The sequence below is a fragment of the Anopheles ziemanni genome, chromosome 3 (genome assembly GCF_943734765.1).
Source record: "Anopheles ziemanni chromosome 3, idAnoZiCoDA_A2_x.2, whole genome shotgun sequence".
Taxonomy (NCBI): Eukaryota; Metazoa; Arthropoda; class Insecta; order Diptera; family Culicidae; genus Anopheles; species Anopheles ziemanni.
Window position 1 is genome coordinate 88,348,642 of NC_080706.1, and position 121,896 is coordinate 88,470,537.

At 43.9% G+C, this 121,896-nt stretch overlaps 5 protein-coding genes across 5 annotated transcripts; 3 read left to right on the top strand and 2 right to left on the bottom strand.

Moving 5' to 3' along the window:
• Positions 1-23,227: 23,227 nt before the first annotated feature.
• LOC131285750 (protein flightless-1-like) lies at positions 23,228-47,259 on the bottom strand. The gene is made up of 2 exons (XM_058314606.1): positions 47,177-47,259; positions 23,228-24,113 (listed from the first exon to the last, which is right to left on the bottom strand). Exons 1-2 carry the CDS (start codon positions 47,257-47,259, stop codon positions 23,228-23,230), a joined length of 969 nt encoding a protein of 322 aa, XP_058170589.1.
• A 1,518-nt stretch (positions 47,260-48,777) lies between these two features.
• Positions 48,778-65,834, top strand: LOC131289552 (uncharacterized). The gene is made up of 15 exons (XM_058318835.1): positions 48,778-50,294; positions 50,325-51,011; positions 54,774-55,090; positions 56,964-58,769; positions 58,833-58,965; positions 59,423-59,555; positions 59,730-59,871; positions 59,940-60,144; positions 60,231-60,364; positions 60,439-60,569; positions 61,329-62,753; positions 63,401-63,738; positions 63,814-64,137; positions 64,217-64,327; positions 64,439-65,834. Exons 1-15 carry the CDS (start codon positions 48,778-48,780, stop codon positions 65,202-65,204), a joined length of 8,169 nt encoding a protein of 2,722 aa, XP_058174818.1. The 3' UTR covers positions 65,205-65,834.
• A 3,227-nt stretch (positions 65,835-69,061) lies between these two features.
• Positions 69,062-72,723, top strand: LOC131286725 (lysozyme-like). Its single transcript, XM_058315716.1, has 4 exons — positions 69,062-69,146; positions 72,130-72,327; positions 72,422-72,495; positions 72,565-72,723. Exons 1-4 carry the CDS (start codon positions 69,062-69,064, stop codon positions 72,721-72,723), a joined length of 516 nt encoding a protein of 171 aa, XP_058171699.1.
• Positions 72,724-77,709: 4,986 nt separating this feature from the next.
• Positions 77,710-119,402, bottom strand: LOC131289821 (uncharacterized). The gene is made up of 6 exons (XM_058319154.1): positions 119,253-119,402; positions 80,294-80,496; positions 79,806-80,217; positions 79,619-79,722; positions 77,906-78,353; positions 77,710-77,838 (listed from the first exon to the last, which is right to left on the bottom strand). Exons 1-6 carry the CDS (start codon positions 119,400-119,402, stop codon positions 77,710-77,712), a joined length of 1,446 nt encoding a protein of 481 aa, XP_058175137.1.
• Positions 91,476-113,939, top strand: LOC131289822 (lipase member H). The gene is made up of 4 exons (XM_058319155.1): positions 91,476-91,530; positions 110,597-110,696; positions 110,795-111,207; positions 113,413-113,939. The coding sequence occupies exons 1-4, from the start codon at positions 91,476-91,478 to the stop codon at positions 113,937-113,939; spliced, it is 1,095 nt and encodes a 364-aa protein (XP_058175138.1).
• Positions 119,403-121,896: the final 2,494 nt, after the last annotated feature.

Sequence of the window (121,896 nt, forward strand, 5' to 3'; positions counted from 1 at the left end):
ATTTGCATACATGAATGTACCTTTGTTGTGGCGATTTTTTCACCCTACCCGGTTTACGCACAATGCGCGACAACGCTGGACGATCCCCCAGTTCGAACCACATGGCGCTGGTTCCCGACAAACGACGCATAATTCCTCCCCCGAGGACTCCATCCCGGTTTGTACCCTCATCATGAAGGAGGTTTTCGCCGGGCGTCCCCTAAAGAAAAGAAAAAACAGTTTGAAAGCCACAAATATAATAACGATGCCGGAAAACCGATCGGACAAACGGTCTCGATCGAACCGTTCGGTTTCGATGAAATGTGTCTGGCGCGGTTTCGGTGGCGACATGTAATGCTGATTTCATCGGCTTATATTCTTTGGCGTAAAGGCGCGCCCGCACGCCCTTCCATTAGGGAAAGGAAGTCCGAATCTTATGTGACTTCCTGTCTTTCGGTCGGGTCCGTCCATCCGCCCATGCGAGCGTGTGTGTGTGCGCTCATGGCGCGACGAAATCGCGAATAAAGCGCGACAGTGGCGAAAACAATAAGCAGTTCTCGCGGGAGCGCACACGCCATCGTCGCCCTTTTTTCGTGTTTGAGCGAGTTTATAGCGATAATGCATTAAAGATGAATAAGCAGAACGTGGGAGACGTAATGATCGTATGAGTTTATGTTGGTGTTCTTATTTCCTGTCATTTATCAATAGTGTTTCAATGCTTACATTATTAGTTTGCAATTTTAGGTTTAGAGAAGTAATAATATATTTAATTTAGGAGAGTATCGTTGTCACATCGCCTTTCGTTGAATGACGCATCTCGTAAGAGCCAATGTCATCCGAAATACAGACTCTTCAAAAACAAGTTGCCTAAACATCCTAACCATTTTATTAGTTCCCTAACGATGATAGCCAGCTGTCGATAGACTTTATTGTCGAAACGTCGAGATCAGAGGCTCTGATTTTGTCGAGAACCGCCTGTTGATACCTGCTTCAAACTATCCATGGATGTTATTTTTCTTAAACTTTCGGTACGTTTTTTACGTCGACCTCCAACGAAGCTAGTCCCCGAGTAGTTGTCCTGGTACCGATGGGTTTTTTGCTTTGTTTCCGAGAACCATGGCAAGGAGATTGAGTTTTGTAGATAATAATTGACCGATTACTACTTCAACGCTCGCCGGATGTGGTCTCGTATGTTCAGGGTTCCTTTTTTATATATTTCCTCCGATTGTTTTTTTTTTATTGCGAAACCTCCGCCGAAGAGACTTCAGCGAAAACCGGTCCTGCAAAGACCGCGATGGAGACGAGATGGCGCACGTGGACTCGCGCACACGAGAATTAATCAATCAAACGTATCAACTTCAACGCCAAATATGGCGATCATTACCCCCGGGGGTAGGCCACATCTTGATCTGGGTGGGGGAGGGAAAATAGAGGTGGCCATTCGCCAGCGCTTACGGAGAGATGGCTGGCGTTAACAGTTTCTCCAAGCGTAACCAATAATCGATATGACGCATTGGCGAGCTTCAAGGGTGGTGACTTCTTTCCTCTGCTGTGTGCATGATATGTTGTGTGGGGAAAAAAAAGTGACACACATGTCTCCGTGCGTGGTACTACGCGTGACAGGATGTATGCATTTGTCAGCTGACAGTCGTACTGGTGACATATGTTTCGAGCCGTAGCTCGATTTATGAATGAAACATGATACTGATGCTTACAGCGCCCGGCGTCGTGAGAGGGATACGCAATTTTCTTAGGCTCTAGTGTAAAATATAATCAGAGGGATTGCGAACCTGAGCCACATCGATAATCAAATAGTGTTTAAAATAGTTGAAATATTTTTGAAAGTTGAAAAAAGCCCCAAAGTTTGTCGATATTTTTGAAAGAACAACATGATAATCTAATATAAAAATTAGAGTGAATAAGTACATCTTATTTGACATAAAATCTATATGAAAACATCTTGTTCCTTAAATAGAAACTTAACTTAATTATGTACAGTCAAAAAGACAGCTTTTAAAGATCGCTAAAAGTAAGAAGCTCATAAAACAGAAGCAACGACACTTTCATTTTCCGGCCGTTAATTTCGAAAGTGTAAGTTTTCGGCTGGCCCCTCGCAACACGTGCCATCTGACGGTTAAAGCGGTCGCCCTACTTTCTCACGCCTCGCTTCAGTTTTTCGTTCGCTCGATCTTGTCGACACATGCTAAATATGTTCCGGCCAGAACCCCCCGGAGGAATGATCTGCTGGCCAAAACGACGGGTCGGAATATGGATGTCATTTTCTTTTGGGGTCGCTACTGCTGGAAATTGTTTTCAAGGAAAGCGCAGGAAACATTAATGTTGGTCCGCTCGTTTCGAGTTCATTAACCGACGATGTGTGAAAAGTAAATTTCTCCGGACCTCCTCGCCCCCGGGTCTAGGGGGTACTGATGGATCCCGTTGCAGTTTGGTGCACCAATGGTTCCCAAAATGCATCAGCTTGTGGGTAAGACCGCGGAGGTTTCGCTTCTTCAAGCCCGTTGTTTGGAGGGAGATAGATATTCGTGTCCGCCGCAGCTGCGAACGATAATAATAATGCGACATTATCAACCATCAACACACCCCACCCGTTGATCGATGATAAACGATGCTGATGCGTGTACGGTTTCGGGGGATCTCGGTGGCGTTTCCGTTACCGCCCGTCGAACAGAAGGTCGATTGTTGTCAGTCAGTGTCTTGGGAGAAAACTGGTTCCGTGTGCTGACGTAGGGTTTAAGGATGCACAAAAAAAAAACGAAACTAAAGATAGTAAGGGTGAATAAACAGGCCGGTAAGCTATGGTCATATGGCTCTTATTGCTGTAATAATGCCCGTAATGTTTCCTTGAGAATCGACATGTGGAACATCTTCTCTACAAGCCGCGCAAAGTCTCATTAAATTCACATGTTGCGCATCAAGAAACAATTTATGCTTTGAGGTAAAATAAACAGATGTGAAAAATTTGTTGTTCTAATCAATACTTCATTGATGTGTTATAAATGATAAAATGCCACACTAATATCAGAAAGAATATTTCAAAACTTGATTTTGGAATTGTAAAATAATGTAGGTTTCAAAATAGAGTAAATTTTATTCATAAATATGAGAAATCGAATTACATGGAACATGTACATGGAAAATATAATTTAAACTTGTTGAGTGCCTTGATAGTTTTTGCCAAGTATTCGAAAACGGTTGTTTAAATGGATTTGTTGACAAAATTTAAATAAAAATGATTGTATTAAGAACTGTACTAAAACAGCGTGGCAGTAAACGTGTTAAACGCTTGAAAAAGAAGTGGAAATGGCATTTTTAGTATTAAAAGTATTTAGAAAAGTTTGTGGTCAGAGCTTAAACTAAGTCTTTTTGTCTAAGACATTGTTTTTCCCATTTCCTGCAACGCTCATCCTTAATTAACAAACAAAACATAACCGAAAGAGACCAACTTAATACGTTAGTTGAAAATTGGGTGTCCGAATGTATTTTAAACTCAATTGTTAAAACTCAACTTTTAATATTTATTTTATTCCAATATTGATTTCTTTTAGTCCTGAATTGTTGTACAAAAATAATTTGCAAAATACAGCTGAACGACTTCGCCTCCGTTAGCACTTTGCAGAATTGAGCCTTCACAATAAATTTCCATATTAATGCGCGCACGTGGTTCGTTGTGTTCGTCTTGTCTGGTGCGGCAAGCAACATTATTTGTGACTTCTGACCAGCACCGGCTTAAAATTCTATGCAAACGAACACCCGGTGTGTCGCCGGTGCGTCATCCGTCGAGCGGAAACCGGAAAATGCGATCCACCGTTTCGTCCAATGTCCGGCCAAGCATTCGACGTACGGTTGGTCCATTCCCGAAGTGCACCACCACACAGCCGACACTGGCTAGGCTAGAGAAACTGCACGCCATCCCCTATTGGCGGTTGCATGTTGGGCCTTTGTTTCGACCGAGCGACCTTTTGTGCTGCGGCTTTAGGAGACATCACCCCCTCCTCGCCCAGTGCATTGCCCTGCGATAGTACCGGACACTATAAGTTAAACGTTCTCTCCCCGTCGACGAAACGGGTATTATGAGTTTTTAATTTTATTGTCAATGGTAGTTAATAAATTGCATACAACGCGCAGCATGGCGGCGTACAGAAACACGGGTACGAGCAGCAGAAAAAGGGAAACGTTAAGGTACGAACGAGCGAATCCCCTTTGAAGCCTGGACGGGGGTCTCTGTTTGTTCTTGTCGTATTCCTTCTGTTTTCCTGTTTGCGTTCAAGAATTGATGGTGGTCTAATGAAACTTATTACATCCATAAGACCTAGGCTCAGCAAAAGCTGAGGAAGGAAGGAAGGAACAATATTTGTTCGGTGCCCGGTTCGGATTCCGATTTCTATCAGATGTTAAGATACCATAAATATGCACATCTACGAAAACACCTCTTCCACATTGCAGCGTTCAGTCGGAAGGGGAGCAGATGCATCCTTCACCGATTGCAACACTTGGCGGGACCACCGTTACGTTGATGGATGATCTTAAAAAATGGCTGGCAACCGAGAGAAGAAGTCGTCCCGGTTCGGTTCCAGAAGAACTTCTTGGGCTGTGATTAGTTTGTCGATGTGGGAGAGCAACACAAAAAAAACGGGGGGTTTGGAAAACTCCCGCGAATGAATAATGAAGTATTATTCGTTTTTAATTGCTTGTACCAACAGTGCTGGAGGATATCCGCACGGTTAATGGGTGGTTATTTGTTGGCGGTCCTGTCTTTTTCTTCATACCAGAAGAAGCGTAAGCCATAGCAAGCGGCTCTTTCCGAATGCAACATGCACCAGACAAAGGTAATGGAAATGCAATATATTGCAAGTAACTTCCCGAACGGTTAATCTGATAAATCTTTCGTTCGTGTTCCGTTGTATTCATTGTTCTATGTGAGTCCCTTGGCATTTTTAATGTAATCTGGAAACAAGTTGAACTATTAGCTCATTAGTGGGACTGTGTAGAAACAGTGTTGACTGCACGGGTTGAACATGGTTTGACATTCCACGTTGCCGAAGGGTTTGTAAACCCTTCCACTAAAGTTTACCTTGAAATCGGAATGCTAGTCGAATGCCTCACTCCCCGTTCAGGGTTTGTTTTCTTTTATCAATGAAATATGACAACCATTCAGGAACGCTCACGTTACTTTGTTGCCGCCTGTGCTTAGCATTTGAAACGACCAACTTAACCCCCTCTAGAGGTCCGAACGGATGCAGCCTGGACCTAACGGGGGTTTGCAGCAAACGGCTTTGTTTTCTTCCGACTATGGAGAGCCTCTGATGTAATCATCCAGATGGCGTACACCTGAGCGGTGGGACATGGAGAAGGGCGCTCTCCATTCGGTCGGGGTCTCACTATTTGAATATCATTATAAGGTTTGTGTGTTTAAGAATCAATTATGCCACACCAGGCCCTTGTCGATTCGGCCGAGTGATCAATACTGTAGCTCTCTCTCTTGGCCGCGGTCCGTACCGGAACCGACTGGTTTTCTAATTCAACAACCCCCGGGGAGGGCGCTACCGGTATATTCTTTTCACCGTCGCTAACACCAGGGTACAGGTAATTAGCGTGATTGAAATTCAACACGTCAGTCGCACGACAGAATGGAGTTAGTGTTGCCGCTGGAAGCGACCACCAAAGACGGCTATGGGGGGACTGGGTCCACGAGAAATCTTCTTCCCGTTAACAGAGGTTCCTAATTTGGTTTTGGTGACGGCGTACGTCTGAATTGATGACGAAATTGGTGATCTTTGTAACGTTTATTGTGACTGGTGTTGGTCTAAATAGGTCTAGACGAAAAATATATTCGAGGACTAGAAACCTCGAAGTGATAAAAACATTATTTCTTTTAGTAGCTGCTGCATGAAGTCATCCTCGAATTCCTAATGCAGAGCTACGTAGTGGAGAGCTCCAGCTTGTGCTTGAAGTGAGGTCCAAATATACGTTCAAACTGCAGAGAAACTTTTTCAAATGTATGAATCTAGGCCTTTCGTACGACGAACCTCTCTTGAGGAACCTCACGTTCGTCTTGTCTGTTCCACTGATGATATCTGATGTTGACCCGGCACGTGATTAGAGTGCTTCGCCCGAGTGCGGCAGCAGCAGCGGCAGCCTATTGATGGGAAAATGAGCAATTTATGTCAATTAAGAAACACATCACAAAGCGCAGCTCAGGGGCCGGCTTCATTGATGTGTGTGCCCCATACCGCACCGCCCATTCCGGGGGCTTTCTTGAGTGTGCGGAGTGTCCACGCATTTGAGTTTTATGGACTCCCTACCCCTTTTTTGGCGAAGGGCGATGATAACGATTAGAAATTATGTGTGCGAGGAAAGAAACGGGATCCAGTTACGGGTCTAAAGTACCCGCTCTAACGTATGCTAATGAAGGGAGGAATCAACTCTTTGAGATATTTTATAGACTCCTTCTGAATATTCATCAAGCCGCTTCGGTGTCGGCTGGCAACATCGAAGACTTTATGGCGCTAGCTAAAAACCGTAGTCCTCTGTTCGTAAAACGACTCATCAATTCGATAATGCGTGTAGTCCGACCGCATCAAATGCGCATTAGGTCCGTCACCTGAGCTCGGACGGAAAGAGCCGCCATCCACGGACACCTGAGGTTGTTTGTCGGAATCAAAGGGCACTCTTTGTACGTACTTCCTGGTGTACAGCAATGGACGTGGTGTGCCATAAATGGTGTAAATACACGAAAACACAAACGCTAGACACAGTGCACGCTTTCTTGTAGCAAAACGGAAGTTAGTGCTGGCCTCCAAACCTTCACTAAGTTTGAATGTTGCTTAGAACTAAAGGCGTGCCAGGGAGCCATGGCGTCGCCTAGGAACTGCTCCCGCAAAATAAAGGTGCAAATTCACGATTTCCATGACATTCGTTGCGGACCTCACTTCCAACCGGTCATCATCGCTAATGTGTTAATAATCTCACCGTTAGCTTTTCGGCGACTTAAATTCCGCGCCGATGTGAAGGATAGGCATCGCATGGTAAATTATAGCCCTTCATGCACCGATGCCTGAGTATTGATCCATCGATTTGCTAAACGGCCGAGTCGAAACGATCCCCAAACCCTCTCTCCGCCGGATCTGTCGAACCTCGAGTCACGGCTGCCATGGACATTGGTTATGAATTGTGGTGTTGAACTAATCTTAAGCCAGACACTGCCGACCCGAGTAAGTGTTCCAAAAAAGGAAACAACAGGATCGTATGCTAATGACCGTCGGCTGCGGTGCGGAGTTCTACAGCTGTACGGAATGTGTTCTGTACGATATCTGTCCGACACTCTCGGCATGTAACTTGCCGGAGCAACGTCATCCTCTTCCTTGCAGTGGATACCAGCTCCACCACCACCGTGGCACGATCGAAGCTGTGTTATTAGCAACGCTTTAAACGGCTCTCCAAATTAGGAACTCCAGGAAGTTCTGATGGCCATCCGCTTGGACGGAGGAGCTCCCCGGTGAACCTTCTCCTCCGAAGCAGATTGACCACAAGGAAACGACAATTACTCGCCCGATGATACGGTACTGACTCTCTCATCTCTCACAGCAGACGGTCTTTTTTTCCCGCTCCAGACATCTGGGCAGCACCTTCCATCGAGTGAAGCAGCGTGATACATGACATGACGCCATAGTCGCCACACAAACGCTCAACCATTGGTCCCCGCGCCTGCCATGATAAATGATGTTGTTTTGATGTCTCGGCGTCTGGTCGCGGGGACTAACTTAGTCACAGCTCTCTGAGTCCATGTGCGTGTTCTGTGACTTGCATATGAACGGCGTTTAACAGAGAGGTTCTTTCTTGTCCGCCCCTAAAATTTAGCGACCGTTACCATGGATGGACCAGAGCGCCTCGCCCGATCGATGGTTGTTAAGTTTTGTTTTACAACCAACCGTTATCCTTGAGCATAGGCTCTTGATTGGTGGTCAATGCTCATGTAGCCATGTTTGGAGGAATTTAATGGAGTTCGGCTCAGAAAAGGAGTTAAATCATATTTTGACACTCGGGCGTGTCAAAAGTAATCATGCGCGTTGTCATCGCATAAGTGTTGAAGCATGGTTTCAGCATGTTTGTACGGTTTCCGAATGACAACCAGGAAGTGTTTCGACCATGTTCAACCTTTTCAGCATACTCACGGAGCTTCCTGGTTGTTTTGGGGAACTTTGTTGCAAACTCACAAAAATGCAAAATTTTTTTTTTTTTAAATGTGTGTATCGTTATCTCTCTATTATAAATTTAGAAAGTAGTAACAGTTGGAATCTAGTCTCACAAATTAAGATAAATTAGTTCTATCTATTTGTTTGTGTTCAAATAGTTAACTCCAGAAATACTTTCCGCCGATCCTTTCCTTCTTACATGAAGGCTTAGTTTTCTAAAACAAATTTAATAAGATTTACCCCTGCAAGGGACCTTCTCCGTTAGATTTATTGCCTTGGTACTCGTCTGTTCAACTGTGTACTGGTGGCAGGCGACACAATTAGGAAGACTTCCAAGTGACAAATGGTGACACTAATAGAGTCGTTCAATGGTTTACCCTGTTCGAGCCATTTTCTGTTTTCTGTTTATTATCTTCACTCTGCACGGCAAGAACTTCTGCTGCTTGCAGCAGGACACATTCTCCTTTTCGAATGCAAGCTCCTGAGAATGCAGAAGACAATTTCAAAGTACATTACATAAAACATATGTTCTTACTCGAACGTGCATAAGAAAGGCGTATGTTGAGGGAAGCATGAGCGTGGAAACTCTTCAAGCTGGAAACCGACAAGCGTAACCGGGAAGGATAATGCCAGAAAACAGAAACAAAACCTCCTTTCCAAACGAGCAAGAAAGCGAATCCACCAGGACCTCACGAGTTAATTAGTTTGTTTACAATTGGGTTTCGTAATGTTCGCGTCGCGTTGAAGGATGTCGTAAAGTGAGTGAGCAGCGAAGGCACTCGACTGAACCCGCCGTAACCACCATGACCGCAAGGACTGCAGGACTCTTCGGTCCCTTCGGTTGCCTTCGCGTTGCACATTTGTTCCAACCCGGCCTCTATCGCCTCTTGAGGTCTCAATCCTACCGCGGTGGGACACACCAGTGTGTGTTTGTGTGTTTATTTTCGTCGCATCGCGTGTCCAACTTTTCCTTCTACCAGCGATGGTACGGACGAGATGCGCCAGAAACGTGTCCGCTCGACGTGGAAAAGCGACCTTTGTTTAGCGGCCATAAATAAGTAGAATTTTTCCATTCTGCCTCCTGTTCATGACTCACGGATACCAATACCAAGTGTTGGGATGAGGTTGTTGGCTGGTTGGTAGTTGATGTAAAATGTTTTTCATTCGTAAACAAAATCAGACCGCCCGGAGGAAACTTGAGAATTTCTTAAGTTTACCGTTTTGTTGTTTGTCTTTTGCTTATGTTTGATTGTCCTGATTACAAACAAAAGGTTATTTATTTGAAACTGTCTAAATTGTTTTCTGTGGTTTTTTTCATATATAGTTTCTAATTTTAGCAATTTCGTCTCGTGGATCAAAAACTTATGTCAGAGTCTATTTTTAATGCCGTTCGTTTGTTATATTTAGCATTGTTTTGTCGTCATCATCTACATTTGTTCCAACCAGAGTGGTGGGGGGGGGGGGGGGGGGAGGAGGAATTGTTGTTGAAAACTTCCTCCCAATATCTAATGTTGTTAGCATATCAGAGATGGTCTTTAAGAACATTGATTGATTTCCCACGCAGTGAGCCAAAAGGATTACAAACGGATTGAAGGCTGTTTCGCGCGAAAACAAATATCAAACCAACCTTGAATTTTCTTTCCAGATCTGAATCGCTGAACCATCTACTCGTTATCGCGGAAGCTAATTGATTGTAAAGCAAAGGTTTTAAATCATTACATACATCGGTGCCTTAAGTAGCGGAACGTGCCGAACGTGAACAAGAAAATCTCGTAAAAAGCTGTGATAACTGACCAAAACAGAAGCGGCATCGCGTCTAGGCTCGTTGTCATCGTAAAAGCAGATTGTTTTCTTACACTTTAATGAACCGACATAATTGACCGTGTTTTGGCCGAAAGTTTTCGAAAAAGTTTACCCATTGCACGCAAGAAGTCTTCACAACAGGAGAAAACAAAAACGTTTTGGAATTTTCACAACCACATTTGGGAGTGTTGCATCGGAAAAATGAAATAATATTTTTTCCCTTCCGTTTGTGGGAAAGTTTCAAAAGGAAATCGTCGCAAAGCGGAGATAAAACGATCGGCTGCCCATTTCCCTAGTGAATAGTTTTTACGAGCAAAGCGGAGAAGAGAAAACTTCTCCACTGGCATTCGAGACGTGCGAGATGCCAAAATAGTCGTAAAAAAGTGGTTTTCAAACGACCGAATGATTTATGGGAAGCAATTTAGAGCCTCGTTAAAACCACGGTTATACTAATCAAGGCGTGGCGTTGTGGTAAAGTTTCGTCACAGTTTTTTTTGTTTGAAACCCAAGTGGTGCAAGAAGGTCCCGAAAATGATCGAGAGCGCATGATTTATGGCGATGCAAAGTGATTTTTGTGTACACTTGAATAATCGAGCGATATCGAAGCGTCTCCTGAACGCGTTTAGTATTTTTATCCAGTGAAATACGTACAGTTAACACATAACGTAGCAAGTATTCTACCCAGTGAGCATTCCTGGCAGGTGAATTCATTGTTTGCCGACTCTCGTGGCACGAGATACAATAACGACAGCAATCGTTCCGAAGTTTTTGCGATCCTAGTTCTATGACAAAATATTATGATGGTGGAAAAAGCGGAAGGATTTCTATACCGCAAGCCGGTGTATCAATACTTCCAGTACCTGGACACAACGTAAGTATTATGTAAACGAATGCTACTAAAAGCTTAGTGAACATGCCATGGTGTTTTATTAAATTATTTGATAAAAAAACATACCAACATTATAAGAATTCGTAATGCTTACATGATTTTTGTTTTATTCTTTCACAGGTAAGGATCAGTTTTAGCTTGGGTGTACTTGTTTAAGTCAAACATGATAAGTATTACTGTTAATCTAAAGAGTCATTATCTTTCTCTTAATCTTTTGGAGCTATCTGTGAATTGTGAACATACATTTCAATCATTCAAAACTCTACCTATTTTGTTAGAGGCTTCTCATTTTAACTAAGCCTTTTTAAATTTCGTTTTCCATCTTATATGTTTTCCTCAGTAACGGAAACGAAAAGTAAAACCAGTGAATGAGTCATGCAATTCTTTTCGGCAAAATTCGCGCATCGCGCTCAGAAACTATTCAGTAGATAAAAATCGAGATGATGATGATGATGGTAGGTGAACACTACCTCATAAAATTATCGTGATTATAGTTGGAATTAATGATGCATTTCCACGTGGGCGAAAGGAAGCATTCGTAATCATCCGACTAGGACGTTTTAATCGAATAGCTGGTTTCAATCTTTCCTTTTCGTGCGATTTCCGGCCGGTTGTGAATCGGATAACGTGCTGCGATTATGCTGCAATTAATGTTGAAAGGTTCGATTAATTTCGATGAGATAGCGAACGTGTTCGGTTGATAGAAAGATATAATAAAAAGCTGGATAATCTGCTACCGATTGCGGGTGCATAAATAATTTGTGTCTTCCGCCATATTTTTTTTCTCTATCGTAATGTTTTGTTACCGTATCGGAACGTTTGGTGGAAGAATGAAGAATTATCGATTGTGTATCCAGCTCTCAGATCGTACCGTAGGATGGAGATGTTGTGAATCATTCTCATTGATAGTAGGAAAATGAAACATCAGTGTAGGTAATTGGTCGGAAGGATGTTGGAGAAAAAAACTTCAACAATGGGAAACATAAATAAATTGAGCTGCTGTCGGCTACTGTTTCTTTCCCATTTCTTACCTATTTCTTTCTTACCTCAAGGTAAACTGAAAAAGATTTCGGTGCTTCACGTGTCTGCTGACAATAGTCTTTCGTGCTTCGAAGGTAGCGTTTGCATAAAACATGACTGTGCTTCTCGTACAACGGCGATGCTACGTGCCGCAGTTTTATGACTTCGTTGCACTTGCACTTCCGACTTCAAAGCCCATGTTGCTTCTTGTGTTTTCACGTAATATTTCATAAGTCATTTTCTCTGCGATTGCACCAACGGTTTATTTTGTTTTTCATGCTCTCACCCTCTCTCGCTCTATCTCTACTGTTAGGTAGAAATTGCAATGCTTTTCGTGACAGGTTTTCATGTGGCCTAGGAATGAGATTTTTTTCCCTGGCCTCTCCATATCGTGACTCTGCAGGCATGAAATAGACTTTAAAAAAAGATAGTTTGCCTCGCTTGCCTGTCTGGGGAAAAATGCTTCTACTAGATTCTACGACCGTTCACTCCGGCTCATAAATGCAAAGCACGGGGTTACTGCAGAACTTTGCAGACGGGAAATCAACGTCACTGCATCGTTGAACCAGTCTGCAGATATTTTCGAAATTGCTGGGTGTCTTGCATTTTCAGTTCATCCAAATATGTTTTGAAAAATGTGAGCTCATAAAATGATTTATTTCGAGCGAAACAGTTGTTTACATACTGCAAAACAATTGATTTCCAATCGAAAGTGTATTGGTTTACTGCTCTGTTTGTTTTTGTTTGTGTATCTCTATGTGTGTTTATGCCTAAAAGAAGCAACATTTCTAACTAATGGAACTGACCCACGACATCTAAATCAAACCTTCCTATCCTACCCTTTGACAACCTTATCGTCTTCACTTGACTTGCCAGGGTTGCTCCGTGGACCTCGTCCGTCGTCCCTTTTTTTCCTCTTCTGTCCTTTCCGCGTGGGTGTTCAGATAGGGGGAAGACTTCTCTGTTTTATTTACGGTCAGATTTTGTTTAGAATATTTTCCATCAACCGCCCAGACAAGGCATATCGTCCTTGTCGTTGTTTGTCGAAGAGCGAGGCAAGTCTCCTTGTTAAACCTTTCAACAACAATGTTTGGCGAGTTTGGAATTTTTCTAAACGATAGAAGAATCGGGGTATGCTAAGGACGAATGGCTCGGGGGAGAAACAAAAATCAGCAAAAGCGAAAAGATATATGATCTGTCAAACAAACGAACGCTGTTTGCTTTGTGTTTGCTTTGCGTTCGGTTGCGTGTGTTGCGTTTTGGCTGGAAACGAATAGAAAGGCATATCGGAGATATGTTTAAATGGTCCTAGTATTGTTTTACTATCGAATTTTGTAGGTTTTTATCTTATGATTTAAATTTGGACATAATGGAAGAAGCTAAACTCAACGTTCATCTGTGTTGCATACCTTCAGGCGTAGAACTGGCCGATTTGTAAAAGGTTTAAATAAAAATTAAATAGTTTCCTCAGGTATCAATAATGGTTTGCGAGGTGGTAAATCATGGAAAAACTAGTAAGAAATCATAGAAAAATAAAATAAAAATAAATCCGATAAGTTTATGATTCCATTTGATTCTATATTTTATTGCAATATGCACAAACGTTCCTTTGAACTCCGCATATAATCACATTGCGTGCTGGTTTATCGACAGCAATGATTTCTTTTCGGCCATAAACACATAGATCAATCTGATTGACTACAATCGGCTGGCGAGTTCGGGCGGGCCTGGACAACGTGGCCTCTAAAACTCTCTAAAACGCATGCCTCGCCACCTAAACATACAAACGAAACGGTGTTGGATGGACTAGTTGAACGGGTTTTACATTGGCATTCGGCTCGGTAAATAGTCGAAGCAACTGGGCAGGTTGAAGTTGAAATTGAGGTTAGTAGTGTTGTGTTGTGCCAAAGACGTGGAAAAGTAAGCAAACGAGACTTGGTTAAACCAAGCGGAGCCCAGCGAGGTGGAGGATCGAGAGCGCGGGCGGGAAGGCAATCGTGCCGGGTGATAAACATGGTTCTTCGAAATGCTATTAATAACTGCTTTGTGAACGAGATCCAGTCTTTACCCCACCCGGTGCCGCGCAGGCAAGCAGAGGCACATCCTCCTTAGGGGCATCCGAAATCCCACGGAGAGCGTGCAGTCCATGGATGAATCGGATTGAATCGCTTCCATATGGGAGCGAAAGCGAACACCGGCTGCTTGGCTTGTTGGTTGGGATGGGTAGAAGCAACATAATCGGGTTGATCACCGTAACGCACCTACGATGGTGCAACGCAACGATTCCTGCAACGATCGTGCAGCTCTTCTTCCCAGAAGTGCACCAAAGTATCGATTATGATCGACATCCCGGATGGAAGATCCCCATCCCCCTTCGAGAGAGAGATCAATGATTCATGGCGATTTCGGCATCCCGCAGAAAAACTCCCCCAGGGCAACGGCGAAACGAACTTCTTGGGGGCCTAAAATGGTCAGTTTGTGTGTGCGTGTGTGTGTGTCTTAGGTCTATTTTTAATCATCGTTTCGTATAAAAACACAGCCGGCCGATGGTTTTAATGTTTTGGAGCATCCGAATTTCCAAGAATGTGCCACACGGAGGCCCCATAGTCTTTTTGGTATTTTGACCTTTTTCCCTCGACACATCGCTCGCTGATGACTTGCATCTGGTGGTGATTCGGATTTTAGTCGGCTGCGGCGAGTCTTTGTTGGAAGACAAATCGCTTCAATTAATGTTCTGAGTGGAATGAAAAACCGGAGATGAAGATAAATTTCATAAATGAAAAAGTGGGTGCAAAATAAATGGCCACTCAAAACACATACTTACTTAAAGGCATTTGCAACAATGTCGTTGAATAATTTTATCTTCTTTGTATTTCTGGTTTAAGTTTTCAGATTCCAAAACATTGTTTTGGAGGATGTGATATGATATTATAAGAGTTCCTTTTCAAAATTACAATGTATAATGTTGAGATTATATCAACCATTGCAATCCTCAGTTTACTTGTTCTAACATTGCATCATCTTCACTTTTACGCTCGTTCGGTTGATCAAGATGTTGTTCTACTTTTTTTTTATCTTCCCGTTCTTTTTGCTTCCACACGAAGCTACTCATAAATCATTCTTTGTTGGCTGCGCAACTTCTGGCACGGTTGTTCTTTGCCTCGGTTCACCACAGAGTGGTGATACTGTTGCCTTTGGCCGAATTATCGTACGACAATCTTGCTGGAAATAAGGTCAACAAAATACGACGGTTTGAGATGAGGACACTCCCGCCAAAGAGGAACAAAAACCCGTTGGCCCAAAGCCAAGTTCTCAAAGCGTTTGACCAACAATTTAACATAACAGAAGTATGCTAAGGGAGTGTAAGGGATTCATGAGCCCTGAGAGACCTTTGTTAGATAGCACAGAAGCATAAAGGCCGCATATGCAGCCCATAGCCGATGGTTAATTGGTTAATTTGATATAAAACATCTGTACACGAGAGAAAAAAAAGGTTCGGCGCAGCAAATTCCCGGGAGATGTAATACTATTGCGCCTTCTGGACGCAATTTCCGATGCAATTCGGGAGCTGGATTTTGAGTTCGCTCTTTTTTTTTTCCTCAAACGCTTGCTTAACCCGAACTCTATTTGTTTACTTTCGATTTCGAAGACCCCGGGCAGCCGTGTGGCAACGATGGTTCTGGTCCGAAGCATGCCCATCGTTCGTGAAGGTCCATTTCGTCCGGTCCTGCCTTTTCGGGGAGGGTAGCACAGTTTGCGTTATGGGCTGCCATCCGAGAACGGAGAAAGACAGTTTATGCTATCGAAAATCGGACGAGACCGAGGAAAAAAAAACCTAAACAAGTGCGGATGGACAGTGTGGTTGGTTTTTAATGTACCCCGAGCCAAAGCAAACTCAGTCGGGCATCATCGAGAGCGTTCCGAAATTGAGTCGGATAGGAAAAAAAGAAGGAAACCCAACGGAAGGCAGAAGGATGATAGCATAAAAATGTAGCTAATGCGGCCGGTCGGTCGTCGGTGCAATAAACGTTACGGTCCGGGGCGAGTTTTATGTTTATGTGCATTGCATTTTTGTGTGTTGTGGCGATAGGTTGTTGTTGGTTTTTTCTCGCCCGGTTCTGGAGTGAGAGTGCGCTATCGTTAGAACCGAACTCCAGGGCAAATGGAAGCCGCTCTGTGGAAAACACATGGGAAACTGGAGGGCGACTTTACTTTGCACGTTGGTTGAAAACCACAAGCAAAAACTTTTGCTTCCGTACCATGTTTTTCCTATGGCATCATCATCATCATCATGACTGAGCAGTCCAATTATTCAATCCAGTGCGCAAGCATTCATCATTGTACGGGTCAGTTTTCCTCCGGCAGGCTATGTTTGTTTGGATGCAATGTATTTCCAAATCAATGTCCGGCGAGGTTCTCAGTTACTTATTACTTCATCGTAATTAGAGTCGGTTTTTCATTTCGGAGATTATTTTCCACCCTTTTGAAGTCGATCTTTCATCAACCGGAAACATTAACCTCAACTGGTTTAGTAACGGTTATGTAGACTTTTTTGGTTACGTCAGAGTTTTTGTTAGGTATTTATGAAATATTGTTTTGTATGCAATTATGTTATAAGAACTTCAGAAGCTCTGCTTCTGTTATAAGAACTTCAAAAGGTTTTGGATACAAAAGTTCAATGTCTATAAACTAATAGATGTTCACAGAAACCAGGACATTATATAATGACGTTTACTTTCTTTCGAAACATGTTCAATCCCTGATGCCCTGTTTGGTTCTAGTGGCATACATATTTCATGAATACGGTTGCACTGATGCCACCGATGCAATCACACAGAACAGAACATGTTTCCTGGAATAGTCCAGAAATCTTTTCGTTCTTTCCCATGGGAGAAGCCCACGCTCCTTCATATGGCACTCAAATGTGCTACGAGATAAGAAGTCCGGTACGACACACTATGCCAGTCCCTGACCTCTATATGCAATTCCACTTCCATTGGCACTCAGGTATTCTATGAGCCCGCCAAAGAGATATCTCTGCATCCAGGTGACATCCAAAGCTTCCGATTCCGGAAGCAAAACATGGGAATAAAATGCTCAAAATGTGTTTGCTGGTCCTGGTCACGTCAGGAACTACGGCTGTAGGTCAGACTATCTGCTAAAGGCGGACACTGCTTTCGAGCAATCTCATCACTTTTGCATCGTCACCACTACCAACTCCAGGTGAATCGTCCACACTGGCCTGCCTTGCATGTCGTCATCCACACGTGACATGGTCGATTCAGCTAAGTGTGGCCCAGATGTTGGCCAAGACTCTCTCCCCCCCCCCCCCAGCCCTTCAGTTCAGTTGATAGACCTTTTCCTCGCATGATGCAGTCCATGCGATACCAAGGCTATCGGTGGCTCGTGCCGGCGTGCCTTGAGTGGTAATAAATTTCCCCGTACCGAAACGTAAACGAAAGTCGTAATCGAAATGAAACACAAACAAACCGTGTGCGCGCTGTCCGAGCTCATTCACCAATTCCGGTGGCAATCTGCACCCGGCAATGATTGCATCTAGTGATGGTCTCCGACTTTTACGGCACCGGAAAGTTGGTAAATAGACCAACCGGGTGTTTTACAGCAACGTTGTGACGTGCTGGAGAATATGAAATTCGACGAAATGGAATTTAACCTAAACTCGATTTATTGGAGGATAGTATAGAGTTGTTTGTCGAACATCAACGTGTGATTCCATGCACGAAATGCTATTAAAATCCTTGTTTTACCCTACAGATTTGTTTGGTTTGCTTCTCCTGATAGGAAAATTGAGTTAAATTGAAATGAATCACAAGTTCATGTTTTAGAGTTTAAGTTGGGGTTTTGGAGATTTTGGGTTTTGTCCCTTGTTTTTCAAACGCTCTAGAATTGACATTAACAGTTTAAGTAACGTACAAAAACCTTGGTATATACATTGTAGCTTTGGTAGTTAGACAAAATAATCAGTTAATTAATTATTAGCAATGAAAACTTATCACTTTTTTCGGTTTTCCAACTTCTATTTCTTGATATTATCTTTTCTGACAATATGTGTCTCTAGTTTGACCTCATCAAAAAATGGATAAGTCTTCCATAGAAAATCAATCTGAAAAAAGCTCTCGAAATGGCCGAACGAACAGTACCTCTAAAAGTTGCTAACTTTAACGAAGACCGTTATGTTTTATGTGTATCTTGAGAATAGCTATTTAGTATAGATGTTTACAACTAGGTTTAATTTGATTATCAACCTGGAATATTTTATAATAGAAGAAGAACATAATAAATTTTTATTAACACCATGTTAAATCCGCTCAACGATAGCTTGTCGTTAACACACCACTGCAATTGTCATACCATCATACTCCGCCTCAACGCTTGCCGCAACATTTTCTGCATAGATTCGCATGGAATGGAAGTAGCCAACACCTCTGATCCCGGAACGACCCAACAGGGTGTCATTGGCCGACACATGGCGTCCAGAAGTGCGCATGCATTCGCTTTCGTTCGCTTTGATCAGCTGGCTGCTGCTGCTGCGTGCCGTTGGGAAAATGCATCTAAATTGAGGGCAATATTAAATTTAACGACTCGCGCAGTGCGTGCGCATAAATTATTTCCCTTTTCATCGCCTCGGGTCCCTTATCCTCAGCACTGGAAGCGCGTTGGAGTTCCAGCACTGGCGTGACAGGCCAATATGTAGCCGCTCGTCGTCAGCTGTTTCACCCCCATTCCTCGGTGGTGTATTACTTTAGGCACGAAAACATCGGAGATGTGTGTGCTCAACACACAAAATCCTATCTTTTCTGTCTCTGCAAGTCATGTGAAATACTGGATACCCATTCCCAACCGTTAACCCTGACGCGTTCGCCTGCGCCCTTCTTCGATGCGCTGCAGAAGTTGATGGCATTTTCTGCTACATTTATCACTCGCTTGCATCTCTCTGCACCTTTTCGGATGCGCTTCTGCTCCTCCAAAGCCAAATCCAATGACTCACCAAAAATGTCGATGCGCAAAAGCGATGTTAAGCCGTCGCGTCCAACTCACTCTCCGACTCTGGCGCAGCATCTTGCACGAACGGACTAAACCTCTTACCGGCTTGGTGTTGGAATTCTGGTGGCCACCTCGATGGCGTCGGGGTTGATGACAGCGTGTGGTGTGTGCTGGTTGGTACGCTTCTCGGTTGCATAAGTGGTGTGCCTCAAGTGGGTCCCTTGAATGTGCGCATCGTACTACGCCTGACGCTTGAACGACCAGAACGCCAATTATGACTTTTGTTTTTGTTTAACTTTCGCACCGAACCAAACGGCCCAGTTTTTTGGGACAAGAGGGAGAAACCTTTCTAGAGCGACGGTGGTGTAAAGATCTTGCCAGTCCTTCGAATCCCTCTGGGAGTCGCGTGAACCCATAAATCATGATTTAAAAGGGTTTCGCTCCCGAGCGTGGCGAATCTCGCGCGAAGGTTATCCGAATTAAGCTAAAAGAGCCATTGCAAACGCAAAGTGACATTCCACGGACCTATGGGTTATTTTAGCTACTGTCAAAATTCGTTCTGCTCGTTCCTTCAACATCGAAACGGAGGTATTCACCGAGGGACCAAGCGAGATCGTTGGCTCGAGGACGGTTACGCCTTTGGAAGATCGTTGGTACTGGTCCTCGGAATTGTCTTCGATGGCGACTCCATGTCTACGGGCGAACCATTACAGATACCGGGAGGGTTAAGTTCATACGCCTCAGGCTTGCCGACGGTGGACATCCACCGGTTGGATCTGTCGTAATCTCAAGCGCACCCAAGACATAGCCACCGCGCGAGCACCGAAACACCTTAATCTTATCGCAAACTCCATTCGAGATTCTTCAGACCTAGGCCATTGAGTGAGTAACTGTGGCTTGTAGTTTATGGTTTTACAGCCTCCCCACCTGGGCTCCCTCCCCGACGGAGATGACGGCGGAAAAATTAAGGCATTACCACCGAAAAATGGAAAGGGAGACAGAAAAACAAACCCCACAAACACATGGATGAATTATAGGTGCTCAGATTTGTTTATGTTTGCCTTTGGACTGCCGTAAGATATTCCGCTTGGGAACACTTTTTTGTTGTTGTTGTTGTTTATTGGATGTCTTGAGGTGTTTTAATGTTTTTTTTTGTTTTGTGAAAAAGGCTTGCGGCAAGCTAATGGAATGCCTTGGCTCGGATGCAAAGGTCGTTACGCAATCAATCGAGCGGCGGCCCGATGGCATATTTTTCGGTTTACGAATTCGAATCCTGCGTGATCGCGCTCCGTCGGAGCAAGAATTATGGTGAACTTATATCTTGGGTTTCTTCTTCTCCGCCTCCAATTCTCTTCGCCCTTTTTCTCGAGGCGTGTGAATGCGAGAAAACAATATATGACCTACGGGAACATTGCAGCGGAAAAGGCCGGGAAGGATTGATGCGTGACACTTTCCGACGGAATTATGGGCTGTTTAAAAGGTTTCGTTTTGTTTTATGATGTTTGCTTTGGGTCACTGGGGATGGAATCAATTAAGCAAGAGAGGGGTCTTTTTGTACCGTTGGTTCACGCCGATGGGCAACAATGTTTACGATTCTATGGAAATTCGCATCGGTAAGCGGGACTTTTACTTTCTGTGTGGCCTTTTATTTGGTTTCATGAATTTTGAGCAATTATTTAATTGATTTGATTTCTTGTACAAATGAATTTCTTCTGAAATGATTTCGATTTAAGTGTAAAGACGAAGTACCTCTAAGAAATGCATCTTTACAGCTCTTTTGTCTCCTATTACTCATTCTACTTTTAATATCAGCCAAACAGATGTTGTGTCTTTATGGTATCGAAATGTAACATGCTTTTCTTTATCTTTGCAAAAGGCATTTCAAGATAGTTTAACCGCAAAACCCGGTGGCACAAAACCGCAGCTGGTCTTTGCTCCAACGATACTCTCGAAATTTGTCAGATAAGCTGCAACTAACATGCATGCTGGATATTTACCACAGTTGTTACTTTTCGGTTATGGTTTCAGATAATTCCTGACCAGTAGCTTGCGGTGGTCTTTTCCTTTTACTTTTTCGTCTCGTGCTGACCAACTGGATATTTCAACCGATAGGGCGTTGTCTCCCGCGTTGCTGCACCCCAAAAATGAGTATCAGTGTTCGCGGGGTGGGCTCTAGTTTTTTCACTGTCCCACAGGATTCCATAATTCGCAGATCATTAGCTAGATCTTTTGAACGAGCGCTTTGCGAGTATAACCAAGCTTACGAGCACGAGCTTTCGCAACGATCAAAACTAGGCAAGGAATGTTTGTGGTCCGTCGAGTCAAATAGAAATAAAAACAACCACAATAACACAACTTCATTCCACACCCTGGGCGATGTTGAGAGCCCCTTCTCTCGGCTGTAAAATAAGGTATCGTGCTAAAACCGTGACAACAGTTAGTTTTACCATAATTCGGTAATTAGGGTCGCGTTAAGCCGCTTGCCCGGAGGGAGGTTCGTAGGTGTATGTGCGTACCTACTAGTGGACGCCAGGAAAGGCGTGTGCCTTAATGGTCAGCTGGTGACCCGTTTCATCCGGTAGTTTTCGATTACGGAAAACGGTTACGCACATTTGGCTCGTGGGTTTGTTCAAATTTAAATATTAAATTAATAATAAATTGTTTCTGTATTGTCGGTTCGCTTTTTCTGTTTATTTTTGTTTTTTTTTAATACGAATCCATTTATATTCCAGAATTCTTACCATTCGTTTTGCCTGGAAATCATTTATAATAAGTTTCTTTTAACACCCAACCAAGCTAAACGACACAAATCAAATGTTTGGGAAAATGGCAGCAGTTTACTTCTACAGTCTGGCCATAATCGAAATGCCACACATCCTCATTCCGAGCGTAGTTTGCACACCGTTCTGAAGTTGCACCTCTCCCCAACAGAAACGACCCATTGCGCCGAAGAAAATCGATCAAATTTGCATATTTTTACGTGAGTGTGGCATTCTTTCTGCCTGATTTTAACCACATCCATATGCATGGGTCCGTCCTCCTCTTTAGTAGAAGGAGTTTGAAAAATCAAAAAAAAAGAAGACGATAACTCCCTTCGAAGCGGATGTGCTATTTGCACATACTTACACCACTCGCGCCCATCAGCTAAAAACGAGTCTTTGGTGGTGATGGTGGAGTTCGAACTCGCCCCAATCCCGAACGACGTTCACAGTGGCGCAGAAATACAATTTATGACAGATGGCATTAGGGAGAAGTCGGTGGTGCCTTCTCACGTCCTCTTCGGCAGCCATGTGACAATGTCGCGGAAATGTGATCGCATGGTCTAAGAATGCCAAACCAACCTTCCACAAGCGATGGGAATTCAACGTTGAACTACGGAATTTCTTACATTTTATTTATACGCAACATTCTTTCCTTGTTTTATGGCGGCAGTTTAGTCGTTTTGTTTTTGCGAATTGGAATTCTAAATCGATGGGTTCTCTAGAAGAATGTCTAAGTATTAAGATGATCGTCGACAGAGAGAAACCTTTGTCGATCATGTGTATTTTTGATTTGGAAACAAATGTTTTAAAAGTATTATTCAGATAGTACTCGACGAACATTCAGGCTGTCATTCCTCAACCGATTGTCGAGCCGATTCGAATTCCGTTTTCTCTCCTTGAGCTCATTAGAGGCCAGCGCTTGTTGTTGATGATGGCGTTCCTCACCTCTCGATCGTGATGAAGTGTCGTTAGTGAGTGTTCCGATGGTGTTTACTATTTGTTGTGCGGCGGAGCCTCTTTTGCAGGCAAATTGCATTTTCATGTTACATACGCGCTGCCCGCAAGTGCAAGGTTGTCGGGTTTCGCTTGGGTGCACCTTCCCTGCTCACCGCGATCAGGTGACCGAGTAGCAGCACGATTTCATTAATATACACAAGATATCTGGGAGCTAGTCCCGCACCTCCGGAGTTCGAGGACACGATCGAATGCTAACCGATATCTTGAGCGGTGAAGGATCTCTTTGCTGATGGCCTGATATCCTGAGCATAGACTAAGACAAAGAAATTCTTTTCGTTGCTTTGTGCATTTGGCCTTGGCATGGAAACTTGATGGAAGAGGTGGTATGGTAAAATCATCTGTGTTAGTTCTATAATTAATCAAGTTTTAGGTTTATCGAGTGGATCGACGCTGTCAAGTGCACAGTTTATTGCTTTTCAATGAATTGTTACGTTGGGTACACAAGAGTGGAACTAAAACGAATTTGACATACATCACAGTCACAGCCCGGGTGTAGTGGATCTCCTGACTGCCATGTGTGCGCCATGATGTATGTCGTGCTAGTAGCAGCAGATGTCTTCAACGGACTTCGGACATTGCTCATCGTCGTCGTTGCCGCTGTTCGTGTAGTAGACCATCGGCTTGACCGTGAGGAGGTGAAGCTGGCGGATGGTGGCGTTCAGGTGGCCACAGTCCCACCGGTTCTCGTCCATGTACAGCATCTGCAGATGCGGGAACGAGTGGTTCACCTCACACATGCTTAGATAGCGCAGCCGGTTGCGTGCCAGGTTCAGGTCCTGCAGCATACTGAAACGCCACTCGCTGGCATCCAGCACGTTCAGCATGTTGTCGTTCAACATCAGGCTTGTAAGGCGAGGCAAATGGAGTGATCCACTGGTCGAGATGGTCTGGATGCGGTTATTCGCAAGATTTAGCTTCCACAGCTCGGTGGCCATATCGAACAGGGAGAAGTCCAGCGCCTCCAGATAGTTATGTCGGAGATCCAGCACACGCAGAGCTGGCAGTGCCTTCACGAAATCGATCGTCTGAAAACGGTTGTGGCTAAGGTTCAGTTCGCGCAGCTGATAGTTCTGACCCTCCTCGACGGTTAGCTCAAAGAAGTTGTTGTGGGACGCTTCCAGCGAGCGCAGATTTTGCCAGAGTACCATCGTCTGCAGGGACACATTCTGCATTTCTAGCTTCTCGGTCGTTTGCAGGATGTCGGCCAGCTCCTTCGTGATCGTAACCACGTACGTCGAGTCGTCCGAGTGCGGGAACATCCCGAACGCAAGATGCGGATGGTCCGGGAACTCGTACTCCGTCAGATCCATCGATTCGACGATGGTAAAGTTGGAGATCTCGCACACATGCTCGCGCTGTTCGTTGCACTCGAGCTTCCGGGGAATGCCCGGGTACGCACATCCGGCCGCTATCAGCACTAGAAAACTACACACGGAAAAAACAGGAGACACATTCGATCAATAACGCTGTACAACTTTCACTAAGAATAGGGACTACCAACCAGGACACTTTTTGCAAAAACTTTCCCATCCTAGATTCCTCTTCTGTCGAGGGTCTTCTGAACAATAACCTGCACTCGCACGCTAGATCCAATCCAAACTGACCACTCCGGGAGTCCGGTTTGCACTATTTACGGGACGGATTCATTTTTATACCGCCCAATCCTCCGGTGCGGATCTCACCGAGCGCCATGATTGTAGCCCTCGGAAACCGGAAAGATGCCTTCAATTAGTAGGACAAAGATAACGCGGCCGGAGAGTGTAGGCCGGCCCTTTTTTTTCGTTCTTTTGCTCATTTAATCAGTGCGTGTTGATGTCAGCACGTTGATGAGCACAACCTTGCAGTTTGAAATTCTCCGCCCCGGATCACCTTGGACAAAATCTTGTCGAATTGCGTTCAAGAGTGAACCGTTTTGTGGGTTGACTTGTGGATACTTTTTCCAGCATGACATCAATTAGACATTCCGTAATGTCAAATTTGGCGATTTGATCTCAATTAATCCAAACAAATTGTTCGCGTGTTTATCTCAATTGCAATCAGTCGAATGCATGCCTCGAAACAACCTTTCACGGTTGTTTGCTCAATGTTGTTCTTTTGTTGAATCTCGCACACTCATGTTAAGCAGTAAAAAGAAGTGTACAAACCTTCACTTTAACCTTTTGCTTCGCGTCCTTCCTGGTTCCTAACGGCGAGAATGCAAATCGTTGCACTCTTGGCCGATCCGCTCGAGTTAAGACCCCAAAATAGAACACTCCAATCCATCTTCGACGGCCCAGGTTCGCGAGCATATAGTCCTGCGGCTGCAGTCGGGCAGAAACTCGTGATTGAATTTAAATTGAAATTAGACACGGCGCTGGAATGACCGTCACGTTGTTCGCACGGGCACGGGGTTGGCCGGGACAAACCATGTAAAAGTCAAGAACAGACAGACGTTAGAGGCGTTCCGGGTGGACGGCGCGCGGGATATTGTGATATCCTCACAAGCACACCGAGCGGGAGGAGAAGGAAGGTAGTTGGTATGGGTTTGTTGAATTCTTACATGCATTTGATACTCGGGTTCGACCCTCGGAACAGCGCGGAGCTACGATGCAAATGGAAACCGCGTCGAAAGAGGAAACGCAAATCAACGACTCAATCTGTGTACTGGCCCCGTAACTGTATATCCTAACGATCTTGGGGTGCAACGGATGACGTATAGTCATGCCGACGGGAGGCTGTCATGTCTGACAATGTTTGTGCTTGTGCCTTTTTGTTGGACTGTCCCTGATGTAGTTTGGCGTTTGTCAAAACAAGCGCACGAGTGTTGCTGCATGTAGTGTACAACGGTGTCTCGTCTAATAAATTGTCATTGCATAGAAACGGAAAACTGTATGCGTCTTGCACTTTTCAATGTTTCAGTTCCTCGAGTTCTATATACTTGATTAGAAAGGACACTAGTTTCCGTTCGGATACCAATGATTTATGCAAACTTAAAATCAATTCCTGCTCTTTGAATAACTGTTCCCTTTACATGTGCTATCTAAATTTAAACATCCCGCTTTACTTCGCTCGATTGCACTTTCCGCCCAGCTGCACCCTTTTGGCGCGCTGTTCAAACGGGTTTATCGCGAATCGCTTCGCCCTTCTGCGGCAACGCCGTTCGCCAGAAGTAGCCGATCGTAAAATGCAATTGTATCTTAATTGAAGTCAATTACGTTACCCTAAGAAAGGGGAGGTATAAGAATCGATTAGCCTAAAAGGGGTAGCCACTTTCAAGACTGGCAAGAACGGCACGTGCTATTGGGAAACTTTCACCAGAGTTTGGTTTGTTTGTTTTGATTGCTTTAGTTTTACGGCCCGCATTGGTTGCCTGCTGCATTGCTGAGGAGTTTCATTTGATAGGAGGTTTTTTTATTTGTTTCATGTAGCACAATTGGAAATTGAATGAGTAGGGCACCGGCCCATAATTGGCCAAGTATTAACTGATAAAATGGTGAAAAATGTAGTACAACTCTTTAACATTCGGTTTGAGACTCAACTAGTGATGGGAAACGCCTTTTTTCAGATTTTAATCAGACTGATCAATCATCACGATTGAATCTTTTAGTAATTATTTTGTGATTCAAAACGCCAAAAATGTGTTATTAGATTTGAATCCTTTACAGGGATTTCAATTCCAAAAGAGTGATTTAAAGAACAGCTAGTCGCCACAGTGATTCAACTCCGAAGTAGGGACTCGAACCCCAAGAGTGAGTAAAAGAATTGCTGGTCACCACAGAGATCTGAATCCGTATCAAATCCTATACAGAGATTGGAATCCCAAGCAAATGCAAAATCACATCTTTCAAACACTTTCTCTCCAGTTTAAACTTTTAATTAATCTTACCAGAGTCAAGTCCCAGTTTGAGATTAAATTCCTAATTGAGATTTAAATCACAAATTGAGATTCAATTCCTTAGACGAATTTAAATCTTTGTGAGCTCTAGTTACTTTTTAAATTAGTAATTCACTCTTTTACATTAGATTAGATTAGAAACCCTGTAAAAGTACTAAAAGTAGTAAAAGAAAACTATCCGAGAGGATGTGAATCAATGAGTTCCATAGTTAAATCCAACTCACTAATTCATTCTATCTCAGTACGCACATCACTACTTATAGCAATTGGTATTCTACATTCTAATGTTGGAATCTTGTGTTCAACAAAGTCTGGTTTGCTTATTAGTTTATAACCCTTTATGATACATTCCCAGGTATCTTTTGCCTTTACTTCACGAAAATAAGCAATTCGCAAGTGGTGTTTTGTCTTCTTAAGAGAGTTGGTATAGTAAAAGAACCCCTCGTGATGCCGGAAAGTGTGAGTGGCAATTATTATTCCAATTACCACTTTCACTCGACACGACAATCGTCTTTAGAGGCTCGCTGAAGCGTACTGAATGGTTTTGTTTGTATGCTCGGAAAAGCCAATGTGCCGCTAGAGGGGCCTCTTCGGGCGCGAACAGATTTGCGGCCCTAGACAATAATGCCCTCGATGCACGCCACACGGAAGACGGAAGCAGTTTAGCTGCACCGTCCACCCCGTCCCGAAACCGTTACGGTCTGCGGATCCGTGTCGCAACGGTCAGACTTCACTAGCTGGTGACAGTTTGTAATAAACTCGTTTAATTTATTCTCGCGTGAGCGCAGCATACTGCTACTATGCAGCTCCAGGGCAGCGTCATCCTTCGCAGAAGCATCCTCCTCGCCAGAACTTCGCCACCGGCAAAACCAGCATGTGGTGCATTACATTGCCCGTGTATCGTGTTCCTCCATGGTCTCCCGTTGTTTTGTGCCCGTCTTTTTTCCTTCCTCCTCCCGGTGCCCAAGTGTGTGTTCCAGGAAGTGGGCACCGGCAACATCATCCTCCCGTTTGGCCGGCCGCCTTCTGGTCAGCCGCGGTGTGACTGCTATGCATGCCGTGAAAACCTATTACGGTTGATTAAGCTTTGACACTGTCGTATAATTCATTCCTCGCTCGGCATGCAACACTGTCCGGCTCGGTAGCAGTAGAACGCAGTATCCAAACGAGTTGTGTGTGTGGCTCCACCGGCATGCTGTTCTCTGCCGATCCGGCTAACGATGCGAACCGCGTGACATCAAACCGGAAGCGGAGAAGAGATCCCCGGGATTGGGAACGATGGGAGCCGGAAGCGGGCCGGGTGTGTGTGTCTGCGGTCGGTGAATCATTTCTCGCATGCCTGTCGGATGTAATAATGTAGTTTGGAGTAGGTTAATAATTATTAGCTGATTAATGCGTTAATTGCTGTTGTGCTTCTTTCGCCCAATTAGTAGTTCTTCTACATCCGTTCTTTTCCAGTTGATGATTTATTGAAACATAATCGGTTATATTATGTATCGCATATTTATCGATTAAATCGATCATATTCATCATTTAAACTGTGCTTATGTATCATTTATTTCTTGTAGGAAATTAGTGCAATTAATTTGTCTGTTTTGATCAGGTTTATCTACAATTTAAATTAATAACAGCTTCATCCTACATTACGAAGACACGCTACAAAAATTCGTGTTAAATAGCTCATGCTCGACATTCCATTGGAGTTCAAGCATCATTTCCTTCTTGAAGAAAATAAATCGTCTTTGTTAACTTAAGGTAAACTTGATCTATTTTCAAATTAAATTTAGGAAATCGTAAGCATAGGAAAAGTTGCCTTTATTTGTTCCAATGTTAATTCTCTTTCATCACGTTAACTGCCTTAGCTATCATTTTTGTTAGCTAGCTGTCATTAGTTCTAACAAGTGTTTGTCCCATAAATAAATGAAAATGCAGCATTAAAATTATACTATTATAAATTATAATTATTTTCAATTTTTTGGGAAGCTAAGACATTGGATTAGGGTATTTAATAAATCATTCCTAATTCCTGTAATCGTTCTATTAAAGCTAAAATTATTCGCGTGGATAAGAATGCTGAATAAATTATTCATTATTCTAAAATCAAAAAAGAAATGAATCACACATTTAATTACACAGTAAAGGAAAACAAACATGAACTACGAAGCAGTTTTTTAACCCTTTCCACAATATCTAATATGAAATCGTCAAATATGCATCGTGTTTTAGAGTTTTGCGCACACAACATTGCGGATGATGCACGCATTGTCGCCTAGGGAGGTGTCAGCGCACTTGGTGTCAGTTTAAGCATAAAATTATACTAAATAACCTAATCGACATGCAACAATCTGGCCCGATGGATGGCGGTGGAGACGGTGTAGAGTCGTCAAACCGAATCGAGCCGACGGGGGCCCGTTTAATTAATTAATGCAATCATGTTCCAATCAACATGGTTTGCTCGGTGCCGGAGTGGCCATGGGGTTTGCGGATGGCGTTATTTCCATCAGTCGATGCTGTAGGCGGGACGTAACGTGACTTACAGCATGACGGTTGGGCCAGTGTGTGTGCTTAGCCGGGGCCCCTTCGGGATATGCATCTCGACCGACGTCCGGCAATTGATGGAATCGTCAATCAATCAAATTGCCAATCAGTGTTTTAATCGCGCTCGTTCTTGCGTTTATCAGATCCAGATAGCGGGATCGTGTGGGAAAAAGCAATCCGCGAAGGATGTGGTTTGCTCTCCAAAAGAAAAAGAAATCGAAAAATTGACCACTTTTCCTTCATTCGCGTTGCGGTTGCATGCGGTAACCTCCAACAATTAATTGCACCTTCACAGTTGGAAGGACATGAACTTTCGCTCGGTTGCCTTCTCTCCGTTACAAAGGGATCGGACATTCGGACATTCGGTAACCTTTACGGGTGCTGGTATTATTAATTTGTTTACAGTCTCGTGGTCGCCGATTTCGGACGGAAATGGATGGTGGATGTTGTTTCCCGGGACGTTATTTTTCAGTTTTATTTACATTGTGGTAAACGGAGAGTGTGTGTCTCCAGTCCGAACGTGACCTCCGGAAGATGGATGGACTCTTATGCCTTTCGATTGAGCTTGCAGGGTAAAACATATTCGTTCTATGATTGAACTATGGGGAACACTAGTTACGTGTAATTAACAGAACTGGAACTATTTCAATTCTCTTGAATGACCGTTTTTCATGACTTTAACATAGGTTTCCACACTTCTCACATTTTTACCTGTCAATTTTATGCCAAGTTTGCTCATTCTTCTTTGTTAATTTCAAGTTTATTAAAATCCCGTTCCTTTCAAATGCATAAGGGTGTCCCACCATCAGCAGAGGGCGGCACACGCGAAGTCACTGAACTCTCCCGCCATGAGACGCACGCGACATTGTTGGGCGTATTTACATTTTTGCTCACGATTTGCTTGGGTGGAGTTTAACAACACTTGCCTCGGCATCTGGTAGCAAGTGGCTGTGGGTGTGTTGGGAGAAAAATTTCAATACCCCCCTTTCCTTTTACCCGCCGGGTTCTCCGCTCCACCCTAACGATTGGATGACCCTGAGCCGTGATCGAGTTGTGGGTCGTAAAAGTCGCGTACGCCGTGAAAGTGTCCGCACTTGAGGTTGGCAAAAGGAAAGAAATAAAAAAAAACCAAACCCCCTATCCGTTACGCCGATCGTGAGATGTTCTTTTTGTGGTTCTTTTTTCAGAGACTTAAAAAAGAACAAAATGTCTATCAAAACCTCAACCATGGTCAAATGAATGAATGAAATAATTGCACACGAATTTAAGGGGACACACTGTCACGGCAGAGAGTAAATCAAGAATATGAGTTCAGAAAAAAAGAAAATCCGCTGCTATTATATTTATTTTCCGAAATGTTGGGAACGTTAATTGAGCTGCCGGTTTTTTTATGAGAAGTTTATTTTCGTTCTGGTCGCGGTTGGTCGGTTGGAGGACGATCAAGTGATTACCAGACACTCTGGCGGCATATTTGTTGGATCGTGAGAAGAAGAGAGAAAAGATCAACTTCCTGTATGAATCGAGGAAAAAATTGTAGGCAGCAACCAAACTGTAGGGGAAAGTGTGGTATTGTGGAACGATGGGGCAAAGGTAGCAATAATTTTATTTAATAGTACTAGTAATATAACAGAATATCGCCAATTATTCGTTTGAGGGATACATATTGCCTCAGCATCCCCTAAACAGTAGCGCTTTACGGTTACCCTGATTCTGTCAAAATATTCGATTGATCGCTAGATTACAAACTTGCAAGTCCAAACGTGGCACCCAGTTTTACAATGTAAGAAATAACTTTAGTATGTCTTACCGGATTAAAAGTTCCCTTCGGTCATGATTTGCATGTGTCATTGATCTCAATTGCATATCATGCATCTGCATACGAGTTGCCACTCCTTCGCGGGTGCACTCTTGGTGGTGGTAAATCGTATAATCATCATCTTCTCGACGGGGAAAAACGCAGTTCCGATTGTAAGCGGATTGTAAAACACTGGACCGCGCCACAGTTCGTCGTCGGCGTTGGCGGATGCTAATGTGCGGCTCGGTGGCGTCCCAACCAGAACCCCAACAACAACAACGCATCACGATGTTTTCGATTAAAGAAACTAGAATTAATTGCCTCATCGTTTTCGCGTTCCGTTCGGTTGGTGGCTTTCAAACATGCCCAAGAAGCAAAGTGTTAGCGGGTCGAACGGACTCAAGAATCGTAAACAACACAACTTCTCTTTCGTTCCTGCAGCTCGGAAAATGTTTAAGCTTGTGGAGACAAAGGAGAGGGATAGACGCTGGTGGGTAATTAAATATTTATTACACCATCTCCGCCTCGCGCAGCCTCCGACACTACTGACCACCTAACCGTTTGCTAACCAGTGCCCGGTTTCGTCGATGTTCTCTTTCGTTTCCGGCGCGCAGAACGTTGAATTATAAGCCATAAACTGGATGCGGTGCGAGATGATTCGGGGTTTTCGCTGCACCCACCACCAATCTCGAAGGTTGCCTCAACAGAGAGTTCGGTTTTCGGACTGCATTTTCGAAGCAAAGGTCGCTCGAACTAGCGATTAACCACCATCACCGATGGAAACCTCAAGAAACCGGCGAATTTTCCGGTTGAGAGTGTGTGCAGAACAGCTGGAAATGTCTGGTTCGATTTTCTGATCTAGTCCAAATGTTGCAGAACTGAAAGGTTACTAATGCCAATGCTACCCAACCGTCCGTTACAGTGCTGTTTGGGAGTGGGTTTATGTTTTTCGATTTCTACCAAAGATAACACCATACTTGACGTGTGTTCGTTTGAAATCGATGCAAATTTTGTTTCCCTTCACCCTCCTAATGGTTTTGCTGCAGCGGGGCAACTATTTTCAATTGATCCCCATTTACATCGAACACTGTGGAGGTGGAAGGCTATTGCAAAGGATATCATTCGCATGGTTGGTTGGTTGCAAAACACCTTGCACAGTTGGGTAAATAATGTTGTCCCGAGTAAAATTTATATCTCCGCGTTCGGGTTCGGGGTACAAACACCATCGAGGAAACGGTTGTCAGCTATTATAGGAGCGAATCAGCAAACCAGTTACAACCCGTTTTTTTTTTTTACCGAGTGCACCCGTTTGCTTAATTGCATCGGTCAATAATTATTGGCCCAACTGTAAGCCTGATGAGTGGCTTACAGATTGTCTAATTACTCTGCTGTTGATACAAATTTGTACGCCGATGAACCCTTAACGGTGCAGTTGTGTCAAAATGGACATTTTTTCTTGTCAAACTTGTTTAGTTTGGGGTTCAAAATTATCAGTTTCAAATAATTAGTGATTTGTTGAGGCATTTTTTAAATTTTCTGTTTGATTTTACTGTAAAAATTGTCGTCAAACATGAAGTAAGGATTGGATAATCTTATGATTATCGTTACACAAGTATAATTAATAAAGAAAGTCATTTTTTTAAATTGCACGCAAGGGTTAATTAAGGGTTGCTCTCTCCGACGATGAAACCTATAGTTTAGATATTAAAAGATAAGATAGCTCTACAAACCATGTAATTAAAAAAAATCGTTTATATCGCAAGACATAAGCTTAGATAAATTAAAATAGATTATCAAAACGCAATCATTCCGGATCTGCAAAAAGAAGTCAGCATCCATTAAATTGCAGTGTCCACGCCAACGTTACCGACGATGCACAGATTGTGGACATTTGTTCGGCTACCAATTTTATTATCCTATCCGGCAAACATTTAACCTCTTCCCCTAAGCCGTGCGGTCATAAACAGTACTTTATACCGTTTCGTTACCCGTTTGCGGTCACAAATCGAAAACTATTAAACACCGAACCAGGCGTTTCATTCCAGCGTAAACTGCACTGCCCAAACGCAAACGGGGCTGTTAAGAGATGCAAAACTGTCGCTCGGGCGAATCTTGGCAAAAAGGAAAAATTAGTTCGACATGTTGCTCAACCTAACCGAGGTACTATCCGGTCTGCCGTTCGCACCTTCGGCTTGCCGTGCCTCTAAACGCCTTGCTGCCGAAGCTACCTACCCCCGTTAGGGGGTGACTGTACACATATAACGTCATAAAATGGAGCCCACGGAGTCGCGAAGCATTTGCATAAAATCGCTGTTCGCTTTGTTGCAAGTGAGGAGGCGTCAACGTACCGGTTCTCCGTGCGCCAAAGGGACGCTACCTGCCCACAGCATAACCGTTGGTTTACCTCGTTTTTACACCCTGCATGACGGGCCTTGCAATCGACAGGACGTCGAGGACACACGATGTTGACGAGCCACGATGGCGGCGCGAGAGTGCGAGGTTTTATTCATTTTTCCACCCCTGAGGACGGGGTGTGTTTCTGCCTTCTCGCTTCTATTGAATTAATGTGTAGTTCTGCTAACAGTATTACCCATTTTTTATGGCAAATGCTGGATTAGTATAAATATTTTTTGCACCACCTTCGAAAACGGAACACCTTGTACTCGATTCGACGCAAACCAGGCATGTTTTGCTTGTATGGAGTTGCAGGAGCCCACTTTCGAGGGCGCAGCCTTTTGGGCGTTCGTCCCCGTGGGTTTTGTGCGTAGGCTCGTCGAGCGTAAGTAAAAGTAGCCTCACCCAGCGCACGAAACAGCTATTTCGTGTCGGAGCAATGACCTGTCGGAAGTTGAGAGTTTGAAAGAAGTTTGCAGAGATCATAAAATATTTTCGAAGTCTCCTTAAAATTTAATTAAAACCTGTTCCAATACGCTCCTCACGATCGATTGAGGGTAATTGATTTTCCATTCCTTTCCTATCAGTAACAAGTGTCGGGTGAATTTCGCCCATCACCTCAGCCACGTAGTAGAACCATTTAGAAACGGGTTCCGAGCGCCAGCTCCCCCGTCGCATGGGATGAGAATGGCAATTAATCACGACACCTCCACGATTTACTTGCGCTCGACCCAGATACGTCCACGAGATCATTTTCCCAGCCCATGCCACACTTATCGAACGTGTGTCACCTATGAAGGGTTAAGGTCTACGGCTGGGCCCTTCCCGTTTTTCCGAGCGTTAAGATGACGGCGCACTTGGGAAAACTGTAAACCCTTTTATCTCGCGCATTATTCACCCCCCTGTGCATATTGGATGGCAGCTGTCGAAGTGGAACGGATTTTCGCTCAGTCTAGCGGTGCCGAGATGCATCTTAATCATTTATAATCACCTTTGGGCACGTACACGACGTGAAGACGCCAGTGGGAGACGCACGGTAGAGACGTTCCCGTTTCATCCAATTCTATTGCGATGCGCTCCACCTTCGGTCGGTGCCTCATTTGTGTGCCTCAGCTTTTCACCATTATCATCCGATCGGCTTATGCTTCTCCTTGGCTCGGCTTTTTCCACCCATTTTGCATATTTCATCAGTCCCACCATCTGGCGCCAGTACGTGGAACGCCACGTCAAGGCAAGCAATTTTGAGTAAGCGCTTGGAAAAGGCCCCATCTGGTAGAAAGCGGTGGCAACTACCGTCACTAACCCCGGATATTGTTAAAGACGGCAAATGCAACGCCGCCAAACACACGGCGAATGTCGGTCGTTGGACTTTCCGATGATCATCTCCGATCTCAAGGCCCTTCTGGCTTCCTGCTCGACTTCTCTATCGTTCTTCTACCTGTTTTATTTTTAAAGTGCGTCGGGAGAAGGAGAGAAAACCGATTTTCCTTGAGCGTTTCCATCTTCGCTCGATTATGTGCCACGGGGACGTTCACTAACCATTTGTAACGAAATCAAAGGAAAGTGAAGAAGTTGCATCGTTTTCCCCGATTGATGCAATTTTCCTTTCACCAATCTAATTATTTCCGTCTGCTTGTTCGGATTGAAAGGAAAATTAAATTTTTCTTCCTCACTGTCCTATTTTGTCCCTCTCATTTGACCCTTTCTCTATCACATTTCGTTGCACTTCATCAACGTTCGCTGCTTGGATTGTGTTACTCAATACACTTTGCGTCAAATCTCATCAGATCAGCTTCGATGGGGGTTTCGATTACCAAATGCCATTGCGATCGATACGAAATGATCATATTATTGGTATTGTCTCAATTTCAATCCGTGCAAACTGATCCATGTTCAGTATTGACAGCTTTCCATCTTGTCGGAGTGTTTCGAAAAGGTTATGATTTATCATTGGTGTTGCACTTTGTAATGTCAAACTTTTCTCATCTTTCAAGTATATTGTATGCATTTTAACTGTTTTATTTTACTAATGTTCATTTTCCTTTTCTTCTTGCAGGTAAGTTCACTTCAAAAACCATTCTCTGATTTTTATCCAACGGAACTATCTTTTACCGAGAGCCTACACTTTTCGTAAGTAATGCGTCGTTCGTCATTGCGTCACAATAAAACTGCTTATGATCACTTCAATTGTAGCTTTAAATGCCGGCTCGCGTAATCTTGCGATGAGAAAGGATGAAGAACACGCTGTGCTCTGCTGGGTAGGGGGGTCCCGAGTTCGCCTCTAATTAAGAATGCCGATCTTGATGACCGACCGTTTGACTGACCGACTGGCGCTTGTTTGGGTTGGGTTGAGAATAGAAAGGAGAAGTGTACTTCAACGGAGAAGAGAAGATAAAAATACGCAACAACGAGCGAAAACAATCCGCTCATATAACACCAAAGCGCGAGTGCCGCAATCTCGTTCCAATCATCGGGCCACTTACATTCTTCCTTTGGCTTCTTATTTATCATAAAAGAATAAAGCGGTGAAGAACCATCATCAACCATCATCATCATCCCTCTCCGATGCAAACCAATGCATCATTCCCATCAGCCGCACAGCATCTCCCGCCGGTCGGTGCACTGATCGTCTTTAGGTTCGGGAGTGTGCGCCAAGAAAAACAAAATAAGATCATCCCGATATACGAGGGCGCACTCTGGCGGAATGTTCTGAAAGCTCTCTGTGTCAGCGTTCGAGATTCTGCTCCGTACGATATCTCAAATGTGACGGGTTAACAGTTCCATAGTCCGGTCGGCCCGGCAATTGGTGGTGATTTGATGAGTGTTTTATGTACTCTGTTACTCTTCTACCCGTACCCGATGTTTAGTCCACTTACCCTGTCCAACTAAGTGCTTTTCTGCGTATACGCCAACGGGTTTGAAAAGGAAGAGCTGGCTCTTGGAAAAGATTTTTAATTGGGATCACGTCAGTTTTGGGAAAGATCGCTTATAAAATCTGAACCCATCCTTCCTTTACTGTCCAGGTACAGGGATATTTCACTATATATTCTTTAATGTGCATACAAACGTATAATGTTTTCCACGAGGCCGCTCCAAAACCGGCCCGATGTTGACGGTCAACATAAATTGCTGGCCAAGCCAAAAGTCTTCACGCGCCGGGTTCATAATTGCGTGGGATGCCACCTTTTACCTGGTCGGCACTGGGCATCCTCCCCGACATGCTGCATCCATCCGCGTCGTACAACCTACACGTGACCTGCTGGGAAAGCGGCGGCAGAGTATCGTATCGCTACGAAAAGTTTGTTCGTTTGGTTTGCGTGTGTGGGAGTCCCGGTTATAGGCCGTTACATGGATATAAACTCAAATTAACACCGTTCCGCGCCCCACCCCCCACAAGCTCGGCTCGACCGAAACCGAAGCGAATTTACAGCACTCTCCACACTCGTTAGGATAATTTACGATAAAGGGTCAATGCTTCGCCAACGCACGTGGCCGATCGAGGTCTGGCGTGGTCCGAGTACCGAACCGGCGATCCGTAATGTCCGCAAGTGCATCTCTTCCGGTGTCTGGCCGGTCTCTGCAGCCGTCTGCAACGATAAGGATAGGTAACTGGTTTGCAAACAATCAATGCCATCGTCATCGTTGTCGGTTGTGTTTACATTAACGTTGCGTATCGTGTGTTGCGTCTGCCAAGGCAGACGGCCAAGGTTCTGGGATGTTTGCATAAATTTGTCTTTATTGTATTTTGTATGTAATATCTTTACACGATTGGAGATAAATTTATTAAGTACAATCAGTTGGAGATATTTTATTATTTTAATCTTTAAAGTGTTACTAGTATTATTAGTATTTAATTTTCTTATTCGATCCTTGTTCAAAACATTTTCATTTGATCTGATAATTTCGAATGACTCATTCAACGATTCACATCTTATTGTGGCAAGTGGTTGTTATTTTTTTACAATCGCTTCAGTCCGGAACAGATCGGCCTACACGCTGTTGGCTTTGTATCATGCTCATTTCCCTTAATTGCTGATAACGATGTTGCATGAGAATAAAGATTCCCTTTGATCGTCTCTTCACCGTCGTTCATGAAGGATCGATACTTTTTTCCCCTTTAGCTGATACTTACTTACCAATAACATCTATCGGACGATGGCAGTAAATGATTGTAAATTAATGTCGGCTTCTGTTTCTAGCCAAAGGAAAATATGAAAAGATCAAGTAATGGGAGAACAAAAACGTAATGGTGGCGATAGGAGAAGAGAAGTTTGGCATCGGCTGCAGCGCATATGTTTCGATTGATGTTTTTAATGTCTGATGAGATTTTGCGTGCACATTCACTATCGATAGAGCTCAAGCAAAGCAAAACAGTGGTGCAAACAACCGATACCGATGTGGTACATTAAAGATTGCATAAAGTGTATGCAGGTCATTCACTTGTTGTTGGTTGAAACATTGTGAAAAACCCGAAACTGCATCTGTTTAAACAATTTATTATCTTTTAAAATTTAGACAAACACAGATCCGAGAAGTTCGTATTTTGTTTCATATAGTTTATTCTCTCTCTATTTCCTCTTCATAAATTGGCACAGCCCTTCCGGCCGACCCAGCTGTGTATGCAAATGTGAAATAATAAAAAGAACCCGAGAATGTGTTTCTTTCGCTTCTGATATCCGCTGCGAAATTGCATAATAATCCAAATAAGGGCATAAAAAATCGACCAACTTCCTTCGGATTGTGTCTTTAATTGATCTTGGCGGAGAAGAACGTGATCCGGCTATGTTTTGATTTCAAATGAAAGCGATCAAAGTATCCTTGATGGGGAGAAGTAAAACATTAAAAACAAAATCGTTCGTTGAACTTTACCACCGTTCGGTTGTTTTTGATGGCCATGATGGCGGAACATTTCCGGTGGACAATATTTCTTTAATGAACTCTTTTATCCTGTGTTAAATTGAAGAGTTCAGAACCATCAGATCAGATATTGGTTTTGTTTCCTGTGAATGTGTTGATTATCGACATGAAACCTTAGTGACACTGCACCGATCGAACACCTTGTCGTGTGATAATAAGTATCACTTTGAAACCGCGACGATCAGTTTTCGGTTCAAAAATAACCTGCTTGAATGTGCTAATCTTGCATCTTGGGTGGTTATGTATTTTATAGTCAGAGTCAACTTAATAAATCGTGATGCATTTGTTAATACGAATGACCCGGGATGATAAACGGCCTTTTCTTAATCGAACTGTAAAGGATGTTAGTCCCTTCGGATATATTTGCGTGTAAATATCGGAAAAATAGTAATAGAAAATTGAACATGGTTAGTTCTCAAATACAAAATAAAACTAAGACCCCATAAACTTTTTAATCAACCCTCAATAGCGGCCCTTTACGCAAAAGAGACACTTACGCTACTCTCTGCTCATGAACCCTGCGAGATAAGTGAGCCTGAGAGAACCACCACTTCGAAGTGTTGGAGCGCGATAGTCAGTCCGCGAGAACATAAAGTCCGCGAGCTTACAAAACGAGCGCCACAAACCAAATTCCGCTACTTCGCGGTGGAGAAGAAAAACATTCGCGCCGGTCGGGGAAAAAAAACCACCTACAGCCCACACAAAAACGTGTGGGGTGGGCCTCTGCTGCAAACCTCCGTGAGAGATTGGTCTGGATGTTGAAGATAAATATGGAGAAAGAGCGCACCATAACCACTAGGGGAGAGAATGGTGGCGCGAGAGCGTCCAACTTTGGGTCGCGTTTGTTGTGATCGCGGACAGCCACCACCGGTTGACAGATCGAGCCAAGACGTGGACCGCAACGGATCTACCGCTCGGGCTCCATCCGGCGCGCGACTTAAGAGCTTTGCGAAAATCGTAGCATAGAGCAGCAAACTTGGAACGTGACCAAGAAATACCAGCAAGAGACCTCAGTTCTGGAGCTGGCTGTTGTGCGAGTTCGCGGGATCTTACGTTCACGCTCGTGCGGATCTCCTGTGTGGATCCATTTAGTGCCATTGTCAGTCCTAAGTCCTCGGAATCTCTCAGCGTATCTCCTAGTTGCACGCATCGCGCAGTTCGGTTTGGTGATTATCGCAATTTTCGTCGGTGCACGGCGGCGCCTCCGCTTATCAATCAATCCACGGATTGTGTGTGTGTGCGTGTGTGTACCTATCTTCTAGTGGAGAACCTCGTGCGCATTCGGTGGCCTTTGAGATGTGTGAAGATATTGGGTGATGGTTGAGAAACAGTGCCCAGTGGTGTCATCGTGAAGTGTTTCCCTTTGGTGTAAGGTTGGTTCATCGGGAAATGGTGACACATGCGAGTCGCCTAAATCCTTGGTGTCCACGGTCAGCCCAGTCAGAGGTCCAGTCCAGTCGTATCATTAGCTGTTATCTAAACTACCATGCGCCAAGTGCATGAAAGTGAAATCCTCACCTCGTGGGTGATGAAAGTTCCTACTTCCTCGCGACATACCACCGACTATCTATAACACTACCGACCTATCTCCTCTGATCGCTAGTTTTCTCCGCCGTCCGTAACACACACTCCTCGGGGATGATACTCCTCGCCTCTGCACGGGTTTAGCAAAGTGCATCTAATTATAGTTCTCGTGCGTGTGCTGTTCCGCCGTGGACGTGTACCACACTTTTTCTTTCTTCCTGCTCTGATTCCGACGGATTTCTTTCCAACCTCTGATGGTGTTGTAGTAGGTAGTCGACGAGGGGCCCGGTCGCCTCACTATCAGTCGGGAGGATCGGAAAAATCACCACATGCAGCGCGAGTGACCAAAGTGCAGCGGGGGCACAACAGCTGTGCAAACGCTTTGGGATACGCCGCAAGAATCATCACGATTGTGCATGATGTGAGCCGCCTCTAGGGATCACAACATATCGGACTTGGGAGGAGTGTAGTGTGTTCCACTTGAGCGCTTGTTGTCGCGTGCGTGCCAAGATTAATCGCACCGAGACGCACACGTCGTACTCCTCTCCTGTGCCGGCTTGAGGGTCCGGGAGTCGTAGCACACGGGGGCTTGGCTCAATGACCTCAAAATCGATCAATCACTGCGGAAGTCGGGGTGGACACCCCGGCAAGGGAGCAGCACACTTGAGCAAGGCAACTTCATCGGCTCTTCACAACTGGTGTGCCATTGCTACTGCTCGTGGTCGATGAAAGTGGTGTAGGTTCTTCGGCTAAACCCGTTCGCTGCTGGCCAACTCGGTTTTGCGTTGCGCTCTTGAAGTTCCCCGGACGAAGCGCAAGCAAACGGAACGGAGATTAACGCGAGGTGGAGTAGCGATCGACGAATGCGGCAGACCATTACCTGCATCTCCAGGTCGGGCATGGTTCCCTGGTGGAGATTAATTTTATCGCGGCCTTCGCATCGAAACGAAACCGAAAGTGATCAGCGATCTCTCACGATATTTGCAGGAAAATTTCGCAACCCTCCTCCGGTTCACGTTGGCAGTCGGTAGCCCCACTGGCCTACTACAGCACCCGGGGGTTGCTTTATGTTCCTGTAAGGTGCGCGGGTGACCAGGGGGGTCAGACAGGTCCAACCAACCGGTCGTGCAGAAAAATTGGAGGAAACCGAAGGGAGTGCAAAAAAGTGTGACTCGTGTCAATTAAATTTGATTTATTACGTATTCTCATATTGTGTCGGTTGCTTCTCACCTGGAAGGCTGTAGATGAGGGGAGGCTAGATGCTTTGGAACACCACCACCACCCCGGTGAGAAGGGCTCGCTGTTCGAGGCATTACACGCTTAAGCTTTTCGGGAAGTCGTGATAGGTTCGAGCGTCCCTTCTTAAATACCAAATAAATTGAAATAACCAAATTGGCGATCCGTTTCGAACAGCGATTGCGGCATCATCCGCAATCTCGAAACCCGGTCCTTTACAGCGATCTCGTAGCGATCGTAACAGATCGTGCACAAGTTGCACACTTGCCGCTACATAAACCCCGGATTAAGAGAAGTGGACCAAGCACAGTTTCGCGAATTCGGAACATTCTGCAAATATCTGTATCGGCACAAATTTGAAACTCGTGCCCGTCTCCATCCGTTTCCTTCCATCGTACATCATTTGGTTTCGTGTTTTTTATTTTTGGGTTCGCCTCAAACCTCCCCCCCCCCCCCGACAAACCATACGATCGAGACCGTCATCCATTTCGAGATGCAAACATAATCGAAACATAGTTGATTGGATTCACTGCGTTGAATGGTATCGCAACTGATGGACCAAGGGGTGAAGTGGGATGGGTCCGGGGTGGGTTGGCTGGTCTGGGGCAGGTCTGGTCTGGTAGTGTTTATAAACCGCTTAACCATCTGTCAAATTGTTATTTTTCAAGCGCAGGGTGCGTCCGCAGAATCGTTATTGCGATCTGAAGCAATTCGCGTGGAAACGTGGAACGGGTGAGGGGCAGGAAGTGAGGGACATCAAGAAGGGGGAAAGGGGAACGATGGTGACTGATTGCAGATTCATCCGTATGTTTCCCCTTTTTCATTTCATGCAGCCATTTTTTTTTGCTCCAAAAGAAAGAGCTGTTTGTTTATGTTATGTCAGCGATCGACGGTGTGAGTTGCATTTCTGGCCACAAATAAGCTTCCACAGTTGTATTTGGACATTCTTAAGTTGTGGAATACTTAAACTAACTAAATAAGTCTTAAAAGACTTTTATTTTTATCCTGCTGTGGAAGATATTCCAGTACTCCTCAAAGACAGTTGAGTTCATAAATAGGAAAATCATGTTCATGGCTGGTTGTTAGACTTCAATCAATTGCTTAGAAGTCATCAACCTTCTGCCCAACGTCCATAAACCGCACCGAATGCGCACCTTTCGCACGTTTAGTGAAACACTTCCTCATTTCTTTCCAAATTTGTAAAACCAGGCTCATTCGCTTCACGGAACCAACGCCGCCCGATTCCCTTCCTAATCTCTTCCCGAGGTGAGAATATAAAACGTCTTGTGGTTAAATTTAAACCTTCCACGATTTCTAACGATGGTGTGTGAAACGGTGGGTTTTGCTGGTTTCTTTACGATTGCTCACGGACAGTAAAAGTGTAACTTTAACGGTTCATTAATTAGGCCTAAAACAGCGAGTATGTTTTGTTCGCTTGCCTGTTGTAACCATTGGAAGCGGAATGAGGAAGAATTGGATCGAGTGGAGATCGCACGAGGATCTGCATAGGGATCATTGGAAATAATTCGCCTCAATTCACGTTAACTTGCACTTACTTATGTTCGGATAGTTTTCTTGTCATTCTGCACTCTCTTCTCCTCGGTTCCGAACAGCGTCAAGAGTTCGAGATTCCACGATTTAAATGGAATTTCCAGACAAAATGTACTCCCCATAATGTGCAACACAAAGGGGGCAGGTATTTTTAGGACTCCTTCGGACGAATGCCCGGCAGATGCCCGAGCCCCTCACCCCAGTTTGGGATGGGTAATCTTCCGGAGTTGACAGCACCGTGGTCCGGGACGGACGTCCGTTGAGCAAGCGAAGACACGAGCGCGGTTCCCAAACATAGTAACCTCTCATGATTTTATTTTCGGTTTGGAACTTTCGTCCGCTTTAAACGAGATCGCGCCGAGAACAACCCTCGAAGGTGGTGATGGTGAACGGTGGTAATGAAAATTTACGGCAACGATAAATTTGCTGGTAATACTTTCCCGGTACCGGGGAAATAGTGCGTTCCTTCCGAAAAAGAAAGATAAAAAGATAGATTTGGTAACACTTTCGTGGATGACAAAAAGCCGGGAACGCGCGGGTGTGGGGTTGCACAAAATCTTTGGTAAATTTGTTGGCCGCGCGTGTCCCACGTCCAAAATGGATGCAACGGGGTTGACAGTGATGGCGATGATGATGATGATCATGATGATGGAGAAGCGTTTGGGTTGCAGAAAACGACGCATCGTTCCAAATGGAACGCCTTTCGAGAAAGCCTGAAACTGCTGACTGCATCGGTGGACGGGGCGGCTACGACACGAACTTCCAATGTCGGCGCGTGTGTGGGCTGCCCCGCAGTTTCCAAATGTGTCAAATGTAACAACTTCAAACCGAAGGCCGCCGGGTCCTCCTCCGTTTGGCGTTTTATTTCGTGTCCACGCCTCTTGACACTACCGATTATCAATTTCGCGTCCGCTCCAACAACTGTCGAATTCTGTTGAGGTGACCACATCTGGTTGGACTGTTGAAAGTGTAGTGTGCGCGTGTGTCCAGTATTTTTTTCCCCTTACCATGGAGGTCGCAGAGATGATCCCTGAAGACCCTTTGGTCTGATGTAGTTCCTAGCTTTTTTTCTTTCTTCCAAACAATCGCAGTTATTAGTCTGGCTTTAGATCCTGCCGCATCTGACACCGGGTATGCCGGAACTCTAGACGCCAACGACGTGTTATCTGACCTAATCAAAATACTGGATTGTGGAGCTGCGACGCCTAAACTTGCGCCAACGAAGTGTTGACCTAAGACCCCGAAAAAATGCCATTAAGCTGGCGTGATGTGACGGTTTTGCAGGTTGGAACAGAGATACTCCCGCCATGAGTGATTGGTTCATTCATATGGAAATGTCTTTTTCGATTTCTTTTTGGCGCATTTTGAGGTGCCGATGCCAACTAATCAAAGGCGACAGCTTGATGGTGATCATCTTGAAGAGGTTTTTGGTAACATTCTTCACCATTCGATCAGGATTGAGCCATTCTTAAGGTCTGAGTAATGGTGGCCATCAGCCATAAACAATGCGCACACTACAGTTTCGCATACCGTCGGCAACTCCCGAGGCTACACCACGCCATCAGTGTTTGAATAATCCTTAATGGAATTAACTTAACTGCACTTTCCACTTACCGTTACTAAAATGCATCGTAAATAAGGATATGCGCGAGACCTTGCCTTGCAACAGCGACGCCAACGACGACGAAGTACGGGCGCACATTCCACGTTGAACCTGTTTTCCAGAGTGTCGGTCGGTCCACCCATAAACTGGCACAAGGTCAATTTTACACTTTGTTATGCCTTGCGCTCGTGCCAGACCTGATGATGGTCCAGTCCTGAACCGAAGTACCACCTCCTTGCCTCTCGTTTTGCCTACCCATAGGGGCTCATCGATTGGTCGAGAAATGGGAATCGATGGAGTACGAACGTTCCTTGTTTTCCACTCCGCCTTGCAATCGACACCAACCTTCCGGTGGAGCATTCCATCGCTATCAGCTGCAAGCCTGAAGTCTTGTGTCTTGCGTAGTGCAAGTGATATCAGGCCCTGCATGTCGATGCAGGCCACACGGGGGCCCATTCTGGCCATGATCTTCCAGAAGTATTTACTCTAGCCGCTTCTCCTGCCGTGTGATAGCCGGGTAATTTTTATGGCCACTTCGACAAATTGTTGCGGTTCGTCGAATTGAGGCTGCTCCGTCCGCGCAGGGTGTTACAGTGCCGTCCGATGGATTTCGCCGGCGTTGGCTGCGTTCGTCGTGCAAGCGAAGGCTGACGTCTGGTGTGTGGCCGGTTGCAGAATGTGTGATAAGAAAAGGTCACGGAACTCGAACCTACGGCACCAGATAGGAACGTACTGCAATCGAAACAAGTGGAGAGGACTAAGCAGCAGCACCACCACCGAGCCTTCCTCTATCTCTTTCTTCCTTTTCTTTGAGATTCGCTCTGGTGTCGATACCGACCCTCTACGTTACGCTGCTGATAAGCGCAATGTAACTTGTTGTCTTCAACGTGACTTTGTCAAAGGGTATGGCAAAAACTAAGAAAAAACACAAGGAAAATCAAAACAAACCAAGCAAAGAGACGGTTCGACCAATCCTAGAACTCACGCGGTTTGTTGCCGGAAAGCGAGACAAATGCGTGCTCTACGTAGAGAACGCTGATTATACGTTGAGAAGTCTACTTTGTGGTTAAGTCTTTGATGATGGCAAGTGACTGAAACAAAAAAGTCAAAGCCCTCGGGAATAGTATTTAGTTCAGTGTTTTTTTGCGTTAGACATTAACGCTTGTTATGTTCTTGCTCGTGTTTTTGACCTCCCCTGGAGAGTTCCCGCTTGGCCAATGGAAATCTATAATTATCATCCAACAATCGCAGTTCTCGTTGAACATTTTGGTCACAAATCGTCACTTTTGTCGGCCATTTCGTCGGCATCTAAATGTTACTTTTGTAAACGATCGCTTGGGATACCGGTTTTCAATCGTTTAGCGCGGGCTATAGAAAAACTCGAAAACTGGTCATCCGCGTGCGAAATGGTCAACCTCGACACCTTCACCCGCTCCGCAACCGGCGCGTTTGAGTTATAGGTAATTTGGATTGTCTTGTTTTCCTATTCGAGTCTCCTCCGATTCAGAACCTGTTCCGAGTCCGAGCTCTATCTCTTACAGACTCCTGACGTAGGCTAGCTTGGTGTGCAGATTTAGGGTGTTTCTTTTTTGCACCGCCTCTTATTTCATTTCATTTCATTCATTCCCGATCCGATGATGCCGACTTTTCAGCCGGGAGGAGGAATTGACTCACCTCGACGACCCCCCCGGGGGTGGGTGTGGGGTAGTCATCGCAAACAAAACGTCATTTGGGCGCAAAATATCTCTGCCACGAACAAGGCCCGATCCTCCTTTGGGGCACGAAAGTAGTTATGGTCCAAATAGATCAATCATAATTATGGAGGATTGTTGGTGTAGGGTTTTCCTTTTTTTCCTTGCTCTTTCGAACGTTACGAAATGTGTTACAATTGTTGGCGGAATAGTGGTGCGTTTGATGTCTGGTGTCGGTTCAATGTTTTTGCCCTTGTGGATGGGTGCTTTATATAGCAGAAACAACATGCAAACCTTTCCACAAAGGAAGTGGCCTAAGGTGGTGAAATGAATGTCGAAATAAATAACTGCAAATTAAAAATATGAAATGACACATGTTTCTGTTAGTGTTCCTACATGGAGCCATTAATTGAATGACGCCTTAAGTTGTTTGGTTTTTAAAACTGTTAGATATTTAATTGCACTTACCGTACAGTTACTTTAGCAGATTATTTGTCTATAATAGAAAATCTTCGACTCACTCCTGAACTTTCCACGAGTCTATATTTGGACCCACGTTTTCCCTGGCCTAAGTTGTTTACATTGACAGTGTGTTCCACCTGTTCCAACACCTAAAAAGACGTTCGTAGACCCCGGGGCGTGCGGCCGAGTGAAGTGATAGAGATCGCACAGTGTTGATGGATTTTTGATGGGATACAAACGTCTTCGCCGAGTTGATGCCTGTGGGGAATATTTTCCCGTGAGTGGCCATATCTGTGCATCTTGGTCTTCTTGCTCCGGTGCGAGTTTTGCAGATCTCAATCGATTGATTTGATGAGTGTATTCCTTCAATCACACTTACGCGAAACCAGCTGGTTTTTGCTATGTCACTGCAAGCGTCATGGTCTTCCCTCCGCATGCATAAGGAATTTAAGAATTTTAATCCTTCCATTCTGCAGCTGCGAGCGAAAGCGTCGACTTCAAGCGCCTCAAGTAGTGGCGTTGTGCCTCTCTAAGACGCACGGCAAACATTTGCACAAGCGCGGCTCTCGAGGGGGCAGAATGACTCGACTCGATCGGCAAATATGTAACATTCCTACCATTTGCCGGCGGCCATTGCAGCGTCAGTTGAGCTCTGGTCACTTTTAAAAAGCCCCCGTGTTTAAGCTCTCCCTAGCCGATGGCGTGGCTAATATATTGGCTACATTTTAATCAACTAGAATCGACCGGGCTTTTGTGGAAGCTCGAGGGCAATTAGATTTCTATATGGTTCTCCCCCTTTTGGCCACTGTAAGCATTCATTTGCTCAACTGCAACACGGAACGAATTAATCTCTTATTTGGGGGAGGTGAAGTATCTCGAGTTCCAGTTGAACAAGGGACTCACCTGAGGGCACGATCCGGTATCGGTTGTGAGGTGAAGCAGTTCTGTTCCAGTTTCGAACGCAACCAACCTCCATCGTGGTCCATACCGGGAGGGATAGGCCAAACTGTTCCACCTCTATGGCCCATTGAACAACGCAATGAATGAATCGTGAGGTTCTGTGTGCATTAGTCATGCAAGTTCGGTTTCTGCTAAACATAGCCTAGAATTTGTCCATTCTATTGTGTGTTCGAGCCGAGCGCTTTTCCTCCCACGCAGGCGAGGACCCATGGCCTACCCACAAGCGCACTTTTCTATAAGCCGCCCTAACGTTCATGTCGTTTCCAGTTCTCGCATCTCTCGCTCACTTTGTGAAGTTCGTTTTCGTCGATTATTATTTGTGACAGAGCTGAAGAATTGGCTTTTAAACTGGCGCATGCTTCCCTCGCACATGATCTTACGATCCTCTCCCTCCAAAACGGCGCGACTATTTTTCACTCTTGAACAACGTTTCCGTTGCCACACTGAAATCGGTCTTCGCGTTCTACGCGGCATATCCTGTTCGAACGTGCCGTTTGGAGCTGTTTGGACTTGTGTCCCTCGCTCGATGATGTCGTCGACGTAGGTTGCGTAGGTGTCCTCATCACCTACGAGCCGAAACGGCGCACATTTTCCCCAACTCCGGATCACCTTGGGTGGATGGAGTCGCCTTCTTAAGCATAGACCAGAGACAAACACAAAACCGTTCAAACATTTCGTTGGAGAACTTAGTATTTCACCTGGCATCGGCGTGTAGAAAACGGGCTTTTTACACTCCCTCCTTATCCCGCTATCGGCATGTGTTCGTGCGTACATTCGTAAATGAAAATCGGTGTCCGTGAGCTATCCATGACTGGCTGACAGACTGACTGGACCGGACTGGACTCGGCGGGTGCTTTTGTGGCTGACCGTGCGTCATTTCGGTGTCATCCGTCGCAACGATCGCCTCAGGACGATCGACTCTCCGGTGTCTGTTGGGCGATGATGAATTCACCTTCCCCGTGGCGTGTGCCTTCATAAATAGAAATAAAAGTTCTCTTCCATCTTTTGTTGTCTGTGATTTTTGTAGTGTACGTTTGACTGGCTGACGAAACGGCGACTGTCTCCTCGTGTCTAAATCATCGGCAACACGACACCACCATCTTTTTCAGGCGTGTGTACAAGTGTGGTGTTCTTTTTTTTCCTCCTGTTTTCGCTGTCAGTGAACAAATCTCCCGTGGATCGTCATTAATCATTCGTAAAATATCCGTGGCACACCGTGGCGTTTATCGCGTTTCGGTCGTAAAGAAGATTAAATCATCACCAGCTATTACACCGAGCTTCAAGTGGCTTGAGTGCGTGTTTGTTGTGTGTATGTGCCCAACGGGAAGCGTAATCTTTGGCCTTCCGAGAAGAAATACAGATAAACGAGACGGTGTCGTTCCGCTTCCGGGCGAGAGTGAAAGTTGTGCGCCTCAAGAACCCCGACGAGTAGGTCAAAGAAAATAGTCAATACGTGTGATTGAAGTCCACTTGTAGTGCCACAACCTCCGAGGCCCTGATGACATGCAACCGCGTTACTCACAGTGCAAACGGCCCATGCCACCATGAGCGCGCGGGAGCCAGCAAGAAGTGGGACAGTGTTCAGTAATCGTGCCGCGGTATTGCGCCATCCGCCGCGACCGTCGGCGGGCGAGGGACAAGTATTTCCAAGAATATCCTCACCTCAAGAGTCCACCGGTGGCACCATGATGGGCCTAACGAGCATCGGCCAGCCCGATGATGTCAGACAGCCGGCACAGGCTGCCGTCGGTGACGGTGGCGTCGTCATGCGCCGGCGAGTGATCGATCTGGATAAGAACCGTATCAAGTGCAACCGAAACCGTATCTGGCCACGGCCATCCAGTTTTCTCAGCTTCTTCAAACAGTCGCTCGGTTCTTCCAGTGGACCATCGGCGGGGGAGAGTGTTGCTGGAACTCCTCCTCCACCTCCTCGTCCACCGATATCAAATGGAGTTCCTAATGGCACCGAACCGGTCGTGGAGCCTCGAGGCGACTCCAAACGAGCCACCGCCCAACAGTTGGACCTCAATATGATCCGCAAGCTGGAGGAGGAGATTTACAAGCGTGGTCGGGAGCAGCGGCCCGATGCGGAAGCAAGAGACTTCCACGAGTTCTACTTCAATCATGGCCGGCGCCATTCGGGCGCCGAGCGGAAGACGTTCGCCAGCGAAACGTCCGCTTTCAACGGCGATAACCATCGGGCGGTGTTGCTAGTGGATTCGAACGCACTCGAGCCGATACTGTTGAAGCGTCCCCTCAGTACCGAAGAGGCGGCACTTCTTCAGGATCGACAAGAAGCTGCGAAAGAGCAAGATAGCGGTCGCCCACCTGATGGCGTTGGTGGTGGCAACAAATCGATCATCATCGTCGATAACTCCGAGTTCTATCCCGTGCTGATGCGGTACGACATCAACTCGGAGGAGATCGAGCGCCAGGCACACCAGCAGCAGCAGTATCGGCGGACTAGAAACGAGAAGCTTAAAATAGACACCACGGGCGGACAGTGTCAACCGCCGTCCTCATCGACATCGTCGACGTCGTCGTCGTCTGCCGCGTTGTCGGCCGTTGTCACCAATCCGCCAATCCCGACGTCATCGGCCGGGGGTTTCCCGATGAAAGCCGACGGACGGTTGTCATCGACCACTTCCTCCCTGAGTGGCGCAACCACGTCACCGAGTCCATCGCCATCCATTGCGCACCCCGACAATGGTGGTGGTGGTAGTACCCCTGTAAGCAATCTGCCAAAAAGTCGTCCCCCGACTAGCTGTAGCTCATCGCATCCGGGGCTTCCCCTTGGTGGTGGGAGTGGTGACCGAGGAGCACAGAAGGCAAAGCAGAACCCTCCGCAAAGCCGTACCGCAAATCTCTTCCAACGGTTTCTACAACAACGACGCAGTCTGAATCTCTCCGTGCGACGCAGCAAACGGGGACGTCCACCACACGAGTGTCCACACTTCAAGGGTGGAGGTGTGGTGCCAACCCCGGACGTTCCCTTCAGGCGGCCGGTTTGGGGAGATGTCATTCTCGCGAGAAGTAGCAACGGTAGCATCGCCAGTGGACAGTCCCAGAAATTGTCATCCGTTGGCGGGAGTAATAAGGTGAAATTTGAGTACCTCAAACGAATGGCCCGGTATGACTGTGAGGTCGGTCGCGTGTATAATTCCCGGGGGAGAAGCTTCCCAATTGCTGGCCGACTGAGGAGACGTGCCGCCAGTGAGCCGGACCTGGTCTCGAGGCAAAACTGGAAGAGTGATAGCTTCGTGCAGCATCTACACGCTCGCCCACACCGCCGTACGCTCTACTGGAGCACCGGTGATCTCGGAACGCTCGGACGGATGATGGAGCAAGGCCGGAACTTTGAGAATATCTTCGACAGTACGAGCGACAACCTGTCCGCACGCCTCTCCGCCGTTGGACCCACGTGTAGTTCGAGCTCGTCCTCGGTACCGTTGTGTGGTTCGGGATCGCTTTCGGGATCTTCCACGACGACGGGCTCCTCGCAGGGCAGTACGGCTTCCGGTAGTCAACAGCGCGCCCTACAGCGACGCCTCGTGGCCGCCTTAGTCCGGCAGTCGCACAGTAAACCTCCACCATCTGGTAGCACCTCGGCAGCGTATAGCGGCTCCGGTTCGAATTCATCCGCGTCACTTGCCACCTCCGGGACTCCAGCAGCAAACTCCGGAGGAAATATCCTCCGCAAAAAGTCCTCCTCCTTCCGGGGAGTCCTCCGACGCTCCAACACCCCGGACGTAGTCAATACCTGGGTGTATCGCAAAAGGTAAACGAGTAAAGTTGTTCATCTTCAACGAAACGGGGTCAATTTAAATGGCATCAGACAGAAGGGTGTATGTATGATCTGCTTCCCTTATGGACTTTCGATGTAAACTCAACCCGAAGGGAATATGTCACCCAAGTAACATGGTTTCTTTTGGTTCTTTTGCTCGTGGCAGAATTTCGTAACGTCCCAAAGAAAAGTCGTTGCCCTATTTTGTTTTCTGTTCTGTCTCGGAAAATCCCAACTCGAAATATTACCTCATTTTTGATGATCACTCGTCGTATTCCGACGCACCCAGAAGACGGGCAGTTTCACTCTCGGACGGGGTTGTCACTTTTGTGTGGAAGACGAGTTTTTTTTTCTCTCTCTGCCCTTCCCTAATTTCACTACTAAAATCTGACTAGTTCTAGAGTGTTGCATATGGACCTTCCTCTTTTGCCCTGTTCCCATCCCGGCCGACGAGATCAGCTTTGATGGTCTGCCATGTCGCCGATTTGACAGGTTTATTCGGTCGTTCAGGCACGACACCCGGCAGATGGTAGAAATCAATTTTCAACACAAAACCGCGATCGGGTGGACGATGAACTCGCGTTTCTTTGCATCTTTCTTTTTCTTGCTTTCCCTCCTTCGCCTCTATATCCCCGATTTAAATGTAACATTTTGAGGAAAAGCAGCAAAAGTGACACCATCTTTGTGAGCTCGGGAGATTACTTTATTGCAATTTGAACGCCCCCCTAAGAGATCGGAATCGTTTGGATACATCGCCCGCACGCTCGAGTTGGTTATTGGGAAAAAATGACATCGTTTTCATGCTCTGGGGATAATGGTAACACCACACTTTATGGAGTGTGTTGGCGAACGAACGAGCCGGATTGCACAAACGGGCGTGAAAACCGACGTCCAAAAGCTGATTTAGAAACGTTGGAGGGCACGAAAAACAAAAGTGCATTAACAGTCGGGCAACGATATTAGATCGCATGCGGGCACTTTTTTCATTTCAATCCGACGATCCTGTTTACAATCGATCCGACATTTCATTACACGTTGGGCGTTTTTAAAATCTTCAAGATATTTAACGATCAGATTATGTTTCCTATTTGTCCGATCAGTGTCAAAGCCGTTTAATCAGGTCCAAACGGGATTACTTTCGAAAATCCGTTGCATCCGCCGATGGGTGCGCACCCAAAAGAAAGCCTTCACGTGTGTCCGGCAATGGCTGCATATAGCGCAGTTGGCCATCGCTACCCGATACCGCGGGCAATTGAAACCCCCCAACAGGTTCACCTACTCTCCACACACGCGAGGTGTGTGCTCACGATCGCGATCGCGAGGAGAAGAAAAACCAAAAAGAAACTGCACCGCCAACACCAGACCGAATCGATGACTGCTGGTGGTGGTGACAGGAGACCTGGGAGACACTAACCACCGACCGAACCCGGCTAGTCGACACCAGATTTCGAGGCCCTTCCCACGGGGTTGTGTATGTGTTGTTTTTTTTTTTTTGTTATTTGCCGGAGGAGAACTGGCTCGCCAAAAACGACCACGAAGAAGACCACGCATGCAAACATATACCCTCCGCAATATGTTCGCCTGCTACTTGAGACAACGCCATGCGGAGGCCGCCTTCAATGTTGCGAACCATTGGAGTCAGCCACTGGTCGTGTGGACGCGGACTCTGGACTCGTTTGCCCACGGAGTCCACCGCCAGTGCGTTGCAAAATCGGTGGCTAATCTAGATTTACCTTGCTCGGTTGGTAGGCCGTGGGTTCCCAATTTCCGCTGAAAACTTGAAAATGGCACCATTTGGAGGGTTGGATTGGCAAGTTCCCGCTTGGGTGATGTAAATAGAGCCCAAGCGAAGAGGAGATAGAGAGAGAAAGAGAGGCATATACCTAATGAATACAGAACATATGTAAGTTCCTTCAGGAAGCGCTCTCCTAAACCTAACATGAGTTGCGTGACCAAAGTTATAACTAACTTCCATTCCCTTCAAGTCGACAAGTGGCTTCTCCAAACGTCCCCAAATTCCAAAGGTATCTTGTCGCGCCTTTTCGAGCGTTAGCAAATCACCTGACTCCCCGAAATGGATCAGATTTCCTGCTAGCGCAAGCCACGGACCACCGCCATCAGTACTCCCCAGGCGCTCAATTTGATTCTAACGACCCGTTTTTCCACACGCCGGACAAAATTTTGACAAATCGACAGGTTCCCCATTGTTGTTGGTATGCGCGATAGCCATCACCATGGTGACCGCGTTCTACACACACTATTTATGATCAAGTACTTATATCCCGCGCGGCCTTCCCTGTTCCACAAAGTAGACGATATTTCGGTTGCAATTGAGGTGTGGTGCTTATCGAAGGCAATTAATCTTTGGGACCGGTTCCATCTGTCACCCGGGTAATTTTACGAAAAGTCTTGTTTTGGAACTGCACCCAAGGGAACCTTCCGCTTCTGCTGGAGTGTTCCAGTCCCCATTCTCCTTCGGTTGAATAACAAACATCGCAATAGAAACCTGAAACCAGTGGCCTGCCCTCTGCTCCCTCCTTGTTGTGGGACCAAGAATCTTGATACAGACGAGAGAGGTGCATGTTGTGCATGGTATGTTTGTATGTGCGAGTGTTATTCTGCCCCGAATAAACCGCGAAGGTTATGATGAAATGCATCTGCCGGTAGGCCGAGTGGACGGCCGAGTTCCAGCGGCGTCGGGACACCTCCCAGGTGTGGTGTGCATAAATCTTTCGCCTTACGGGCAAAAGACGTTCCCAGATGCACCGTTTCTGTTTGCTCACACGGGAAGGTTCCCATCGTGCACTTGATTTATTCTATTGATCGCTGATTGCGTTCGACTTCGATTAATTAATATTTATGTGGATGTTTTTCGATGTCGAAAATGGGCACGAGAAAACAGCATTATTTGATGCCCGAATTTCCCTCCAGGTCTTACGCCGTTGCAGGATTTTGCGGGGTTCATGTGATTGTTGCACTGTTTAAAAGTCAATATAAGCCAACAATAATCCTCCAATTTACTTTTTCTGTCGTGCAATCGATTCTTTGTGGGAGATTTTAATCAAATATTTGCGCACGCCATAATCACGAAACACCTCCCGAAAACGGACACTTTGCCAATCTAAAATGAATCAACAGGGCCACCAGAGGGGAGAGTGTATCGGGTCTTGTCCCCTTGGCGTTTATGGAGCTGGTGGCGTGAAATTCGATCATACGCCTCAGTCGCCCCGGTGCCATTTTGGCGATCGTAGATTCGCACCGAACCGGCAATTAGTGTCCAATCAATGGTACAGGTTTTATTGCGGCTGTTAAATTCCTTTTTCGGGCCGCAATTCCTCCCCCATTCCCCGAGGGCACCGATTGACCCGGAACGAAGGCAGTGTGTGGGTGGGGTGTGTGTTGGTGGGTGATATTGCACCGAGTTAACCTTGCACGTCGGCGACCAACAGCCTTTCGACCTTCCCCTTTTGCTTATCGTTCAAACCGAACCGTTGTTCCGTTCCGACTCCGGGGTTAATTGAACGCTCGAACGGAATGGTGTGGCCGGAAGTTCATACAAACTGTTGCGGCGAAGAATCGAACAACGTCAATCGGCAAGCGAACGACGCATTACTCTTGTTGGGGCTCACGGTTTAAAAATAGATTTTACCTTTTCCTAGCCCACTCCCAGCTAAGTGAGGTTATAATCCTCCGGTTTTTGGCGATGATGTACTAATGAACGCTTTCGCTTCTCTCCTACCTTCCAATCTTCCACAGCTACGATGGCTCCGGAAACGGTCTAGGAGAGCCCCCGTACCACCGGGGGCACGGTAGCCCACACGCCTCGCCATCGCGGTACTCGTACGGCAGCGCCGCCAAGAGCCCGCTCCAGCATTGGCGCACGTCCAGCGCCGGAGCGACCGACTTCAAACGCAACTCACGTCTCCGCAGTTCGGCCGGCGCAGCGGTCCCGGGGGCGGCCGGTGGACACAACCACCACCAGCACCAGCAGCAGCATCGCCCGCACCACAACATGGCTGATCTGAACGTTCCGCGTGGCCACTCGCCGCACTTCAGCCCCTCCCGGCAAGCCAGTAAGTATCCCGGACGAGGACAAGGACCAAAGTCAAAAAGGTGTTAGGATGATAGAGAACTCACCGTTTTGATGGTTGTTCATATTAAAATATTTTGAATCTAATTTTGTGATTCGTTTACCATCTTAGCTAGTTATTTATTTTGTTGGAAGGTTAAAACAATCGAGACAAAACATTCGTTACAAGAACTATTACACACTCCTCTATTTATTGAAGAATACAATATTTGAATTCAAATTGACTTATTAGCACATTTTTAGCTACAAAGTAGTAGTCTTAGGATGGTTCTATCGCCATCATTGCGACATACGACGATTAAATATGAGTTGCATTGAATACAAATGTGTCGAAACAAGTTAGCTCCCGGTAAACTTAGCATGCTCTGACAGGGCATTTAAAACTGAAGCAGTTTTGTTTTATAGTTAGCTTTCTGATTTTAGAATGCAAAAGAGATTCACACATTATGTAAAGTGCAATTAGAATGAGGAATGATCCAACTTAAAAAAAAACAAAATAGAAGGTTGTGTATTAGGATAAAAGATAACGTGGATACGACTCCAATTGAAAACTAACAAGAAAAAAGGAACACAAAGATTGCGAGTGCTCTTGTAAGATTTGAAATTTGGAAACTTATTTTCAACGTTTGAAAAGTGTTCCAAACATAAGAAGAAGAATATTTCATTTTTCAATTCATTCGAGAAACACATTTCAGTAGAACTAAATTGGATGAAGGAACCTTTACCTTTGTGTCTCTATATATGCTTGCACTTTAACAAACGTACCAAACGAGTAAATGGAGTATTTCAGGTATTCAACTTGGTGTCAATAATTAAATTGATAGATATTGCTGATTAATCATATGCATTAACCACACCCTGGCCAACAGTCACCAACGATGTGTTAGAAACAACACGAGGTGCATTAAAACCACCGATAGAAGGAATGCGATAATGTGCGCCGATTTTATAATAATTCCCATTCGTGTCGTAGGAAGCACTTAGCCAGTTTGGTTCTCCACGGATTTCCAACACCGAAGGCCTTCTATTTTGCATGTGCTTTTGCAAAAGCTGACAGCGCTGTTATCTCGGTTTTATCATCTCGCACCGCGAAAACTTTCATTCGACATCATCGATGGACAAGTGTTTTCGCACGCGCGCTGCAAGAAAGGGTTTGCTTGAAGTGTAATTAAAAATTGTAGCGAGATCCCATTTCATGCTGCCCACCAGCGAGGGAAGGTTTGCATCCTGCTGCGATAAATGTTAGATAAAAACAGTGCACCGGACTAATTTGTATCATTCGCTTAAAGTTAATATGCCGCTTGTTCGCAAGTTCACCGTCGCGCCGTTCGACCGTTTGTCGTAAAGCTCTCGCATCGGAGCTGGACCCCGATGTCACAAGCTTGGCGGGGTCCGGCTCGACGATGGCATTAAGTTCGATGGTGGAGTTCCAGCCACCCGGAGTGCTCCACCTTGAGAGTGCACAAACTTGCCTGTGTTCGCCGGCAAGTGGTTGTCGGAGTAATTAATCTTGCAGTCAACCAAGTTAACCCGGCGACGCTTGGCTGCGCTCTCCCCGGCGGAGTAGCACAGGTAGCAGACCGGTACGGACTCGGTGAATATTTCATGCGAGAACAGCGTGTAGGATGCCGTGTCCGTGTGCCATCGCAAAGGATGCAGTTAATTTTTCATTCTCAGGTTGCATCGGTAATGCAAACAGCAGGCTACGGTGGAAGCTGCTGTGTTGCTACGATGCCAAAGTCGTTCGCCATATTGTAGTCAACTTGTTTCCCATTGCTGTTTTAAACTCTCGAAAGAATCAATTTCTTCCACTTTGCTTAACCACGTTTTCTTGATCTTTATCTTCATCGCAACAGCACAAACCGGAGACACCCAAACACTGCACGTTTACCTGCCAAACCATGGCTTCCGGATGATACGCTTCGACGAGGCGTCGGACGTACGGCAGATCATCAATCTGATCGTCGGCTATATGTCGCCGGGGCAGAAGCCAAACCCGCAAAGCTACGCGCTCCGGTTGCGCCACATGCTTACCAAAGAGGTCCTCTGGATGCCGCCGGACACGTCGATGCTGCAGGTGATGGCCCACATCTACAACCCGTGCTGCAGCAACGCGGACTGCCCGAACGTGGACAAGAGTACGATCGCGAAGCGCATGCAGCAGAAGGCGAGCAGCACGGCGGTCGGCCATGGGAACAGCGTGTGGAAGGCGGAACTGCGCGTCCGCTACATCCCGAAGAACCTGAAGGAGCTGTACGAGCGCGATCGCACCACGTGCCACTTCTACTTCGACCAGGTCAAGCAGGACTACATCCAGTCGAACGTGCCGAACATCGATCCGGAGATTGCGGTGCAGCTGTGCTGCCTCGGCATCCGGCACTACTACAAAGACACTAGCAATACCTCGAACGACCGGAAGCAGCATCTCGACTACATCGAGAAGGAGATGGGCTTCGGCAACTTCATACCGAAATCTGTGATAGATACGATTAAGCAGAAGAATCTGAAGAAGCAGATCCAGGCCGGCTACAAGAAGGTGTACAGCTACAGCGAAATGGAGTACATGCTCAAATTCTTCGACCTGCTGCGCACGCAGTACACCTTCGACCAGGAGCAGTTCAACGTGCAGCTGAGCAGCAGCTGGAACATCCGCGTCGATCTGATCATTGGCCCGCACGTCGGCATCTCGTACTCGGTCAACCCCCAAGCGCCGCCCACGAAAGTGACCGACTTCGAGAGCATTGAGCGCATCACGACTAGTGTGCTGCCGACGTCGCTTACGAAAAGTGACCACCAGTCGTCGGGCCGCGGTAAGGGTAAAGACCAACCAGATCTGACCAGCTCCTGTGGCGGTGGTTCGGGAAGCAACTCGTCCACCGGCGACGGAGGCAGCAAAAAAGACTCGAAGAAGGGTGGATCGTCCGGCGGGTCGTCGGGCAGCGGCACCGCCAGCCAGTGCGCGTGCGGCGAGATCAAGACCCAGCTGCGGATCCGCGTCAACGGCAACAGCGAGGACCTGGCGATCACTTGTGATGGTATTAAGACTTCCGAAAGTATAGCCGATCTAGTCGATGGATACTGTAGATTATTTAACAATAACGAGACCAGCCTGTGGGATCGCTCCGTCATACCAAAGGGTACGCCGCCAACCGGCAACAGCGCCACCAACTCGCTCGAGAAGAGCTCGCAGCTGAAGAAGAGCCTCACGGAGTCGCAAACGTCCGGCGCCGATCGGCATGGATCGCGATCCTCCAGCGTGGATCGGTTGAACGGTGCCAACGAGATGCAAGATTCCACCGCCGGTCAGCTTCCAAAACCGACGCTAAACGAGGACTACGCCGAGCTGGGTATGTGCGACGAGGAGGGTGACTACTCGACGCCGGCTGCTCGGGACTACGAGCTCGAACGAACGCAGATTACGCTGAACGAGATCATCGGCGTGGGGCAGTTCGGGGACGTACACATCGGTACCTGCCGGCTGCCGAACAAGTCCACCCTGGTCAGCAAGCTGAACCAATCGCTGACGACCGAGTTCGATGAGCAGTTGATGCTGGATAATGGCAATGCCGACGCGCAGAAGACTGGCATTATTCAGGTGGCCGTGAAGACCTGCAAACCGGACGCGGATACTACGACCTCGGAGAAGTTCCTGCAGGAAGCATGTAAGTGTGACGAGAATAATAAGGAGGAGATCGAGTACTCACGAAGGCAAATCTTTATTTTAGATATCATGAAAAAGTTCGAGCATCCACACATCATCAAACTGATCGGAATTTCCAGTGGTCCGCCGATCTGGATCGTCATGGAGTTGGCCCGTCACGGTGAACTACGAGCATATCTGAAGAAGAACGGTCCCAAGTAAGTCATCCGTGGAAAGGAAACCCCTTCTCAATTTCGTTTTCTGCTTCTTGGGAGCATTTTACAACGCTTTTTATTGTTGTTCAAGCGACGAAGAGGGTTTTATCGGTAACTTTGAGGCGGGTATTGGTGCATTACAAAATCCTGCCGGACCAGCTTGGTTGATACGGTAGCGCATTTTCCGACCCGCCACCGGCAGCGGATCGTTATTCAATCGACTTTGTTCGAATGTGCATCCCTTCAGTCCGCTAATCCTTTCGAATTGTTCTCCGTATCCCCATACGCAAACTTCTTTCGATTGTCCGGATCTGTTACTGGTTTGCTTCCTTTTAAACTGCTGCACACCGGTCGAACAGTGCCCGGCTAGTAAACGTTCGACGTAAAAGCAGCAACTATCCTCGGGATAGTACCGTTGGGTCATGTTCTAATTTCTCTATTTGTTCACTGTTTCACACAGGCTCAAGCTTGGTACGCTTCTGCTCTACTCGTACCAACTGTCGACGGCGCTCAGTTACCTGGAATCGAAGAAGTTCGTTCACCGCGATATTGCCGCACGAAACGTTCTGGTCAGCTCACCGACGTGTATTAAGGTAAGGTTGAACGAAAAAGCACCGTTTTTTAAATATTTTGCTTTAACACTTCAAATTTGGACAGGTTCCACGCGAATGATTCAACCAAATAACTCCTCACTCGTTTTGATACTAAACTCGAGTCAATGCCTACCATGATGTGTTACTTTATTCCCGCTTGTTTACATTTCATAGCTTGCCGATTTTGGACTCTCAAGATGGGTTGAAGATCAATCGTATTATACTTCCACCAAAGGTATGCTTCCGATCAAATGGATGGCGCCGGAATCGATCAACTTCCGGCGCTTCACAACCGCCAGCGACGTATGGATGTTCGGTAAGTGTAAAGCCTACTTTAAACAGCAGTTCCATATTTACTATTTCTATTTCTTTCGTTGTGCGTAGGTGTTTGTACGTGGGAAATTCTCATGCTCGGTGTCAAACCATTCCAAGGCGTTAAGAACTGTGACGTGATTGGGAAGCTAGAGAACGGTGAACGTCTTCCGCTGCCACCGAACTGCCCGCCCCGCCTGTACTCGCTGATGTCGCAGTGCTGGTCACTGGAGCCGCTGAAGCGGCCCAACTTTAAGAGTGTCAAAGAAACGCTCTAGTAAGTTGCAATTGATTTTCATCTTCCGCCTCACCATGGAGGACAAACGTATTTAAATTAAACGATATTTTGTTTTCCTATCGCAGCGAAATTTTGATGGAAGAAAGACATAGTGACTGTGAAACGATGCGCCGGGAAAATCGCCGTGTGGCAGCAATGTCCTGGGGTGCCGGAGACGATATGGCACCTCCGAAGCCTGCCCGTGGACCTACAATGGGTGGTAAGAATTGTTTTTAGTTGTTCTTTGTTGTCAATAATTCGAATGCTGATGAACATCCACGTTTACTCTTCCAGGCGATGGTCCCCTTGTGCCGGGTGCACCCCAAACCTACATCGTTGCCCGCGACCCGACCGTGCTGGCGGCGCTGATGCGGGAGAACGAGCAGCGGGGCATCAATCCGTCGTCCTACACGACACCGGCCTCGGTATTTAACACTCTAGCCGTAGACTTAGATCCTAATGCACCACCAAACAATACTGATAACCAAGTTGCCAAAGAGATTGCTGTCGCTAACCTACCGTTGAAAACCGTTCCCCTACCCGTGACCGAACTGCATAAGCTTGATCCCACCATCGACGAGGCGCACACTGCTGCCACCGCCGCCAACGCAGCTGCTGTCGGTGAGCAGGCGGATTCCGCCGAGCAACAGCAGCTGCAGGGCGGCGGTAGTGGTGGTGGAGAAATGGCGCATGAAGAATGCAACCAGAATCCGTACGCTGGCAGTACCATTGCGGACGGTACCGCGGAAATGCTTCAACCAAAGAACACAGACACCCTGGAACGCTATAAGAACCCTCAAGATATTCTTGTACTTTCCGCTAACAATAACATCATTCATTCCATGTCGCAAAGTTCCTCCTTCGTCACCGCACAGCCCAACTCCCAGGGCTCGCAAATGCTTTCCTCCAGCTGCTCCGCTTCATCTTCCTCCTCCGTCACTCATCCGCACGGGACGATCGGCTATCCGGTACCGTGCGAGATCATCAACGCCCTGACCCAGCAGACCCATTCGATCGAACCGACCTATAAAGCCATCCAACAGCAGCAGCAACAACTCCAGCAGCAGCAGCAACAGCAGCAGCAACTGCAACAACAGCAGCTTCAGCAGGGTGGCCCTAATCTGCAGGCGAACCTAAACCCCCAACTGATGAACAATAATTTCATGCATTCCAACGCTCAACAGCAACAACAGCAGCATCAAACGCAGCAGCCGTACTACCCGCAAGGCAACTCCATCGTCACCTACCAGCAGTACCATGCCCAGCAGCAGCACCAGCAGGCCCTCGCCGCCGAGTACTACCAGCATCAGCATCAGCAGCAACAGTACGTGATGCAACAGTCACAGCCCGCTCTAATGGGTGGACATCCAGGGAACTATATGGCGTACAGTGGTGGCGTTGCCCCACCCCCACAAACTGGTGGTCAATATCCGCAGGCGAACTTTGTCAAATCGCCCCAGCAGGAAGATCAACCCCCGGGTGGAGCAAAATCGCGCAGCCTCGAGCGTAACGTGGGACAGAACATCGTGTCGGCGTACGCGGCCCGTATCAATTCGCTCGAGCGGACACGCCAGATGAGCATGGAGTACGGCAGCTCCGTCAAGGCGATGCGCTCGAATTCGCTCACCCGCCAGTACAGTGGTGGCAATCAGTCCGATCTTTATCCGGGCGTCGGACATGGCGTTCGCTCCGCTAGTCTCGAGCGCGGTAATGGACCCTCGAATGCTGGCGGTGGTGGTGGTGGTGGGTATATGAACCGCATGGGAAGCCTCGAACGGAACCAGCAGACGCCCACCACCCAGTCAATCTTCCTGAACTCGATCAAAGGTGGCAGCCTGGAACGCAACCAATCGGCCGCGATCGTCAACGATATGCTAAACAGCAAGATCGCGTACAAGGGTGGTAGTCTGGAGCGTAACCAGCACATCCTGATGAGTCGTGGTGGAGCCGTGGGTAGTCTCGAGCGCAACATGCCCTTCCAGAACTACCGCAGCCCGGTAGCGGCGGCCCCGAAAGAGCAGGAACCATTCCAGGAAGAAATCTACGACTTTGGCGGTGTGAACGTAAAGTCTTGCGCTTCGATCGCGCTGAAGAAGAGCGTCGAGAAGGGCATGCTGCCACCGAGTTCGTTGGTGGTATCGCCAGGGCTTCCTGCCAACTCCTCCGGGGCTAACTTTGCCCTCCCACCACCGTACAGTTCGGCCAGCAAGCAGCAGCAAGCAGCAAACCTCCAGCAACAGCAGCATCAAATGCAGGGCACCCCACAGCGCGCCCTCTGGGCAGGTGGTGCCCCCGGGCCCGCCATGCATCAGCAAATTTACATTCAACAATCGCAAACACAACCCCAACCGGTTCCGCAAGTCGCTGGAAGCATGATGGCGTCGTCGTCGTCCGGTGGAGGTTCCGGGCCGATCATAGGAATTGCTTCATCGCAGCAGGTTCAGATACCGATGAAAATGTCCCACAGCCAATCGGTGGCCCATCAAGCCGTTCAACCGATGCAACCGATGCAGATGGCCACATCGATCGCACAGCCGGTCCACCAGCCGGTGATGGGTGATCAACAAGCTTCGACTTCACAGCAACAGCAACAGCCGCCGCCCGCTCAGGTGTCTAAATTGGACTAAAACTTTTCGATCATCACCTTGTTTGTCTCCTCCTTACCGACTGACGATTAAGGATGTTGTGCTTGCTTTCGACTACATTTTTTCCCTCGATTGATTTGTGTGCTGATTATCATTTGATATTATTTCGAACATCTTTCACTTCATTTGCTTCTTCCATCAATCATTATTTCCCATGCTAGTAAATCCATTTATTTTTATGTGTGGCTCATTAGTCTTAGATATTTTTCCTCTTTTTTCCTCTCTTTTAATAGTTCTTTAGCGTTTTTTTCAGTTTTGTTCTTTGTGTTGAATGTTGTTTCCTCGATGGTTGGATAGAAACCTTCTTTATGCGAATTTTTAAACCTTTTTTATTTTCTCCTATGGATTGGTTTTTTCTTCGGTTCATTGTAACCATAATTTTCACATTTTCTCAATCGTTTCAGTTGAATGATTCGAGTTTTAGTTTAACATGGCCTTGAAAGATTTTTATTTATTTTCTAGATACGAGTTTGTTTTTTTATCAGTATTATTTGGTCGTAATTAGAATAATGTTTGATTCATTATGTATATTTTAAAATCTACCGTTTTTCATTTACTTACACTGCATTTGTTCTAACATCTTTCCAACTTACCTTTTATTTTGCTTAAAGCTACAGGAAACGCAACAACAGCTGGAAGAGAAGCTCCGCCGGCAGCAGCAGGAAAGCGAAATCGACTCCAAGTGGTTGCAGCAGGAGGAGAACAACCTTAAGAAGCGGCTCAGTTTGATCACGGCCAACACCGCCAACATGTCGCTCGAACAGCAGCAATCTGCTCCAACCGGGGCTCCAGTGGAGAGTGGCACACCACCGATCAACGGCGGAGGTTCATCCCTCTCTGGAAGCTACCATTCCCAACAGAGCCCACACTTCTCGCCGCAGAACACCATGTCCGGACCGCAGAGCTTGGGCGATCACTATCCTACCACACCGAATACGAGCGATTCACGGTAGGTTTCTATGAGACGGTTTCTCTCGGTTTCTTCGACAGTATGTTTTTAATCTTCTGTTTCACCCATCCACAGACCACATACCCCCGGTTCCAGCGGTGGCATGATAAAGTCGAAGAGCTCCTCGATGGAACGCTGCACCACGCCCCAGTCGGGCGATGAGAAGTTCGCGGTGAAGAAGGTCGAACCAACCAAAACGATGCCACTCGATCGGACGAACGATCAGGTGTACACCGCCACCACCAGTGTGGTTAAGTCGATTATGGCCCTCAGCCAGGGTGTGGACCGAGCGCAGGCACCGGAATACCTTAACCTGGTACGAAACGTCGGGTTCGAGCTGCGTGCACTGCTCGGTGCAGTCGATCAGCTGTCGGCCAACTTCCCGCCACAGCGTTATAAGTAAGTTTTGGAACTGGATGCTCTTACTAGAGATTTTAATTGCGGTAAATAAATATTTTCTTTTGTTCGACTGTTACAGGGAAGTGGAAATGGCACACAAAGTATTATCCAAAGACATGTACGAACTAGTTACAGCCATGCGGCTGGCGCAGCAGTATAGCGAGACGACGCTAGATGCCGAGTACCGGAAGTAAGTTTAATCAATCTAAACTATGATTTAAAGTTTCCGTTAACTAAATAAAAGTTTTATTTGAATATAAATAAACTAATTTATCCGTTTGTTTGTTTTTTCCACTTTTAGGAGTATGCTAGCAGCAGCTCACGTACTAGCGATGGATGCCAAAAACCTCCTCGATGTGGTCGACTCCATAAGAGTGCGCTACCCGAACCTCTTCCAGCGGCAACCGAGCGTCCCGACAAGTCCCACGCAACGCCAACACGCCACGGCCAACAGTACGGGCCCGTCCGCTTCGTCAGTCCATCCGTCCAGCGTTCCCATGGCAGGAGCATTCGCTCAGCAGCAACAGCACCAGCCGTATCTGCAGCAGCAGCAGCATTCCTTCGATCAGTCGCAGCTGCTCATGATGGGCGAATGCTACCAGAACCTCCAACCAAAGCAACCCCTGCTGGCGCACAGCTCCCCGCCAACATCACTCACACATTCCTTCGACACGTCGGTGGCGGCCGCCGGCGGCATGGGTGGACAGCAGAGTGGCATCTACGATAACGAATGTATGATCGGCCAGCAGCAGCAGCAGCAACAGACCGCCGACGGAGGGAAGCTCAGGAAACCGGCTATAGCTGCCAAACCACCATCGGTCGTTGCGATGGCTTCGGCGAAACTGAAACCGGCTGGTATGATGTCGTCCGAAGGCACCCTTCCGGAGGGTGTTTGTGAGATGTACTCAAACACCGGGGCGTCCGGAGCACCGTCCTCGAACAACGCAAACGGCGCTGGACAGCTAGACATCAAACTTCCCGATCCCGTTTCGTGTACGATCGTGCAGGAAAACCTTCTGGCCGCCAACAATCAGAAGGTGATGGCCACAAACAAGCTGAGCGGTTAAGGGCAACAACACTTTTACCCTCCACAGTGTGGGGGTATTTTCTTTTTTACTTTTCAAAGACAAGCAGTGGTCCCAACCTCAACCAAGGGAACCCCGTTCCTACATTCTTTAACCACTTTTATTGCCCACGGTAGGGACAATTACATTTTCATTTCATCGCGTATCTCATATACTCAATTATTTTCTGAACTACGGTGAACTTTTGTTGTGAATAGTAAAAGTAGTCAAACGGTCGGGAAGCAGACGAACGTCGTCTGAGACTTGTTCTAGAATTAGCTTGCCTGTACGCGCGTTGAACTGAATGTTGGAAGATGGTTTAAAATTGCCCCAAAAGCGGTGGCAGTTCGACAGAACTAAGAGAACGATATAAAGTCGGAATTAAATAATAAACAGTGTAATCGCTATCAGTATCAGTCAGGAAACACATTCACTAGCCGGAATAGAGCATGAACGTCAGGTCGGGTTTTCCATATGAGAAGAGATGGCACGAGTTAAATCGCCACCATATGTCAGTATGGCCAAATCCACAGTGCATTATGGATCTGGGTGCACACATGCTAGAATTAATGGTCCGTTTTATCTAGTAAGGGAAGCTACAGAAAATCCTCCTGTACGGTCGCGCTAAATATTTGTAATGCGGATGAGTTATAATATTTGATAAACACCCAAGCTGACGTTAGGAGATATTCCGCGCGTGGTATGATTCGTGCGACATAATGTCAATAAAGTGAAATTGTGAACAAATGAATAATGAAACAACCGCCAGTGCTGATTTGAATCTGCTTTATTGCAACCAGAACCAGGCGTTTGCCTCGCGTCATCGAGCAATCAATCTGAACAGTTCTTTTTCTGGAAAACAAAAGTTTGTAGCCTTTTCTCTTTTGCTTAGCCGCATATTTTTTTGCTTCTTTTGCAATCGACCTAATAACGATCGTTATATTTCTTACCCGAGCACTGAGAGGAATTGTTCCTAACCGATAACTAACCACCAACTCAAAACTTACAACACAATCAAGAAAGATAGAAAATTAAACTACAATGCAGTAGAAACAATAGAACTCAACTTTAGATGCCACCGTTTTATCATAAAGGAAATTACGTTGTGGCAATAGACACTTTTTGCTGAATGTAAACGTTTCGAACCATTTTACACAGTTTGAGTAGAAGCAAATAGTAACGACGTACTTGTTCCGCTTTTTTTACGTCTTGTTGTCCGTAACCCCTCTTACTAATGCGCGACACCACATTCCACCGTACCGTAATGTGCATTTCTAACCGACCAAAAACTGACATTCGTTCGTTTGCGCCATTCAACCACCAACCAATAAGATAAATGTAACCGCTGACTGCTAATGCTTTTATGTTTAAGAAAACACTATATATGTAGCCTAGGGGTCTAACAACTTTAAATATTAGAACAAACTGTGACGGTGGGAAGGCGAAAATCTATGCATGTACGTATGCCCATTTTATGCGTGAATGTGTGAGTGTTTTGTTTGGCCGTTTTCCTTTTTGGTCCAACTATTTATCTACCACAAGGGGATCTATCTACTCAATAACGTGTTTCGTGTTAACGATCTGAAACCGGATCTGCATCCCAATGCTAACATTTTCTGGGAATGGAAAAACATATACCATGGACGTGTACGAAGAAGTCATGCTACTCAACTACTAAACGCATCTACGCTAGCAAAAAAGCCACGCAGCTTCTAACAACGCTTTGATAAAAGCCAAAACCAGTTTATACGCAATAGCTAATCACAATGGATCTAACTTCATTCTTAACCGCAACATATTAAATAAGTTTGTACATAGGAAAAATAGAAACATGGTATGGATGTATTTTCCAAGTTCATTTTACATTTTTATTATAGGTTTCCTCCTTCAAACAAGTAAACTTTGTGTAATAAAGAATGATCTCGAGGAACTTTTCGATAAGTTTCTTATGTGCTTCAATTAGAGCAACCGGAGTGGTTAATTTATGAGAGTTCGCTTGTTATATTATCTAACCAATTAATAAAATCTGCGTAACACATGCGAGTAGGAATGGCAGGCAAGAAGGAAGCCGGTGGTGGTTTGTAATCAAAAACTGAAAACACAGGGAAAATTGCTACAAAACAACAAATCTAATCAATCCACAGCATATAACACTAACGAGCAGCTTGCAGGGATGGTAGAATGCAGGAGGTTTACTAATGTCGTGAATCCGGATTATCAGCTGATCAAGTAGTACTTTTCAAACAAACCCTCCAATCCCTTTTTGTAGGTTCGCCAATCGATCATTCTACTCATTAATAAAGCAGAATCAAACATATTAAAACACAGACGGTGTTCCTTAAAATATTTCAAGAAATACTAACAAAGAATTGATGACAGTTTATTTTTACATTTTATTTTTATTTTTTTTTTGTCTTCACTCACTCAAAAAACAACCATTTTTAATTACCATTACCATTAATACCATAACCATTAAATATAGCGATTGAATCAATGGTAAATGATAAATAAACCCTACAATTTATTTCATGAGCATTGTTGGGCTTCCTGGCATTGGTTTGTCTTCAGAATCTTCAATTGCAGAACAAGCTACCTTCAACCGGTTCTGCATTACCCGATGGATCAACTGAGGGTTTTTCCCTGTTCATAAATCCTCTGCCACGACCGGACAGCTGATGGTCGGGTTCATCGTCCAATGGCAACATCCGTGGGCTAGGTCAAGATCACCGAGCAAATGCGCAAAACCAGTCGGACGTTGCTGCACGATTGGAAAAAACCGATTTAATTAATTCATTACTTTACTTGGCAAAGAAGAGGCGTAAACTGGTAAACAATTACCTTCTCATGTAGGGGTTTAATATGTTTTATCGTAAGACGCATGGTGAAGAAAAATATTTAATCGATACTGGTTGTGTGACAAAATCATAACCGTATATTAATTAAGGATAAACATAAGAAAGAGGATGGGACAATTTAACTCAACGAAAATGTTTTATATTCTATGATCAGATTCTGTCCTCCCGGTGAATTATCATGATGCCCCTTTTTTGTTGATCATGAAATAACAAAACATTCAGCCAAACGTTGAAGAAATCACGTCGAGAATAAATCCATTAGATCATCATGCAACCCAAAACACTAAAAGATAAAGTTTCCTTCTTCAGTTTCTATAACCTAGCTCGTTAACTTTCTTTCGGTCTACTAAATCTTATTTAATTCAAGACATTGTTGTGCTTTCGCTTTATGACTTTAGCCTATTTTAAAACGACACGGCACGGTCTAACGTTTGGGAAGTGTGATGTTCGAAAAGAAATTCTATTTGAATAAAAGCGTCGTAAATCGCTTACCACAGATTTTGGGGAGCAAAGAAGAAATGATGTCTTATAAAAAGGCAGCGCCCAAAACGCAACCTAATGAAGCCCCCGGTGCGTGGCTGTATCAGATTTCATCAGATACAACCAATAAGCTACGACAATTCCTGTCCCCATCCGGATGACATCATGATGCGACGGATCTCCATCGTTCCGATCGCGTCCATTCTGCTTGAATCGTTTTCTGAAATGAATACACGACCGTTTCCGATGAACCTCGCGATCAAAATCTCGCGGTGTACATTCGAAAGGGATGAATCTCGCGGACAAAAGACGATGCACGATCGCGCGTTTCGCGAGTTATATTCATGCTCGATCGAGCCAGCGGCACAACAACCGCTTCAGTCTTGCAGATCATCGCGTGCGAAGCGGACGCCTTATCCCGTGTGCCATACCTCCGGTCGGTCAGTCAGTTTGTGTGCCTAATATTCCCCAACGGAACGTGTGTGTGAGTTGCTCGTGTGGTGGACTGTTATAAAAATTGCAAATATGGTTTCCAAATCGATTGTAATCGCTTCCCTTTGCTGCTTTGCCATCGGATTGGGCAGCGTCCAGGCCGATGTATCCCATATTGGTAAGTTTAGTCCAGAAGAGCTGTTACGAACATTTTTATAATGGTTTGTGGTTGAAAAAGAACGAACAGGAAAATGTTTAACATTGGTGACAGAGGTCTTACGAAACCATAGCAACAGAACGATGGCGTCATTTGTTCCCGCCTACTTATCGGCCTCGCCTAAGTAAACCGACAACTTTATCGAACCAGTGTTTCAGAAGGGGACACTTTGTTTTTCAATTCTATTAAAAGCATCTTGTAAAAACAACGCTAATTTGACTGTTGATTATTCGCACTTCAATTCCGTTTCAATAGAGGAATCAAATTTTAATAAGAATTCCAACCAGTGGGGAAGATTTAATGGTGCTCAGATACCACCCAAGCACGTATGCAAATGGGAAATACAAATGGAAATCTTTTATCAGTGATGCACCTGTCAAGAATAATTCCTATTCTGCCACTTCGTTAGCATGTAGTTCCGGAAGCACAATGATATTGCATCGTTGATCACGACAACATGATAAAGTGTATGACTCAATGCGAAAAACGCGTCTCAGTGATGGATGGTGTGTGTTGCTCATAAAGGAAGGCACAGCAAAATCTTAATGGTTGTCTCCAAAGGCATTCGTCCGTGAACGGGTTGCTTTGCATTCTTTGAAGGAGAATAAATAATATAAAATGAGTTTAATTTATTTTACCCTTTTATTTTGAATGGATTTTCGTTTAATCACACTCATGTAATTTGTCGAAAATCGTTCCTTTCTTCTTTGGCCAGCTTCAGAACTTTGAAAACGATCAAAAAACAAGATAAAAATGTCACACGTCGAAATAAGCCTCGAGCTACCGCCAAAGCTGGCAGAAAGAATAATTCGATGAACAAAACAAGAAACCGAGCTCAAATCCCTGCCAGACAAAATAACATAATCGCTACGGATAGGGAAACAAAGCGGCATGACTATTTCGCAACCGGTTATTCCGCAACTCCGCTGCCAAATCCGCATTTTAATCCCTTTACCTTCCTGCCTGATGGTCGCCCTCCTAGAAACCAACATCTTCCAACGGACTCCGGAGATGACAGACGTCATGTTCGTGTGGCTCTTAGTCGGCATTTGTTTACCACGCGCCACTTAAGATATATCTTAGCTGGCCTTGGTTTTTCTGTGAACCGGTTCCGGTGCGCGCGCTAGCCTACGGAATTGCAAGGTTCTGTCCTTTTTTATTACAACTTCATTTCGGATTTATGTTTTCTATGTAGATTATTACCTCGTTCGTTTGATTTAAATTTTGTACCTTGTGTTTTGGTGAAGTCATCCCGTGGAAGAAGTGCTCGGTGTGACGAATCCGTGTTATAACGGGACAGGGTCTGGGGTCCTTTTTTTGTTCCAACTTTTACACCAAGCGTTTCGCAACACGTGCTCGATGATTAATGATGGTTCCAAACATGTTGCCAGATGGGTTTCGGATCATCCGATAAGTTTGAGAGTTCACTAAAGTCAAGGAATGGCAGCCATTAGGTCAGATATTTGTTTTCAGATCGGTACAGGGAATTCCCACGATTTAAAAGGTAAAGATAAAATGTAGTTGGATTTGGTTTGATCCTTGAACTCAAAACATCAAAATAAATGTTTAATGCAGTGAATTCAGGGTAAATAATCAAACGTTCAAAAAGGATTGGTTCGCACGCTAAAGAAACCTATTCTAATTTATTCAGAAACTAATTCTTCGAGGGTTTTATTAACACTCTACCAGTACTTAGAGGAAAAATTAGAAAAAAAATACATTCAATCACCTACACCGTAGTAAACTGATGCACTCACCGTATGTTCCGTTTTATGATAGGTTATTAAATCAATATATCAATCAATATATTACTCCATTATGACTTCCACTTGCCTATTATTAACAAGATCCTCATAAACCACTTCTTAACTCATATGCAGCAATCATAGCTTTTCATTATTAAGAGGATGATTGATGTTATGAGGCGGAATAAAATCAACTGCATTTACCAACCGTTCAATCACTCTTCGCACTGGTTTGCAGCGATCGGTGATAACGAGCGAACGATCCTCTCGCGTCAAACGATGACGAAAGGGTCGATTGGGGTTCGATCGACCGGACTGTACAGTTCGTTCGAATAAACAACGGTGTGCAAAGTGTGTAATCAATGGTCGTTTGGTTTATTTATTTTACAGCCCGTGTTTTCCGGAATTCATCCGCATTTCAATCGCACAAGCAACTTTGTGTGATTAATCATGATGTAGAAAGGTCATGAAATAATTTAAATGGCGAAGCTTTCCGGATATAAGATCATTTTCATCACATAACTAACATTAGTCTTTTTAGAATGCAGTTTGTTTTAAATAATAGTTGTCAATGATTTATTTGAAAAGACATAATATTCTTGATTGTGAATTTTTAAAAGAATTTAAAAAACAACAAGTGTTACTTACAAAACTATCCCAGCTTCAACCGTTTTATGAAACACATAGTTTTCAGATTATTTAACATTCTTGAAAATTTTTCGGCTTTTCGAATATTTATCACACACTACCCTCTTTTATAAATCACATTTATAGATTTGAAAATGTCACTTGTATCCTGAATTTTTTATTTGTTGATTTTTATAATATAGAACTTCAAATCACAAATTTGAAATTCAAAATTGTTTATGTGTTTTTTAAATTAGTCTGTTTGATGTATACTTTTTTGTTGAATTAAGAATATGAGACAAGCTTATATTTTAGCTAACATTGGGCCGAATTCAGAAATAAATTGTAGAAAAGACCAAAAGCTATTTGACTATATATGCGAAATATAAATGCAATAATGCAACGTTGTTGAATCTTGTAAACAAATATTCAAACGTATGCGAAGATTTCTTCTTTGTTTTGCATATTTCGGAAATTTTGACGAAAAAGCTCGTTTTATGGAGGGCTTTAGATCGAACTTTCTTTTCTAATTTTAATTTAACATTTTGGTCCTCTTTTTTCATCTTCAATAGCTCCACAAGCGGCTCCTGCGGCGCTAGAAACTCCCGTCACCGACGCTTGCCTCGCGTGCATCTGTGAGGCATCCAGTGGTTGCGATACGGCAGTTCGCTGTAACGGAGATGTTTGCGGCATGTTCCAGATCACCTGGGCCTACTGGGCCGATGCTGGCAAACCGGTCCAGCAGGGCGACAGCCCCGACTCGCAGAACGGTAAGCGTTCCGCTTCCCATCCCATCTCGTCATAGTTTACGATCGTTCTGTTCTTTAACGATTCTTTTCCTGTTTTGTTATTCTCTCTCGCCAGCCTACGCCAACTGCGCCAACGAACCATACTGCGCCGCCAACACCGTCCAGGGTTACATGAGAAAGTTCGGCCAGGTAAGAATACTCCTCAAGCAATCTTCAATCGACCCACGGCACTAAGACACTTCTTCCATTTTTCCTTAGGACTGCAATGGCGACGGTAACATCGACTGCTTCGACCACGCGATCATCCACAAGCTGGGCGGCTACAACTGCAAGAACCAAGTCCCGCTCGTTTACCAGTCAAAGATCGACGAATGTATCCAGCGTAAGGCCATCGAGTATGGAGCCGTCCGACAGTAACCATCCTGACCATCGCAAGACACGGTATCAGCCCATTTCACGAGGGACGATCTCTGGAACCGCTGCATTTGGAAAGATTTTGGATTGACTTCGCTAATTTATGCTAGATTTAAAGCTGAAAAATGTGTCTCCTCTCTTTTGTCTCCTTCGTTTGACATCGACCATATGCGAACTGCACAATTTCACTAAAATAAAGAATTGGATATATTTATACATTAAAATCCGACATCGATTGGTTTCGCTTTAACATATTTTTATTTTTCAAAAGCTAGTTTTAGTAGTTACAGGAAGGTTTTAGTTTTCATTTCGGGATTTGTTTGTTTGGTTTGTTTTTGTTTTGCTTCGATCTACCATTCTCGCGCAATTTGTAACTTTTAATAAAAACTTAACCTTACGATAAAATCAATATTGCCTGTTGCCCACTGCGACGTGAATAAAGTTGTCAAACATTGTTGCTTATTGCACCGCACAGAATTGCCTGGTCATGCTTTCCTTTTTGGTTTGTCCAATGTTTCCTATCCCACCCCCAAAAGCTTATTATCCTTTGCTTCTTTGAGCAGAGAAACGTTTTCATTCAGCACACTTTCAAATTGTCTTAAAGACCTTATCAGAGTTTTATTCAATCAGCGAGAAGTTATTGTAAAAAAATAATATTTAACATGTATTTAATACTTTCTCTTGTCTAACACTCTTTTCATCGGATCATGCTTTAGTTTTTCGTTTAGTTTTTTCTCAATCAATACATTGATTTACCTTGAATTAGCATCTAATTCAAAACAAATGCATTGTCTTTTCACTGTTCTCTAGAGACTATAATTTTGCACAGTTTGGAGGACAAACTTCAAGAAAAATACAATTTAAATAAAATTTTTGAAACTTATTTTCATACCGAAAAGTTTAAGAAACAATTCAGCGATCACTAAAACATTCAGCATGATTTTTTTGATGTTTGAATTGACTTCTATTCAATTAGCCTGGATTTCTGGCGTGGTGCCTCTTGTTTATGACTGAAATTGAAACGGTCGAGCTTATAAAACAACATTCTCCTGTATACTAGTTTAGTTTTACCTTGGGACTGGCAAGTTTTAGTTTGGCAACTTTTGGTTTGTTCTTGTGGACCTCTGATATTCGTTTCACACCATTATTTCTCTCCAACAAGTTATGCAGCTCCGATGTATTAGGATCGCCTACGTTTTATCTTATTCGAAAACGACGATTGTGTTGTGAAGTGAAAACTAATGCTTTCGGTTTTCTGTACACTGTTTCTACTTAAATAAATATTGCTGTTTTTAGGACGTTTTGCGGACCACACCTTCGCTGCTTGACTAATGGGACGACGGTCGATGATGTACGACAAGGATGAGCTCTACTGCTGCGCGCGTCTACTGCAATGTGACCTGAAGAAGTTTAGAACTTTTTTTTCTGTTTTGCGAAGAATTAGTAATCTTCTACTGATTATTATTCCACTTTCTCCCACTTTTCGGTAGCCCGGTGATTCGATCTACTATTTGGTAGCAAAATCTAAAACATGTGAACGTAGGAAAGGAAGTTTACCTACATTCGGGGTTTTGTTTTTTTCTACAGATTACATTTAAAATTCTATAACATTTTTTCAAGTTTTTCTTTTTTAATCTTTTAGTCTCAGTTTTTGCATCGGGAGCTTACACATATCTGTGGTTGTGGTTTATTTGGCTACATAACAGACACAATCCATACGTCTTTGCAACATACAGTCTGACAAGAAAGTATCCGTACAGTCACCAATTTCAACTTCAAGCCTAGTTATCTCAGCGACTACATGACCTAGGACAACCATTTAAATGACATATCGTAGATAAACTTCTATTCTATCCAATGAGGTCTTAACATTTCGAGAAAGTTACTTGTAGGTCACTTTGTTCTATAGAAACCCAAAAAAAAGGCTCAAAATCGATGACAAAAAAGTATCCGTACACCCACCTTTCTTGAAGCAAAACACCGGTTTGGTGAGGTTCTAGTAGGCAAAATATCATCCTAGTCATTATTTATAGTTATCAAGTGTCTAAAAGTATGGCGGCAACAATTTTATATCATCATTTAACGTGAAATGGCCGGTGAAACTAAGCAAACAGCTGAAACCGATAGAGAACTATCTTTTTCATGTGATGTAAAGGGAACCTAACTTGGCAAGTTGATGAACCCTGTGGCAAATCTCATTCTAAGACTCAGGAACTTATAATTTGTCGAATTAACCAGGATGTAACTAGACTAAACTCTGCAAACAGACATCTTTCGTGGTTACTCAATCGCTATGGGAGGGTGATTGCTCGAAAAGCTAATGAGTTCTCCATACTTCGAGTCCTCAAACATGACGAACGAAGTGTCTAGATCATCTATCATATGATTTGGGTTTCAACTCTTAAAAAGGTTTTTTGGAAATAACAATTACATTGCATTATTGTAAGTTGCAAACTTTTCATTTCCTAGGAAAGAATAAGAAAGACTGGGGATTTGAAAATCGCTGTATTTTGATGCTATTGGCGTGTAGGCTCAGTGTTTTATACACTATATACAGACTTAATACAGACAAAATTAAGCAATTTTGGCCAAAAAACGAATAACAATAGACACCAGACGTCGAACTCAACCATCAGTACGAGCAACGTTGTTCCAACTATAAAACACAGTAGTTGAGAGTTTGTGTTATGGTATTCCAAGGCCATTAATCGAACTGGAAATATTGAATTAATTATGAATCATTTGTGGGACATGGTCTACTTCACCCATTTGCCACTTGGACTAGTCATGCCTGGGATAAACTTGAAATGTTCAATAATATGCTCTCTGAGTAAAATAACGATCCTAAGAATAGGCCATGTATTGTCCAAGAGTGACCACTTTATGAGATCATACAAGTGTTGACGATACTCGAAAAGTGTCCGGAATCGATCTCTATACAACATTTGTCGAAAGATGCCTAGATTTACCACCAACGGAACATTATCCTGATCTTAGTAGACATCTTTAGAACTATTGGGGAATCGAGTCAAATTTCCAGCATCTTTCGAAAAGAAAACTGGTAGAAATTATTTCTTGGCACTTACAGGCTATTATTGAGGCAAGTGGCATTGATAGCACCATATTGGCACATCATGCACGGAAGCCATATCATCAATACTCATCATGTACGGATACTTTTTTGTCATCGATTTTGAGCCTTTTTTGGGGTTTCGGTAGAACAAAGTGACCTACAAGTAACTTTTTCGAAATGTTAAGACCTCATTGGATAGAATAGAAGTTTATCTACGATGTGTCGTTTAAATGGTTGTCCTAGGTCATGTAGTCGCTGAGATAACTAGGCTTGAAGTTGAAATTGATGACTGTACGGATACTTTCTTGATAGACTGTACATGCTCATAATTACTCAACACTTATCTACTTTTACTTTGTTTAACATGTGTGTTTTGGTTTATTTCTCACTTGTTTTAATTTATATTTTACCACTTTTGCTTCTCGTCTTTGTGCTCGTCACTGAAACAACTGAACTATGCTTTGAACGAAGCAATGTTTTTCCTTTCATCTACTCATTGTCCATCATTGATTTATGTGTTTGCCGCTATTCAATGCTAATGGTTTCACCATGTTGTCATTTCGTTGAAGACCACAATGAACGTGATCATGCTTACAGCTTGCTGTGTCTGGCTTTTACTTGGTTCTCTTTTAGCCTACTACTTTCAACCCGATGCGCCCTTGTTTTGTTTAAACCAGCAATGTTCAACCTATCACAGTGAGCTTTGTTGTTTGCATGTTGTGATCGAAGCGCAACGACATTTAATACTAAAACGTGATCGCCTACTGGTGGAATGCCTTCTTTTTGCTTTTTTTTATCAACCTTGGATTGAAATCAGGAACCTTAAGATTAATGATAATTTCTCACTTGACGTCGAGCCGCGGAACTTAATCTTTACCATTTTGCATGCCGACGATAAGAAACGCTGCGCTCATTGCTTTGGTGGAAGGGATTTCATTTGTTTATGCATTTCTTTCTCTCAGATGGTGGGAAATGTTCTATTCTATCAATTGAAGTCGAAAATCATTTACTTCTCTTCCTAACTAAAACATAGGGAGAAAATTATGTAAAAAAATAAACAACTTAAAAATCAGGCAGTATGAGTTATTGTATTCATGTCCATACCTTCCACTCCATCGTCGTTTTGGAAGGTAGTGATATTTAATCAATTTTTTGCGTACAAACATGCACCCTCACTCGGTCACCCGATCTCTCGAAACACTCGAAACAGCTCGTAGGAACATATTATATGTTGTACACTTAGTGCTACTGGGCTAATGTTACGCGTGTTATGGTACGTTTGCCACTACTTAACAGGTGGAGAAATCGTAAAAGGAAGAATGGTGACGAAGGGTACCCTTTGCCGCTTAGTGTAGGATTTAAAAGATTGCCACGTTATCGCCCGTTTCGTTGGAAAGATTTACTTCAAATTCCTTAAATGACTTCATTTGCTTGCTCTACGTGGGATGAGTGCGATATGTTTTTGTCAATTTATTTTTACCGTTACCTTTTCCTTTTTTTATAAACCTAAGTTTGATTGTAGATCCGATCCCAACCAAATTGTTTTAACGAAAGACAAACTATGAAAATTTTACTTAATAGTTTGAAAAATATAGTGAAGCCTTCACTCTGCAGTTACGTGAAACAAATCATCATTTTTAAAATAGTATGAATCAATATGATCCATTTGAATGCACCCTTTACTGAAATAAACCCAAAAAGTTGTGTTGAAAAAACCTCTTTTGGAATTTATATATTATTTTGTTTTGCTTTGGTAATACAGAACTGCGTTTGATTGAAACCACACTTACTTACTTCTGTCTCTTATTTTAACCGCTTTGGAAGCTATTCTGTTTATGGTTTCCGTGTGAGTTTTTTATTCTCTTGCTTACACCTTATTGCATTGCTACATATTGTTTCACTTTTACCATCCACGATTATTTAATGCCACTTCCGCCTTCGTGAGCCAGCAGGGCTTCCTTTGCCTCCTTCTTGCCCCGTTTTTTCTCCTCTTTGGCAAGCATTTTCGCCAGCTTTTCCTCCTCTTTGGCGATACGTTTTTCTTCCTGTAAGGATGGACGATGGTTTTATTTCTTTTAATTTTCAAAGTGTTTGATACTATTTGTCACTTACCTTTCGTGCTTCCTTTTCCGCCTTCTGTTTGGCCTTCTCCTCTTTCTTTTTCTTTTCTATTGTTTCGTTCTTTTTATTGTCATACTTTTCGTCCTGCTTGCTGGCGTGTGAGCTGCTGCAACCGGGTCCACCTCCCGAGTCGGCGCCCCTGCCGCTCCCGGAAGGACCGGCCACCGAAGACGCCGACGACGACGAAGCCGATACGGCAGACGCAGGCAGGACCCGAGCCTTCGGTGTGCCGCTGTTCACGGCCGTGATGAGTGATGTCGTGACCGGCTTGCCCGTGGCCATGTTGGTCTTGTTGATGGGCGATTTGGAGGCGACCGGTGCTATTTTCGCGTTCAGTCCGAGCTTCGACGGGCCAGACTTGCACGGGACGAGCTTTTCCACCGTCATCAGCGGTATCGATTCGACCGGGTTCGCCGGTTTTCCCGGTTGTGTGTAGTATCTGTGCAATGATGTGGATAAAAATTACATTTATGAAGGTTTCTTCGTAATCCAAAAAGGCATTATACAGGTGCTTTGTAATTTTTAGATGTAACTGAAATCTTTAAAACATGAGAACGGCATTCGAGCACATTGGTGCTATGCGCTTTGCATACATCTAGGCGTAAAAGGTTTAATAAGGAGCAACGTCCCAATAAGTTATTTTTCAACATCAGCGGTTTTTCTCTCAGTCCTATAACCCTTTATAAGGTTATATAATCCCCTACCCCCTTCAATGACGAAGAACTGGAGTATTTTTTGATCAAAAATATACATGTTCGTTCTCTAAAAGTGGAAAAAATGTTGACTGTTTTCCAGCGATGTAAGCTAACATCGCCTTTATGATTGTTATGAGATTTTATGTAATAGTTTCATTCATGCTTACGAATGTCTTCTTCTAATGTGTACTTATATAATTTGTACAGCATTTTGTTAAACTTAGAAATAATAATTCTCTTCTTTGCCTGTTCTTCCCTTACATAAAAATTAGTGGCTGACACGAAACTGTCTTCCCTCACGTCGTCGTGTGCACTAACGGCATCACAAGTTTTCCTAGAGCATGAGGAAAAGGTTGTCACTACTCCTCAATTTCTTCGCCGATGCTCAAAGAGATGAAACGGAAAACTTTGGCATGCTTGTGCTCGCAGCGAGTCAACGGGGCTTATCATCCCTGTTTCTTTCGTTTATTTTTTCCTCCACACCGTCCACGAGTGGAGAATGTAAAACAGCATGCAAATAGAACAGGGTAAACCGTAGACGAACCCGTTTGGCTGCTGGCCAGCAATATAGTTTTTCGCCCCTCTCGCTGGAAACTGGTGACCCAGCACAATGTCGGAAGTGAAATGCACCGGGAATGCTGATGGTACCGATGAAAAATGCACACGGTGGACACAGATGGGGAAACTTGTACTCCAAAGTAGGACCCTACTGAATATGTCGTACTCGGGGAAACAGTTTCGGTTCTGTAACCTCCTGCATTTTTTTTTCGGTCCTCCTCGGGGAAGTACAAACTGCCAAAAACTCTTACATCTCGGTTTCGGAATCGGCGTGAAGTTGGACACACAGTTGGAAATACATTTGGCCACAAAGTATGGCTGGAGGCAAAACAAGGAACCCATTTTGTAGCATTGGCGTACGGCCAACCATTGCGTGATAATGCTACGGTGCATAATTTGTTTTCTGTCGACTACCCCTGCGTCCCACTACCCTAACTTCCCTTTTACTTACTTGAACCGGGCTCCTGGATTGGCCGGTGAAGGGGTCCTGTGGCGAGTGGGGCTCTTAAACTCGATGATTGGTGGCAACCGATTTGGCATCTCCGGAATACGGCTCTGCTTGAAACACAAGGTTGGATTGGAATATGATGCATGGTTAGGACCGTTTCATTTTCCTCGCTTAGCGCCAGAACGTTTACCTTCATGTAGTATTGTCCCTTTTTATGGTAATGCTGGTAGGCAGGATTTCGTGGAATGGCCCCCAGGCATCCGCTGGTGCTGCAGCTGCTCGTACATCCGGCGGCACCGTGCTTGTGGCTGTGGCCGTGCCCGTGAAGCGACCCATCCGTGGTACCGCTGGTGGACGAGGAGGAAGACATACCGGACGTGCCGGACGTGCCCGAGCAGCTGGACATGTTCGAGATGCCCGACACGCACGACGAGCCCGAGCTCATCGAGTACAGGCTGGCGGATTGGGTGACGCGGGCGTCGACACTGTACGAGCTGGCGGATCCCGGCACGCTCCAGCTTTTGCTGCCCATCGAGTAGCTGCTGGCCGAACCCTGCAAGCGCCAGGACGTCGAGCCGGAAGTGAGCCGATTGATCCGTGCCCTGGGATTGAACGACGCGTTTAACAAACAGCGAACAGGATGGGACTCCACACAACTCCACACCGAGCCGAACTCACCTACAGATGACACATCGCAGCGGAAGCAACCTTTGAGCCACGGCACTTTGGATCGTTTTGACGAAGCACCGACGGCAGACGACGCGATGCCCGCACGGAGAGGTCTGCATCGTCGCCCGGGCATTGATGCAGATGACGCACTCGTCCTCCTGCGATGTGGGAGGCTCCAGTTCGCTCTCTTCGAGCTTGCAGAGTAGTTTTTCCTACGAAAGAAAAGCAGAACAAGGTAGGCGGCGATGAGTCGATCGGTGAAGACAAGCTGTCAACGTTGACGACGCGAAACGTCACTTTCCCCGTCGTCCTCGTCTACGGGTAATCCGATCCTCAATTATGTCCTGGTTTAATTAATTTCTTATGGCGAATGAACACATCAACGGTTCGCGTTTGCCCCTACGATGTACATCGGTGATGGTAGGCGGCCCACTTCCCGTAATTACCATAATGGATCTGGCGCTGCACGCGGCTGCATTTAACAACAATGGCCACGACGGCTAGGACCATTCGGGCAGGCCAGACCAACCCATATCGTTGAAAATAAATCTCTTCCGCCGCACGAAAACCAAAGACCCAACCCTTCAGCTCGAGCGCCCGGTATAAGGGGCATTAACCCGGTTCTAAGGCTAAGGCTACGGTGTAGGGTTCGGTCAATGTTTGCCCCGGCGTATGCGAAAAGGCAATTGATTCCTCCACTTCACCGAACGACTAATTATGACCGACGACCCCGTCCACCGCCCGGAAGCACTTCCGATGTAGGAGGTAACAAAGAGGTGCAAGCCGTGAACCGTGCGTGGAACTTCTGAGCACTTGCTTTCGGATCGGGGAACAAGGACCAAGGAAGCGTGCAGCATGAAAGTGTGAAAGGGCAGAGGCCGAAGTGGTCTGGAAATGTACTCATAAACTATCCTTGCGATTGTAGTGTACTCAAGCAGGGTGCCTTCACAATTCGTGCTAAATTCGTGGGGGTTTATTTGAGGTTATGACCATACATTGGGTACTCAACACCTGACGGATATAATTAATAATGCATTTGAAACCTTTTCCGGAGCACGGCTTACAATGTTTGAGGAAGACATAAACCTGCAAAATGTGTAGGCATTCCACCATTTTGTCATTTGACTGAGATTTGAAAACCCCGCGTCCTCGAGACATGCCGCACGCAAATTAACACCATCTCTGCCTGTTAAATCATCTCACCTAACGTGGATGACGTGGTTGAAGTTCACTGCAACGAGTATGGCGCCGTTCAAGTGGTTTTTTTCTCGCAAAAACCACACCAACCGGAGCGCTTCGGGCGATCGCCTCGAGTTCAAGGTAGATCAGTCGCCGTCACACATCCGAGGTGATAACGTTTCGACGGCGGGCCGGCGATCGCATGTCATACGATTACGAGTACCGGTGTAGCGGTCTCTTTTTTAATGATCTACACCACTCTCAGAGGTTCTCAACCAGATTTTCAGCAAGAATTTTTTTTCACTATTTTTAAAAGTACCTGTAGGATGGCAATAGGTGATACATTAATTCGTTAGTTTTAACCCATGAGTAGTTGAACCGTTAGGTGAACCGGTAATATTCGGCTAAACAATCAACCTAAGAGGGTTGAGGGTCGAGTCCCTTCCGCGACCGAACTAATGACTATCCACATACGGAAAAGTCTAGTAAACCTATTAAGTGCGGTCATGATGCCAACCAAGTAGAACAAAATAAAATAAGATAATGGATCAAACCATATACGTCAAAAAATGACAAATTTGATTTGGTTCACAAAATAGCTTTCAAGCCTTTTATAACGCCCTTTTTAAATTAATTTAAAAAACGAATTTAACATTATTTTTATTGAATGAATCTGAATAATTGGTTGAATACAAAAGCCGAGCAACATGATTTTCTTGATGTACAAATAGTTAAAAAAAAGTAACTTAACATTATAACATTAACAGCAAATAATGTCCCACACAAAAGAAACCTTTATACATTACATCGGTTGAGAATCACTGATCTACTCAGCCTACCTAATGCCAATTAGATGACGCATAAGCCGTCGGAGGTTTACCAAGGAGCGGCGATTGCAGAATGCGGACGTAAACTATTGTAAACCTTTTTTGCGTGCGGACAATGATCTCCACCCGAACCGCAAATGTCATATCAGCGACATTTGAACCCTGCGAGTCTTAGATCAAATCTGCGCGGAAGCGGATGGATCACAGGCGGTAAGGTTAATGACCACATTTGCTTCGCCATCTTCACTGAAACGTTTGATGGTGCAGTGATGTGCGTTTAATTACTCTAACAGTAAATGTATCAAGTGGAGTTAAAATCCCGTTGTACAACCAGTGACCAAAGTTGATGTAAGTAATTCAATCTGTTTAACATGGTAATATTGATCAGTTAGCGTTGCGATAACGACCGATACCAGCGATCGATTAAGATGTCTCGTAATAAACTACCAATCGCTGCTATTGACACACTTCATCTGACCGTGAATCAGTAAGTGAACCTCCCGGAGCGCACACCGGTTAGGTGTTGAAAGCAGCAACGGATCGGGATGATACCGTTTCGAAGATTAAACCGGTTGCGAGTAGGTGTAGACCTCCACAGATGCCAGTGGCACACGACATCCCAAGGTGCCATTCCGTAAGCGCACGAAGCTTAATGGCAGCCCTACGCCATCAGGGACCGGTTTCGATGGAACCGACCCTGGGATAGTTCAACGCATTAAAGGGTCGCACATAGTTGGGGAACGAAAGGCATGCCCCTTCGTCGAGAAAAGGTGGATTATGGAATGAGTGTGTTAAAGTATGCCATGGCTTAGAAAAGTGATACGCATTTGTCATTCTTTTGACAGTTTTCTATTGCTCACAACCCCAAGCCGAAACAGGAGTCGTTAAGTATCGTGTTCTTTGTCAAACCAAGAGCCAGCTTGTCCTTTGTACCCTCCATTGAAACCTAATCGAAATAGATTGATTGACAACGGCGTCAAACATTTTCTTGTTTTCATTGTGTTTAACGGGAAATTGACTGTCAAATTATGTTACTTGGCTACTCTCGCTCACACGTCATTTATAATATTTGCTTACTCCATCTTCCAATCCTCACCTTTGGCCAAACCAATATTCCCACTCACCCCGTTTTGCCACCGCTGTCAAAATTTCCGTCAATAACACACGCACCGTTTCGGTAAAGTGTCAACCTTCATCCGTAGCAATAGAAAATGCGAGAAAAAGAAAAAAGTTTACACAAAACAACGAAAACAAACTTCAACAACGAGCGTCACCGGATCGGTTCAATCGAAGCCTTGGCTAAGGTCAAGTTCGGTTGCCGGTCGATAATTGAAATGTTGAACATATCTAATGTTGTTCTTTCATAGTATTTCTATTTTTTTTTTTCGTTCATCCACGCGTTGCTCGTGTTGCGCATGGCAAGCGCACGAGAGGCTGGTTTGCTTATGCAGCTGCGCGCGTTCATTCGTTTCGCGGTTAGGCATTGAACGTTTTAAACCTACCCCACCATTCCTTGCGAGGTGGAAAGAAAACAGCGTGGCACCAAACACAAGCATTCGTTGTTCTTCATGCTGCACTTTATTCTTCTCCTTGGACGAAAGACAACCGACTTCGTGGCAGGTAACAAGTAGATTAATTCTTCCTGCTTCCGAAAGAATCGAACGAAGCTTCGATCGATTCAAAAGCCAAGTTGCCTTGGGAAATTAAAGTGTTTAGCTAAGTATGAAAATCTATAGCCCTAATCAAGGCAACCTGTCACATTACTATTCATTATTTGAATTTATTTTAAGGGCATTGCGGTCCTTGAGACAAATGTTTGTTAACATGTAAACAAGTAACGTTAGTGAACACTATTTTCTTTTGATAACGTAAACGAATAGTGCGTTTATTTAAACCCCACATGAAAGATACTAAAAAATGACTGTTTTTGCAAAGCTTTAAAGTTGGTGTACCCGAAAAACAACAACATTTTAGTTTTTGTCCAGAACAAATAGTTTTATTTCTGACGTACAAACTAAACTTGCCAATAAAAAGTGTAGATAATATTTTATAGAACACACTTTTTTTTTTAAATCAACAATAACAAGTCACTTCTGCTCCGTCGCATTTGAAAATGTCCTCTGCTTTGTTTTGTGAATACATCCGCAAACGTTCCAGAAGCTACCACATCCATATATTCATAGGCAAACACGAACAGGAAGCAAACCCGTTATGGCGCTATTGTTCAACCTGCGTGCCTGTGTTTTAAGCCGTGTAAACAGAATCTTATCGCGCATTTCCTTGCGAGGACGACGAAAAAACGGTTCTCGAAATGAATACCCACTGTCTGATGTTCATTTATTTTTGCACCGCATTCAGCGAATTTTGAGGCACATTTGCATACATTTGCTGACCGTGTGGGGGGGCCAACATAAGGAAGCTGACTGAGAGGCTCGCCGGGGCTGTTATATTGTTTGTTCGACTCCTGCGGTGGATCGTGACAATAAAACCGGGGGCTATTTTCGTCGAAATACCACGCATTCGGGCATCTGGAAGGATCGGTTGAATTTTCCAGGGTTAACTAGTTTTCGAGGGGCTGGTTCGACGCGTCTGTTCTCTGTATTCCGTTTGCTCTTTTATTCTATCATCGGAGCTATATTTTTCCATTATAATCGACGAACAACAACAAGAAGAAACAAGTTTGATCTAGCCAATCCTCCACAAGTCGCATGTTTGGTTCCGCATCTTAAAAGACTGCTTGGAACGTTCCTTTTGTTAGGAATGCGAGACATTTGAAAATGTCTTCACTTCCCTCCACCGAATTAAGTGGCAAAACTAATGAATACAAATGTTATAGCATCAATTCGTAAAACTCCATTCAATGAGTATCAATAAATCATCTAACCTTCCTTACCCTTCCATGAAAAATATTCCACCGTTTGGGATGGATGAGAAATAAAAAACGACGATTGAAAAGTGCAACCGGTTAATTGATGCTAATAGTTTCTCATAGTCTTTTATTTTTCTTTTACCAAATGCATAGGCATGGACAAGAAATGCTTTTTCCAGCAACAGTTGCAGTTGGTTCTTCCCCGCGCCAACTCATGCGAAGTTCTAGTGAGGTAGTCATTGAAGAGGAGAACTTCATCCTCGGCACTTCAATGCTCGGAAGTTCCTTGCACTCGCCTTCCTACCCTCTTTCGCACCGACCCAAGGGCTTAATGAACCCCATTTGCATGCGCTCGGGGTTTGGGGTGCGATATCGAATGCGACCCACGCCCAGTTTCGCCAATCATCGTCATCGTCGTGGCGTGTTTCGTTCGCCTTCTGACCGATCGATTACGTCTTGCGTACTAACGTGGACGCATTGCACGTGCTGCTGGTAATGACAATGGGGAGCATGAATGCCGCACCCCTTTCCCCGTTCTCGTTCCCCGGAACGGGTCGGTGGAGAACAAATCCGAATTGTCCAAAATGGGCGTTCACTGGAAAACCTTGGCTAACCGTTCTCGAGCCTCCATCAGCTGACACATTCTGCAGTTGCATGTTGTTTATACAGAATTTGTTTCTTTAGTACATTTATTTATATTTCTTTTGGAGACTAAAGTGAAAAATAATATATCTTAAAATTAAATATTTCAAGACTTTGAAAGATCTTTATATCAATTTGAATTTTGTTGGTTTCATCAAAAACGGTAAAACATTTTTCTTAACAATATTTAAGTGGAAATATTAAGAGTTTAATTACAAATGAAAATGTTCGTATAGTAAACACAGTTCCACATTATCACTTAGAATATAAAAAAGGTATACTTTACGTACGAGACTACATTATGGTATTTTTACACTCGTATTATGAAACTAAAATGTTTATTTTATATTTTCTTTCCGTTTAGATTGCCTTAAATTTTTTAAAACTCTCTCGAAAGTGACTAAAACTAAGGAAATATTTTGTTTCATAAAAGTTTTGTTTCAGAATTCGTTTAAAAAAAGTAGTAAAAAAGTAAAAGTAATATTTTTTTATCCTTCTGTATTATTGATTGCAAGATCCACTCCACATTCAAAAGATAAGTAATAGAAAGGATAATTTTCACTTGTGATGCGAGCTTGCTCGCTACTGTAAGTGATAGTACATATTTGGCTTGATTTTCTTACTCTTCTGGGTAACCACCCACCACGGTTTATCCTGGGGTTTTCCCAACATAAAATGCATTTCACTCTATTTGCTGGCGGTGTGGTATTACACCAGTAGACTGCAGCGTATAAAACCGTCCTGTCACTTCCTCCATTGTCGTTTATTATCATACAAACGGAACTCTCCCACACACACGCGCACACATAAACGTGGAAAAAACAGGGGGAGTGTCAATGGAGCCAAGGGGGGCGCATAATCGCAAACCAACCGGAAGTGATTCACTCACTGGCTGAATGGTGCGCTAAATAACGGACTGCAAATTGGTCCGCACACAAACCACGAGGATTCGGGGTGCAGGGGCGACGGGCGGGCGACGCAATGGAGGCGCCTAATGACGTTTAATGTCAGCGACGATGATGACGGGAATTTGCCGCATCGTTTCGGCAGATGGCGCACACTAAATTAGTCGAGATAACTTCATTTTGCAGCGAATGATATCCGGGCGTTGGCGTACTTGTTGTACTGTTGCTCGTTTTTCTACCGAAATCTTAAAGCTCACCTTGGGCGGAAATAGAACACGAGCTTTTTATGTTTTGAAGCGAACTAACAAAGATTATTAGCTGGTTTAACGGAAACAAGGGAGTTATTTTTTGCTGAGTTTAAATATTTCCGAATATAAGATAATAAATTAGAATAATTGTACATTAACCACGCTGTTTAAAACCTAACGATTGGGTTTTAAAAGTAACTCGCATTAGGTATTCGTAGCTACCGTTAACTTTTGAGAAATGAGTCAATTAATAAGAAATGTAAACGATGTAAAATGAATTGTAAATGAAATCAACAAAATAAATTTCGTATGATATTCGTATTGACTTGTTTCTTAAGGTAATTTATCTTCAAAGCTACCTTAAAAATGGAAACTGATGATCGATAACATTCGTTCACAAACGATAAAATAGTATGAACTTTAAACTAATCAATTAGGCTGGAAACGACACACTACTTGCGAAATGGAAATTGAATAAGGGAAGAAACAACAAACTCGCCCTCACGCAAGGGCTTAAGCCCTGTTCGTTGCTCAAGGCCATCAACAGCGCCACAGTCTCCTAGAGGTCCCAGGTGCTGGCGCTGCAACCGACCGCCCTTTGCATCATGGAACGGACCGGTTCAACCTGCACCAGCGTCCTTCCGATAATCTTCCTTCGCCATCCCGCCTATCGTGACCGATTGCAGCTGGGTTCATTAACGATCGCCGAACGCCGGAATGGCGTGCGTATGGACATAAATTCGGATGCAATAGCACCAACCGACCCCTTCCTTCTGGACGGGCTTTTATCAACGACGACCGTGAAAATCTAATGCCGTCTCAACCGGCGACACCACAATCATCACCACCACTACCTCCGCTAGCGTAAGCATGTGTTTGAATCGATCGCTAGCGAGCAAAGCACCGGCAAGCCCGTTAGACGGCGGTTCAGTTTCGCGGTGATCGTCGCGCGCTAATGATCATTTTCCGTCCGCTGCTCGGATTCGCTGCCGAGTGTGTTCGAGTGCCGAACCGAACCGTGGAAACTGCCGCGCGTCGAGGCCGAAGAAGCGTGCAACTGTTCGGGTGCTTATTGTGTGATTAAATTTGTGAGTGGCAATGGCGAGAAACTTTTATTTTATTTGAGGAATCGATTCTTGTTTAGATAGTTTTTTTTACGAAATACTGTATTTATACATAGTTTAAATATAAATTTAAAATTGTGTTCGTATCATCAGTTTTGTTGAAGAAAAAAAATGCAAAATAACACTGTTAGCCATCTGATGCATTTTTATGAGGTTCGTCGCTTCCTCCATTCACGCCAAGTCTTTTGTTTGCCGCGCGAACGTAGAGTCAGTGGCGCAATCCGGATGGAAATAAATTCGATTAACTAAATCGAAACAAAGCAGAAAACCCGAAAACAAAATGCACACAAAAAACCTCTGCAGTATTGCATCTGCGGCACGCATATTTTGATTACGACCGAGACGCGTTCGAGTGTGTATGTGTTGCGAAAATAGGCTACCTTTGGTCACCTGCTTTATCGCTCTTGCTCTGTTTCTCTAGGCTTTCCTAGCCGTTTGCGTTGATCTCGATTGATCTGTTTAAATGCCTCGCAACATGTGGGGGCTTATTTTTTTTTACGTTTCGGTGAAACTTCTCGAATTTTGACGCCAGGTGACGAACCTCAAAAGGCGCGTTTGGTGAGGTTGAGCTAATTCCAGCAGTATTTTATTTAAAAGAAGCTTCACAATTCGCAACCATACGAAATATGAGAAACTTTAGCACCTCTTGAAAAATGTGGGAAAAATGTGACCAAACAAGTTGCGATAATTGTTGAGACGGTTTATCTCCCGCTTGAAGTTCATTGCTGTCATTGCCAAAAAAGGCGTACCACCGAAAACCGACGCTGACCCTGACGGGCCTGGTGGAACCGAGTAAACAATCGCTTGGGCAGAAGACGGTCGTCTTGGCTTTGCTTGAGTGAGTGCTTTTCCACCTCCACTTGTTTCCCAAAAATGCAAGTTCGATGTCAACCATCGCATGAGATGGAAAACAAATGGCTTCACCGATGCACCGATAGGCGCCAAATACACATACTCACACACACATAACAAAAATAAGACGAACCGCTCAGCCAAACCGGTCGAACGCAGTGATGTTGCAATACTTTACCAAAGCGGTACACAAAGGGGCCAAAAGACGGCGTACACTAATCGATGTCGCACGGATTGACCCCTAGCGGAGACCCGGCGGATGGCTGTTGGCATTGAATCTCTAACGGGCCAACCGTCTTCTGGCGTTGCGGTGCGCGGCACATCAACGCGAGATGCGGTGAGATCTCACGCGGTCGTGACACTGGCCCGAATCCGCTCGTGGTGTCGAGTTTCGGTAGTGAATTTTGTTTTTGTTCCGTTTCAATCCGCGTGATGCTGCTGAACGATGCTGGCCGATTGATATCCGATTCCGTTGTTTTGCCTTCCATCGCTTCAGTGCGCTCAGTTTCAGTGTCACCTTTGCAAGTGGTTTGCTTTGATTTGTTTTTAGTAAGCATTTTACAACGATGTTTGTGAAGGCATTAGATTCTTTTGATTGATTCACTTCTGTAAAATTGTATTTAATAGTTAGAGCTCGTTTATTTGAGGCAAGATACAGCACTGCTTTCTCCTGTAACTAAATAATTGTTTACAGAAACAATTATAAATTTGATATTAAAATCCCATCACGCAGTAGGTTTTAAGATAAAAAAGTTTTCAAACGCAATTCCAATCGGATAACGAATTATCAGATTGAATCGGCTGTCGACATGATGATAGCATTTTTCCCTTTGCAAAATGTATGCTTGCGTTTCATAAAGATTTATGCTACAGAATAATTAATATTCTTGTTATTTAAAAATAGTTAATACTGAATTGGAGGTATGTAAACATATAAATATCTAAAAATATGTGGAAAATGTACATGGTATCATTCCATTCCTTTACTTTAAACCCAAGTATTTATGCCAAGAAGAGCAACTAACAACCAATTTTCCTTACAAACCCTCTTTTTCAATCATTTGCTCATAGACTTTACAGTCGTCTAAGCGTTTTCCAATTTTTCTCCTGTAACATTTTACTTTCAACCCAACACCTATCTTTTGAAACCTGCAGAAAACATTACAGGTTAAAATACAATCAGCACGACGGGCATAAATATTTATATAAGGCTCGTGCAATCCACCACCAGGTTCAACCGTATCGTGCAGCACCGTTTGCCCTTTGGTACAATGGTGCACAATTTTCCCAACACTCCATTTGGTTGCTTTGCGGACCCTCTTCCACCAATCGCAAAGCGCAAAGAAAAACGTTCGCCCCCGGTAAAAGCACGCTGGTGGCCGGTGGCAGCCTTCGAGCGGAAAAATGGATCGGCGATTTGGCGAAGCATTACCTCAATCAGAGGTGCTATCATACCCATCAACATCGGCCGGCATGCGTGACGTGTTGTTTATCTACCATTTCGTTTTAAATTTTTTGTTTTGCTTCCGATACCATCAGGCGGTGTGCCAGTGTGTCAGTGTTTTATATATATAATTCCATTGCTAGCACAACGAAATGGATCGTTGCGAGTAGTTATTTCCAGTGCGAAATAAGCCCACACCGCGTGCAATCATTATTTTTACCGAACGAGACACGATGGAAAGAGCTAAATCAACTTCAAAGCTGTCGGATCGTTTTGCAAAACGATCTTCCGCTCCAATTGACCCGCATACCACTTAACAACAAATCGTTTTGGAAAGAATGAATAAATTTCACGCTGTGTGTTGTGGATAAGCATTTAAACCTAATCCCAATATTTAGCTGGTTACCACACCTAGTCGAAGTGTCCGTGTCGATAAGAAAAACGGGCAATTTTAAACCGCATGAATTATTGTGGAAAGGCAAATATATTCCTTGGGAAAACAGGACACATTTAGAATCTTTTTAGTCCAATAATATACAAGGCCCCTTTGCAAAATAAAGAAAACCGACCGCAGAACTAGGTAGTTGAATTTATTGCTGAAGTAGGAAATCCTTCACAATCCAACTGCAGCAATGAAGTGCATCGGACAGTTGCTCCATATTGCGTGCTCGACCCTGTTCTGTCTAGCCCGTCCGGTTGGGGTTTGAATCGAATTTTGAATCTATTTTTTATTGCAGTTGGATTAAAGAAATATAATGAACCGATAGCTTTGGTTTGTGGAATCACACGTATGCTACATAAGGAAGTGTGCAGCACGGTGTATCGATTTCCGAGTTTCCTTTCTCAATTCCAATTCCGTTTTATATCGTTCAATAGTTAGAAAAATAGGACAACTCGTGTTCGATCGGCCAGAGAAGCCAAGTGTTTCGAAAGTGAAGTGTCCCGGGTGCGATCCGGAAGAGGCGGGCAACGAATATCTCAACCGGTGCGTCCTTCAGTGGGTGGTGAAAAAGGAGCAATATTTTCCGAACCAGCTGAAGTCACCTGCACACACACACACACGCGGAACTCAATAGGACGAAGTCTTCAAAACGCATCGCGATGGTGCTGAGCGAAGGACAGCTGGCACTGTGCACAGTGTTCACCCTATGGTTGGGTAAGTTTTTTTTTATTTCAATACATTTTTCCTCTTTTCTTTGTGCTAACTCTCTGCTTGAGTTGAAATAGAAAGGTGGATCGTGCCGAATGGCAATAAGGGTTGGCACGTTCAAAATAGAAAACCATAAAAATCCAATAAGACATGAAACATTACTCAAAATCGACTCGTAGGTTTAATACAATTTTTTTCCGTAGGTCAATGACCCGACGACAAATATATTAGGAAGTACGATCAAAAGGAAATCTATATTGTTTGCAAGAAGGAAAATAAAAGCAACCAGTTTTTAAAAACAACGTTGTGATTTTATGAAATTAATTTTCTGTACGAAAACAAAAACGTATGTTTTTTAAATATTGAAGAAACTTATTTATTTATTGATTAGAATAACATTTAAGTTTCTTTCTCACAACATTTGGTTTTTGTTTGAACTGTTTTCGGTTTTTATCACAATAATTTTTAAAATCCACAGCCTTGTATAATGAAACAAATTAAAAACAGGTAATAAGTTACAACTAAAAAGACATTGAAAGTGTAAAACTCTTGTTTATTTCTATTATGAAATATTTACTAAGGTTGTTATTAACGTAAAACTTTATACCGCATATGAAGACCGTTTTTACTATGGCTATAGAAATGTATCTACGATAAACTTTGTTGTTTAAAGCATGTGTCAAATTCTCCTTGAAGTGGATTGAATTATTCATCACATAACAAATTCATTTTGTCTTCTAATCAAATTTAAAATAAAAATATATACTACTACAAAAATAAAAGTAAATCCTCTCAACAACATCGTAAGCAGGTCAGCTAAGCAATCGTCAATCTTCAAGACTGTAGTGTGTCAGCGCATACCCAACCGTCGAAAGATCGTTGAACCTTTCCCGAACCGAGGTGGTACGGTCCCTTGTGGTCGTCTTTTGAACCCGCGTGCAAACCGGTGGCCACCTCGTCGTGGATAAACATTACGATATCAACCTCGTGACTCCTACTATTGCAGCACATACGACCAACACGAGATATTGCACCGACGTCGGACGGAGCATACCGCGACAAAAAACTGTGTCAACAAATATTTTACTCTTTATGCAAACGCACACCTCTTTCGGGCCGTCCGCCGTATCCGCCAGCTTCTAGCGTTCGCTTTTCCGGCCCCGGGGTCGGGGCTTTGGCAAGCGGGGAAAAGTGAAACAGTCGTGGCCGGGCATATTTCGCTTGCATATTTGTCAAGGTTGGCCCGAGCGTTGTCAAGTAGGTAAATACATTCTCCGCTTTCTGCAGTGGTTTTTCGAGCCTTGAAGTCTTAAGTTTCTATTGACGTTCAACATAGAGATTGGTTGGCACATAAAATACAAACGAGAAAAAGGTTACTCTTGTTTTAAAATGTGGCTACAGTGTATTTAATATTTATTTCTCTTTGTTAACACATCATAGAAAACTCAACTTCACACATTCTAAAATTACTCACTCTAAAATTTGAACTATACTTCCTACATATCACTTTTAAACTCTTCTTTGCTTCAAGCGTTTTCAGCAACCTTGGCCTGCGCGAAGGTTTTCTCATACGAAAGTTTTTCTTCCGCTACGAAAGCCTTCGATCTTGACCATTCGATCGATCTAACTGCCCAGTCACGATTCCACATCAACTGAGGAAAAGGTGGGCCTAAAACGTCCGTTCGTCCATGGACGAAGCGGGCACCAACTCTCTAACTCTTTTTCGTTCCGTTCGATCTGTGGCTCCGGACACCGATCGGCCGGCATGAGCATCGATGAGATGACCAACACAAGTGTGTGCATTAAACCGTGACCGTGACCCTTTTGCCGAGTGGAGAGTGTTTGCCAGCAAAAGAATCGGTTGTGTTAAAAAACGCACCGAGAGGAAGCGATGCAAACCCGAAGCGCGCTCGTGCGTTGGAAATGCCGCAGCATGGAAGAGAAAAACCACCTCCCATTTCCACCCGGTCATAGTTTCTTTTGTAGGCCGAAACGCTTCTCCCCCCAACCCCCCCCCCCCCCCCCTCCACGAGAACAACCGAATTCCCTCTCGGTTTGCCTGATGCCCGACGATGGCGGAAGACACTAATTGGTGATTATCAAATTACTAATTCAATAAGTACGTACGATGGCACCATCGTTGGCAGCGATGAACCATTCGATCGACCTAGGACCCTAGCACACGACGATGGTTTGGGGTCCGGGGTGGTGGTTTTAAACGCCAGCTTCAACCTTTCGCCCGCACGGTGAAGTGGCGGTGTATCATTTATTCTCGTTTTTTCATTTTCATTTTTCCATCTCGCCCGGAACCTGAGTCATTGGTTCAAAAGGGCATTTGATAGCCCTGAACAAAAACTAAATGACCATTTCTCATAACCCAAAGAGCGTCCGTTCATGCTAAATCATTGGAAAATAATGCACAGAGTCGTGGAAGGGTATCATTAAATCTATTACCTACGATGATGTTTCAATCCCTATGTTCAATCAAACAGAGCTCACATGATAGTCAAAAACATGGACAAAATATTGATTATTCACTCTCTTTGCATTTTCAATCATTTTATCAATTTTTAATGGCTTTTTGTGCCTTTTGATTAATAAACATTGAAACATCTCTTTTATTCATAAAAATATGAAACTATGTTGAAACATGATTTATTGCATTTGCTTTTCAGTCCATACTTTTTGTTTATTTAATGCTTACAGATTTACAGTTCTTCTTAGAGAACATTGAAGTTTAAAAAAATATTCTAGACGTTATTTTACTTTCGTGGTGGAAATGATGATGGGAGGATCATCGAAACACCAAGAACTCCAAAAACAAATCAACATTTTTTATTACATTAGATTTGATAAGTGACATCCAACTAAAGATAGATTAAAATAATCCTTTAAAAAGGCAAAGAAATAGGGTTAAAAATGAACGGTCAAATTGACCATATATTCATTAAAGAAAACTGCAAAAATAGTTGAAGTTCACTCTTAAATAAATTTTCTAAATATTTCAAATCGCTTTCCCTCATTAAACAATGAGCTTTTAAATATGTTTTTGAATGTTTGACAAATATTTTCTTTATCTTTTTGCATGCATAACGAACCCTTTGGTGGATGACTCGAAGCAGTATTCACTCCAAATCGCTTTCCCACGGGAATAGTGACGCTGACTGAGGACAAAGTTTTGCCATTCCTAATGAGCTGTCACCGATGTCGACGGCTTCCGGCCAACCTGTGGTATCGGGGGAGGGAGGGGCGTGCGGTGTTGGAAAAACTAATCATCACTTTCAAGTGGCAACGAAACGAAATCAAAACAAAACAACACTCAACCTAAACTCCTCCCACCACGTGATAACAGGGCAACATGTGTCACTACTATCCTTACGCTAGTAGAGCCATTAACGGTAGCGTGGTGTTGTTTTAAGGATTAGCAAATGTGCTGGAAAAACTTTTCATTGCGAGAGAAAAGAAAAAATCAAGCCGAAATCAAGGCAGCACGCCAACAGAACGTTAGGAAAAACTGACCGCCCCGCCGGGTCCCTCCAAATCACGCCATTTTCTACGCACGCCACCCATACACACGCACCACTCCGTAACCACCCACGGGTAATCCTCTAGTTTGGTTTATTTATGGTGCCAGTTTAACCACCCGAGGAATCTCCGACCCGCGAGGAAAATGCTCCACCAGCACGCGACATTCCGAGCCGGCGGCGTGTTTCCCTCTCCCGGGGGATGGGTTAAGACTTGGTGGGTGGGGGGTGGGCGTGCGGTCGGTCAAACCTAATTACTTATGGCACACGGAGACGTTGGCGAAATATGGTTATCGCTTTTCGATTTTCGGACCGAGTGCTCGGTTGGCTAGCTTAGGTTTTCGAGTGGCGTTAATGAGATTCACCTTGTCTTGGTGGCGTTGTCTTGGTGGCGCGGGAAAACAGCAAACAGACGCATGTCGTCATCCTGGCATGACTCTTGTCAATTTAGTTCAAAATGTCGAGTGAGCAGTCAGACAACCCTTCCATTTTGTTGCGTTCCACTGCTCTAATTAGTGTGAATGGCTTTCTTGGACCGTTTGAAGTTCTCGGTGTGAATTGCACGAGCTGCAATTAAATTTAACCGAGCGCAAAGAGACGAACCTGATATTTTGACATTAACTTCATTTTTAATCAAAAATTAATCATCTAATCGAATCAAATGTTGTTTAACTCCTTCGAAATGGAGATTAGTAAACTTGGTACAAATTGAAAAAATCGATAGTTGATTCATCACGCAATAATGTGGTTAGCAGCTCGAAATAGAAAAGCCCAATCATATAATAGAATAGCTCAATAATGGCTGTCATAATAATAAAATCCTACACTTTGGTTGTAGCCCTTCACATTCACATTTTTGCAATAGTTTTTTTTTATTACTTTTTATTATATAAATTATTAAACTTGTTAACAAATCAGTTGAGTTGATGCAAAGGTTCCGTTTGGAATTTGTAGGTTCTTTTTGCAAAGTTAATCAACGAATTGACCTCTCTTGATAAAACATTGCAAACAAACATAATCGTTCCAGCCTTCATTTATGCAAAACTATCTTAAACATTTCATTCATGTATGTTCCTTTGTCATGCCTATCTAACTTAATTAGGAATTAAGAAAAACATAATTTTGGTTCACGTTTACATTCAACAAAATCACGTCCCCTTATGATAAATTCCCATGGCATGAGAATTAAAAATGTATTTACTTAATTGTAGCGTTTGTGTTGGTACAAAATTGGATCCAACATTAGATTTCTTGTAGGAGAATGCTCATGGGACCAAATTTGAGTGAAAACAAAATATTTAAAAAATGTAATTAATAAAATATAAATCGTAGTTAAAATCGGAGGGTTTCTTATAAAAATTGATGCAATACATAATTGTATGTTTTTAATTCAGGGTTACTAAAAACTTCTCCACTGTTAAACTTCTCTTTAAAGAAAAACATTTCACTCAAACCATCTATATCGAACATATGAATGTGATCATTCTGCATTCCATTCTCATTTAATCCTGGCGATAACTAACACCCAACAAATCACCTTGTCAACTACGTGGCTTCACCTGCCAGGACCCTTGACAACGTGTCTGCATTCTTCCGATCGCAAAGCAATGCCGCACATGTCGTAACGCATTGGCTTACCACCTACCGGACGCACCGGAGCATCAAGTTCAATGTCAAACAACTGACAGCACGGCTCAGGCAACCATGTCATGTGCCGGTCGCGCTAGCTACTGCCGGTGGTTTGTGTAAGCCGATTTGGCGCTCGAAACCATCGGCCGGGGGTGGCAAATGCTCGCCGACCTTCGTTGCCGCTATGCTGCGGGGTTCGCGATCTATTTCCAATCGAAGTGTGTTCGCACATCGTTCGTCGGCCGATGCATTATTATGTGCGGTTGGACTCTACCTCCCGAGGTGCTTATCGAGGTACGAAACACGTGCTGGTCGAGGGTTAATACAAGTGCCACATTAAGTCGTTTTTTTATTTCTGCAATAAATTCACCACTAATTGATTCGAGACACAGATTTTTATGTTAAGTGGAGAGAAAAAGTTCCTGCGAAGAAAATAGAAATCAGAACAAGTAACAATTATCACATCCATCGCTGACACCCTTCCCGGAGGTCAAATGTCCGCCACGGGGCAGAAATTGTTGAGAAATTCTTTTAGCTTGAATTTCCCCATGGAAACACAAAGTGAATTGTCATTGGTACAACTAGTAATTTAACGATTGCTGTCGCTATTTTTAAACCGTCGCGCGATAACACAGCTCTTTTAAATTATTGGCTTGGGTATGCAACTCCGAGTGAACCTTGAGACACAACGTTCGGAGTCGGGTCAGTGGGTTGATCATGAACGAGCATTTATTTATTTGTTTTACTTTCGTGTTCGATTCCGCATATGATTCCGCATCGCTGACTCATTCCGTATGCACTGCGAGCGTTCGTCAGCTGGGAAGTAACGCGTCAAGAATCGTTGATTATATTTCACTACCGAACGCAAATGTAATGAATGTAAACACAAATAATCCATTCCCAAGGTACCATGAATCGACAGTGGAGGGGGTGATTATTTGGTTTGAGAATTAGTTCGCCGCAATCGTCGCACTACTTACAAATCCCAGCGTCGTTGTGATTACCTGCATCGCTCTCTGGAGTATTAAAGTACTTCCCCGCCATTGACATCTCTTCCGGTCAGCGCCCTCTCTCTCTCGGTCACATTCGGCCAAAGTCATGGACTACTAAGGCTACCCGAAAACCTAGTAAAATACCTCCTCTATTAAGTCAACCGTCACCGGTCGATGTCACCAGCCGAGCACGTGAACACTAGCACGTGGTTGGCAGGTTAAATAAGTTGATTGATTGCTGTAAGTGAACACCGTCCGTCCACGGAGCGACAAAACGGCCAGACATTCGGGAAAACCTAGGGTTGTGTGGTGGAAAGTGGCATTTTTATTATTTTTCCAGCAAAATAAATGTGTTTTCTTTTGCATGAGAACATGTTAGCAAACACGTTTTCTCCTACCTTCGTTGATTGATGGCGTCGTGGATTTCAAATACTGTTCCACAAAATGTCAAATTAAGTTCTACATCTATTTATCACAAGGTTTTGTTGGGTAATTTTATGGCTATGTTCATTTTTCAAAACACTTAAACATCTGATTTCTTATAAGATGTAAATGATGAGCAAATATACAGTTTGTAAGTTATTATTTTTCTAATTAAGGTCGAATCCTTACTCCGAAAATCATTTCCCTATCCTTTGATGGCCTTAACGGATTTCGATAAAGTTTTTCCTCTCCTACAGAACTCCAATCTCCGACTCGTTCTCCTTTTTCTCACCACTTTATTGACCATTATTTTCGCTGGCGATAGAAGCCAACCCGCCGGCAGCAAAACTCTATTCGCCCGCACCGAAATTCCAATTGTAATGCCAACGAAAATCGATAGCTTACCTTCCGTTACCTAAGACTTTACGTAATGAACTGGACCTAGCAAAGGAGACCTTCCGTCGATCCGCCCTTGCCGAGAACGGCTGCTCGGAAAGGAAAAGAAAAATTGCTCCGTGTTTTTTCGCTTATCATAGCTGCTGGTTCGGGGCCGAAATTGATTGATTAATGAAATCCCATTTTGCCTTTCCCAAGCCGGGCTGGAAAAGCGCCCGAATCAGAAGAAGAAACAATACACACCTCTTTCGGTGCGGGAAAAAACAGCTCCATCATTTCATCACCTTCGATCTTTTTTGAGCCACATCAACCTCTGACTGCTTATAAACTATCCACCGTACGAGCTACGGACGTTTTCGCTTAGGAGGAGAAAATACTAACCCATTTCCACCCGCAGGGCCCGTGACAAATGGGTCTCGGTGTGGCGTCTCCGGGACGAAGCAAAGTTAATTTATCTAGCAATCCGACCATCGCACCCTTATTTGCGTGTTTTCCTTTTCAGGAGCTTCAAGGACGCATTCCCAATGGAATGAGTCTGGGATTTTCCCTCCCCTTGGTTCGTCATCGTCGAGAATTGTTTCTAAACGTTCAATGATTTTTGCCGTCCTGTGGGAATCATCGATTTTTCTACGGATTTTCTTTCGTCCCACGACCGCAGGACGATGGAAGACCTTCAATGGTATCGATTGCCGCCTACCAGAGTCATTACTCTCCTTATCGCCAATCTTTGCCAAAGTTGACCTTTCGCTAATGTCCCCCACCGAAATGGTTGGCTTTGGGGTGGGAAAAAAAAACAAAAGGGTCGCCAATTGCGCACCACAAAACAACTCCAACGGTTGGAAGCGTTTGAATTCCTCCACCGAATGGCTTTCCGTCCATCTCGGGCCAGAACTTAATCCGAGCGAGTAATCAAAATGGACCCGAAACCGGATCGTGATTGCGATATGGCGTGTTTGCTTGGCATTCGGTAGTTGCCGGAGTCGTCGGGGAGGCCGGTGGGTTGGAATGTACCGGAAAGAAAATGTCCACCACTGTTGGGTGCTTCCAAAATGTGGCGTCTGAAGGCGTCTCTAAACCGACGAACGCCGAGGTGTGAGTGTTACAAACGATTCCGTACCCCAAAACCGACACTTTCCATCCGTTCCGGGCGAGACTTTCGGAATTCGGGCACGGTTTGGGAAATAATTACCCGACCCGGTCCTATCTCCTTGCTCCACGAAATGCGGAAGCAATTCGGAAATGGATGGGAAAGTGTCCACTTCCGAAGAACCAGGCGCCCTTTTGAGCCCGGGCCGTTTGGAGTTTGTTTGCGGACCGTGCGTTGGACGAGCGAACTGGGTTAACGCCGAGCCGGGCCTCAACAATGGCCGACACCGTGGATCCCGAGCCGGGTTTCAAAATGGCGATAATTGGCCGTTTGGTTAAACGAAAATGCGCACCACCGTATCGAATGCACTAGCGGGAAGCTTCCTGACGCACCGGGTAGCCGTCATAATGTCATCATTTAGCGGTAAAATCCGGACACCGAGTGAGTGGCACGTGCCAGAATCGGCACAAAACCCTAGCGGGAAGAAAGAGGGGTCGGGTTGTTACCGGCGATGACTCAACTGTCAACGCATCGGCAAATGAAACGATTACTCCAAATTGCAATGTCCAATGCAAACAAATATGCCGAACGTGTCCGTTGGCCGAAGGATGGGTAAATAAGGGTTTAGAGAACGAGTGTATAGCCCATCTCCATTAACCTAAGCAACTCACCAAACATGGGACGAAAATTAACCTACTCAGAACTGGAACTTTCAAGTGGTTTCCAACATCTATACATTAATGTTACGCTTTTAATAACGGAATTCAAAAATTTGGTTGGTAAGACATTTCTGCTTTATAACAGCTTTTCTAAATCGATTTATCAATATTTTACTGTTCAATTTACAAAAAAAAAAACAAATCCAAAATTCTTTGCTATAAACACATTTGGAAGACTTCTTATCGAAACAGGGTTCAAAAAACCTATAACTATGAAAAAAGTAGATTAACTATAACTGAAACTATCCACTCTAGTTAGGGTCCGATAGTTGCTTATCACTTGTTGCTGCACTTGTTATTCATGATTCACTTTTTGTTATTTTTCTTATGAACAACGCTGAAGCAATCAAATTGTTTAAAACAAGTTACATAATGATTCAATGATCAAGAAAAAACTATGGCTACAGTTGAATATTTGTTTAAACAAAAAACGAGAGTTTAAACGAGAACAACACGAAGATTGATCTTTGACCTACTCAATAAATTACTTACTCAAGCCTGCATCTGCCCAACATCGCCAAATTCAAAAGATTAATATAAAAAATAAATAAATAAAAATAATTAAAAATTGGTGACTGTTATTCAAAATATTCAATCGAAATTATCTAGCATTGCTTGGTTATGTAAGAAGATAATTTCGTTCGAAATTATGTGGATACAATACATAAAACGATGTAAATTTATTCTTACTAGTTCCGTTTGTTTTTATTCTGTATTCATTGTGTCCATATTCAGTTTATCCATATCGACGTTAAACCTTATAAATGTGTGTATATAAAAAAAAAGATACAATTCAAATCGATCGCTCTTGAGGAAATAAGAATCCGTTCGCTAGAAAACGTGAATCAAACGTCAGTATGCCGACAGCCCTCAATATGGCTCAATGTTTGACAGCTTTACGCTTCTTCTTTTTTTTTGCAACACACCGAAATGAACGCCACTGCAACCGTTGATAGCGGAAAAACTGGCCAATGCGGATCCGACCGGCAGCACATTTCCGTCGCAATACGTTTACTGGAAAGCCGACCGGTTCTAAATAAAAAACAAACCCCAAACAGCCCAACACCACCCCCTTCCGGTAGACCACTTTTTCCCCAATACTATTTTCTTCTCTGGCGTCGGTCTGCCGCACCGATTTGGCAACGCTTTTCACCGGTGCAAAAAGTATACACGGGAGACACGTGATTTCCGGTTGTGCAGTTCGTGCCGGCTCGTGATTGAGGATGTCCGTAACCGGTTCCGAGGCGGCGGGCTCCACGCAACCCCACGGCCCAAGATGGATGTCCAGTGGATGCGCCACGAAAGGAAAACATCGTTTACTCCGCCTCGCCCGGTGGGAAAACCACCCTCACCACCCGCTGGGCGAGCGACCCAGTATGAGCCGAGGGAATGGGTTTCAAAATGACTAATTTCACCCGACAAAACGGTAACGATTTAGCTACCCTGTCCACCACCTTGCGTGCCCGCCCCCGCAACCCGAAGGTGAACGACGGTGTAAAATTAATTTGCATATCGGAAATCGTTAAGCTTCACGCTAGAACGGTACCGGTAGCAAAGGGTGTCGGCTTTTTGGACCGCTGCTGCTACGGACCTCTTCGTTGTTCGCGTGAAAAATTGTACGATTCCGGGAAATGCGGATCTATCCTGGGAAAATGCGCTAGCCGTTTTTTAAAGCATTATTTTGGTCTGCAAAACATCGACACACAGTGCCAATACAGAGCAAAAAGTGGATAGCACATAGAAAAACGCGTACCAGTTAAAGCTAAATGGAATTCTTAAAATTGCACAATTCTGATATCTATAAAAAAAGATAAGAAGATGCAAAACAATGATCTCTTTGTACTCTTGATAACTTAGTTTTGTTCGAATTTTCCTTTTGCTCTCGTAAAACGGAATTTACTTAAACGTGGAGGAAAGCTGAGACTAAGTCGTTAAATAAAGTTATTTGTACATTTTGAAATTAACTTTATTTCTTTTGTGCAAAGATGGTTCACAAGCTAACTTTTCAGTTTCTTTTTATCGTATTTGTAAATGATACATTCGTTAGAATGAATATATATCCATTCAATTTACTTCCAACTGCAATATTATTACTAAAAACATTATTGCCATCTCAAAGAAAAAGCATCTAATTAAAAAATCTTAAACGCAACGTAATGTATGTGGAAAATTTCAATTTAAGATTCTGATGCACAGTTAATCCTCCTGCAAGAGAACATCAACAAGGTTTCAGAACAGAACGAAATCATATTTTGTTTAGCACTGCGTAAACACGCCCGAAACAATCAAAACAACATGAATTCCTAAAAAAAAAACGGAGTGTCCTAAAGAAAGCAAGCTCGTTTGCCTTTAAAAGTGCAAAGCCACCCAAAGAACTCATGTTGCTTGTTGTGACTTTGCTTTTTTGTTATGTCTTATGTTTGCTCTACATTAATGAAATGCAACGCTGGCTGCAATTCCGTTGTGCTCTATTTGTTCGCTTTTCCGAGAACCTTTCCTACTCCGAAAGGGAAGAATCTAGGTTGAAGAATCTATCTGCTGCGCTTTTGATCGAATTTGGACAGTTTTTGCGACCAAAACTGAGAGGAAAAGAAAAGCAAACAACAACAAAACACCACCTTGGCCACAGCTTCTGCTGGCAACGGGCCACACGGTCTTGTTTTGCTCCCTTGGAAATGGTGCGCTCAAACAACAAGGAAATGTTTCCCCTTTCCAATCGCTCGCGGTCTACTAAACCTTAGTTTTTCCAAGTAGTTCGAATGACCAGTGAAAAATAAAATAAAATTGAAGCACACTATTCCAGCTTCTCTTTTTTCTTGCTGTATACTCACACTCTCCTGACCACAAAGTTCCGGTTTACCCATTGTTATTTTGACAAGTCTTTGACAGCCATTTCGTGTCACCTTTTTATTCACCCTCCCAACTCCTCGCCCTTCCCCTTTGTACCTTCCTCCCGAGAGACATCCGGCTGTCCGCATATTTCCGTAATGCATTTTCCATCACCTCCGAAAACATGCCCACCAATGTCACCCAGTGTTCTGTCAGTGCCCATGTTTTTTGTCCTTCCTCTCTTCGTCCTTGCCGCCTAGATGGTGCCTACTTCCGGTGAGGTGAAAAAAGGCATGGTCGATTCAAAGCAGAACACGACAGGAAAAGCAGTTGGGGAGCTGTTGGTGTCATTTGGCGACGATGCTTTCGATGGATTGTGATGGGTTCGGTTCAAAAGGACCGACCGTTCCCCATCCTCCCCACTTTCCACTCAAAGAGGGGACAGCAGGGACGTTATCAATCAATTAATTATGTTACATTACTCAAACATGTCACGATGGAGTTTCGTGTGACAAAACAGTGAAATAAAAAGTGCGGAATTGTAGAAGCACGGTTGCATGTAGTATTCACTCAATTATTCAACATTAATTTTTTAATTGTGATGTATGTCAAACGGGGCTTCGTTACGTCAAACGCTAAGTGACATGATGGTTAAATTATAAATTGATAGAAAGTTAATCAGCGAGAAGCATTCTAAACTGTATTTGCTCAGTTAGCAGACAAGAATTACAGCCATTTTGTGAAATATCACCAACTGAATCATTTCTACTGTTGTAGACCAACCTTTTCTACCTGCTCATTTTCAAAACCACGTGAAAAGAAAATTTCCGTACGTTACTCATCGCCGGTGGTTTTCGTCGATGGTTCGTCCTCATTAGCTAATGGACTTTGGTGAAATGACATTTCAGCTCGCCACAGCTCGGGATGGGTGTGTATGTATTTCGTGGCCTGGCCAATAAAAACAAACAATACTCCGTAGTACAGCATGATTTCGCAGTGATTTTCTGACCGATTACACGCAAAGCTGCCCAGTAATGGTTGGTCGGAGAGAAATTAGGGAAATTAAGAGACATTCTAAATTGTTTGCCATTGCAGAAAAAATTCAGACAAAATTGGTAATTCACATTGTAATTCATACAAGTTAGGTTTATTATATATTATTCGGAGGTCCGGAAGCTGATTACTAGGTGAGCCTACGCATTTTCAGCGTTTACATTTAAGAAAGTTTTAAATATTGCACTCTCATGGAGTGACTTGGTTATGAGATAAATAAATGAAGCTTTGTGTTTTTAAGAAACTGTAATCAACGAATTATCAGGATTTATGATCCATCATATTCCGTTGCTATAACATTGTTGTTACTGGTTTGCTCTACAGTATTTATTTGTCGTTAGATGATTTCGTACTGTTTAAACTTATTACTTATACTTAACGTTGATTCTTTTTGATCTACAACTCCTTGCTATCTTGATAGATCGCAACTCTTAAAGCAAAACCATGTCACTATGTATACCAAAAATGGTCACACACTACTTTCTTCCACGGTTGGAGCGGCAGAATTCGTCAGAATTGCTTGTTGGATATATTTGCTCTTCAAGGCTATGTAGATCTGTAGAAAAAGAAATGTTACATTTATTTTAAATGCAATTGTAATTAGTTTATTCTTCAAATGGTTCAACTTACATCACGTAGCTCTACCGGCAGCATTGCGTTGAAGACCGAGGCCAATTCCCTAAAATCTGGTCTACGCTGTGGAACGACGTACCAACACGACAACATTAGGTAATACAGCTCCTTGTTGCTGTGAACTGGATTTTCCAAACGATACGCGTTTTGCAGCATTGTCAACAGCTTCTTGCCATCTGTTACACCTGGATAAGGCATTGCACCAAGCGAAAACAGCTCCCACACGAATACTCCAAACGCCCAGACGTCAGTCTTCACGCTGAAGGTGTGATTTGTGAAGCACTCTAAGGCAAGCCATTTGTATGGAAGGGGGCTATCGCTTGATTTCTTGTATATACCTCGTTCCAGTTTTCGCGATAAACCAAAGTCACTTATCTTGACCACCTTCAGAGAGTAGAGGAGCACATTCCGGGCGGCAAGATCACCGTGCAGAATGTTTTTAGTTGAAAGATAGTCCATACCGTTCGCCACCTGCGAGGCCCAGCTGATAAGATCTGTAGTCCTCAACTGCCACTCGCCAGTATCAGTGTTGTCCTCTCGATCTGCATGTGTCATTTGTGGTTGAGCGTTGCTAACTTCATAGTTCTGCAGTGTGTCCAAGCAACTAACGAACCGTTGCGCGTTGTCACGTAAGAAAATATCCATGCTCCCGAACTGACAGTATTCAAAAATTAACATGGCCTGGCCTGAAGAAAATACCGAGTATGATTATCAAACGCTCACACATTCAATTGCAAGATAACACTAACCTCTCGCTGTGTTTTTGGTCACGGCTCCCAAGAAGTACACAATGTTCACATGTAGTCCAGTTTGGATCATCATGCTGAGTTCGGTAGCCAAACTACTGATCGCATCTGTCGAATGGTTCGCTTTCAGCATTTTCACAGCAACGATCGTCGATGGTTCATGGACAAAGATGTTTCTAGCAACAGCCTTCCTTACGACACCAAACGCACCTTGTCCGATTGTTTCACCTAGTGTTAGTTTATCCATTGAAAACTCATATTCCGATGGAACTAGTTGTACATCGTCATCGTTGAACGATTCATCACTAAACGAGTCATCATTGATCGAAGCATCATTGAAAGATGTCTTACGCTGGGGATTTATCAGTTTTCGTATGACCAGGAAAACGATTGCACAAATCACTGTGATAATGCAAATGACAACGACAGCCAGTTCAAATGTTTGTGGTTGAGGTTTGTGCGAGTTAACCACCAAGGTCTTTTTTAAGTATCCTATAGTCTTTCGCATAGCCGTGCACGAAACTTGTTTGGTATAGATGCTAAGTGAATGATTTACGACCCATGCATATTCTTCTTGATGTCCCATTGCATGGTAGTTTCGCTCATCGCCATACATTATGAAGTCTCCTCTAAATTCGTACGCGTACACCTGGCATCGTACAATCATAGTACTTCCGTTGGTTCCCACGATCTCGAGTTTCATCGGTTCATGGAAATTTCGTACCATTAGATATGATGTTAAACTTGAGTATCTGTCATTGCAATCGACGGTGCCTGGTTCTTGTATCGGTCCAGGAATGTGAAATCTGTAACGTACCACGTACGGAGGGTAGAAAGGCTCGACCTTTAAATAATAAGATTAAAGTTACCTTCTTGTAATACCAGATCAAATAAAGTAGCATTAAATAATTATAAGCTCACCTTGTTAGCATATATTCGAAGGAGTTTGTTTTTAGCAGGTGAAAACAGTTGTCCTTCAAGATCTACAGTATAAGGAGTGTATAATACCCGTGCACCCGGATTCACATATTGGAAGTAACAAAAAAAGTCGACGCCACCATCGTTCCAGAGCGCGGTCTCATTGTTCATCAAACGACCAGAACCATCTATAATTTCATCGAACCGAAGTTAATCATTCCATGTGTATTCACCACTTTGTCAACAAATACTTACGAGCTTCTAAAACAGACAAATTAATTCCAGCACAGGTGTCGTTCGTTACGCAACATTCGCACCTACCAGCGTGAAAAGTTTTAACAATTCCAACAATATCTAATGTTGCTCTCCATGCGAAGATATGTATAGGCTGCGCTAAGATAAAATAGGTCGTCAATCAGCAAATCCAATTTTTAAAAACTGTTCTTTAGAATAAACTATACCTGTTTAGAATTATTCCTATCATAGAAGTACCAAAAAAATGAATTATTATTCATCGATGAAGAAACAATGCATTCGAATGTAACCTTACTATTTTCATAAACTTTGCGTGGGCCGTCTATTTGAACCATTTGGTTTGGCGCTAAGGTTATACAAAAAATGGACGTTTGATGAGAAAATAATTCCAAGTACAACAACCCTAGAAGTTACTTCAATATTCACCTTTGATTGTCCATGATTTCCAAATTTCTTGCTTCCTTGATTTGGCTAAACATTTGTATTTCTGGATGATCTTTGCGGAGTTCAGGGTCGCGTTGTATGATCCATATTGATGTTCGAAAAATATGTCATTTTCGAACCAATATATCTTAGGAACAGGATTTCCATCCGCATCACAGTCCAACATAGTATTTTCACCCGGATTCAAATAAATGGTTGTTTCATTGGCATTGCCACTATTAAAATGTAGTGCGCGTGGAACCGTCAATTTTATTGTTAACTCTGCTTCTTTTATCGTTCCATTCCTCAAATTGGACCGGCATTTAAACAGTTCTGACGAAACGTTGAACATTGAAAAGTTGGCCGCCCAACCATACGAAACATTTGATCCTTCTGTCACGAACTCGTACGTATCGTGAATAAAAATAATGCGGTTTGTAAAATTGTAATAAATATGCAAAAGGCACTGCACTACAACTGTGTCACCCAAAAATATCTCACCAACCGGAGATATAACATTTATCTTGACGTGGTCGTTAAAGTCTTCCGGATACAAGAATGATTTTACTTTTGAGCTTCCCTCACTGTTCGATGCTTTACAAATAACGATAGTAGGTCCAGATGACGGAACACTGACAAGCGTGGATGCACTCGCTTTTAGCATGTCATTTGATTGTTTAAACTGAAATAAATTAAATGAAACCTTTAATTAACACCCTAGGGCATTTTTTAAGAGCTGTCCAAAGTACAACTTACCACTTGTAGCTCTTGAGATGTATTTTGCAAGTATGGAATTGATTGAAATTCAAATTTCGGAGGAGGATACGCTATTCCATGGCAAGTGAATTCAACCATTTCCGTCCTCGGCAGTGAAACATTGAGTCCAATTTCCACCACAGGTACTCCTAAGGCCATGAAAAACCATTTAATTATAGAATATGAAATCATTAACTTTTGATTCATTTTTAAATGTGTGTACCTACCTTTGATCGAAATTAGTAAATGGAAAATGTGCTCTGTTTTCTTGTAAGAAACCGTGATGGTAAACCAACCGCTCTGAGCTACTGTTGCATTTTTAAAATTGTATCCCTTCTTGTGATTTTGAAATACCACTGTGTATATAGTTTTGTTAAAGTGATAACACAAATCTTTCATATCAACTGTTGCACCGCCAAGGTTGTGGATAACATCAAACTTCATTGAAAGATTCCGTATCACTAATTGTCCGGCAGAGTTATTTACTCCGATATAATCAAGCGTATTTTTTAAGTTTAGCACCAATAATAGCTGTTCCACACACTCGTGATCTATGGAGCAGCATTTGTAAAGTCCAGCATCTTTTCCATCAACGTTTGAAATAATTAACGGGTTAGTTTGCGGCGTAATGTCAATAGGTTTTGAACTATTTTTTAAATACCATACACCGGAAGAAAACATCTGATTGTCCGACGCATTATTGACGCATTTCCATTCCACAAGGCTTCCTACCGCTACAATCCGTGGGCCGTCTATATGGATTGCTGCATAAAAAGATCCACAAATAATACGTCAAAAACTGTGGACATTAGGTCAATCATATATTACAATTTACAAAAATATAATCGTACCAGGATGGTAACGAACAATCGCTTTTGTAGCTGCGTCCTGTTAACATTCGTATATCTTTTTTCAATTTTTAAAAACATTTTATAATTCCATACGAACACCATATATATATAAGTTTGGCACCACCTTAGTGATTGTTTTTAGTACTATCTACAAATTAGTTGATTTGTAAAAACATGATAAATTTTTATTTAAAACACAATTCCCTTCCGTTACTCTCTTTATCATTAAATAACTGACTTATTTGATTAAATGCTTTGTTAGTGCTAGACAAATCTAACTTCTATGTCTTTTACATGTTATATTAGTTAAAAAAGGAAGAAAAATTGCAAAATAATGTACTCGAGGATGATTGAGGTTAAACTTTATTATTTTTTTTAAGAATCGTGAAATAATTTTTAGGATTCTGTGACATATTCCGTGACAAAAATTACAAAAATTGTGAACAAAAAACATACCGGTCCTGGACAAAATGTATGACTCATATATTTACGCCTGATAACCCGGTTTTAATGGATAGAAATAAAACTGGTATGCTAGTAGATAAGAAAAACTGGTAAAGGTATTGGTGATGCAACATGGGAAAATCCCATTATTCCATAACATATATTTTTGATCGACGTTTTTAAACCAACGAAAAAGTAGCTTAACAAAATAGTTTGTTCGTTGAGTTGAGCTCGATTAGTGTCACTTTCATTATAAGATTGAAAACTATCATGGTTTACACCAACAAATATCGATTATGACTAAATCTCTTAATGACTTTCTTAAATTCAGCCGTTTAAAAAATTAAGGGCTTTTTGTGACATATTTTCGTTCTAGAACTCACAATAAGTCCATAATATCCATTTTTTTCTTGTTTCAAAATCCACTTTGCTCTAATTTGGCTTAACTTTCGTTTCATTCGATTCAATGATTATTTTCCAATAACTCACCTATAACGTTCGACGAAAACAGTACACATAACAAAAAAGTCAAAATTTCACTTAAAAAAACTTTTCGGCTACGCATCGATAATTTTACGGCTTGTAGCATCATGATAAAGCACTAGCACGTGAACCAATAGATTCTATTTCTCTTATTCATTTGTTTTTTTTTTCAATAGAAGCTGTTTGTTGAAAACCGCACACAAATTCCTGAACACTTTTGATATGGCTCGTTCAACGTCGGGAAGAATACTGAACATTCGATGCTGGGTATTTCTTTCAACCATTGTCTTATTTATTTTGACATAGTAGTTGTTGAAATTTGGTTCATTATACAAAAATGCATCCATCCTCCTATTTTGTTTCATCAATGCTTCTCATATTACTCTTCACAATGTTTCTTCGGTTACTTTTTCTTAACGACACGTTTCTTAACAAAACTTTCTTTTTAACGAAAGTACCTACCATTGCTTTTTAGTCCCATAAGATATCTGAAGTCTTATTTATGATATCTTATTTTATTTCTATCTTAAGGATGTTGAAATTGGCAAAGTGCGAGGTGACAATAACGAAAGACAATCATTAGTTTGAGGGTTGAAAATTAGCCTATGAGCGTTGGGGTGGTGAGCTGCTAACCGAGACCGGACCCTCCCCTGTACGAGAGGACTGACTATCGATGTACACAACGGGAAAAAGTCTTGTAAGCCCTTCACGGGGAGGGCATGACAAAAAACCGTCGGTACGCGAAGAAAAATTATTCGATATTTGGTTTAAGAAATTGTTATATAGTAATACAAAAATAAATTGTGTATCACGTCAGATGCATCTCCTTCATTTACACTTTATGAACTTTTGCAATATAAATAAACAATTGCTGTGTTTTTTCTATTCCTATTCCAAATTATCCTTTACAGGTGGTCTTCCCTTGATGTACTCGCCGGCTCCACGAGGCGACTGTGATAATTGTTGCCCCATCCGGGAACCGAGAGATATACAGTTTTTCCTCTTCACCAGGTATTAAGCCGAAATCCCTTTCGATCCGACGGGGACCACAGGGTGGCGTTAATTTCCAACTCTGCGACTCCGTTTTCTCCATCTCCCTTCTTTTGCAGACAAAACCCCGAAAAGGGCGACACCCTGTTCGTGTCGGACAAGCAGCACCTCCGGGCGTCACACCTGAACCGCTCGAACCCGCTCGTGATTTACATGCACGGCTTTTCCGAGCGGGCGCCGGGTGGCTCGGGCGAAAGTAGCAAGCAAATGCGGGACGCGCTCCTGGAGGCGGACGACTACAACGTGGTGCTGGTCGACTGGAGCCCGCTGACCGCGCTGCCCTGGTACGTGAACTCGGTCCAGAATGGGCCCCGCGTTGGCCGGTACATTGCACGCTTCGTCCGGTTTCTGGTGCTGTCCGAGTTCCCGCTGGAGAAGATTCATCTGATCGGGTTCAGCCTTGGGGCGGAGGTGGCCGGATTCGCCGGCAAAACGTTGAACGAGTGGGGTCTCAAGCTGCCCCGGATCACAGGTTTGTTGGACGAGGGAATTAATTCAGCAAAGGAATGGTAAATGGACACAATGTGCTCAGGTGTTATATTTTACACGTTATAGTTTATGCAACAGTAAACACTCACTAGAAGATGCCTTTAGACCAGAAGACCGACACAAAAACTAGCACAACGTGCAATACTATAGTTGCGGCATGTAAAATGTAACACAAGTGCACATTGTTCCCTTTACCTAAAAACCGTATTTCTACTTCAAAAAAACGAACGATACAACATTCCTAGTTGGATGTTCTGAAAGTTGAACACACTCCAAGTGAATGGTACCGGACCGTTGCTCAAAAGTTTATCCCTTAAACCAACAGCAAAGTTTTCTTGGATAAAAACAGGAGCGAAACATAAAATCTCGTGGAATATGAAAGAAGGTAGCGAACTTCATCTACTTCGTACAAGCTGCTGTGTTCCACTATATGGTAGCTTAATTTTGTATAAACTCGGCAGCAAGTTTCAACACAAAGAGATTGTTGCACTAAAGGTACAGACAAATTAAAGTGTACGAGAAACGAAGAATAAATTCAATTCCATCTGGGCAAGTTTAGCTTCAAGTTCAATCGATTTTCAACACAAAATCAACACGTTTGTTTAGAGTAGAGTAGATGTAGTAAAGTTTATGAAACTTTTGACTCGTTGATGAAGTACAATTTTCAAAATACTCTATAAACAAGCTACAATAAGGACTTCCCAACTTCACAACTTCAACGTTTCATTTATCACCCCTTGTTTAATAGAATACTCTTCAATATGACACCTTTTCTCGATTGCTCGTCAATACTACTAATTGATATATGATGGATAGGACACTGCTCGGTACTGTGTCATCCTGCATTAATTTGTGACATTTGATGTGTTCTAATAGGGAAAAGACCCACTAGCAAATTACTTTTTTCTCTTAATTACTTCTGTAATATGTACCAAATAGTGTTACGAGATTCTTGTAACTCGTCGTTCATGTATAATTGATCATGATTATGAGAATAACTGTTTCGGACACTTATTGAAGCCCGCTCTAGGTATTGAAATAGTGTCTGTTCCAGCTGAAACTAGTAATGTGTATAATGGATTTTATTTTGTATTTGTTCAACTTAAAAAAAAGCTTTAAGTTTGACACTTACTTTAAAGGTTCGCCTTGAAGAGTGAATAAGGCGACAAATCGATCAATCAAACGATATTGAAAATATGTCTCACAAACGTACCATGTCCAAGTTCATCACCCGCACCCTTTTTTCAATCCCACTTCCCCTTCCGCCTGCAAAGAATGCACATAAATAGTTCACTCTGAAAGTCGCCTGGCTAGAGCACCTTTAATCGATTCCGGTCCCAATGGCCGAGGACGAGGATTCCGTCTCGTCTCGTGCCCGGTTGCGCTGGACGGAAATTTATTTTCCCTCAAAGAGAACGACGATAAAAATTTATACACGGTATTTATTTATTACTCTGGCTACCGGTCTATTCCAAAGAATTCCAATGGAACCTACAACCACTTACCACCGAAAAAGAAAAACGGCTACCATGAAGTGCGGGCAGTTTGCTACGAATAGAACGTTGCGTAATAGTTCTCCATACATCCGTACCGCTGCTAGTTTGCCCGCCAATATCCATTTGGTCGCGGCGGGCAGGTTTGTCAACCCGACCAAACCATCAAGTAGATATCGGGTTTATTTTATTGGTTTTTCGATGGTGCTCCAGCGTACGATGGTCGTAAAACTGGTAGAGTTCTTGGTATGCCACCGATCGCCAAATGGAAAAGGGAGGTAACATTCCATAGGCCAGCATGAAGGAGTCCCTTCCCAGTCAGAAGGAGGACGGGAAGCTGCCATCAAAACTTTCGCCGGAGCAATAAATCAAAGCGAAGTATGACATGGTCTCCAAGATCCCTCAGGTCGTGGACCGCCGGTTGTTGGAGGTGGCTGGGCTCCTCCGGACCTCCGCGTGGCATTCGTAATAATCGTGCCGGATAAAACAATGTCCGCCGGAGGTTCGTGAGCTACAGAAACCAATAGGCTATAGTGGTTTGATTAATTGCATTACGACTCCCTGGCCTTGTGCCCGTCTGGCTTGGAAGAGTGTCTCCCTGTTTCAACTCTTCCTGTAGTCAAATAAACAAGAAATGTTTTCCTTATTTTAGTTTTCCCTTCTTTTTGTGTATCTGTATCTCACCTCCTCAACAGGTCTCGACCCGGCATTTCCACTGTACGTGTTCGAACGGGCCTCGCAGCGTCTCAGCCCGAAGGATGCCGAGTTCGTGGACGTCATACACACCGACGGTGGTCTGCTGGGCTACCCGTGGCCACTCGGGCACGTCGACTTCTATCCCAACGGTGGCGTCCCGCTGCAACCCGGCTGCGCCCGCCAAGAGCTGGCCAAAAACCGTTGGCTCGGCGTGTTCATAGGCTGCAGCCACGCGCGAGCCTGGCAGTACTTTGCCGAGTCTCTGACGCGGCCACGAGGTTTCCTGTGTGACCGCTGCGAACCGAACGACACGCCCAGCGAGGGTTCCGGTGCCGGCTCGACCCGGTCCTCGCGAGATACGGCCAGCAACTGCACCATGACGAAGGAGGTCTTCATGGGCATGTACATCGACCGGACGCTGCGGGGCAAGTTCTACCTATCGACCAATCCGGAACCTCCGTTCGGCCGAAACCAGATGCCCGAGGAGCGGCAGCGAAACAAGGAGCTGCAGCGACGACAGTCCTAGAATGCCAAACGGGTCCGCTCAGCTTCCGGAAAACTTTTGCCGACTTTCGCAAACCCCTCTTCAGGTCGGCAAAAGTCTGGAAAGCCGTAGCGTACCAAATAGTACGTAGGTAGGTTTTATGTAATTAATAATAAATTTAAATTTCAAACGACCCCTTGCCTCTTTTCATACCCTCCCAACCGAGGGGACGCTGCGCAAGAAAGAACACAAGAACAACTGGTAGACCACATTTCTCTGGAATGAATTAAAAATTAAATCCTCACCCCAAGCCGCCGAAAACCCCCATGAACAACCTTGACCGAAAAGGTCCAGGGCGCACCACATAACCACATCATAATGTACCGTGGTACAAGGGAGCGGAGTTTTTCGCAGGCTCCACTTTATCAACGTACCGGCGTCCTTTTTATCCTGATAGTCATTAAATTTCGCGGGACTGTTTCTCTTTTTCCCAAACTCGTTCATACCTTCTACCGAATACTTCATGAGCATCAGATGCCGTTTCGTTTCTATACAACGACGGCCTTTGTATCGTCGTTACAGCAGCGTCGGGAGTCAACCCGTTTGCTCCATAATTTATTGCCAACCAATCAGCGAAAAACGATTTCAACAGACATACAGACAAACACCCGTCCGTGCAATTCCACGAATGCGATGGAACCCGGAACGCCGTTCCGGAGGCAGATAGGAAATGAAGTGTTGATAGGATTTTTAACCTTCCTTACGACCTGATAGGAAATTCATGGAAAAATTACCCATCGATCGGGGATGCTGGGAAAATTGAAAATTACCAAACGGACGTGTGATTGCGCAGCTCACGGAATCGCCTACCTCACGATGCTTGTGGGAACGAGAACTCTTCTCGCCTTCTAGAACGTTACTCACTGTAGGTGACTTTGGTTCAGAATTTATGCCTTGGAAGATAATAAAGAATGTTTGGACGCTACCGGCAGGGAGCCAACCGTGTATCATATTGAAAATGATTAATTTCCGTCCCATATATTATTGCAGATGACATAACAGCTTTGTTAGGTTTAGCTGAAAGCACGATGTCGGTCATAATATTGTACCATAATTTATACCGTCAAGTTCAATGTTTAACCTTGAAGTGGTTTTTGCATCAATTTTTCCTTTTCTAACGATTTTTAAGAATAAATTATACTACTTTTTGTAACGTTCTAATATCGAGATAACGCGAAGTGGCGAACCACACTTTATTTTATCAACCACAAAGTAGTTTTTTACTCTTGATTGCTGGAAGTTATTAATATGTTCTGATTTTTTTTTCCGTAAATTGAACAGTTTTGATTTGAATTTACAACCGACTAGTTTAGCTTTGGTTTTGTTATTTCTATGTCACCACATATTTTAGAAAAATAATTTAAACCTATGACATCATTTTGCAACATGATTGTTTTTAAAAAAATTAAAGAGAAGCGAGAGAGAGTAAGTATAATAACTCAGCAGGGTATTATGGTGAAAAGATTAAAAAACATAGCTCAATAACAAATGCAAATTGGAAACATAACAGCTTGAGTGTCATTGTGACAGTTACACCAGCACGATAACGGTTTTCGATTTAAGGACAAATTGTGGGTAGAGACAAACAGCGTGGGATATGGATTCGGAAAGGCAAAAGCATCGGAAAAGACACCCGCTCCAAAGCACTGCGAATTCAGCCAAGTACGCCACAACATCATCCAGAGTTCGTCCAGAGTTAGCGGACGGGTTTATTTGCTGCATCCGTAAATGTATGCGTCCCGGTGGCAAACGAACGGAACGGGTAGGCAACGATTATTACACCGACACTGTTTTGCTTTTATTGCTGACGTTCTTGACGCTAACTTGTGCCTTTTTGTTTTTTTCCCGCACCCGACGACCGGGTTGAAAAGCTCGATGGCACAACTTTTCCTTCCCACTTTCTTATTTGTCTCTATCCCGTTTTTGTGTTTCGCCCCTGACAAGTGATGTGATTGTTTTTCGACGCTTTTCTCTGCCTCGAAAAAGAGTTGTGTTCCCCTGCAGCAGGAAAAGGGAGAACCACGGGCGTCACTCGTTTGCACATTTTTAAGCTTTCCATGGGATAATAGTGGAGCATTTCCCGAGGCCTCTCGAAAGCGCGCGATAGACCGGGCAAAAGAAGTGCGAAGTCAAGCGTCAGGCGTGACAACAAATGACAAATAATTTTCAATCGCGCCCAAGGCCATCGTTGTCGTGCCATCGTGAGATTCGCTTCTTGTGGATGTGCTGAGATTTTATTTTCAGTTTCAACGAGTCGCTTTTCTCTACAGCATCCTCTAGATATTTGTTAATTAACATATTATTTTTCACATGTTTTGATGGTTTCTTTGTTGGAATGAATAATGATTGGATGTAGTTAAGCCACGAGAAGAAATGAAGCAATAAGCAAGTTATTTTATTTTGTACATATTTGACCTAATTTTTAACAAACTTATTATGTCTTTTTGAAAGATCATTCATTTAACCTAAACACCTTACAATCTGAATATATCTCATCTCATAAAATGGATTCAAATACGGTGAAATGAAAATCGATTTTTACTACCCGCCATGTAGACCGTTTTGGTAGACAAATGTTATCTTCCTGCCATTCTACATTCAGTCACATGATCCGATGCCTTTTTTTAGAACAGGAGCAGTTCTCTTTTCTCCATTTACTCAACGCAACCTTCCGTCTACAAGTAAATGTGGGAGAACGGTCCAAACCGTTGGGGGAGAAAGACAAACTGCCTCATTAGGATAAACGACAGAAGTAATAGCCTGAATCGTGGAACTGCTCCTCAAAGACTCGTTGGTTATCATTCCTCTAGAAAGGATAGACATTTGCTGCTTCTTCACAATAAAGTAGAGATGGTGATGGCAAACTTTTCCCGTGCCGGTAGGTTTGAATAGTTGGAAATGATGAAAGGCATCATTTTTCGGAGCTATTGCAAAATAGTCCATTCTCTGGACGACGCAAGTTGACAAAGTAGACAATCCATTTGAATACGTCGAACGCAACAAGAGCCCCAATCAGGGACAGACTCTAAAGTATATCATCAAATAGTTCTCCAGATGCCAGACATGAGGAACTATTTGCCCCGGTAGCAACTAGGATGATCCTGCGCTCGTCAGTACGGGACTATTTTTAGCAAATGGCATCCACACCAACTCCCTTTCTTCCATAAAGTGCTAGTGAACTTTTACTCCCACAACGGATACTACTGTCACGTGGTGGCCTGAAGCTACGCACATGCCGCTCCCAAAGGGCAAAGATGTACCGTGAGAGAACACTTGTGTAGGTATCAACCGAACGTCAAACCGATCGAATCTCGTACACATATGCGCCACTTTGGGATCCAAGCTTTTCGGACTGGCAGAGACTGATTGTCGCAGACTTTCCGGAGCCATTTTCGTGGTGAGATTTTTGCACCAAATATTGAACACCCACACTGGTTTGTTTCAGTGTGCTACCAACTGGATTGTGTGCACACGTTGATCGCATTGAAAGTAAATAAAAATATAACTAAATAAAACGGGATGGACTTTTACACTTGTGATTGTGTAAAAGAATATGTCAATGCACGGATCGACTAGAAAACGAAAAAATAAAATCTTAAAAGTAATCTAATTTTATTCAAAATATATAAATAAAACAAATAGTGAAATGAAATAAATGATTAGATAGAAGGTCTTTCAAAGAAAAACAGTCCAGGACAAACAACATTCCTCAATACGCAAGAGGAATACAAATGTTTTAGGTTTTTTTTTCAAAAGCATAAAGGGTTATCATCATTTTGGTTTTTCCCCAATCATCTGAAAATATAATAATATCCTGCGGGAGTAATAATTCACTTTTGTCACACATCATCACTGTGTTATTGTTCACGGATTAGGATCACAGGGGGTGAAGAGTGGAACTCCAAATGCAAAAAGAAAAAACTTGTCCACAGTACATGCAAAGTCCCAGTCCGAAACTATCCAACAAATCCTTTGTGCGCGCTTCCTCCTCAACGCCCGGGCAGCATTTTCCGAGCAAACCCACACATTTTTTCCCACCCTTGGGAGGGTGAGCCGATGTATACAAATGGCAAATATTTACCCAACGTGATTTTTCCCTCGAACCAGCCGTTATCCAACCCGTAAGCCGTCCATCAAACAGTCCTCCTCCGCGCGGCTTGTTGTTGCTTTTATGCGACCGAGGGCGGATGTTATCCGATGCAGAACTTGCTTCGCTATCGAGCAAAACGAACCAAACACACAAACACACACACACACAATTTCCCAACCCCACTCCGGTTGGATGGGTGGGCGATTGGTGAGCAGCGTAATGATTTGCTCCCGTGGAAAATGGATCACTCCAAGCGTTCACCGTTGACGGCGTGGGAAGCAGTGCGTCGTGTTTATATCGAGGCTGAATCTCTCCGTCTCTCTCTCTTGAGGGCGAGTTGATCGAAAGCTGTTTTCCAACCTCCTTGACGCCACACCTTTGCATTTTTCCCCCCGCAAAAGAGTTCGCACTAGTTTTTTCTCTCAGGCTTCTCACGTTACAGCGGGCTTCACAGGAAGTGCGAGGGTGGAAACTATTTTTACACTTCCCGTCCGACCCGATGCGACCACGGAGCAGTCGTTTTGAATGGCTTCTGGGAATTCGATTCCGGATCCAGCGGCACCATCATTGCCTGTGGTCGGGTTATCTTTTCTTACTCAAACCCGATAGCTGTAAGCGACGTGAGTGAGAAATTGATTTATCAACAAGCGTCAATCTGATCAAACTGGTCCGCGTTGGAAGGGGAAAGTGGAAAGTTGGTAGGGAAAGGGTAAAACTTATTTATCCTGCAACAACTGATTCCTTCCATTTTTCAAAAAACTTTACTATATCACCAGCATACTTTTAACAACTTTATCACTGCATGAAAGTCTTATAAATTGAAGTCAGCATGAAGCATTAATATTTGTACTTGTAACGGAGTGTAACGAGATGTAACGCTTCAACTATCCAACAACACTCAATAGCCAGAAAGTAAAACTCCGTTTGGAATATATAAGTGCTACCGAAAGTTCCACATTTACATGCCTAAAAAGACCCAGTCTTTGCTTAAAATTTGTTAACTTACAAACACATTAGCAGTTTTACTGAAATTTGTGTTTTGCTTTTCATCAATAGTAGGTATGTTAGTAACTGAACACCCAAAGAATAGTACAACTATCTTTATAAGTTTCCCAATAGTTGTAAATAGTTGTAAATATTTTTCCGGTTCGAAAACTTTCCTGGAAAAGAGCGTCATATGAAAACAAAACCAAAGTAGTACTTACGATTTTCGTGTGCAGCGCCGACAACTCCCGTTCCGTCACGCGCCGATTCGCGGCCTCCCGACGACGCTGCCGGAACTGGCTGTACTTGTGGGCAATAAGGGCGCCCGGCATTGTCAGGGCCTCCAGGGGTGACTTCCGGCCAAACGGCATGTCTACTAAATGGAAATGTAGCCGTATCGTCCTCGGACGTCCCGGATGTTTCGCTGTCTGTTGTTTGACCCAAACGTATAGCCAAATTCACCGGGTCGGGTCAGTACCCTATCTGCTGCGTAACGGCTGTGCGACTGAGGTATTGGTTTTATTCGTTTCCAAGACGCACATACACTCCGGAAGCACTGGATTCTATTAACAGTCCTGATTTATCGTCAGGACCGATCATGATTCACACATTCGACTTTTTCCCAAACGGAATGATGCTTACACGATCTGCTAAAGCATCATCATCTTTAAACGGTTATACAACATACACACACGCACATATGAGAATTTTTTCCGATTTCTTGATTTGTTTTCACAATTTTTACCCACCGATTCACGCACTGATGTAGCACCGGGGACTAAATTTAATTCTTGTTATTTAAATTCTTTTTAACACATTTATACCTATGGAATATCGTGCTGCAAACAGTACACATTTATTAATACAGTAAACATAAGAACAAAATAAAAAAAGCATTCAACTTGAGCCATCAAATTGAAAAGAGTAAAGTATCTCCTCAAGAATAATCATCAAAATATTACTTTAGCTGTGATAAACTTTTTCCATGTACTATAAATATATTTTATTGTTTATTACTGGTAAAAAATTAGGTATACGCTTAAAGATTGTGGTCTTCTTGTTATAAAAAGGAACTCATTCTATTAGTACGAGAGTGCTTTTAAGACACTGTTTTATCATTTTATCGATCACATGTGAATACCAACGACCGAAAATCATCGATACAACCTTCCCACTTGCAAAACACAACTGTTTCCGCGTACCTTTACTATAGTAACTCCCATGGTACGAACGACGAAAACTGGAAACCCCTCCGCGGGTGTTTTTGGGCAACTGCTGGGAAGGAAAACATGAGTACGCAAAAGCACTGCGTACGTTTTCCAAAAGTCCTCCAGCATAAATCGTAAAATCACGACCCTCAGGGGTCACATTAACCAGAACATCGGAATTGGTTGCTGGACGCTTCACTCCCTGGACATTGGAGGGGGGGAAATAAATGCAAAGAAAAACAGGCCGGTGGGTTTATTCCCGGTAGGTTGCTGAATGTCGAGTCGTTTCCCGCTGTTTCGTGGAGTGTCTTATCTACAAACGATCGCAAACAATCGCGTGTACGCAGCGAGATGCGTATTTATGGCGTTCCAACCGTCCCTTCGCACCACAACCACATCATCAAAAAGTTATCGTACTGGTTTTTGGTAGAATTTATGCTAACCGCTACGATTGAGGGTCTTTCGATGTTGCTGGTAATGGTACTGTAATGTATCAATCGAATCCCATGGTACGATAGCATGTTTCATTTTAGTGAGAACTAAGACCGATACAGCAAAGGATTCAATAAAATCGAAGTAACCCATGTTAAGCCACAACATTTGGTTGTTCTCGGTAGCAGAAAACGCAATTGCGACAAAAGAAGAGAAGTCACCAATGACAAATGTTTGTATTACCCAACGTAAAGCTTTGCTTTAGAAAAACAACAGACCGATTCGTTTTTCATTCTGGTAACTGGCCTACGGAACTTTATCAAATGTGTGTTATATTATAATTTGTTCAGAAAAAAACAGCTTGATCTTCATCATAGAATTGAATTTTATGAGTAATAAACAGCTTGATCTTCATCATAGAATTTGTTAAAACAGCACGAAACAAATAAAGAAAATATAAACGTGATTTTATTGATAAAGTGCATGTACTGGGCAGGTTAAAAATGATTAATTTCGCAGTGGGATTAGAAAACAAAGTCAATCTTATTTTTGTTTTACTATCATACTCATGTTTTCAAAAATCAACCGAGTTGTAAGTTGAAAAGTTAAGAACAGAATAACAAATTTCATTAAATTCTTAATTAAAATAGCTGATATTTTACTTATTACCGAAAAAAGTATTTAGCAAAATATATTCCAAATTATATTTTCTGGAACTATTTAAAACAAGATATGAGGTATATAACTCGATTTTTCGTGTGAGTTAAGATATTAGTTATACGATTGTTAGTTAAAACCGTTATGCTATATTTTAACCGCTGTACATGGTTTCCAATAGCGTTTCGGTACACCAAACACTTATTTTACGTAAGCGACAAGTGCTTTTGATCAGTATGTAGATAACATGAAACTATAACATATCCTTTTTTCGCACGATCGCGGCATTAAAAGTCAATATATCACACATGCTAAACCAGGGTAATCCTTGATCTTTCCCGAGCGCCGCTTGACATCCTACACGCTCCCATGTGCTATCATGACGCATAAATTCATGTACCGTGAGACTTTTCACCCACACACTCACACGCACCCACATCTGTTACCCTCACCTGTGCAGAGCAAAAAAGGCCACACCGCACCAGGCGCCTCCATCGGGTCGCAATCCTGTGGAAAAATCAACATTGGTCGATTGCCGCCTGACACCTGCGACGCGATGCGATGGTGC

Coding starts and splice junctions, on each gene's coding strand:
- LOC131285750 (XM_058314606.1), bottom strand. CDS start 47,259: ATGGACCACGATGGAGGTTGGTTGCGTTCGAAACTGGAACAGAACTGC. Junction 24,114..47,176: donor ATACCGGATCGTGCCCTCAG/GTGAGTCCCTTG, acceptor TTCCGTGTGTAG/TTTTCTAGTGCTGATAGCGG.
- LOC131289552 (XM_058318835.1), top strand. CDS start 48,778: ATGAGCGCGCGGGAGCCAGCAAGAAGTGGGACAGTGTTCAGTAATCGT. Junction 59,556..59,729: donor GCTCACCGACGTGTATTAAG/GTAAGGTTGAAC, acceptor TACATTTCATAG/CTTGCCGATTTTGGACTCTC. Junction 60,570..61,328: donor CCTACACGACACCGGCCTCG/GTATTTAACACT, acceptor AACGCTCAACAG/CAACAACAGCAGCATCAAAC.
- LOC131286725 (XM_058315716.1), top strand. CDS start 69,062: ATGGTTTCCAAATCGATTGTAATCGCTTCCCTTTGCTGCTTTGCCATC. Junction 69,147..72,129: donor GGCCGATGTATCCCATATTG/GTAAGTTTAGTC, acceptor CATCTTCAATAG/CTCCACAAGCGGCTCCTGCG. Junction 72,496..72,564: donor ACATGAGAAAGTTCGGCCAG/GTAAGAATACTC, acceptor ATTTTTCCTTAG/GACTGCAATGGCGACGGTAA.
- LOC131289822 (XM_058319155.1), top strand. CDS start 91,476: ATGGTGCTGAGCGAAGGACAGCTGGCACTGTGCACAGTGTTCACCCTA. Junction 91,531..110,596: donor AGTGTTCACCCTATGGTTGG/GTAAGTTTTTTT, acceptor TATCCTTTACAG/GTGGTCTTCCCTTGATGTAC. Junction 111,208..113,412: donor CAAGCTGCCCCGGATCACAG/GTTTGTTGGACG, acceptor CCTCCTCAACAG/GTCTCGACCCGGCATTTCCA.
- LOC131289821 (XM_058319154.1), bottom strand. CDS start 119,402: ATGCCGTTTGGCCGGAAGTCACCCCTGGAGGCCCTGACAATGCCGGGC. Junction 80,497..119,252: donor CGGCGCTGCACACGAAAATC/GTAAGTACTACT, acceptor TTTCTTTCGTAG/GAAAAACTACTCTGCAAGCT. Junction 80,218..80,293: donor CTGCGATGTGTCATCTGTAG/GTGAGTTCGGCT, acceptor GTTCAATCCCAG/GGCACGGATCAATCGGCTCA.